This window comes from Adelges cooleyi, unplaced genomic scaffold (genome assembly GCF_023614345.1).
Source record: "Adelges cooleyi isolate 19-005CV unplaced genomic scaffold, UGA_ACOO_1.1 ACOO_flye_CR_arks_rails_tigmint_CR_PRNA_39, whole genome shotgun sequence".
Classification (NCBI taxonomy): Eukaryota; Metazoa; Arthropoda; class Insecta; order Hemiptera; family Adelgidae; genus Adelges; species Adelges cooleyi.
Window position 1 is genome coordinate 433,577 of NW_026096067.1, and position 144,179 is coordinate 577,755.

A 144,179-nucleotide genomic window follows, 5' to 3' on the forward strand; every position below is an offset into this window, starting at 1 on the left:
ATCAATGTTAACCAATATTATTTTTAATTTTACTTAAAATTTAGGTAAGTATGTAAGTTAAATTTATTTAGACAAAATTGATAGTCCACATTATATAAAAACAATATGAAAAAAAAAATTAATTTCTTATTCAACCCTATTAAATATTAAGTGGCTCATGATGAATAAATCGTCCTGTATATATTAGTGTTAACGATGTTATTAAAGTAAAAGACAAATTTAAAAGTGAAACAAAATGTATTTTATTTTAATCACATTGCATTTATACTATTTGTATTGGTGTAACATTACACAAGTTATATGTATACAGTTTTATTAACGTGAACAAAACATGTTGTTTCATAATATTGTACCTATAGTACCTATGGTATCTAAAGTTAAATCTCTATCCACATGTTTGTGATTTTAGTTTTGTTTGGATAAGTTTTTCTTCAACAATACAGAGATAATAGTATATGACGTTTGTATAGTCTGAAAACAAACATTAAATCTTGTTAAATTCTAAAATGGAAACACTATAGATGAAGATTATGTAGATAATTACAGCGGTATTCGTTAAGATAAGATTTTAAACACTAAAAGTAATAAATAATAACTTTTTAGATATTTTAATCAATTTGTATATAATAAAGTAACATGGAAATGATAAAATGTATCAATCTGTATATCTCAATATATAGAGTGAAAAACTTATTGTGAATCACTCAACATCTCACTGGTTTTAATACGAAATTTAATTTATTCTCTACATTGTGTTTTTATTCAATGTTATTACAATATCTCATCATTTTATTTATTTTTACCATCATCCAAAACTTTATTTAAAGCAACTTTTGAAACTTAAATGGTAACGCATTTGTTTCCTTAACTATTAAACGAAAATAATATAATAAATATTTGAACTGGTTGATAACTAATTTTAGACAAATATTATAAAGTTATAAGAGTTTAAAAATAGGGTGGTAGGGGAAGTGTGGTTAGAAAATGCCGAAAAACTTCTGCCCTAAACTTGAAACTCCAATAACCACAAACTTGGTCGACCAGTCTACATTTTTAGTACATTATTCTCGATTTAAAATGATAATGAAATGTATGCGTTACTATTTAAAATTTAAAAGATGCTATGTATATGGTGATAAATTAAGATCACGTTGAATAAAAAAAAAATTATATTTCTTAATAAAATCAGTGAGATATTGAGTGGTTCACGATATATTGATCAACTTGTAGTTATCTAATAGGACCAAATAATTGAATTTCATCCCTTGATTCCCTTGACGATCTGGGAATTGACAAACTTTTGTTTTGCACTGACAGAGTTGGGTTTGCCCACTAAATTATATAAAAGCAATATTATATACATACACTTGCAAACATTTTCAAATCAACTTTTTTGGTCGGCGTTATCGTAAACGTCTTCATATTAGCACTGTTCACGGACATTGTCAACAACAGTAACTTTTGGAAAGATAAATCTTGATCTAACCAATTGCAACTGTACAATGAGAAATTCATCGAGTTTACCTGTAACCAAAAAAGGTAGGTATTTTATATATATAAATTATTATTTTAATTTATAAGTTTGACATTTCTGTTTTTATATACTGAAAAGGAACGATAGGCAAAACACAATCTATAACGATACTATAGTGCCTAACACAATTTTATTTATATGTAATGATATAAAGTAAAAAAAAATTAACCTGGTCGTCCACAAGTCCACAAAATTTAGTTAAGATGAACAACCGTAGTACTCCGAACATCAACGAAAAAAAATGTTTCATCAGCAGTACAGACATAATCGACATCCCGTTAAAATAGTTCTGTTAAATTTGTATTAAACATCAGCGTACTTATTCAAAGATAATAATCAAAAATAACAATATTTAAGTACTACCGCTACATAGGCATATGTAAAACAAATTAATATGCAAGTAGAAGTTCCAAGTTGACAAACTATTATTGGCCGAATAGTATCAAACAACTCTCTCATTACACTAAAAAAAAAACCAGGAAAATGCATAATACATAAATTAATAAATTTGTAATAAACAGTGTAAGCAATTTATAATACTATATCGTTGCTGATACTGTAACAACACCTATCTCAGTTTCCATGATTTTACAGTAGAGCACTAAAACGTTGTGTTGTCATTTTTGTTATTTACAGTCTAACCAGTTGACTTATAAAAGAAATCTTTTAACATAATATACACGTTTTATCTTAATTTATTGATATCCACAAAATCCTAATTTTGTCAAATTTTGAGATAGGTGTTGTTGCAGTATCAGCAACGATGTGTTATTTGGGTAATAATATGAATAGATTTCATAATAAATCATAGCCTGATTTTAAACCATAGGGCAACAAATCTTGAAGACTCCTTTTCCATAAATTAAATAAATACCTTTCCTCATTTAGATTTTAATTTTTATTATAAGACGATGAAATAAAACATAAATAACGCAAAGTATCTACATGGTTAAATGAAGCGAGTCGCCTTTTCAATATTGCCTAAAGGCAAATATGGCAAAGTAATAACTTAACTCACCATATGACTTTGGCGTGATCCGATACAATCGTTTTGAATTGTTCGATTAACGTTAACGATTTATCTGAAATACAAGTTTATTTATTCGTATGATAATCGTATGGCGTATCTGACCGGCAGGGCTATAGCTAACTTATGCTAGTTCGGTCGCCTGAGGTCACATGGCATTTCTGCCATGCTTATCGGGGGTTGATGGTGTGGGTCGCCGCTAAAAATCCGGGTGGTCACCCATCCGGGTTCAAGCAGCAACGGCCACAGCTTAACCTCAAGTGCTATGCGGCACCTGAGGTGTCCACTGCGCCACACCGTCCCGATGTAAGTGAACCCTCTCGATAAGTATTATTGGCTTGGGAAGTATAGCAAACAATAATTAGTGTGTAGACAGTTAGGTAATGCGGACACATACTCTCAGTTTTTTCGTATCCCAACGAGCTGTACGCTGAAGCGATTGTTTTCAGATGTGCTACAATTGACCAGCAGAAAATAATGAGCACCGAATCGAATAGCACAAAGCCAATGAAGCATTGCGCAAGTATAACAGCTTCGATAATGTAAATGATCGGGTGTAGTTTATTGTACATGTCGACGTTTAACGGATACAGCAAATTGTTGACAACGCTGTTCTTGTAAGTCACCGTGTCGCCATTTAGATTTCGTACCGTATAATCAGTGGAAAACGCAGGGTAGATCAACCAATTCAAAAGTATCGCCAAACACAGTGTGGCGTATGTGTTTGTGACTGTCAACGACTTGGTTTTGTAATACTTCACCGTGTCCGTCTTGTAATGTCGGTAAGATAAGAAATCGTCGCGCATTATGTCGAAACATTTCCAAATGACTTGGGATTTTTGACCGACTCGGATGACGTTCAGTAAAGTGTTAAAACCGCCTACCCATAGCATCCACAAGTTAAGCCACTGGTTAAAGTCGTTGGTCCAACCAACGAGGCCGAGCACGCCAATAATCAAAAATGTCCCGTCAAATATTGCAGCTAAAATATGAGCCAATCGATAAAGTTTATATCCCCAAAACGTAATCGAACCGTCGTTTTCAATTGGATTCAGTACTTGATACAGTCCGGTTATCTTCAACAATCTCACGTTAGTGATAAACGATTTGTCTTCGTTTTTTGGGGTAGTCATTTTTTTTTTTCAGTGATATCTAAAAAAAAACGGCGTTAAAAAAAAATGTATTTCTTATTGAGCTTTATGAGATATGGAGTATTTCACGATAAAATTATCACCCTGTGTAACTAAAAATGTATAAAACATATTTCATATATTAGATTTAAGTACGTTACTTTCACGTGTTCAGGAGATATTTCTACAAATACTTGAGCTTGAACTTAGAGAAAGAACTTGAGATCACATTGTATTAAAACAAAAATTAAAATAAAACACATTACATATGAAAAAAAAATCAAATTTCTTTTACAAGCCTATGATATTTTGAGTGGTTCACGATAAAATGATCACCATTTATACAAATGTCTAAAACATATTTTACATGTTAGATCTAAATACTTTACTTTTAAGAGAACAGGAGGTATTTCCAGAATAACTTGAGCTTGAAATTTGGAAACGAACTTGCAACGTGTAACAATGTGTCAATGTGGCCGACAAGCATAGAATGAATAAAGTAATGATTGGCAAACGGCATATCTAGCACAACGAGCAGGAGCTAGAATAGTAGTTAATCGTTTCCGTGTATGGTGAATAACAAATATAGTAAAAAAGAACTTGGAAAGTGCATTATTAAATTATGAGCTCTAAACATATATCGACTTCTCGTCGATAGACGATAATTATAAGATTAATATTCAGTTGCATGCATGTGCAGTCATAAGTGACCTGTCTATTATAGTTTAGCAATGATAGATAAACCAAACATAACGAGTAGGGGCAACCTAACCTCGAAGGTTAGGTGTCCGTATTTGATGAATAGAAATATAGTAAAAAAAAGCTTGAAAAAGTGGAGCTTCATAATTATGAGAACTAAACTTGTATCAACTAAAATTCAGTTATGGACGATAATTTATTACAGAATAAATATTTAGGTTATTTTTTGTAAATTCTTGTCAAAGTAAATTGGACATGATAGAAGCCTATTTGAGCATTAAACAAGTGGTACTAGATGATTACTTACAGTTTGTAAAATTTAAAAAGTTAAAACAATATATTTTTGTGTAGATTGAAGTCATTTGGTTTTGGTAGTTCACTTTTAAGGTTTCCTTTACCTTGCAGACCGTTATCAGACTGTTTAACTATCTTTTTATAAATTTGATGAATTTCAAATGTAATTTCAGGTTCTTTATGGTTGAAATTTAGGCCCACTGTTTTTTTATCTTTTATCTATTAACTTCAGATATCCGATAGTTCCATAAAACTACTACTATTTTCTGATGATTTAAAATTGTATTTTTCAGTCAAATCGATTGCAGATTCTATTGCAGACATAAAATCTATAATCACTAGATATTGAAAAATGATGATAATAATAATAAATATCAATAAAATCCATTATCACAACTTATGTAAGCTTCGGAAGCAAGAATTTAATAATTTCTATTCGACAGTAAAATATATTATATTATTATTTCTTCAAGGAAACTTAACTGGTCTTAAATCAATTTACTATACTATCAATTAATCTTGTTCAGCCGCATTCGAAAAAGTACACTTAATTTGCACCGTTTTTCCGGGAAAGCCAGAGGATAACAAAGGTGTACTGACAAAGGATATCCCAATATAAATAGATATTAGACATTCGTGTGTTCATTTAATGCTCGTAGAAGCACAATTGTATGACCTTCCAGGAACCCAAATCTGTTTTAGGTTAACTCATGTGCCATAGTTGTAGCATCAATTTCCGAGTATGAGCGACTTACTAGTGGGTCCAACAAATTATTGGTATATGAAAACTTTGTAACATCAAATCAGATAAAACATTTTAACATATTTAATTTTCACCCGTATAGAGTGGGCAGGAACCACGATAAAAGTGGCCAAAATTTAAATTAATCTGGTAATGCATATGCAGGATGATTCATTAAGGATAAAACACTAATTTTCTCCGAATTTATTAATATTTTTTCTCAAGATTTTTTGTTATACATTGTACTATATTTTGAAACTTTTTATGACCAATCCTTGTAGGCCAAAAAAATAGATTTTTGTTTTTTTTTTAATGGCAATATATGTTTTTAATTACAAAAATTTGTAGACAAAAAGTAAAAAAAAATTTTAGCGTTTGAATTTTGAATTTATTTATTTAAAATTTATTCATAGGTACAGTGTGTGTCGACAATGAAGCATCGTAATATACGATTACATTCCGTTTTCTCAAGTATAAAATTAAGTTCTATACTATTTTTTTTTATTTCAAAAACGTCCTGGTATCAAAAAGTACCAGTTATCCATTGAGCTATTCACCATATCTCTCTGAGGATCCAGAGTTACTCCATCTGCATTTTGGTAATAATTTTAATTATCTAAATTCTATTATCTACGGCGGCCCGCTTCGGACGGCCCGCAAATTGCCGTTATCGCTCGCGATAAGCTCACACCGTCATGTCGTTCACATCGAATACCGATAAATCAAAAACTGTCTCACAACTAATAATACAAAAGTCACGCATACAGAGCGTGCCAAATCAACCATTAATCTCTCCAGCTAATTTTTCCCCCAATGACGGCTTTACCACACCAAAAAGTTCTAAACGACTCCCTTCTCCAGCCCACTCACCAAATAATACACAACACAAAAAACATACAACATACGTTTCACTAAATCGTTTCTCACTTTTTGCCGCAAACGATACCGAGGAACCTGTACTTCAAGCCGACAATATGGAAATTGTTACAGAGCACACTGAGTCTCCCATCATTGAAACCAAACCTCCTCCTCCAATTTTTATCCGTGTTGTCAATGACTTCAATTCATTTTGCTCAGAAATTAAAGAAGTCACCGAAGGTGAACAGTTCTCTTGTAAAAGCACAACCAATGGTTTGAAACTTTCTACCAGCTCAGCTGATTCCTACCGCTCGGTTATTAAATTTCTTCTATCAAATAAAGCAGATTTCCATACTTACCAGCTAAAAAAAGATAGACCGTTCAGAGTGGTAATCAGAAACCTCCATCACACAACATCACCCGAAGAAATTAAAAAAGAATTATTGTCCCTTGGTCATACTCCAAGAAACATAACAAATGTTATTCAACGGTCTACAAAGCTTCCACTTCCACTTTTCTTTGTCGATTTGGAGCCTGCCCTCAATAATAAAGATATCTTTAAAATTGAGTTTTTACACTACACAAAAATTAAAATCGAAGAGCCACGCTTAAACCATCAAACAATTCAATGTCTTCGCTGTCAAGGTTTTGGTCATACCAAATCCTATTGTAATCACCCTCCTAAATGTGTTCGTTGCGGAGACAACCATCTTTCATCGACCTGCCAAAAATCTTCAAGCCTCCCTGCCAAATGTGCTCTTTGTGGAGGTGATCATCCTGCAAACTACAGAGGTTGTCCAATCCATAAAGAACACCAATCCAATCAACACCTAAAAAAAACTACCAAGGTCGTATTAACAATGTCCACCCAAATAATAATGTAAAGCCCAACACTGTAAACACTACTTCAAATCAAATTATCCCCCTCTCTAAATCATATTCTCATGCCGTTGATAAAAATTCCAACAGCCAATTTAATCAAACTAATATTCCTTTCGCCGTTGACTCAGACCCATTGACATTAAAACTCTCCTCCTTTCTTGACGATTATAAATCCCTAATTAATCCCTTAATTTCCCTCCTAACAACCGTCATCAATAAACTTCTTATTTCCAACAATGATAAATAGTAATACTAATAATCATCACCCAATAAAAATCCTTCTTTGGAACTCTAATGGTCTTATAAATCAAAAAACCGAATTACAAGCTTTTCTTATAAATACTCCTATAGATGTCCTATTAGTAAGCGAAGCCCACTTGACATCAAATTCCTTCTTTAAAATTCCCGGTTATATAACTTACCATTGCGACCATCCTGATGGCACAGCTCACGCGGGCTCTGCGCTACTAATTAAATCAAATATTAAACATTCAACTCTTCCTCCCTACCAAAGCAATATCATCCAAGCCATGAATATTACCTTAATTCTAAATAACATTCCTACTACCATTTCCTCAGTTTACTGTTCACCTCCAAAGAGAAACCGTCCTAACATAAAAACATCTGATTTTGAACAGTACTTTCTTTCTCTAGGTAACAATTATACTGCTGGAGGTGACTTTAATTCTAAACACTACGCTTGGGGCTCTAGAATCGTCAACACCAGAGGGCGCTCATTAATTAATTTTACAACAACAAAAAAACTAAAAATAATTGCCCCTCCCAATCCCACCTACAGGCCCACGCACATAAACAGACAACCTGACATTCTTGAATTTTTTATAACTTCTCTTCCAAATCACATTTCTTACAATATAACTAATTCTTCAGACCTCTCTTCCGATCACACACCTGTCTTATTAACTTTTAATGATCTCTCTTACACAACTAAATCTTACCCTACAATTACGCCTGGTAAAACCATATGGCCAAAATTCCACAGTATTATTGAAAATCAAATTCTCCTTAACATTCCTTTAAAAACTCCCTCACACATTGACTCTGCAGTACTATCTCTTACTTCCATTATTCAAAAAGCAGTACTCGACTCTTCCATTCCTATTAATTCTACTCAAAACTCTAGTTATCACCTACCCCATCATATTTCTCAACTAATAATTGAAAAAAGACGAGCCCGCTCTAGATGGCAGAGGTCACACTTGCCCAGTGATAAAAGAAACTACAATATGCTTACATCTTCCTTAAAAAAAATTCTGCGCAAACACAATTCAGAAAAATATCAACATTATATAAACTCACTCAACTTATCCAATAATTCATTATGGAAAGCTACTAAAAATATCCTTAAATAAAAAAATAAAATCCCTCCTCTACGCCATCCTGACCACTCCTTAGCCACATCTAATCTAGATAAGGCAAACTTATTTGCAACCGATCTAGAAATGAGATTCACTCCTCATCCTGACATGCCTGACAATGATCACGTTAGTCACGTAGAATCCACTCTTTCCCAAATTCTCCCTATGTCATTACCAACCAAACATACCTCTCCATCCGAAGTCCATTATATCATTAAGAATCTTCCCAACAACAAAGCCCCCGGCCATGATCTAATAACAAATCAAATCATTAAAAAATTACCAAAAAAAGCTATTATTCACCTCTCACACATCTTTAACTCTATCCTCCGTTTATCATACATCCCCTCTTCTTGGAAACACTCGGTCATTATTCTAATTCATAAGCCTGGGAAACCCTCGCATCTCCCTTCATCGTATAGACCAGTTAGCCTACTCCCCTCCTTCTCTAAAATCCTAGAAAAAATCATAATCAAAAGAATCTATCCAATTATAACCGAAAAAAAAATTATTCCAGATACCCAATTTGGTTTTAGAAATAATCATTCAGCCCTTCACCAAGTACACAGAATTGTAGACAACATTGCCTCTTCTCTAGAAAAAAAACATTTTTGTTCAGCCGTATTCCTTGACGTAGCACAGGCGTTTGATCGCGTATGGCACAAAGGCCTGCTCTACAAAATTCGTTTCCTTCCCACTCCTCTATATCTTACCTTAAAATCTTTCCTCTCACACCGTACTTTCCAAGTGCGATGCGATGATGAGCTTTCAAATACTTTTCCTATAAAAGCTGGTGTTCCACAAGGTAGCATTCTCGCGCCTACCCTTTATAATCTATTTACTGCCGACATACCTCATTCAAACATCACTAACTTAGCCACTTTTGCAGATGACACCTGCATAACTTCTTCCGACCCAGATATTAATTCAGCCATTAATAAACTGCAAATACATCTTAACGAGCTAGAAACCTGGTTTAACCAGTGGAAAATTAAAGTAAATGAAAATAAATCATCACATATTACATTCACTTTAGGACTCAAAGTTAGTCCTCCATTAACTCTTAACAATAATATAATCCCAATAGAAAACTCTGTTAAATACTTAGGCATTCATCTTGACAAGCGATAAACCTGGGCTACTCACATCAAAACTAAAAAACTATCTCTTAAATTAAAACTCCATAGCTTAAGACATCTTCTCCGTTCAAACATTTCTCTTAATAATAAAATCCTCCTATACAAACAACTTATTCGTCCTGCAATGACCTACGGCATCCAAATTTGGGGATCGACAAAAACCTCAAATCTAAATTTATTTCAATCATTTCAATCAATTAACCTCCGTCTCCTAACTAACTCGCCTTGGTATGTAAGTAATCGTACACTCCATCACGACCTCAGTATTCCTACGATTCCTGTTCTTGCATCCACTCATTATAAAAAATTCCACTCTACCACTATAAATCACCCGAATCCACTGATATCCAATATTTCTTCTCTTACTCTTCCAAACAATCCTCCTCGTCGATTAAAACGAAATTGGTCACGCGACCTTCTCAATAACTAAAAAAAAAAATAATCAACAAATTTTTTTAAGGAATTCAAAACAATTATAATTATGTAATTAAATCTAGTTGAAGTAGTGTTACTGGACACCCTCTTCTTTCACGTTGTCCTGTCATTGTATCATATTTTTTTTTTCAAATTTACTTATTGTAACTAATATTACAGATTGTAAATATATTTTTATTAATAAAAAAAAAAAAAAAAATGTATTCATTTGTTATGACATTATAAAAATTAGATTTTTGTCTGTATTTCTTAATATTTTCAATCGTTACTACTAAGACAAGTAGTTTTATTACATCGCATAAAATAATTTGACGTGTTACCGAACTACGTATCTTATTCAGGTATAATAAATAACCACGCATTAATTGAGTGGCCAGTAACCATATATCTTATTGTTTAATTTAACACAATAAGAATTTAATCAGCGATTTTAATTTTGGTTGAATGCTTTATTTCCGAAAAAATTTTATTATTTTTAAAACAAATGTTATCATGTCAGAATTATCAACGGCTTAATGGTTTTGAAAATGAATAATATCAATAATTATAGATTTGTAAATGTGCTTTTAAATGGACCCAAGACCTTACAATTACATAGCAAGGTGTCATTTATAAATAAAAAACCATTTATTTTAAATGTGACATTAATCATAATAATGTGTTATATCAATATTAAGCAATTTTAATGAAAGGTGTGATTTGTTATGATTAACTTCGAATATATACTATATTAATACCTGAATTTGTGTATGTGAGTTAATAATACTCAACTTATCTGTTTAAAATATTTTTGAAAATATGAGTAACTATAGTATGCATTATTTTATAACTTCATATAAGTAATCAGTAATCACATCTTGATTATATCAATGTTAACCAATATTATTTTTAATTTTACTTAAAATTTAAATAAGTATATAAGTTAAATTTATTTAGACAAAATTGATAGTCCACATTATATAAATACAATATGAAAAAAAAATTTATTTTCTTATTCAACCCTATTAAATATTAAGTGGCTCATGATGAATAAATCGTCCTGTATATATTAGTGTTAACGATGTTATTAAAGTAAAAGACAAATTTAAAAGTGAAACAAAATGTATTTTATTTTAATCACATTGCATATATACTATTTGTATTGGTGTAACATTACACAAGTTATATGTATACAGTTTTATTAACGTGAACAAAACATGTTGTTTCATAATATTGTACCTATACTACCTATGGTATCTAAAGTTAAATCTCTATCCACATTTTTGTGATTTTAGTTTTGTTTGGATAAGTTTTTCTTCAACAATACAGAGATAATAGTATATGACGTTTGTATAGTCTGAAAACAAACATTAAATCTTGTTAAATTCTAAAATGGAAACACCATGGATGAAGATTATGTAGATAAATACAGCGGTATTCATTAAGATAAGATTTTAAACACTAAAAGTAATAAATAATAACTTTTTAGATATTTTAATCAATTTGTATATAATAAGGTAACATGAAATTGATAAAATGTATCAATCTGTATATCTCAATATATAGAGTGAACAACTTATTGTGAATCACTCAACATCTCACTGGTTTTAATACGAAATTAAATTTACTCTTGACATTGTGTTTTTATTCAATGTTATTACAATATCTCATCATTTTATTTATTCATTATTAACTATTAACGAAAATAATATAATAAATATTTGAACTGGTTGATAACTAATTTTGGACAAATATTATAAAGTTATAAGAGTTTAAAAATAAGGTGGTAGGGGAAGTGCGGTTGGAAAATGCCGAAACTCTTGCCCTAAACTTGAAACTCCAATAACTACAAACTTGGTCGACCAGTCTACATTTTTAGTACATTATTCTCGATTTAAAATGATAATGAAATGTATGCGTTACTATTTAAAATTTAAAAGATGCTATGTATATGGTGATAAATTAAGATCACGTTGAATAAAAAAAAAATTATATTTCTTAATAAAATCAGTGAGATATTGAGTGGTTCACGATATATTGATCAACTTGTAGTTATCTAATAGGACCAAATAATTGAATTTCATCCCTTGATTCCCTTGACGTTCTGGGAACTGACAAACTTTTGTTTTGCACTGACAGAGTTGGGTTTGCCCACTAAATTATATAAAAGATATATTATATACATACACTTGCAAACATTTTCAAATCAACTTTTTTGGTCGGCGTTATCGTAAACGTCTTCATATTAGCACTGTTCACGGACATTGTCAACAACAGTAACTTTTGGAAAGATAAATCTTGATCTAACCAATTGCAACTGTACAATGAGAAATTCATCGAGTTTACCTGTAACCAAACAAGGTAGGCATTTTATATATATATATTATAACTTTAATTTATAAGTTTGACATTTCTGTTTTTATATACTGAAAAGGAACTATAGGGAAAACCCAAATTATTACGACACTATAGTGTCTAAATATTTTATTTAGGTGTAATGATGTAGAGTAAAAAAAAATTAACCTGGTCGTCCACAAGTCCACAAAATTTAGTTAAGATGAACAACCGTAGTACACCGAACATCATCGCACAAAAATGTTTCATCAGCAGTACAGACATAATCGACATCCCGTTAAAATAGTTCTGTTAAATTTGTATTAAATATCAGCGTACTAATTCAAAGATAATAATTAAAAATAACAATTATTAAATATTACCGCTACATAGGCATATGTAAAACAAATTAATATGCAAGAAGAAGTTCCAAGTTGACAAACAATTATTGGCCGAATAGTATCGAACAACTCTCTCATTACACTAAAAAAACACCAGGAAAATGCATAACAAATAAATTAATAAATTTGTAATAAACAGTGTAAGCAATTTATAATACTATATCGTTGCTGATACTGTAACAACACCTATCTCAGTTTCCATGATTTTACAGTAGAGCACTAAAACGTTTTGTTGTCATTTTTGTTATTTACAGTCTAACCAGATGACTTATAAAAAAATCTTTTAACATAATATACATGTTTAATCTTAAATTATTGATATCCACAAAATCCTAATTTTGTCAAATTTTGAGATAGGTGTTGTCGCAGCATCTGCAACGATGTGTTATTTGGGTAATAATATGAATAGAGTTCATAATAAATCATAGCCTGATTTTAAACCATAGGCAACAAATTTTGAAGACTCCTTTTCCATAAATTAAATAAATACCTCTCCTTATTAAGATTTTAATTTTTATTATATGACGATGAAATAAAACATAAATAACGCAAAATATCTACATGGTAACCATCCCAATTATGTTTTTTCTGAAAGTGCAGCTTCACAAAAATAATGTTTAATTTTTACCGTCACTACCTAACTTATTTTGTTATTAATAGTTTGTAAATGAAGCGAGTCGCCTTTTCAATATTGCCTAAAGGCAAATATGGCAACGTAATAACTTAACTCACCACATGACTTTGGCGTGATCCGATACAATCGTTTTGAATTGTTCGATTAACGTTAACGATTTATCTGAAATACAAGTTTATTTATTCGTATGATAATCGTATGGCGTATCTGACCGGCAGGGCTATAGCTAACTTATGCTAGTTCGGTCGCCTAGTTAGGACACACGGCATTTCTGCCATGCGTACCGGTGGTTGATGGTGTGGGTCGCCGCTAAAAATCCGGGTGGTCACCCTTCCGGGTTCAAGCAACAACGGCCACAGCTTAACCTCAAGTGCTATGCGGCACCTGAGGTGTCCACTGCGCCACACCGACCCGATGTAAGTGAACCCTCTCGATAAGTATTATTGGCTTGGGAAGTATAGCAAACAATAATTAGTGTGTAGATAGTTAGGTAATGCGGACACATACTTTCAGTTTTTTCGTATCCCAACGAGCTGTACGCCGAAGCGATTGTTTTCAGATGTGCTACAACTGACCAGCAGAAAATAACGAGCACCGAATCGAATAGCACAAAGCCAATTAAGCATTGCGTAAATATAACGGCTTCGATAATGTAAATGATCGGGTGTAGTTTATTGTACATGTCAACGTTTAACGGATACAGCAAAATGTTGATAACGCTGTTCTTGTAAGTCACCGTGTCGCCATTTAGATTTCGTACCGTATAATCAGTGGAAAACGCAGGGTAGATCAACCAATTCAAAAGTAGCGCCAAACACAGTGTGGCGTATAAATTTGTGACTGTCAACGACTTGGTTTTGTAATACTTCACCGTGTCCGTCTTGTAATGTTGGTAAGATAAGAAATCGTCACGCATTATGTCGAAACATTTCCAAATGACTTGGGATTTCCGACCGACTCGGATGACGTTCAGAAAAGTGTTAAAACCGCCTACTAATAGCATCAAACAGTTTAGCCATTGGTTAAAGTCGTTGGTCCAACCAACGAGGCCGGTCACGCAGAAAATCAAAAATGTCCCGTCAAATATTGCAGCTAAAATATGAGCTAATCGATAAAGTTTATATCCCCAAAACGTAATCGAACCGTCGTTTTCAATTGGATTCAGTACTTGATACAGTCCGGTTATCTTCAACAATCTCACGTTAGTGATAAACGATTTGTCTTCGATTTTTGTGGTAGTCATTTTTTTTTTCAGTGATATCTAAAAAAAAAAACGGCGTTAAAAAAAAATTAATTTCTTATTGAGCCCTATGAGATATGGAGTATTTCACGATAAAATTATTACCCTGTGTAACTAAAAATATATAAAACATATTTCATATATTAGATTTAAGTACGTTACTTTCACGTGTTCAGGAGATATTTCTACAAATACTCGAGCTTGAACCTAGTGAAAGATCTTGAGATCACATTGTATTAAAACAAAAATTAAAATAAAATACATAAAATATGAAAAAAAAAATTAAATTTCTTTTACAAGCCTATGATATTTTGAGTGGTTCACGATAAAATGATCACCATTTATACCTACAAATGTCTAAAACATATTTTATATGTTAGATCTAATTACTTTACTTTTAAGAGAACAGGAGGTATTTCCAGAATAACTTGAGCTTGAAATTTGGCAACGAACTTGCAACGGGTAACAATGTATCAATGTGGCCGACAAGCATAGAATGAATAAAGTAATGATTGACAAACGGCATATCTAGCACAACAAGCGGGAGCAAGAATAGTAATTAATGGTTTCCGTGTATGGCGAATAACAAATATAGTAAAAAAGAACTTGGAAAGTGCATTATTAAATTATGAGTGCTAAACATATATCGACTTCTCGTCGATAGACGATAATTATAAGATTAATATTCAGTTGCATGCATGTGCAGTCATAATATATTTTTTTAAAATTGATGTGGTAAATGCATATATGAGCATTGGGCAAGCGGCACTCGCTTCTATTTTGAATGTATAATTTGTTAATAAAAGTTTTGTAAAAAGTATTTTGAAAAGTTATATAAAATATTCATGTTAATTAACCCTTAGCTAAACTCTTTCCGATAATTTCGGATGTGGTGTATTTAATAATTAATTTTTATATTCCGGTCCGTAAATCTATGATTTAGAAACATATCGAAACAAAATATAATAACTGACCTGTCTATTATAGTTTAGCAATGATAGATAAACCAAACATAACGAGTAGGGGCAACCTAACCTCGAAGGTTAGGTGTCCGTATTTGATGAATAGAAATATAGTAAAAAAAAGCTTGAAAAAGTGGAGCTTCATAATTATGAGAACTAAACTTGTATCAACTAAAATTCAGTTATGGACGATAATTTATTACAGAATAAATATTTAGGTTATTTTTTGTAAATTCTTGTCAAAGTAAATTGGACATGATAGAAGCCTATTTGAGCATTAAACAAGTGGTACTAGATGATTACTTACAGTTTGTAAAATTTAAAAAGTTAAAACAATATATTTTTGTGTAGATTGAAGTCATTTGGTTTTGGTAGTTCACTTTTAAGGTTTCCTTTTACCTTGCAGACCGTTATCAGACTGTTTAACTATCTTTTTATAAATTTGATGAATTTCAAATGTAATTTCAGGTTCTTTATGGTTGAAATTTAGGCCCACTGTTTTTTTATCTTTTATCTATTAACTTCAGATATCCGATAGTTCCATAAAACTACTACTATTTTCTGATGATTTAAAATTGTATTTTTCAGTCAAATCGATTGCAGATTCTATTGCAGACATAAAATCTATAATCACTAGATATTGAAAAATGATGATAATAATAATAAATATCAATAAAATCCATTATCACAACTTATGTAAGCTTCGGAAGCAAGAATTTAATAATTTCTATTCGACAGTAAAATATATTATATTATTATTTCTTCAAGGAAACTTAACTGGTCTTAAATCAATTTACTATACTATCAATTAATCTTGTTCAGCCGCATTCGAAAAAGTACACTTATTTTGACCGTTTTTCCGGGAAAGCCAGAGGATAACAAAGGTGTACTGACAAAGGATATCCCAATATAAATAGATATTAGACATTCGTGTGTTCATTTAATGCTCGTAGAAGCACAATTGTATGACCTTCCAGGAACCCAAATCTTATTTGAATTTTTCGGAATGTACCTAAATGTGTGCGTTTTCCTACGATAAATCTCAAAACCTAAATTATTATTCATTCTTTTAATTAGTAAATTAAGGAAAGCCAACTTTCCATCGAAATACGACGTATTCGCGGATAGTGTATAATTTTTATGGTCAAGTGTTTTTATAATTATTTTATTTTTAGTCCTATAGTCTGACACATCTAACCTTTAAAATTGAGAATACGTCATTAATCTTCGATTTGTTTCAAGTTTTAGGCTGGATGATAGGACGTGCATAGTATTATTTTTATCTGTGCGCAATACCCACCTACACTTCCTCTCCTAGTCTAACTTCCAAACTCTTAAAATTTTAATAATAATTGTTCAAAACATTTTATCAATCAGTCCAAATGTATGCGTTACCATTTGGGTTTCAAATGTTGCTATAATAAAACTTAAGCTGAGTGGGGGAGCCGAAAAAAAAAGGTTTGGGTAATTGAGATATGAAAAAAAATATGCAATTTTGGTATAGAATTCATGCAGCAAACAAATCAATAATATTTTCATTGTATATTTAACAATTTTAGTCCTATTCATACATCTAACCTTTAAAATTGAGAATGATTGTCACTAATCACTGACTGTCGATAATTAGTTTTGGGTTACCATTTGTGAAATGATTGAAAATTCAAGTTTAAGGCTGGAGAAAAGTGGTGAATAGTATAATTTTTATGTGTGCGCAGTACCCACCTGCACTACTCCTTCCAGCCTAACATTAAAATTCTTAAAACTGTAAAAATAATTGTTCAAAACTGGATATTAAACAGTTAAAATGTTTAGTACATTAATCTCAATATAATAAGTTAATGAAATGTATGCTTTACCATTTAAGTATCAAAAGATGCTATAAAAAAAATGCGAAAAAAATGTTTTGGGTAATTGAGAACCCATTGTATAAAAACAATATGAAAAAAAAATTAATTTCTTATTAAACCTTATGAGATATGGAGTTGTTTATGATAAAATGAGCACCCTTATAAACTACAAATATATAAACCATGTTTTATATATTAGATTAAAATACGTTACTTACAGGAGATCAGAAGATTTGTCTACAATTACTTGAGCTTGAACTTTGAGAAAGAACTTGCAACGAGTAACAATGTATCAATGTGGCCGGCAATCATAGAACAAATAAAGCAATGTTTGACAACGGCATACCCAGCACAACTAGCAGAAGCAAGAATGACAATTAATAGCTTCCGTGCATGATGAATAACAAATATGGTAAAAACAGAACTTGGAAAAGTGCATTGTTAAATTATAAAATCTATACATGTATCAACTTCTCGTCGATAGACGATAATTACAAGATTAATATTAATATTCATGCATGTACAGTCATAATATATTATAATACAATTGATGTGATGAATGCATATATGAGCATTGGGCAAGCGGCACTAGCCTTCTATGAATATATAATTTTTTAATAACAGTTTTGTAAAAAGTATTTAAAAGGTCATATAAAATATTCATGCTAATTAACCCTTAGCTAAACTTTTTCCAAGATATAATTATAGATGTGATGTATTAATTAATTAATTTTTTATATTCCGGTCAGTAAATCGATGAACTAGAAACAAACCGAAACCAAAAAATAATAACTGACCTGACTGTTATAGTTTAGCAATGATAGATAAACCCAACAATACGAGTAGGAGCAAGAATAGTCAGGTGAAGTGGCCGTATTTAATGAATAGAAAAATATGATAAAAAAGAACTTGAAAAAGCTGAGTTTTATTATTATGAGTTCTAAACTTGTATCAACTAAATTCATTTACGGACGATAATTTATTACAGAATAAATATTTAGGTTATTTTTTGTAAATTCTTGTCAAGGTAAAATGGACATGATATGAGCATATTTGAGCATTGGACAAGTGGCACTTGATGATTTCTTACAGTTTGTATAATTAAAAAAGTTAAATAATATCTTTTTGTATAGATAGAAGCCATTTGGTTTTGGTAGCCCACTTTTAAGGTTTTCTTTTTACCTTACAGACCGTTTTCAGGCTGTTTAACTATCTTTTTATACATTTGATGAATTTCGAGTTTAATTTTACGTTCCTTAAGGTTGAAATTTAAGCCCAATCTTTTATCTATTAACCTCAGATATCGTTTAGTTCCATAAAACTACTATATATTATAAAATAATTTTTAAGCGTGGAGTAAAATACTAAATATACATAAATATCAAGCTATTTGCTTTAGTCATAATAAAAACCTAAATATCTTTATTATAAATTTAATTTAAGGTAAAAGAATAAAATAATTTGTTAAATAATAACAGATACAGATACTTTATCTTTTTTTTCCAACTCTAGGCAATTATGCTGATTAGCAATCATGCCTGTTTATTTAGTTACATTTTACACTATTACTGACAATTGCTTAATGTATAACACTTATGTCATGGAAGATATGTGAAGCGCCCATCTTAACCATTATGTTAAGTTAGATATTACAACATATATAAATATATAGGTGTAAGTACACTTAATCGTTTATGGAAAAAGATAATAAATAAATGTAGATATTGAAAATAATGAATAAAAAATCTTGGGTAATTGAGATATGAAAAAAAATATGCAATTGTGGTATAGAATTTATGCGGCAAACAAATCAATAATATTTTCATTGTAATTTTTAACAATTTTAGTCCTATTCTTACATTTTTTTAGGTAATTGAGAATATAATAATTTCTATTCGACAGTAAAATATATTATATTATTATTTCTTCAAGGAAACTTAACTGGTCTTAAATCAATTTACTATTCTATTAATTAATCTTGTTCAGCAGCAGTCGAAAAAGTATACTTATTTTGACTGTTTTTGCGGGAAAGCCAGAGGATAACAAAGGAGTACTGACAAAGGATACCCCATTATGAATAGGTATTAGGCATTCGTGTGTTCATTTTATACTCGTAGAAGCACAATTGTATGACCTTCCAGGAACCCAAATCTGTTTTAGGTTAGCTCATGTGCCATAGTTGTAGCATCAAGTTCCGAGTATGAGCGACTTACTAGTGGGTCCGACAAATTATTGGTACATGAAAACTTTGTAACATCAAATCAGATAAAACATTTTAGCATATTTAATTTTCACCCGTATAAAGTGGGCAGGAACCACGATAAAAGTGGCCAAAATTAAAATTAATCTGGTAATGCATATACAGGGTGATTCATTAAGGATAAGACACTAGTTTTCACGGAGTATATTAATATTTTTTCTCAAGATTTTTTGGTACACATTGTACTATATTTTGAAAATTTCTATGACCAATCCTTGTAGGCCAAAAAGGGGGATTTTTGTTTTTTTTTTAATGGCAATATGTGTTATTAATTACATAAATTTGTAGAAAAAAAATAAAAAAATATTTTAGCGTTTGAATTTGAATTTATTTATTTAATATTTGTTCATTTGTTATGACATTATAAAAATTAGATTTTTGACTGTATTTCTTAAATTATTTTGTTATACTTCTGAATCTGATATCGAAATACAAATTTGTATCAATAGCAAATAGCAGTATTTTTATGGACCTATCACATATCTGAGGTAAGTCACTAATAAATAAAAGATCAAAAAAGCACAAACTCTAAATTTGAACCTTGAGGGGACGTCAGAACAAACTCGAAATTCATTAGATAGGTACATAAAAAGATAGATTAATAGCCTCAAAACGATCATTAAGGTGAAAGGAAACCCACTTTAGGAAGTGAGCCGAGCCACCAAATGAATTCAATTTATATTAAAAGATAAAAGTACCACTTGTCCAATTATTCTCAAATATACTCCCACCTCGACTTTCATAACTTCAGGGGCGTATTTAGATATTTTTTTTTGGGGGGGGGGGCTGAGGCATTGATTAAAAGAGCTGTGTAAAGAGTTATTTCTAAATTCTGATCCAGAAATAAACTTTAAAAATTTGGCCAAACTTACCCATTTCTCAACCTATTAAAAACAAGACTTCGAAATTAAGTGTAAAATTGTAATATTATAATTCTGATATAATTATTATTAGTTACACAATCTCAAGTCTTACAAAATATTATATAATAAAATAGAAATTATAATTCTTATTAATACTAATTATATTAAATTCAAATTTCTCTCTTTACCACTGTTGGCAAATTTGTCTAATACCATATCATCATTTACATCAATGTCTCGGTGAATGGATAAAAGTGCTAGTCCTACTAGCCTGGACTCAGAAGTTGTATTTCTTAAATATGTTTTAAGTCTTCTAAGAGTAGAAAAGCTGCGTTCAGCCGTAGCGGTGGATACTGGAATTATAGCTAGTATTTTTAGTAATTCAAATATGTTAGGGTACATTAAACGATCACAGGCTCTTAGAGCTTCTATAGCAGTTGCAGGTCTTAAGTTTTCTTCAATATTTTTCCATTTAGCCTGCCAAATTTCATACTCTGCTTCTATAATGTCGTTTAGCCCAGGTAAATCACTTTTATAAAATTCGACAGCTTTTTTTAAATTAAAAAATGGTTTTTCAACTATGATACGAGGTAAGACAAATTGTAATGAAATTATAGTTTCATTATGAGGAAAAAATCTTTCATTTAATGCCATTATTAAATCGTCCAAATACGGTATAAAAATAGTTTTTTTGTAAAAATCTTCAATATTATTAAACGGGACATTGCTTCTATTTTTTTGATTGCTGCATGTTCGAGGTATTTTTGGTTCAACATTTAACTTTATAGCAATACCTTGGGCGTCTTTATAAATATCGTTAAATTTTAAATCAACGTTTTCTCTTATGGTATTTAACACAGAAACCACCTGGGTAACTTGTTTAAGAGCGTTAAAAAGATCGATATTTTTACTTTGTAAATATTTAGATAAATTATAAGTATAACTTAATAATTTACTAGATACGCAAACAGATATTAAAAAATTAAAATTACAAATACAATGTAAAAGACTATTAGTCCTTATTGAAGAATCCGTTCCAGAACATTCATTCTGCAGTTGTTCTAATGCAGCAAGAATGGGTTCTAAAAATTCTTTAAAAAGCATAACTGCTTCATGGCGTAATACCCATCGAGTTTCACATAAAGATTTTAATTTAGTGGATTGTGAATTTGGTTTAATTTCTAGTATTTTATTTTTAAGGACTGTAGTTCGTTTTGCCGAACAGTTAAAAAATGAGCAACATTCACTTATTATACCAAAAGCATTTCGAATATCTAGAGATTTAGACGCATCTGATAAGCAAAGATTTAATGAATGTGCTACACAGTGTGTGTATAATGCTTTTGGGTACATATCTTTAATGATTGCCTGAACACCTCTAAAACGACCACGCATTGCTGCTGCCCCGTCATAACCTTGGCCTCGTATTTTGCTTAAATCAAACCCATTTTTTTTTAAAGTTTCTTTAATCGTGTTGGCCAATCCTTCACCAGATAAATCATGAACGGGAACAAATGTGAGAAAATCTTCTCGAATTGAAAAAATTTCCTCGTCAACATAACGAATACATAAGGAAAATTGTTCAACTTGAGATATGTCAGTGGTTTCATCTGCTAGTATTGTATAAAAATTTGTTTTTGATACTTTTTCAAGTATTTTTAATTGAATTAAATCCCCAAACACATTAATTATTTCATTTTGTATAAGTGAGCTTGTATACATAGCTTTACCACCACTAGTTTCTAAATGTTCTTTTAATACGTTATCACCATTTTTTGCGCGATATCGAAGCAAACAACGGAAATTACCATCGTTATTTTTTGGTTCTTCTAAAGAGATTCGACCAGAATCCTCATGTCCCCTTAACGCTATTTGCTGTCTGCCACATAATCTAACTGTTTGAATAATTGGTTTAAGTTTTTCGCGATTTTTTAAAATTTCATCCTTTCGTTTATTATTTAATTGTACCAATATATTATCTTGTTTTTTATCTAAAATAGCCTTTATGTTATCAGCGGTAAGCAACGAATTTTTACGATATTTATTTTTTTCGTGATTTCTGAATTCTTCCAATGCATCTTTCAATTTCGTCAAGGGTTTTAAAACAAGTTTGCCTAACTGCTCATGAGAACCCTTACCAGCCTGACTTGAATTAAAAAACAATACACAGTATTTACAAAAAGAACCTTCTCTTAATTTTGAATAAGCCAACCATTTAAAAGTGTCAAGCCATTTAATTTGAAATTTACGTTTATATTTTCCAGTAGTATCATATGGAAAATCAAACTTACAATCAGGGGTCCATACGTTTTGTAAAATAGAAACCTTTTCTTCGTCACTTAAATTTTATTTAAACTCAACATAAGCTCCTATATCGAACTTAGAATCTAAAATATGTTTAATTACCGGAGAACTAACTTCTACACTTGAAGCGGCTTGTTTTGTTTCAGATGCCCCAGTATCTTCATCTTGGAAAACATTTGATAAAGATGGAACAGTTCGTTCCAGATCGGTTGACTGTTTAGATTTTTTAAAAAAAGTTAACAATGACTGAGTTCGTTTCATTATATTATTTTAATAAAATTAATTTTACACAACAGAAACACAGAACACAGAACACTGTACACACGTCTACACACGTTATTAGTAAAATATACTATGAATTCGATAATATTTCTTGGCAAGCCAAACCCCCCAATTCTTAACATACCATACAAAAAACAAATAAAAACATTTCGTTTTTTGCTTTATTTTTATATAACATAAATATTATTCTATTATTTCTATAACATCTGCGATTAGTTCGATTTGTTATTGATATAAGTAGGTATATATGTATACAGGCTATAGCAATCTTTTTTTTTTATCGTTGACATTTTTTCCCCAATATAAAATATACTACTGATGTTTAATTGTTTGTACTTATTTATAATAGCTCTACAATAGTAGTGTACACTGCATGTATCGCGAAATAAACCGAAATAATATGACGATGATCACTCCTATCCCTACGCTTTGCCACAAGACTGAAGACAATTGGCGCCCGTAAATCAGCCGCCCAAAATATAATAATAACAACATCAGTCGTTGTGTTATAAAAATATAATCATAAATAGCAATTTATTATTTTTAAAACGACTATACTGAACTTCTACAATATTTATATCCTATAGATAAAGGGTATAAGCTCATGCCGCTTAGGCAGACTTAAAAAAAATTTCCTGGAATTTCGGGGGGGGGGGGCTGAAGCCCCCTCAGCCCCCCCCCCATAAATACGCCCCTGCATAACTTACAAGAAATTTTAAATAAAAAACCAATATTTATACAAGTTTAAAACTCAAAATAAATTAACCTCCCTTTTTCAAGTTCTATTTTGTTATATATCTTATTCATCTAATGCAAACAATCTAACCTGACCTTTCATGCTACTATTATTGCTAGTATGGTTGGGTTTGTCAACCATTGCTAAACTATAACAGCCAGGTCAGTTATTAATTATTGGTTTCGGCTTGTTTCTAGTTCATCGATTTAGCGACTAGAAAGAAATATCTAAATAATAAATACACCGCATCTGAAATTATCGGGAAAATTTTAGCTAAGGGTTAATTAACATGAATATTTTATACGACCTTTAAAATACTTTTTACAAAACTGTTATTAAAAAATTATATATTCATAGAAGCCTAGTGCCGCTTGCCCAATGCTCAAATATGCACCCACCACGACAATTGTATTATAATATAATATGAGTGCACATGCATGCAACTAAATATTAAACTTGTAATTATCGTCTATCGACGAGTAACGATGCACTTTTCCACCTTTTTTTACCATATTAATTATTCATAATACACGCAAAGATCAATCAATATTTTTGCACATGCTTGTTGTGTTGGGTTCGCCATTTGTCAATTTTTGGTAGATGCATTCTATGCTTGGCGGCCACGTAGATACATTGTTGTTCGCTGCAAGTTCGTTTCCAAATTTCAAGCTCAAGTTCTGGAAATATCAAGTGATCTCGTGAAAGTAACGTATTTCCAACATATAAAATAAATGTTTTATACATACTCTGTAGTTACACAGGGTGATACGTTTACCATAAACCACTTCATATCTCATAAGGTTTAATAAGACATTTTTATTTTTTTTTTCATATTGTTTTTATACGCATTGTATAAATGCTCGGCTCACTTCTAAAGTGGGTTTCCTTTCACCTTAATGATCGTTTTAAACCAAATTCACAATCCACTAAATTAAAATCTTTATGTGAAACTCGATGGGTATTACGCCATGAAGCAGTTATGCTTTTTAAAGAATTTTTAGAACCCATTCTTGCTGCATTAGAACAACTGCAGAATGAATGTTCTGGAACGGATTCTTCAATAAGGACTAATAGTCTTTTACATTGTATTTATAATTTTAATTTTTTAATATCTGTTTGCGTATCTAGTAAATTATTAAGTTATACTTATAATTTATCTAAATATTTACAAAGTAAAAATATCGATCTTTTTAACGCTCTTAAACAAGTTACCCAGGTGGTTTCTGTGTTAAATACCATAAGAGAAAACGTTGATTTAAAATTTAACGATATTTATAAAGACGTCCAAGGTATTGCTATAAAGTTAAATGTTGAACCAAAAATACCTCGAACATGCAGCAATCAAAAAAATAGAAGCAATGTCCCGTTTAATAATATTGAAGATTTTTACAAAAAAACTATTTTTATACCGTATTTGGACGATTTAATAATGGCATTAAATGAAAGATTTTTTCCTCATAATGAAACTATAATTTCATTACAATTTGTCTTACCTCGTATCATAGTTGAAAAACCATTTTTTAATTTAAAAAAAGCTGTCGAATTTTATAAAAGTGATTTACCTGGGCTAAACGACATTATAGAAGCAGAGTATGAAATTTGGCAGGCTAAATGGAAAAATATTGAAGAAAACTTAAGACCTGCAACTGCTATAGAAGCTCTAAGAGCCTGTGATCGTTTAATGTACCCTAACATATTTGAATTACTAAAAATACTAGCTATAATTCCAGTATCCACCGCTACGGCTGAACGCAGCTTTTCTACTCTTAGAAGACTTAAAACATATTTAAGAAATACAACTTCTGAGTCCAGGCTAGTAGGACTAGCACTTTTATCCATTCACCGAGACATTGATGTAAATGATGATATGGTATTAGACAAATTTGCCAACAGTGGTAAAGAGAGAAATTTGAATTTAATATAATTAGTATTAATAAGAATTATAATTTCTATTTTATTATATAATATTTTGTAAGACTTGAGATTGTGTAACTAATAATAATTATATCAGAATTATAATATTACAATTTTACACTTAATTTCGAAGTCTTGTTTTTAATAGGTTGAGAAATGGGTAAGTTTGGCCAAATTTTTAAAGTTTATTTCTGGATCAGAATTTAGAAATAACTCTTTACACAGCTCTTTTAATGAATGCCTCAGCCCCCCCCCCCAAAAAAAAATATCTAAATACGCCCCTGAAGTTATGAAAGTCGAGGTGGGAGTATATTTGAGAATAATTGGACAAGTGGTACTTTTATCTTTTAATATAAATTGAATTCATTTGGTGGCTCGGCTCACTTCCTAAAGTGGGTTTCCTTTCACCTTAATGATCGTTTTGAGGCTATTAATCTATCTTTTTATGTACCTATCTAAAGAATTTCGAGTTTCTTCTGACGTTCCTCAAGGCTCAAATTTAGAGTTTGTGCTTTTTTGATCTTTTATTTATTAGTGACTTACCTCAGATATGTGATAGGTCCATAAAAATACTGCTATTTGCTATTGATAGAAAATTGTATTATACAGTAAAATCGATATCAGATTCAAAAGTATAACAAAATAATTTAAGAAATACAGTCAAAAATATAATTTTTATAATGTCATAACAAATGAACATATATTAAATAAATAAATTCAAATTCAAACGCTAAAATATTTTTTTATTTTTTTTCTACAAATTTATGTAATTAATAACATATATTGCCATTAAAAAAAACAAAAATCGCCCTTTTTGGCCTACAAGGATTGGTCATAAAAATTTTCAAAATATAGTACAATGTGTACCAAAAAATCTTGAGAAAAATTATTAATTTATTTCGAGAAAATTAGTGTCTTATCCTTAATGAATCATCCTGCATATGCATTACCAGATTAATTTAAATTTTGGCCACTTTTATCGTGTTTCCTGCCCACTCTATACGGGTGAAAATTAAATATGTTAAAATGTTTTATCTGATTTCATGTTACAAAGTTTTCATGTACCAATAATTTGTCGGACCAACTAGTAAGTCGCTCATACTCGGAACTTGATGCTACAACTATGGCACATGAGCTAACCTAAAACAGATTTGGGTTCCTGGAAGGTCATACAACTGTGCTTCTATGAGTATAAAATGAACACACGAATGCCTAATATCTATTTATATTGGGATATCCTTTGTCAGTATCCTTTGGCTTTCCCGCAAAAACAGTCAAAATAAGTGTACTTTTCGACTGCTGCTGAACAAGATTAATTGATAGTATAGTAAATTGATTTAAGATTAGTTAAGTTGCCTTGAAGAAATAATAATTTAATTCATTATACTGTCGAATAGAAATTATTAAATTCTCAATAACCTAAAAAAAATTGTTCGCCTTTTTTTTTGATAGCGACTTTTGATACTTAAATGTATGATACTTATTGTAAATAAAGCAAGACAAAAAAAAAAAGAAAAAAAGATGTGTGAATAGGACTAAAATTGTTAAAAATTACAATGAAAATATTATTGATTTGTTTGCTGCATGAATTCTATACCACAATTGCTTATTTTTTTTCATATCTCAATAACCCAAGATTTTTTATGTCACCTGCTCCCCCCAGCTTAAGTTTTATGATAGCAACATTTGAAACTCAAATGGTAACGCATACATTTAGACTGATTGATAAAATGTTTTGAACAATTATTTTAAAAATTTTAAGAATTTGGAAGTTAGACTAGAAGAGGAAGTGTAGGTGGGTAGTGCGCACAGATAAAAATAATACTATTTACGACCTATCAACCAGCCTAAAACTTGAAACAAATCGAAGATTAATGACTTATTCTCAATTTTAAAGGTTAGATTTGCCAGAATATAGAACTAAAGCCGTTTAAAATTACAATAGAATTATTATTGATTCGTTTTTTGCATAAATTCTATACCAAAATTGTATTTGTTTTTTTTTTAGATATCTGAAAAAAAAAATGACTACCCTCAAAAACGAAGACAAATCGTTTATCACTAACGTGAGATTAATGAAGATAACCGGTCTGTATCAAGTGCTGAATCCAATTAAAAACGACGGTTCGATTACGTTTTGGGGATATAAACTTTATCGATTGGCTCATATTTTAGCAGCAATATTCGACGGAACATTTTTGATTATTAGCGTGCCCGGCTTCGTTGGTTGGACAAACGACTTTAACCAGTGGCTAAACTTGTGGATGCTATGTGTAGGCGGTTTTAACACTTTACTGAACGTCGTCCGAGTCGGTCAAAAATCCCAAGTCATTTGGAAATGTTTCGACATAATGCGCAACGATTTCTTATCTTACCGACATTACAAGACAGACACGGTGAAGTATTACAAAACCAAGTCGTTGACAGTCACAAACACATACGCCACACTGTGTTTGGCGATACTTTTGAATTGGTTGATCTACCCTGCGTTTTTCACTGATTATACGGTACGAAATCTAAATGGCGACACGGTGACTTACAAGAACAGTGTTATCAACAATTTGCTGTATCCGTTAAACGTCGACATGTACAATAAACTGCACCCGATCATTTACATTGTCGAAGCCGTTATACTTGCGCAATGCTTCATTGGCTTTGTGCTATTCGATTCGGTGCTCGTTATTTTCTGCTGGTCAATTGTAGCACATCTGAAAACAATCGCTTCGGCGTACAGCTCGTTGGGATACGAAAAAACTGAAAGTATGTGTCCGCATTACCTAGCTATCTACACACTAATTATTGATTTCTATACTTCCCAAGCCAATAATACTTATTAAAAACGCCATACGCCATACGATTATCATACGAATAAATAAACTTGTATTTCAGATAAATCGTTAACGTTAATCGAACAATTCAAAACGATTTCATCGGATCACGCCAAGGTCATATGGTGAGTTAAGTTATTACTTTGCCATATTTGCCTTTAGGCGATATTGAAAAGGCGACTCGCTTCATTTACAAACTATTAATAACAAAATAAGTTAGGTAGTGACGGTAAAAATTAAACATTATTTTTGTGAAGCTGCACTTTCAGAAAAAACATAATTGGGATGGTTACCATGTAGATATTTTGCGTTATTTATGTTTTATTTCATCGTCATATAATAAAAATTAAAATCTAAATAAGGAGAGGTATTTATTTAATTTATGGAAAAGGAGTCTTCAAGATTTGTTGCCTTATGGTTTAAAATCAGGCTATGATTTATTATGAAATCTATTCATATTATTACCAAAATAACTTATCGTTGCTGATACTGCGACAACACCTATCTCAAAATTTGACAAAATTAGGATTTTGTGGATATCAATAAATTAATATAAAACGTGTATATTATGTTAAAAGATTTTTTTTATAAGTCAACTGGTTAGACTGTAAATAACAAAAATGACAACACAACGTTTTAGTGCTCTACTGTAAAATCATGGAAACTGAGATAGGTGTTGTTACAGTATCAGCAACGATATAGTATTATAAATTGCTTACACTGTTTATTACAAATTTATTAATTAATTTATTATGCATTTTCCTGGTTTTTTTTTAGTGTAATGAGAGAGTTGTTCGATACTATTCGGCCAATAATTGTTTGTCAACTTGGAACTTCTTCTTGCATATTAATTTGTTTTACATATGCCTATGTAGCGGTAATATTTAAATATTGTTATTTTTAATTATTATCTTTGAATTAGTACGCTGATATTTAATACAAATTTAACAGAACTATTTTAACGGGATATCGATTATGTCTGTTCTGCTGATGAAACATTTTTTTTCGTTGATGTTCGGAGTACTACGGTTGTTCATCTTAACTAAATTTTGTGGACTTGTGGACGACCAGGTTAATTTTTTTTTACTTTATATCATTACATCTAAATAAAATTGTGTTAGGCACTATAGTATCGTTATAATTTGTGTTTTGCCTATCGTTCCATTTCAGTATATAAAAACAGAAATGTCATACTTATAATAATATAATTTATATAAAATACCTACCTTGTTTGGTTACAGGTAAACTCGATGAATTTCTCATTGTACAGTTGCAATTGGTTAGATCAAGATTTATCTTTCCAAAAGTTGCTGTTGTTGACAATGTCCACGAACAGTGCTAATATGAAGACGTTTACGATAACGCCGACCAAAAAAGTTGATTTGAAAATGTTTGCAAGTGTATGTATATAATATAGCTTTTATATAATTTAGTGGGCAAACCCAAATCCGGCAGTGCAAAACAAAAGTTTGTCAATTCCCAGAACGTCAAGGGATTTAAGGGATGAAAATCAATTATTTGGTCTTATTAGATAACTACAAGTTGATCAATATATCGTGAACCACTCAATATCTCATTAATTTTATTAAGAAATATAATTTTATTTTTATGCAACGTGATCTCAATTTATCACCATATACATAGCATCTTTTAAATTTTAAATTGTAACGTATACATTTCATTATCATTTTAAATCGAGAATAATGTACTAAAAATGTAGACTGGTCGACCAAGTTTGTAGTTATTGGAGTTTCAAGTTTAGGGCAGGAGTTTCGGCATTTTCCAACCGCACTTCCCCTACCACCCTAGTTTTTAAACTCGTATATCTTTATAATATTTGTCCAAAATTAGTTATCAACCAGTTTAAATATTTAATTTATTATTTTCGTTTAATAGTTGAGGAAACAAATGCGTTACCATTTAAGTTTCAAAAGTTGCTTTAAAAAAAAATTCGGATGATGGTAAAAATAAATAAAATGATGAGATATTGTAATAACATTGAATAAAAACACAATGTAAAGAATAAATTAAATTTGTATTAAAACCAGTGAGATGTTGAGTGATTCACAATAAGTTGTTCACTCTATATTTTGAGTTATACAGATTGATACATTTTATCATTTTCATGTTACCTTATTATATAGAAATTGATTAAAATATCTAAAAAGTTATTTATTATTACATTTAGTGTTTAAAATCTTATCTTAACAAATACCGCTGTATTTATCTACATAATCTTCATCCATAGTGTTTCCATTTTAGAATTTAACAAGATTTAATGTTTGTTTTCAGACTATACAAACGTCATATACTATTATCTCTGTATTGTTGAAGAAAAACTTATCCAAACAAAACTAAAATCACAAACATGTGGAGAGAGATTTAACTTTAGATACTATAGGTACTATAGGTACAATATTAAGAAACTACATGTTATGTTCACGTTAATAAAACTGTATACATATAACTTGTGTGATGTTACACCAATACAAATAGTATAAATGCAACCATGTGTGATTAAAAAAAAATACATTTTGTTTTACTTTTAAATTTGTCTTTTACTTTAATAACACTGTTAACACTAATATATACAGGACGAATCTTTTATCATAAGCAACTTAATATTTAATAGGATTGAATAAGAAATTTAACTATTTACTTGATTTACTGAATTCATTAAAAATTAATAGCATTACAGCGTTTTATAGAGAAAACAATTGTATATCAATACATTTGATACAAGCTATACCCACGGTAACAAATAACTCTGTTCAAGTATAGCTAAAACTTAATGAATAAATTTCCATAATGAATATTAGACAAACAAAATTTGGTATAATCATTAGAAGAAATAACTGAAAAGCAGACTTTTGAACTACCCTAGATAAATTTAACTAAATAAAAATAATATACTTACATAGGTTTTAAGTAAAATTAAAAATAATATTGGTTAACATTGATATTGTCAATATGTGATTACTGATTACTTGTATGGAGTTATATAAATAGTGCATACTATAATTACTCATATTTTCAAAAATATTTTAAACAGATAAGTTGAGTATTATTATCTCACATACACAAATTCAGGTATTAATAATTTTTCGAAGTTAATCATAACAAATCACACCTTTCATTAAAATTGCTTAATATTGATATAACACATTAATATGATTAATGTCACATTTAAAATAAATGGTTTTTTTTTTATAAATGACACCTTGCTATATAATTGTAAGGTCTTGGGTCCATTTAAAAGCACATTTACAAATCATAATTATTGATATTGTTCATTTTCAAAACCATTAAGCCGTTGATAATTCTGACATGATAACATTTGTTTTAAAAATAATAAAATAATTTTGGAAATAAAGCATTCAACCAAAATTAAAATCGCTAATTAAATTCTTATTGTGTTAAATTAAACAATAAGATAGCCTGGAAAACCAAACAGTTCACCAGAAAGCTATAGACCTATTAGTTTATTACCTACCCTCTCCAAACTATTAGAAAGGATACTGCTACACAGATTGAAACCATACCTAAAAATTATTCCACTTCACCAATTCGTCTTCAAACCTCACCACTCCACTTGTCATCAACTACAGCGAATCTCAGAAATAATAGTAGATGGATTTGAAAATAAAAAATACACAACCACTACCTTTCTTGACGTTGCACAGGCCTTCGACAAGGTCTGGCACCAAGACCTCATGTACAAATTATTAAAACTAAAACTGCCAACCTATCTATATAATATAATATCATCATTTATCACCAACCGTACGTTTAAAGTAAGAATAGATACTGATACCTCTGAAGAACACCCGATAAAAGCAGGGGTCAGTCCTTGGCCCCACCTTATTTAATATTTATTGCTATGATATCCCAGTTCCACAAAAATGCCAATTAGCCATGTACGCAGACGATACTGTTATCATAACACAACATAAAAATCTTGAAAACTCAATATCAGATCTACAAATTTCAGACTGGTTTACAAAATGGAAACTCGCTCTTAACCCAACTAAGAGCGAAGCGAAAATATTTACCTTAAAGAGATATACAAATCCACCTCAATTAAAAATCAAAAATCAGCCTATATTATGGAATAATAAAGATCAATCAATTAAATATCTTGGAGTTTACCTTGATGAAAAATTAACATGGAAAATGCACATAAATAAAAACTTAAACCAAGCCTACACACGATTGAAAATCTTTTACCCCCTAATTAATTACAGCTCTACACTTCAGATCAAATGCTCACTTCTAATATACACTTCAATAATAAGACCTTTAATAACATATGCATGCCCAATATGGGCAGCCGCATCCCAAACAAAAATTACAAATACAAACGGTACAAAACAAATTTCTCAGAATAGCTCTTAAAGCCCCATGGTATATGCGAAACACACAACTCCACAACGACACTGGAATACCATACCTAACCACATGGATAAATAAACAGTTTAAAAAATTTCATTCGAAACTAAACACAATAGAAGGAGCCCTTCACTTCAAAATTGGGAAAAGAACCAAAAAACCGCCGACTAAAGCCACGTCTCCCACAAGATATCTTACTACCTCCTGAATCATCATCGCCATCTTCATCATCGGTATCATCAGATTAATGACCTAATTAAAACAACTCATAATTTATGTACAATTTGCTAAATTAAAATAATTATAAATTATTTTATTACTTTATTATGCCTACCTAATTGTGTAACTTATTAATTAATATTTCGCAAAAACAAGATTATGTTGAAACAATTAAAATATAATAAATAAAAAATAAATAAATAAAAAAAAACAATAAGATATATGGTTACTGGCCACTCAATTAATGCGTGGTTATTTATTATACCTGATTAAGATACGTAGTTCGGTAACACGTCAAATTATTTTATGCGATGTAATAAAACTACTCGTCTTTGTAGTAACGATTGAAAATATTAAGAAATACAGACAAAAATCTAATTTGTACAATGTCATAACAAATGAACAAATTTTAAATTAAATTCAACTGAACCTTATGGTTAAGATGGCCGCTTCACATATCTTCCATGACATAAGTGTTAAACAGTAAGCAATTGTCATACCTCCGAAAAATAATAATGATGGCTTTTATCTTTATAGTGTAAAACATGACTAAATAAACAAGCATGATTGCTAATCAGCATAAATGCCTAGAATTGGAAAAAAGGATAAAGTATTTGTATCTGTTATTGTTTAACAAATCGTTTTATTCTAATACCTTAAATTAATAATTAAGATACTTAGGTTTTTATTATGATTATTTATCTATATTTAGTGTTTTACTCCAGGCTTAAAAATTATTTTATAATATATAGTAGTTTTATGGAACTATACTATACCCGAGGTTAATAGATAAAAGATAAAAAAAGGCATTGGGCTTAAATTTCAACCTTAAGGAACGTAAAATTAAGCTCGAAATTCATCAAATATAAAAAAAGATAGTTAAATAGCCTGAAAACGGTCTGTAAGGTAAAGGGAAACCTTAAAAGTGAGCTACCAAAACCAAATGGCTTCAATCTAAACAAAAAGATATTATTTAACTTTTTTAGTTTTACAAACTGTAAGTAATCATCAAGTACCACTTGTCCAATGCTCAAATAGGCTCCTATCAATTCTATTTTACCTTAACAAAAATTTACAAAAAATAATCTAAATATTTATTCTGCAATAAATTATCGTCCGTAACTAAATTTAGTTGATACAAGTTTAGAACTCATAATAATAAAGCTCCGCTTTTTCAAGCTTTTTTTTACCATATTTCTATTCATCAATCATGGACACCTAACCTTCCAGGTTAGGTTGCCCCTACTCGTTATTTTGGGTTTATCTATCATTGCTAAACTATAATAGACAGGTCAGTTATTATATTTTGTTTCGGTATGTTTTTAGATCATCGATTAACGGACCGGAATATAAAAAATAACTATTAAATACACCACATCCAAAATTATCGGAAAAAGTTTAGCTAAGGGTTAATTAACATGAATATTTTATATGACCTTTCAAAATACTTTTTACAAAACTTTTATTAACAAATTATACATTCAAAATAGAAGCGAGTGCCGCTTGCCCAATGCTCATATATGCATTTACCACATCAATTTTATTATAATATATTATGACTGCACATGCATGCAACTGAATATTAATCTTATAATTATCGTCTATCGACGAGAAGTCGATATATGTTTAGAACTCATAATTTAATAATACACTTTTCCAAGTTCTTTTTTTACCATATTTGTTATTCATCATACGCGGAAACGATTAATTACTATTCTTGCTCCTGCTTGTTGTGCTAGATATGCCGTTTGTCAATCATTACTTTATTCATTCTATGCTTGTCGGCCACATTGATACATTGTTACTCGTTGCAAGTTCGTTTCCAAATTTCAAGCTCAAGTTATTTTGGAAATTCCTCCTGTTCTCTTAAAAGTAACGTATTTAGATCTAACATATAAAATATGTTTTATACATTTGTTGGTATAAATGGTGATCATTTTATCGTGAACCACTCAAAATATCATAGGGTTCCAAAAGAAATTTAATTTTTTTTTTCATATGTAATGTATTTTATATTTAATTTTTGTTTTAATACAATGTGATCTCAAGTTCTTTCTCTAAGTTCAAGCTCAAGTAATTGTAGAAATATCTCCTGAACATGTGAAAGTAACGTACTTAAATCTAATGTATTTTGTACATTTTTAGTTACACAGGGTGATAATTTTATCGTGAAATACTCCATATCTCATAGGGTTCAATAAGAAATTAATTTTTTTTTTAACGCCCCACCAAAATAGATTTTTTAATAGCAACTTTTGATACTTAAATAGTAACGCATACATTTCATTAGCTTATTACATTGAGAATAATGAACTAAACATTTTGACTGATTAATAACCAGGTTTGAACAACTGTTTTTAAAGTTTTAAGAGTTTGAGAGTTAAGCTATGAGGGGCAATACAAGTGGGTAGTGCGCGCAAATAAAAATAATACTATTTATCACCTTTCGTCCTGCCTAAGACTTGAAACAAATCAATGATAGGTGCAGCATTTTCAATTTAAAAGTGTCAGACTACCAGAATAAAATCGCTAAAAATTACAATGAATATTTCAATGTATATTTGATTCGTTTGCTGCATGAGTTCTATTAAAATTGTAATCGTTTTTTTTTTAGATATCACTAAAAAAAAAAAAATGACTACCCCAAAAAACGAAGACAAATCGTTTATCACTAACGTGAGATTGTTGAAGATAACCGGACTGTATCAAGTGCTGAATCCAATTGCAAACGACGGTTCGATTACGTTTTGGGGATATAAACTTTATAGATGGGCTCATATTTTAGCTGCAATATTTGACGGGACATTTTTGATTTTTTGCGTGACCGGCCTCGTTGGTTGGACCAACGACTTTAACCAATGGCTAAACTGTTTGATGCTATTAGTAGGCGGTTTTAACACTTTTCTGAACGTCATCCGAGTCGGTCAGAAATCCCAAGTCATTTGGAAATGTTTCGACATAATGCGCGACGATTTCTTGTCTTACCGACATTACAACACGGAAACGGTGAAGTATTACAAAAACAAGTCATTGACAGTAACAAATATATACGCCACACTGTGTTTGGCGATACTTTTGAGTTGGTTGATCTACCCTGCGTTTTTCACTGATTATACGGTACGAAATCTACATGGCGACACGGTGACTTACAAGAACAGCGTTATCAACATTTTGCTGTATCCACTAAACGTTGACATGTACAATAAACTGCACCCGTTCATTTACATTATCGAAACCATTATATTAACGCAATGCGTAATTGGCTATGCACTATTCGATTCGGTGCTTGTTATTTTCTGCTGGTCAATTGTAGCACATCTGAAAACAATCGCCTCGGCGTACAGCTCGTTGGGATACGAAAAAACTGAAAGTATGTGTCCGCATTACCTAACTATCTACACACTAATTATTGTTTTCTACACTTCCTAAACCAATAATATTTATCGAGAGGGTTCACTTATATCGGGGCGGTGTGGCGCAGTGGACACCTCAGGTGCCGCATAGCACTTGAGGTTAAGCTGCGGCCGTTGTTGCTTGAACCTGGATGGGTGACCACCCGGATTTTTAGCGGCGCCCCACACCATCAACCACCGATAAGCATGGCAGAAATGCCATGTGTCCTAACTAGGCGACCGAACTAGCATATGTTGGCTATAGCCCTACCGGTCAGATACGCCATACGATTATCATACGAATAAATAAACTTGTATTTCAGATAAATCGTTAACGTTAATTGAACAATTCAAAACGATTATATCGGATCACGCCAAAGTCATATGGTAAGTTAAGTTATTACTTTGCCATATTTGCCTTTAGGCAATATTGAAAAGGCGACTCGCTTCATTTACAAACTATTAATAACAAAATAAGTTAGGTAGTGACGGTAAAAATTAAACATTATTTTTGTGAAGCTGCACTTCCAGAAAAAACATAATTGGGATGGTTACCATGTAGATATTTTGCGTTATTTATGTTTTATTTCATCGTCATATAATAAAAATTAAAATCTAAATAAGGAGAGGTATTTATTTAATTTATGGGAAAGGAGTCTTCAAGATTTGTTGCCTTATGGTTTAAAATCAGGCTATGATTTATTATGAAATCTATTCATATTATTAACCAAATAACTTATCGTTGCTGATACTGCGACAACACCTATCTCAAAATTTGACAAAATTAGGATTTTGTGGATATCAATAAATTAAGATAAAACGTGTATATTATGTTCAAAGATTTTTTTTATAAGTCAACTGGTTAGACTGTAAATAACAAAAATGACAACACAACGTTTTAGTGCTCTACTGTAAAATCATGGAAACTGAGATAGGTGTTGTAGCAGTATCAGCATCGATATAGTATTATAAATTGCTTACACTGTTTATTACAAATGTATTAATTTATGTATTAGCATTTTCTTGGTTTTTTTTTAGTGTAATGAGAGAGTTGTTCGATACTATTCGGCCAATAATAGTTTGTCAACTTGGAACTTCTACTTGCATATTAATTTGTTTTACATATGCCTATGTAGCGGTAGTACTTAATAATTGTTATTTTTGATTATTATCTTTGAATTAGTACGCTGATATTTAATACAAATTTAACAGAATTATTTTAACGGGATGTCGATTATTTCTGTACTGCTGATGAAACATTTTTGTTCGTTGATGTTCGGAGTACTACGGTTGTTCATCTTAACTAAATTTTGTGGACTTGTGGACGACCAGGTTAATTTTTTTTACTCTACTTCATTACACCTAAATAAATTTGTCTTAGACACTATAGTGTCGTAATAATTTGGGTTTTCCCTATAGTTCCTTTGAGTTACATAAAAACAAAAATGTCAAACTTGTAAATTAAAATTATTTGTTGAAATAAAATACCTACCTTGTTTGATTACAGGTAAACTCGATGAATTTCTCATTGTACAGTTGCAATTGGTTAGATCAAGATTTATCTTTCCAAAAGTTGCTGTTGTTGACAATGTCCATGAACAGTGCTAATATGAAGACGTTTACGATAACGCCGACCAAGAAAGTTGATTTGAAAATGTTTGCAAGTGTATGTATATAATATTGCTTTTATATAATTTAGTGGGCAAACCCAACTCCGGTAGTGAAAAACAAAAGTTTCTCAATTCCCAGAACGTCAAAGGAATCGAGGGATGAAATTCAATTATTTGGTCCTATTAGATAACTACAAGTTGATCAATATGTCGTGAAACACTCAATATCTCACTGATTTTATTAAGAAATATAATTTTTTTTTTATGAAATATGATCTCAATTTATTACCATATACATATCAACTTTTGAATTTTAGAATTTAACAAGATTTAATGTTTGTTTTCAGACTATACAAACGTCATATACTATTATCTCTGTATTAGTGAAGACAAACTTATCCAAACAAAACTAAAATCACAAACATGTGGAAAGAGATTTAACACTAGATACTATAGGTACTATAGGTACAATATTATAAAACAACATGTTATGTTCACGTTAATAAAACTGTATACATATAACTTGTGTGATGTTACACCAATACAAATAATATAAATGCAATGTAATTAAAATAAAATACAGTTTGTTTCACTTTTAAATTTGTCTTTTACTTTAATAACACCGTTAACACTGATACATACAGGACGAATCTTTTATCATGAGCCACTCAATATTTAATAGGGTTGAATAAGTAATTAAATTTTTTTCATATTGTTTTTATATAATGTGGACTATCAATTTTGTCTATTTAATAACCAGTTTTGGACAACTATTAGGGTCACTTTTTTTTTTAGTATTAGACAAATAACTGATGTTCTCCATTCGATTGGGATTTCTTCTTTATGCCATATTATAGATATAAGATTAAATATCTCATTAGTTAGGCGAGAACCTCCTAGCTCTAGTAGCTCTCCGCAAACTCGGTCCTCACTTGCAGCCTTATTATTCTTAAGTGATTTAATGACCATTCCTACTTCTACTCTACTCTGTTGTTTGTGGATTCTTCTTCTTCGTCATCTTCTCTTCGGCTTACACTTGGTTCACTGAATGTAGTTGGTCAAAAGTTGGTCAAAGTTATTTTTTTATTCGCAAACAAATTATTAAACACTATTTTTGTAAAAATTTAAGTAGTTTTTGAGAAAAGTAGTGTAGGGCGCTAAAAGAATCGCTCTGTTCACACACATATAATATATAATGTAATATATGTACACTATGTTATTATATTAAATATATATACAGTATTAATAAATCATACTTACTTATAATGCTGTTGTTTATTAAAATTAAGTTTACATTTAATGATGAACATTATACATTGATGGGTTAAAAGAATATTTGCTGTAAGGCGTATGCGACAATTTCCCTATATTTAAAGAGATTAAAAAAACTATTTTCATTTATATTTGAATTTGTGTACTTTACAAAATTTAAAAATTGATAACACATAGTAAAATAATTGTATTGATCAATTTCAACTAAGAATAGATAGTATAAAATAACATTACAAGTATTATATTACCTTTTTGACTGACGACACAAGTATTTAACTAATAAATTAAAAAATTACAAATATTACTGTTTTGCAAATATTAAATAAAAATATGAAAAAAAATTAAAATAATAATAATTATAATAAATTTTCCAACAGTTCAAAAAAAAACGATTTACTTGATTTACTGAAAAATTCATTAAAAATTAATAGCATTACAGCGTTTTAAAGAGAAAACAGTTGTATATTAATAAATTTGATACAAGCTATACCCACGGTAACAAATACCTCTGTTCAACTATAGCTAAAACTTTATGATCAAATTTCCATAATGAATATTAGACACACAAAATTTGGTATAATCATCATAAGAAATAACTGAAAATCAGACTTTCGAAGTATCCCACATAAATTAAACTAAATGAAAATAATATACTTACATAGGTTTTAAGTAAAATTAAAAATAATATTGGTTAACATTTATATTTTTAAGATGTGACTTCTGATTACTTGTATGGAGTTATATAAATAATTCATACTGTAATAACTCATATGGCATGAATATTGTCACATTAAAAATGAATGCTTTATATTTATAAATTACACCTTGTTATATAATTGTAAGGTCTTGGGTCCACTTAAAAATACATTTCCAAATTCCATAATTATTGATGTTGTTCATTCTCAAAACCATTAAGACGTTGATAAATCTGACATGATAAAATATGTCTTAAAAATAATGAAATGTTTTCGGAAAAAAGCGTTCGACCAAAATTAAAAACGCTAATTAAATTCGTATTGTATTAAATTACCGATTAAACTCTAACACACACACCGATTAAATTAATGATGTGCCCAAAAACGAACGTCAAACATTGTGTTGACAGAAAATATTATCAATCGATATATTTATGTGTATATTTAAAAAAATATATAAGATAATGAGTTATACCATAACTACAATATTCATGCTATCACATTTTACAATGAAGTAAATTTACTTACATTTTTTAATTAAGTTAGTAATTTCTGATTTCACTATTAGAAAAAATGTGAACAGTCAAAATTTGTTAGTTGAAAGAGGTTATAATTAAATATTATACGATTTTTGTATAAGAAATAAAATATATGGATACTGGTCACTCAATTAGTCTGTGGTACCTGATGTATTGTGTAGACACTAGATTGTGATAACTATAATCATAAATAGTAAATACTGACCCCGGCTAAAGTGTAAAGTTCGTTTTAGAACTTTACGCCCACCTTTTGTCTTTCTGACACTTACTAATGTTACAACATATTATAATGGGTTATTTATTATATCTGATTAAGATACGTAGTACGGTAAAACGTCAAATTATTTTCATGCGATATAATAAAACTACTTGTCTTTGTAGTAACAATTTAATGTATTGAATAATTGTTTTGCCCGCAGTGAGAAAAATTAAATACCACTAAATATCGATACGTATAAAGTTGTTTCCTTTAGTAGTAATAAAAACCTAATACTCTTTAGTTATAAATTTAATAACATTGAACTTAATAGGATTTAAGTAACAAAGGATTTAGGTATTCGTTATAAAATCAGATCTATCATATTTTAATATTAATCATAAAGTCACCCTAAGCTTCAACAACATAATTTGTCTCAAAACCTTGTTCTGCACCTTGGTAAGATCCTCGTTACAATTTGGTTCTCTAGTTTAGTCCCAAAATCTCTCCACCTATGCAGAGAAGTGAACACTGTTACTATACTCAATCTCATAGGGTTCAATAAGAAATTAAAATGTTATTATTTTATGTTTATATAATGTGATCTCAATTTTTATATATTTTTTTGTTTTTACCTCCCCCCGACTTAGTTGTAGCTTCGATGCAGAGCGGCGAAGGTGTTGGTTTTACTCTGACGCGGGGGTTTTTTTTTTTTGTCTGTATACACTGTAACTTTTTTAATACTGGACCAATTCCTTCGAATAGCAACTCTATAAATCACAAATTTCATCTAGTTGGTACTTTGGGGGGGGGAGTAAAAGCTGAAAAAGTCTCCATCTCCACAGTCGAAATTTGACAAAGCAAAAAATAAAACTGGCTACAATTTCGAGGAAAGAGTCGGATCTAGTTGAAATTTATAAGGAATATTGATTTGGTCTGCCCGCACATGTAAGTTGTATCAAATTTAAATTATACCCATTTCCCATCCCCCTGATTTTTGGGTATTTTGGCCGTAGTTTTAAGATCTTTAAGTTGAAAATTTGCCAGTAGTTGGAGCTCACATGTATCCACAACATGTGAAACGGAAAAAATTTTAACACCATAAAATTATAAAAATGACAATCCAACTAATACGTTTTACCCACTTTGTCTTGTGAAATATATAAGGTAATATTTACACACAATATGGTTATTAATATTGTATGTTATGAATACTTAGTCATCACCAATGCGCTAAAAAGAAATTTGTCCAAAACAAAAACAACATCATTAACATCGACCTAGTTATATTATTTTAAGTGTCTAAAAATAAAAAACGTTAATAATCTTTGTTATTAACGATAGTCAGTATCAATATAAGGAGTACTTTTTTAAGGATTTTAAAAACTGTTTAGCAAAATATATGAATTTCAAAACCAGGTTTTAACTAATAATATAGTATAATTAAATAATATTGATAGTAATAGACTATCAATATTTACATGTCGGAATCAACATCATTAGTTGAAAACATGAAAAAAGAAATATTAAATAAAACAGCACAGTCCAATCCAAGTACAATATAAATCAGTACAATTACAGAAATTATAAATGTTGAGTTAAAAAAAGTATTAAACCAAGGGGCGGATATAGGAATGAATAAAGGAGTGGGGTTAGAAAAAAATGTCAAAAAATAAAAAAGACAACACTTATATTTAAAACTGTGAGTAAAACTTTTTATTAAAATATTCATTAGGTAATTAATAAACAATTTTTAATATTAGATTGATATGAACATTTTTTTAGATATTTTAATGATAATAGTATTGTAAAATGTATATAGTTTTTTTATATGTTTGTCAGTATGGTCTTGAGGGCCAAAACTACGAATAAGAAGAAGAAAAAGAAACCAATAATTGTTTTTTTTTTTATAATTATCTGTCCACAATTTGTGTTAGAATAAAACAATTTCAGATTTTTGGCAAGGTCTGAATTTATTATTTGTGATTTAAAATTAAAATTATGACTTTGTAGTAAAAATTAGTGTTACGATATACATGTACATTTTTTTTTAAACAATGACCTCTTATTGTATAGCAGACGAAATAAATCATTTAAGTTTTGTAAATAATTATAGTACTATTATAAATGGTGTAATTTGATAAATATTTTTTCTTCAAACACCTGGTTAAATGAATATTGTATTATGGAATTTATATTTCGGTAGACATTGTCTCATACTATCGTACAACCACACTTCTGATGAGGTTCTGGTGCTTGAACTAAAAAAAGAGTTAAGTATAAATATTTTTTTTTAGATTGTTAACTACATTGATGTAATTAAAAATAAAATAATTATTCATACCAGGTGTAGCTGTAAAAAGTGGTTCTCTTCTTGTGTCATCTTCTAGCCATACTTGAATAATTTGGTTTTGAATCCGTATGTAGAAGATAATGTCCTGGTTTGTAAACTTCAGGGCACAACGACCAAAATTGTCAATCCAGGCAGTTTTTATATAATCCGATGAATCAATTGACAGGTGTTTTGTATTTTTCAGCACTCCTATCATACGACAAACGATGCAAAATGGCAATACCCTTACTTGTTCACCTTAATAAAACATACAAAAATAAAAATGTGGTTGTTGTATGTTATTCATCGAAAGTTACTGTTTCATAATTCCTTTTTTTCTCCTTAAAAACTAAAAAAAGATTTCATATTAAACAATATTATTATTGGATGGTCAAGTTTTGCCTTTTTTTCAATAAAAACCTTTAATAAATTGTGTGATACAAGAAAAACATATTTTAGGCGATTATATATTCGATGAGTACCTAAAATGTTGAATGTAACTTTAAAATATATTCAAGCTATCACGATTCACATGTTTAGTTGGTTTTTAATATTAATAAACAGTTATAATTTTATGAATTTCTAACATATGCTATTTGAAGGTCTTTTAAGCGAATTGGCGTCAAAACGTTTCGCATAAGTGACGGACCAATAACGTCTATGGGCAATAATTAAAGAAGAAGAAAAATTAAAAATTTTAATCATGTTATCAAAAAATAATGGTATGTTTTGGAAAAAGAGAACAGTTAAATACATAGGACAGAATGATAAATAGAAGAACTATATGGAGAAACAAGTATAATAATTGAAGTCTTGAGGAGTAGTAGACTAAGCTGGGCTGTAGTATGTAATATGTATAAAGGTCGGAAAGCCACAAGTCGGGTTGGCCACAAGATGAAAACGAGTCAACGATGGAGAAATAAGATCGCCAAAGACTTCAATCAACGTTAGAAAATTAAAGTAGGAAATAAAGAACAATAAAAAGCAATACCACTACAATTCTATATTAATTTACTTTTTAGTATATTTTCTACAGCTTCTCCGATACAATTTCTTCTCGTTTCTGCAAGTTTCTCCAAAACCAAGTCTTCAGAATCTTCAAAATTTAATAATAAATAACATACTTATTTAATACAACTAATAAATTAATTCAATCGTTTTTGATACGTAATTTTATTACATTTTAATAAAATGCTTTATTAGAATTCAGTCGCTACATATTTTTTTGTACAACCTGCCATTAACTAAACTATCAAAGAGCTCATAAAATACTTTAAAATGTTATTTGTTTTCCATGTCTGGACCTACGTTAAATTTTTGGGCATTGTGCCAGAAATTGTACCTGAAAAGTACTTTACAATGCTAAAATAAAAAAAGGTTTATTTATTTCTATAAGAAGTCGCGAGGAACAACGTAAGCGTTTGGTATTTTTTCATACAAATGTATGGTTTAATTGAAAAATAGTTGAAATACTTCCAAACTCGCGTAGCATATTATTTAGATACATATTATTATATAGTGTTACCGGTGAACAGTGAAAATCTTAAAAAAAACCCTTATTGATCTTTTTCCATGCAGGAATTGATGATGCGAAGTGATCAAATTTTATTTACAAATTCCAACTATAAAACAATCCTTAATTATGTCTGTATAATGTTATCGAATAAATTCATAATTACTTCCAGATGATTCAGCTACATCTGTAAAACGTCAAATAATTTTAACAATCGATAAAAACTCGGGGTTCCCATAAAATTCATTTATAAAACTGAGAATAATTCGACTAATTAAACAATGTAAAATATTCTGTTAACGTTGAATTATTTTTTATCACAGCAACGTTTGAATAACAACAATACGAATTTTAATATCGAGCGGTCATCAAACATTAGCAAAAAAATAAATAGCTTTTTATTGATTTTAATTTGAATCGAATTTCCATAGTTTTATTTCGGGACCTAAACGTTATACATACCTAATTGAAATAATTGTATTTTGTTCAGCAATACCTCCTGTTTAATTTTGGCTTCTAAAATTTGAGACGGTAAAAATTATTATTTTTAACAAATAATATATACATAATGAATGTGTGCAAAATAATTGTAAATAAAAATGTGGTTACGCGTTATTTCTGCAAGGATGAATTCCACTGAAATAAATAAGAAAACACTGTATACTTTATGAATATCAAACAAAACACGTGGAAATATAAAATTCATAAAATGCAATGAATATTATTACCCGATACACCGAACGTCAAATTTAAACCGTCTGAAATAGACATTACATTAATTAATGATGTAATTAATGATTGAACTGATGCAGCTTAAGTGAGTAGAATAAAATATAATGTTTGAATGAAATTTTAGAGTAAGATTTTCGTCACTGATAATGAACTTATATTGAAATTTCCACGTAAATTCCAAATACCTCTTTTACACTAGCAAGCTATATTGTGTTTTATTAGTATTATACAATTTTTACTACCCATTAAATTATTAATAGGAACATCTTCGGTGACAATATCTTTAATTACAATTTCCAACGCATCTAAAATAAACAAACAAAAGTGTTGAGCAATAAAAAAAGTGTTAAATAATATCATAATGGATGTGAAAATCATCCGACAAGATAACACCATGCTTTAGGCGATGGCCATTTAACTTGACGGCACTTCCCCTGTTGGGTTTAACGGTTAAAGCCTGTAGCCAAGTGTTGTTTAAGTTAATTAAACTGCTATTTTAATTACAACGAAGCTATAATTATTATATTAAGTTTATTAATTTTTAATACATCTTACTTTCTTCATCATAATTAGTTTCATGAGCTTTCTGGATGTATACATCTGTAGTAAATTATTATAAAAATATGTTTACAAACAGTAAAATTTTGAAAACTTAAAGGCTAATTTGTATAAAAAAAAAAAGTTACTGACTTGTCAAGCGAAAGGTATTCAAAAAATCCCCTGTAAAGAAGAATTAATAATTACTTTTTTTTTTTAGTTTGTTGACAGGTAGTTAACAAACTATGTAGTAAAAAAAAACAAAATAGTTACTCAGATCACAAGCCAAAACATTGACTAAGATAAATGACACTAAAACACAGACAATTTTCATCTTTATCTGCAAATAATCAACATAAAAACAATATTTAGTAGCAGTTGCTTTTGGAGCGGAGATGGGTGGGTTTTGATTTTACGATGACACTATTTATTTGATATATTATTATGTTGCTAATTTTGTTTAATTACTAGATCTACGATATATCCTAGATCGTTAAATTGATTTTGTTCCTAGAGCAAATCAGAAATCGCACCTTATCTATTCATTGTCCAAAATTTTAATTAGTTTATCCCTAGATCAAGGAAAACACTACATGTGTAGATTTACTGTACACAAAACGCTTCAATCCATTAAAGCTTTAACACATTGATCATTTTATATTTGCAAATTTTTTATCATACGTACAAATAGCCCAAAATTTTAGTGCAGAACATTGTACCTACTTGATGAGAACTTAGTTAAGGGGAACTTGTCCCCCCTACTAGCTCCATACTAGATCTACCATAGGTAATTTTTATGGACATTAAGCCCTAAAACTTCATCTAAGAAATGTATGTTGAAGAGAAACAATTTTGATTAAGACATTATTAGGATTAGAGAAATGTAAAACGAAAGAAGTAGAAGATTATGAAGCATTATTACAACAGTCACTAAAGCGTTGACCAAACTCATTCACACAAGTCTGCTGTCAAAAAAGTGGGACAAATACCAACCCTGCCTCCCCCCCCAAAAAAAAAACACCTGCCTTGACTTAAAAATAGTCTAATTACTACCAAACGTGTGTAGGACATTCTTAAGATATGGCGTTACACGTGTACAGTGAAAATCCAAAGAAGTGTTATCTGAAGGTTTTTAAAATGAGACAGAATGAATATTTAGTGGACGCAATCAGGGTCGGGCATTATTTATTCGTATAACCAATTTATTTGAATGATCTCTTTATTCGAATAATTTTTATTTTAAATAGTTATTTAGATAACAAATTATCTATATTATAATGCCCAACTCTGGAGGCAATAACAGAAACCACTTTTTAAAAATTCTGTTTTTGTACTATTTTTCTTTGGAAAATTAATATTAATACAGAGTGCTCAATTTAACGTAAGACACCCATTTTCTTGGAACATAGTTCTAATTTTATGACATTTTCTTTTTGAAAACTTTTTTATTCTTATTATAATATACAATATTTTATAACTGTCAATATTTACCTTTTTCGATATTTTCCTGGACGATGTAAAAGCTTGAAACATAAATTAAAAAATTGATTTTTTCTGAAAAAAAGCTTGTACTGAGCTCTCAACTCGATAGATGATAAAATTTCTGGATAATATTATCTGTTTATATTGTAAAAATTGTTTCGGTATGTTTATAATCTGTTTAAAATAAAAAATGAAAAATTGCTCGAACTTAAAATGTTAGCGTAGGGAAATATAATGGAAAATACAATTGTGTATCTCAAAATGTAAGTAATACTAATTTGGGAAATGCAAATATTCGCCGAACACGATTAAAAGCGTAATTTCAACAGCGTTAATGCTTGAAACTATTTACTGCTAATACTACTAGACTACTATTACATTACTTAACTAACACTAGTTACTACTTACCTAAATGATGGAGTCGACACAGCTTTTAAGACAAAGACTAGTTCTTTCAAATAACTGTTCTGAAATGACTTTCTCGTGAATATTATACTGTACACCGACCGAAACGAATCGAAATATATTTTCTAGTGCACCTCTGTTGATTTATTTACATAGCTGGGTTAGGTTTTTTTTTTCAATATGTCGGCATATCTACTGTTCTTGTCTATTACACTGACGCGCAGTTTAAACCGTTTTCTTGTCAGTGATTGGTTTTAGAACTACTCGTGACAATAATGTATAAGTACATTTAGGAATTGAAACTGAAATATATATATATATATATATAAATTATTAGTCATGAATCGAAAAATATACATATAAAGAAATTTAGTTTGTTATTTAATGAAAACTGAAATGTATAAGAACAGTTTTTGAGGTGGTAAAGGGTAATTTATAGTTATATAAAAAAACAAATAAAAAAACTTATTTTTTTCAAAAAGACACATTTAAAGATTATTATTAAATTGTGGAAAATTGTACTGTATCTACCAACAGTATGAACCCATACATAATTCATAATGTATATAAATTTAAAGAACACAAAGTATCCAGGAGTATAAAAATAAAATGTTTTGTTTTTAGATCTGGACAGTTAATATTCAGTGCAACAAATATATTATTATATTAATAATAATTAAACTGTTTTAATTAGATAGGTAACTAAATATTTTTCCACTAAATAATTCAATTTAATACTTATAAAAAAAATGTACAAGAAATCATCATTAGGATCTTTATTAAAATAAAAAACCGACTCGAATGTATTATAATTTATTAAGTATTTATTTAAAAAAAACTATTTATCAAAAGTATTTTAAATGGCCGAATTCAGGTATAGATTTGGAAAAAAGTTAAATAATGTAAAACAATTTTTAAAAAATGTCATAAAAAAAAATTTAAGGACTGCAAAATTATAAATGTATTTTGTTATGATCTGAACAATTTAAATTCGTGCATATATTATATTATAATAGATTTGTTCCTTATGAAATCGTTAGTAAACGTTGTATTTGAGGGGCCTCTCTACGCTAGCATTCATTAAGGCGCATTGTATAGGCAATTAATCTCTAAAACCTAAACCTTAATACGATTTTGGTTGTTTGTGAATTTTCTGATTTTATGAGCGTGCATTTGTTAATACTTTTTATACTTAAAAACCAAAGATTATAATGCAAAACCTAAGTAGAAATTATTTTCGAAACACATAAAATTTCGGCACAACATTTTTTAATATATATTTGTTTGAACTGCCATCGACGAATACCTTTGAATCGACTATAAAATTTTAATTAGAAAAATTTTCGATCCAACGAAAATATTATGTACACACGCCATTGTCAATGTTCGAATTTTGTCAATTTTTTTGGTACTGTAACTTTTTTAGTATTACTTTTTATTTTAAAAGTTCATTATTTTAGTTCAATTTTATAATAAATCAAAATTGAAAATTGTATCGAATCACAGATATACATTTTACTGATTCATTTTTTTGCAACTACTACATTTTTGGTAAATTTTAATATAAAAAAAAATCAGTATTTAATATGGCTTTACCGATGAATATTCCTAAGACAAAAAAGTTTTTCAGCCGAGTCTGCAACCACGAAGGAGCAATTTCATGATCTCATTGAATCACCAAATAAATTTAGAGTAGTGGTGGAATTATAGACAATGATATAGTATATTAAGAAGCAGTAACAAGCTAGTATAATAAAACGTCAAATTTCTGGCTAATATTGTAGTGTTTAATAACTGGCTTAAGACAATTTCATAGAGAATTTAGGCTCTTTAACTATTTTGAATTTATCATTTAGTTCTAATTTGAACGTTGAACGTACAACATATCTCTTATCTCTTACCCTTATCCCCTACCCCTATTACTCTAGTATTAATGTGATAAGTTATTTATCACGTATCTTGTTGACGATATTGGAGTATTAGTTGTTTGTAGGTCAAGTTAATTTATTAATTAGTTTTTTCTAGAAAAATACACTAATGTTTACTGTAAATCAGTCGTTCCTTTAAGGTACTGTTTATAAATACTATGTATTTAAAAACTAAGTCAAAAATCAATATTTATATATGTATATATATATACACACGTGTATGATTTACTCTGGTCAAACAAACGTTTGTGGCACAGGTGTGACAACAAAGGTGACACTTAGTTAACGACTATCCCATGTCAAGCGGAAATTAACTACATGTCGGGGACTACACATGACTCATCGAACAAGTAGACTTATCCACGCTTTTTTATTACACTCGGACACTGGTCTTCTAAGGACCGATCATGACCCCGCTCGAACAAAATAATTGAAAACTGTTTTAATTTCTCCATCACCAAACTTTTACCAGATGTTCTAATTACTTACATGTAAGTATTGCATAAATTTGGAAAATTTTCGTTCAGTCACATTGGTGTTGTGAGTCATTAAAGTAAGTAGTTTTCAGCAAAATATCCATGTTTGAAGCCGTAAATTAATAGGAAAAAAAAACTTGATTGGTTCAAAGATGATATGGATCATAAGAACATTACTTAAATTTTATATAAATAAAATATTTGTTTTTAATTAATAACTTTTTGAACGCAAAAAAAGTTTTTAAAAAATAAAAAATAAATATATTTTCTTAAAATATGGTTAAAGTACACTTAATTCGAATTTTAACTATGCAGGTTTAATGTCTCTAACTACAAACGGCGGTTAAATTACAGTCAGGAACATGAGGTGTTTTTGGATAATTTTTTTTAAAAATTGACTTACCTAGGTCCAAAAAAAATGTTTTGTTATTAAGGACCTATCAAGAGTGTATGATAAAAATTTCAAACATTTTTTAAGTATTGTCGCACATCCATTGGGTGAGTTCACGTGGAAAGACCCGATAATATGATATTATCTAAACACATGCACCGAGTTAAGCTTCACAAAATACCAAGAGAATCAGTAACCATAGGTACTTGACTCAACTAGTGAGTCACAATCAAAGTGTAGCTAAAGACAGGACACAAGAAATGGTCGTCGAATCGAACTCAATCCCACTGGCCAAGAGGCCATACAGGGACAACGGTGTGACCGACAACTGGATTCGACAAGAAGTAAGTGAGAAGTGTGTAGAAAGTCTTTTAAAATGAGCGACGGTTGACGATTGTCTTTGTTTATTCGTCCATCGTTTAGTAAACTGGTTGTTGTAAACAGGGAAAAGTGATGAGTGATAGGAATGGTATTTTTAGTTAATAAAAATGTGATGTTACAATAGTGTTTATCAGTAAAATGTATTATTCTGTGCATGTAGTTTTTATAATACATTCGATTACAAAATGTTCCAAAAATGTTGGCCGATTGCTTTACTAAGCGAGGCTTAATGCCTCAATAAACAAAAGAAAATGTTTAAAATATAGAAACAATATTTAAAACTGTTTTAGCAATATTTCAAGGTGTATTCGAGAAACATTTATCCTGCGCTGTTTGGTCTATGTTGTGGGTCATGTTTTCAGGAATTTATACATTTTTTTAAATTTTTGTTGGTGGTTTTTTTCGTATTACTGAATATATTTCAAAAGTCTTAGAAAACCTATAAACATTGATGATCTTTAAGAACCGCGGTTGTGTTGCAAAGTTATTATTTAGAGCGATCACTGATAACTTTTTAGTCGCAAAAATGGAGCAAAAAAAAAAAATTAATTTATAGCTCAAAACGACACTGTCGTTGGACGGAATAATTAAAAAATTAAAACTAAATAACTCTCCTATTTTTTCCTTTAGTAATTTTAAAATTCAAACATTTTGATACAATTAATAGAAAATATATTACACTTTTTTTTTAATATTTTAATTAAAAAGTTTATATTACAGTGAAAAAAAATGTAATTTTAAACAATTAATAAAAACGAAGCTATTAAAGATAATGACAAATCGACGTTTAACCAAAACCTATTCATTTAAACTAAAAATGTTTTTTAAAAAAACAATTTATCTAACTAATAAGTCTTTAATATGCTTTACAGTGATTGTAGAAATCTCATTTTTTTTTAAATATTTCAAAAGGCTCTTTTGATTGAGTTATAAACTTCAAAGTTCAGTCAAATTTTATTTTACCAAAAAAAAAAAATAGCTTAACAAGCATAACTAAATTAATATACATGTTGCTATAAGATATTCCAAAACCATCCCACCCTAAAACCTGTTACTGAAGGGCCGAAAAATCACAATGGCCTTTAAATATTTTTGTACGGTAAAAATAAAAAATGATTCACATGGGTGGTTTTATCATAACTGTAAAAAAATCGTCAACAAGTCAGTGGCCGAAATTATCATGCACTGGGTATCTGAAAAATAGTCACAGTCTTTTGGCTTTGTACAATATTTTTAACGCAAACGAGCACTGCATTTCGTTTATGCAAACGGTGCAAAATTTAAACGCACATCGAATCACACACAAGTGTTTTTCTAAAGTAAAATAATTGTGATTTCGAGTAAACGCTTAGGCGAGAATTCAGTAAACAACAATTTAATAAAAAAATTCTGAACTAGGTGTCCCTTTTGAAACACATGCACCGATGTGCGATAATATACAAAAACTTACTTTCTAACAATTGAAATAATTAATACACATACGCATGGACTCATTCATTAATGACTTATTGTTTCGCATTGGTGTACAACGAAAAATCCCTTATTTTTTAAACGTTTACCACCAATTTTAAATTGATGAACACAAACATGGCATTTTTGAATGATAATTTTTCTTATAGAATTAGACGCTCGAACCAAATGTTTTCATCAGAGTTCAATGCGATGGAGGGCTCGAATAAATATTTCTCGAAATTTCACTAGTCCAGTACTCTTTTTCAACTTTTAGAAATTTTGTGATTTATGCAGTTGCTACTCGAAGGAATTGGTCCAGCATTAAAAAAGTTACACTGTATACAGACACGAAAAAAGCCCACATCCCAGTTAAACCAATACCTTCGCTGCTCTGCATCGAAGCTAAAAAGTTACACGCAGTGAAATAAGAAAAAAAAACATACTTTTTCTTGGTAAAATATTATTGGTTTTTTTTTTTTAAAAGAAAAACGATAAAAACAATTTAAAACGTAAAAAAAAAAAACTTTTACATAATACTAGTAATAACTGGACTCGTCCTATTTTCGAACTACGATGAAAACATAATATTTTGTGTCCAATACTTTAAAACATTGACATTTATTACATTGACCAGGCAACCCTACCATCTCTATAGATTCCCGGTGTCATATTTCTACGAAATAACAACCCTATTCGTGGTTGATAAGTTGAAAATTTCCCAAATTTGCCTTTTGAAGCCTCTAACCCGACGGAGAGATGCAGCTAGAGAGACCCGCGACCCGGAGTTGTAATCGATGAGTCACGCCCTATCTGCTGCTACTAATCGTGCCAGGGTTCCCCAATAAAATATCCATGTTAAAAAATTAGCGGCCTCATTTTAATCCAACACGAACCAATATGTCCCCCGGTCATCGGAATCCCACAGAAGCCTATTATGTTTATATTATATATACATGGTGATAGATTTCATTCGTTAATTATCATTAATGCGCTTTTTTTTCCTTAGGATATTGCAATTTTTTTTATTTTGAAAATATTTTTTTACACAAACTTTAAGCGTCTCCAATTATCAAAACTACAAAATGTGAGAGTGCCTTATCCTTTGTTTAATGTTCTTTGGTTTATCGAAAATATTTGAATTACAGGTTTTAGTAGCAAATTTGAAGGTACTCGTATATTGTTGTAAGGAGTATGTTTTACAACGATATACTAAATTTTGTTTTCATCATCGATGCGCAAAAAGTAGTCAAAGCAAACGAACGCAGCCAAATAACAACTCAAAACGCTATTTACTTTTTCTAGGGGTCCGAAAAAGGTGGATTTTTTAAACATAAATGCCAAATTATACGCTTGATTTTCTTTTTAAATAATAAATATTCGGCTGAAAATACAGAGCAATCTTTAGCATTTGATATTTCGATTATTTTTTTATGCAAACTACTTAGAGTAACGATAATTGTGTAAAATAGTGAAATTTTTCATAAACATTCAAACAAACGTTGGCCTTAATTGACAGTTGTTTAACTATACTTATGACGTCAGTCTTCTTCTTTTTTTTTTTGTGATACAGCTGCGATACGGTTGATGATACACAAAGACAAATTTATACATCTTTGGTAAAAACATATTATATTATAGGCAAAGCGTGAAATTTAGTACCTACATTTTTTATATGCAACTGAAAATTCTCTTTGTTGTAATTTAATGGATAAAAAAAAAAGGCAAAGGTAATAAGTAAAAAAAAATCATAACAATGGAAAAACTTCAGAACGGCCATTAGCGGTTCCATTTCGTTGAACTTTATTATTGCTATCATCGTACCGGTTAAATTTTATTTGCCAACACTCTTTAACATCCTCACTAGCTACATTAATATATATTTTATTATAAGTTACATTTTACGATAACTAGTACCGTCATTATGGGTAAAGGTGGAGTGGGCATTTTAGATTGGGCTATTGCTAAATAGCAATCACCTAATATTCTGGTGCCTGGCTGAGATTTGACAACAACAAGCTTCTGGCCGCAAAAATAGTTGCAAAGTATTAAAACTAAAGCTTTAGAAGTTAAAATTATCCATTTGGAAACAGGTTTAATCTTTAGTTTTAATTTCCTCAAAAACAATATTCGTACTAATTGTATGCAATAACTATAGGCTAGTTTTAAGTAAATTATTGTCTTTACAGTGCTTTTATCAATGCCTGGGTTTTAATATTTTTATGTTACATTGATCGTTTAGGTTCCTTGGCTAGTATTGGAATTTTAGAATATTTATTTTAATAGTTTTGTAATTTTCGTATTTTTCCCCTTGATTTATCATCATAGGATTGAGTGTTGAAAGTTACAACGATTATAATATTGGGCATTCCACGCCAAATCACCTGATGTGAGTAAGAGTGGATTTTTGAAATGCCTCAAATTTACATATCCTATGCAGATAGTTCCATCAAATGAGAAAAAGAGCTGTAAGATTTTGAATTTCTCAAATGTTTTGTTGTAGGACTACGAATGTCATAATATCTCTTTAAACAACGGCACTGTAAATACAGTATTATTTATGGTTTAAAATTTGTCTAACGAAGACCAGCAAGTAATTGGCTTAAGAATAAATTTTCAGTGTTTAACAACAACCACATAAGCCAAGGAATACCTCTTCTATTAAAAAGACGTTGTTATTATTACGGAAACAAAAAAAAAAATTATTCGTAGTCCTACAATACAAAATTGGAGAAATTCAAGTGAAAAAAAGTCTCCGTTACAAAACTTTCACCAAATGTTTTACATACATATAAGTAAGTGCTGTGAAAATTTCAGAATTTTTGGTTCATGTCATAATATATTTACAGGCTCTTAAATATATCACTTTTTAGGAAAATGCCAAACTTTGAGGTTACCTATACATAAACAGAAAAAATTGTAGGTGGAAATATCACTACTAGCACTATACTAAGTTGAAAGAAGACTGATTGGCAAGTATTGTATGATCATATGCTAGCCACCAGGACAGTCCAAACCAACACAATAAGAAATCACCTATGTGTGGACCAGTATCAACAGATTAACCCACAAAAAGAAACCACAAAACTTCATAAAACTTATACCTTCCTAGCTAATGCGTCGAAGCGGAAAATAAAGCTCATTTTACTATTTTAAAATCATGTAAAGATGTAATCTTATACAAACAAACATATCTAAATACAGAATATAATATAGTACAAAACAAATGACATTAAAATCATTACTAAACCATAAAATCGATAAAATTAGAATTATTCAATTTTTTGTAGATTTTATCGTTTATTTTTCTATTAACTTCTTCAGAGGGTATTTTAGTGAGTAAGTTTTTTTTTAATAACTAAATGAATTGCAAGTCTAATACTGTTTGAAAACTTGCTTAACAGCTATCATGGTAAGCAATTTGAATAAACCTAATATTTGGTTTATTATTAAATGTACTAATAGCATAGATACAGTTGTTGTGCTCGGAGGAAAAGAATAGATAGAATTTTTCAACATTATAAGCGTACATATATATATTTTTATACATATTTTATTCAGGACATGATATCATTTTCCAAATAGGCATTCGCTGGTACCTTATAATATTATAATCCGCACATATAAATACATAGTATATTGTTATAATATTATATTGTTTAATATTACCATAATGACATCTACTAACCTAACGGTACGATCATAAGGGTTTAACGATTTATCTATAATCTCTTAACCTATACAAATATACAATAATAATAATAATAATAATAATTTAAAAAGTTTATCATCGTTTTTATAAGTAAAACGACTTAATAATTATAGTAATGTAATATATATAATATATAAAATGACTAGATTTAATAATTATTTAAAAATGTAAATGCGACGACGACGGCGGCGACCGTAACGTTGGTTTAATATCTTATCTCTATAGTCTTAATACGTTTTAACAATAATAAATAATAAATAATAATAATAATAATAAGACAATACATTGCAGCAATGCAGCAGCATACACACATTACACATTGTAGATAAATAATAATATTATGTAGCTAGTAGGTGTGATATTAGAGTTGGTTAAGTCCACGTAAAATACTTAATAAGTGATAATGATGTTATTTCGAAGAAAATCAAACAAAAGGGTAAATCGTGTAGATGTAGAAGACACGAGTGGGTTAAAGAACAATAAATAATAAAATTGTCACAAGTAAAATAATTTTTGTACAGAGATTACAAAGTCGGCCCCATTGCCGCCGTCGCATTTCTACGTTTATAATAATAATAATACATTATAAAATATGTCGTTTTCGTTGAATAAATTTAAAATGTGTATGTATATATTTATATTTTATATCCCGTTAAATGTAATACAGTATTAAATGCAAATGAATATGATATCGATGATTGTCAATATGAAATACACAACGACTTACCACCATCACAATATTGGTACACTATTTATCAACTAAACGCAACGACTAAATTTAAGGGGTTTTTATTTTTGTTTTATTCATATATATCTACTATAATTACAATACAATATAATAAAGAACAGCCGGTCTCGAAGCGAACCACACTACGAATCGTTTTTTGGATTTTATAGAATTTCCTTTTTTCCAAACCGATTTAAATAATATAATAATTATTGTTATTAATTTTAACAAATTCAAAACGGAAAACTTTGTCACGCTACAATATTAATACGAACAAAATTTCAGTAAATACGAACACATTTATCTAAAACTCTTATCTTTTTAATAATTTCAATCTAATCGTTTTGCAAAAACTAATTACTATAATTTTTTTCCTACCGAATTTTTCGCTACAACGTCTACCAATATGATGACTAATCCATATAAAATATTAATATTATTATTATTATCATCATCATTATGTACAAATAAAACGGGTTATAATATTTTATTATAGGTCGTTCGGCGGGCAGTTAATAGAAAGAAAATAAAACGAGCAATAATATATATATATATATATATATATATATATATAGGTACATAGAGGGGCGGACAGCGTGGTGGGAACCAAGTCGATATTGGTAATGGCGAATTACCCTGTGTTAATCACAACAACAAATATTAAAAAATAAACAAACAAAACAGGTAATAATAACAACTACGGTAGAGTAGAAATGTAGAACAGTTGCGGGTTTACGGTAATGGCAGTTGGCTATGCGAAGGACAATGCGTTGGCAGTTGGATATCTTTTGTGTTAGTTGAAATGATGTCTTGCAAGGAGACACGTCGCGAACCCGGACATCCGGTTCGGTTGTCAATGAAATCGCTGTTTGAAATAATCATCAGCCCTGTCTTCGGACGTTTTGCGAAAGTTTCAAATAGAATTTTAAACTAAAAGCCAGAGGGGAGGTCTTTGCTTTGTCAAACAGCAAGCAGGACGACGGCGCAAAAGGAATACAATGACATCACTTGGAATATTTCAATATCTACTCATCGGCCAACGATATCGAATATATTATAAACACAGACGGGGAAATCATCCCTATCCCATACAAGTCCATTAGGTGATCTTAGGAGACTGTTTACATGAAATCTGTAACCATTCAATACGGTTTTGCCGTCAAGTATGCGCACGACTCGATAAGTAGAAGAAAAAGGTATGTTCTCTGCCTTTTTTTTTTTTTTTAACTTAATATTTCTACCGACTCGTAAGCGGCCGACGTTATTGTTATTATTTACATATATACGCGTAGGTTATACATTACATTACGATAATAGTTAATAATTATAGCTGTTGTAAATCGATGATATTCAAGTTCAAGTCCAAGTTCAAGAAGAAGCTGCTTTGTAGTTGATCGGTCCGTACGAACGGTAGTCAACGTCGGCGTACTCCAAATCGCTGGCATCTCCTGAGTAACTGCCGGGCGTGTAAGGCTGCAAAAAAAAAAACACAACCAATCTTTTAAATATGGATTTCCCCTTTAAGTTCAATCAACATCTTGCTCTGGTATCGTTCAATTTACATGTCACCGTTTTTGTGGACAAGTATTCACAAAAGTTGCCCGTGCAATGAGAGATAGACAGAGAGAGAGACAGACAGACAAAGTAAGCCAAGAAAGGCAAATTGTTTTGTACAATAATTTAATTTGCGGGACGTGGTCACACTGAGTCGAGGAGGGTTTCAGTGATCGGTAAACGACGAATTTCGCTATCTTTATTCAATCTAGGCAGACACCGATGGAGCAACTAGAGGAGGGCTAGGGAATACAGCGATGCTCGGTTCTAAAACTATAATTTCTCATAAATAATTTTTTTCTCTACCGGTGGCTACTCAGTGATTTCAGGAGGGTTTCGGTTTGTTGACGTTCACAGCAATCCCATTTTGCTTTTATAGGGAGTGCATCATCTGGCTTTATGTAATCTGTGGGGGGTACTGACCGGCCGTCGGGAGGATTAATCCCCCAACGTAAAACTACATCTTCTAAGCATCCAAAATCCATCGTACAAAGAAGAATATTGTCTTTTGGATTCAATATATTACATCAATTACTATATATATATATATATATTTGTACATAACCCGTTTGACCGTTTATTAAATAGAGAACATACGAGGCGTCTAGTTTCAAAACCAGCTAAAACAATTTTTGAAAATTTTCACAAACAACAAATTTGATTTTTGAACCAATATATTAGTCACAATGGGTTTTCTTTGTGATTCCATAATAGTTTTTCATACCGTGTAATTAACAGTGTTGCCACACGTTTTCAAAATGTCGTTTAGCTGGTTTTGAAACATATGTTTTTTTAATGGCTTTTATTGGCATTAGTGATTTATTAGTGCGGCAAGCAGCAACGAACAATAAATACAAAAACAATCGACTTACAAGTGCGCTTGTGTTTGTTAATGGATATTGTTAGCACAGTTTAAACGTCTATCTCCCGACCGACGTCCCGGTTGAACTTAACCGAAGACATGGGATCGGCCGCAGCTGGTGTCTGATAGGTAGCGCCGCCGGGACCGTGGCCGATGACGGACACCTCGACGGGCGTGGTGAACCGGTTGAAGCGGCCGCCGCAGTCGTCGCTGTCGCTGTCGTCGTCGTCGTCGGCGTAGCCCCGGGTCCGCCGCCAGGTGGCCGACCCGCCGGGATGGTAATAGGAGGACGACAGGCTGCGCTTGGGCGGCTGCCGCTTGTGCCTGGCTCCGGCGGTGCCGGTCGTGCTGGGGCCGGCATAGCTGTTTTGGCCGCGATGGCCCAGCGTCACGTAATTGTTGCCGTTGTTGTTGGCGGCCGCCGTGGCCGACGCGCGTCTTCTGTCGTAACCGGTTTTGTAACCGTCTCCGCCGCCGCCGCCGCCACCGTCGACCACCATGCGGACACCGCGGCGGCGTCGGGTGTTATTGTATTGATGCGGCTCGTCATCTTCGGCGGCGGCCATCGCTCGGCCGCCAATGGTGTTGCTACGGCCGTAGCCGCCGGTCGAGTGCGACTGCCGCCTTCGTTTGGACGACGACGACGACGACGAGTGCACGGCGATCGGCCCGTCCGAGTCGTCGTTCTGCGGCGGCTGAATGCTGCCGGGGTGGTAATACTTGCTGTTCAGCGTGGACACGCCGTCTTCGGGCTGCAGACGCCTCTGGCTGTACATCTGCAGCTCGGGCTGTTCCCTGCGGACGGACACCCGGGTCATTTCTATCGACTGGTAAGCGGCCGGAGCGAGCGGACGGTGGTGAGTGATGATCGGCGAGTCGTACGGGTCGTAGTACAACTGCTCTTGCTGTTGCAGTTTCGGTTGTTCCGTAATCGGCTCTTGCGGCTGCTGCTGTTGCTTGAACCACACGCCGTGGGAGTTGCCGCGAAATTTCAGTCTCTCTAAATGATAGCTAATGGTTTCCAGGCTCCGGCAGCACAACTGTTGTCAGAAACAAACACACACACACACACACACACACACACAACCGTAATGTTAGTCAATGTTATTCGATATTAGTCAACGGCAAAAGCTAGTTTATATACACAACCCATCGACACATAATAGTATAAAAGCGCCGCACAACAATAATAATATACAAAAGCGTTCAGTGTCGGATCCGTGTTCAGTGTGGGGTACACATTTTGCAAGTTTGGTTTCATTAGATTTGAGTTACCATTGATTTTGTTCGATTTGCTTTAACAAATAAAGAACTATTAGCCACACACCGTGGTCCGTAGGCGTACCATGATGCATTTCTGTGGGGGGGGGGGGGTCTGCAGCAATTACGAGAATTGTGAGGGATATTCCCATATTTGTGTGTTACGAACGAAGAAAAAAAAACTGAAGCTAGAGTTGAAGCTGGAGTTGGAGATTAAGATAAAGTTAGAAATGGAACTTGAGATAACAGCTTGCTTACGAGTCTGCAACCGCGGGAGAAATTTTATGTTTTTTTAATTATATATAATGATATAAAGATGTTAAGGATATATTAGGATATACGGATATGGAAGGACATAAGGATAGGTATATAAAGATAAATTTTCGTTAGGTTTCTTGGTAACGCTGTCAACATGTTTTTTTATGGAGTGAAAGGAACTATAGCTTCCTTAACCCTCCCATCTCGCGCCCCAGGTAGATCCGACACTGAAATAGTTGTTAAAAAATTCATAAAAAAATAATAAATAAGTATACACTGAACATAATATGTACATTAAAAAAGAAGAGAAATAAAATAGAGAGAGAGAGAGGAAACGACCACCACCGATTCACCGCGTTCATTGTTATCGTACGGTTCGACCAGGTTTGTATACCTTCTGGTCGTTGATCTGAAGTAAATTTTCATAGGTCTCTTGTCCGAGTCGCTTGCGGCCCCTGGGCGCCGGCACCGGACCAAAAATCGAACCCCCCGTCGCCTGCTTGTTTTGGTCTCGGTCACCGTCGTTGTTGTTCGGGTCCGTCGCGAGGGCTTCTCCTGCCGGACCAGCGACGTTGTTCGACTTGACTCTCAACGACCTGAACTGCTGGCTGCCGGTTTTGTTTCTGACGGGCCTTTGCAAAGAACTAAATCTTTTGGCGCCGCCATCGCCTTTGTCGTCCAACGAGGCCACGGCTTGCCGCAACAACGACACGTAGCCGTTGCCTTTTGGACGGTGGATCAATAGGGGCGAGACGACCGGCAAAGGGGGTTTAGATTTTTGATGTGCATCAGCCGTTGTGGTGGTCGTCAACGGTGTTACGGTAGTGTTAGAAAACTGGACGAGAGCCGATTAATTGAAAAAAAAAAGAAAGCAAAACGAAACAAAATAAATAACACAAAAACAACAAACGAAAAATAAGCAACTAATCAAATAAAGGGTTGTCTAAAGACACCGTGCAAACGACACTTGGCGCTCTAGTGAACAATAACGCAGCAAGTTATTGTTCCTAAAAGAAATAATTGGAAAATGTAAAATTTACTAATTTGTAATCTCAGAAATGTATTGTTGTATAATTTTTTTGCACTAATCAAGATGTTTGTTAAACAAACAATTGATAAAACCATTCGTTTTACAACTGTAGCGGTTTATAGTAGAAATTATTTCCATATTACATCACAGCTTACGGAGTTGTCCACTAGGTCGCGTTGTTACTCATCGTTTGCACGAGTTTAGAGAGCGGATTTTAAGGTTTTAACAAATATCCTTCTAATATTCCATTAAGACCCGGTAAAATATTTCGTTGCAAAAATGCTTAAACCCAAAAATGATCTTTAACTCTCCAATGTAACGTTATGCTCTAATATTTGAAATGATAAATTTTCAATAAATTCTCTGCTCAATAAATTGTTCACATTTTACACAACAGAGCTGCGTAAAGCCAATAAATCTACACTCTCTTAAAAAATACCTAGTAAATCTAAAACACATGTATAATATGCAAAATCAATTTTTTCTACAAATTCTATGGTTGCTTTAACCTTGTTGAGCTCTACAATAAAGCTAATAATAAATACCTGATTGAGCGCCGGTCGCATGCCGTGGAACGGCAGATTCTCGTAGAAGTTCTTTGGTCCGTTTGATCCATTTTGCGAGGACGCTCCTGTCCCGGGCTCTTCATCGTGCTGGTGATTTCCCGGCCAGTCTAAAAAAACCAAACGCCCGTTCAAGGCACAATTAACGTGGTGAAAATCGAACATTTTACATTAATGTCATCGTTGACAGCTATCCGACTGTATTAAATAATACGCAGTGTGTCCCACGAGAGAACGACACTGCGCAGAAACCACAAAACGCGTATCTGCACAAGCGCAGTGAATGCGTTTTGGTTTCTGCGCAGGGCAGTTCTCTCGTCGGACAGATTATTTCTAGATCTTACCGCGGATTCAACGGAATGCACCCATTTACAAACTGCACGTGCACGATTCATGCAAACACACACATACACACAAAAAATATAATGCTAAATTATTTTCAATTATATTTTACGGGTTGTACCGGTAAAGTAAATGGCACCGTGTCAAAGGAACAGCTACAAAAAAACAAAATAATTCATGCATGTCGAATGGGGTTCACTGTGAAATTCTCAAAGACGCCTCTTGGGTCTGCTACGCATCATCTACTAGGTTTCATTAAAATAAACCTTAGCTAATTTCTCCTCTTCGTGGAAAACACTGAATCGTGGATATGCTTTTAGCGTTATTGATATGGAAAGTTATGTTTCATATTCAAATTGAAAGAAACCAAGAGGACGTCCAAAGAACCGATGGACAGATGGAGTAAATCAGGACTTAAAGAAATTAAGGATACTAAATTGGAGTACACCATCGAGAAGAGTGGAAGGAGGTGACGGTGGCGGCCAAAACTCTTGAACAGTTGTGATGCCAAGAAGAAGAAAAAGGCTGTGGTGCCAAATGTGACCATTGGGATGGAGATACTGTACACGGAGGGAGGGGAATGACATGGGACACCAACCGTGTTCTAGGCTGACCTTATATTTATTGTTCTCTTTGTTTAAGCCAATGCATACATCATGAAGTAACGGTTATAATTTTGATGAACATTCATCCAGATAATTTCCAACACTGATTGAACGTAATAAGGAGTTTGTGAGACATTTTTACAGCTTACATTGTTACTGTTGCATTGGAAAGACTACTACTGTAGTGTAATACAGTAGTGGATCATCTGTCTATGTTTTTTTTAACAACGTACCTGTTTTTTGAAGAGCTTTCGGATGCACCCTAGGGGGCTTTGGGTCGTCGCTATTCGACGGCCGAGACATTTGCCTGGGAGGGGGCGGCGGCGGGGGTTGCCCGGGTGTGGGTTTTTTCGACAATCCTCCTACCGCGGCCGTCCTACCGTTGGTCGCCACTCCAGGCCGGCCACGTCCGGCGGTTATGTTCATCCGCCTTATGCGGTCGGCTCTGGCCGATTGCGTTTCGTTGGCCGCCGGTTCGTTGCGCAACGCTATCATGGTGTTGTTACTGTCGGCGGCCGGCACCGCCGCGTCTTCTTGCTGGGCCTTGGTGGACGACGGACTGCCGGTGGCGAAAGATCCGTCGCATTGGCGCCGCTGCTTGACGTGCACCAACACGCCCGGCTTGAGCGGCCATTTTCCCACGGCCGAACCGGGCGGGTCGCCGGCGGCCCCGGGAGACGAGGCGGCGCCCGCCAACGGCCGTTCGGCCGAAAACTGCCTGTGGTCCGCCGGTCCGTCCTGAGGCCCGCCCGAGGCCAGTGGACTGTTGTTGGTCGCGGTTGCGCTTCCCTCGGGACTGTAAACACGCAGGAACAATACGGGTGCACGCATATTATTTTCACGTCGAATCCAAAGACAGGTGCGGACTGCGGCGGTTGCGGTAGATAGAAACGCAGACAGAGAAGACGACAGACTGCCCACCACCAAAAGCCTTTGAGCTTTACCAAAAAAAAACCAACTTACTTTTGTCGCCTTTGCTGTTTTTTGGGGCCCAAAGAAACTCGGCGATCGCTCAAAAACAACAAACTTCGACTGCGCCAAGAGGATATTCGGGACGACGAAAAAGACGGCGTGTACTTCTGTTTAACGTCTATATATATGTATAAAAAGCAACGGACATGATAAAAAAACAAGCGAACGTCACAACCGAGCAAACATGACATTGTTTTACAAAGGTAGGTATATGATTAACTAGTTACTAAGCCAGTCCGGTTTTTCAGTTCTCCGTTGTAACTATATTCGATAAGGTAACCCTAGATTAATTTTTCCGGTAGTTTGACATCTCGAAACTACTGTCCAGAAGGTCAAAACAATATCTCTAGCTTTCTACGACCGGTTTTGACGTATGGGTGTGAAACCTGGTCGGCGACTAAGGGAGATGAGGAGAAGATGAACATCTTTGAAAGAAAAGTATTACGTGGAATTTATGACTCTGTAATGGAGAGTGGAGAATATAGAAGAAAAACTAACCAAGAAATGTACCAAATGTTTAATAAACCCATTATTAGTTCGTATCTAAAGAGCAAAAGGTCAGAATGGGCGGGTCCTATTTTGAGGTCGGAAGGTAAGGCAAAAAATATGTATACTTGAAAACTCAACGGAAAAAGACCTAGGGGTTGACCGAGACAAAGATGGACGGACAGGGTGAAGATGGATCTCACGGAAATCTCGGTTGAAGCAAGGATTGAAGACAGCGAAGACAGAGATAGGTGGCGAGGAGTGGTTGAGGTAGCAAAGGTCCTAAATGGGCTGTAAAAGCTGGAAAGAAGAGGTTTGACATCTAAATCCAAATATTATGTCAAACTATACAGCCTTGGATGGAATAAGAAAACCAGCTTCGGTAAACAAGGGTATTTGGAGAAATATGGGAGTCTAAAAGAAGAGACGGTTCATAGGAGGTCACTTAAATGAGAGAGCAAACTGTTTTCATTAGATTTAGAGTTGGTCAGTCCGAGAGAAAGTGATTGAAATTACAAGGGGTTTCGTTAAGGCGAAGGGTACAATAGGAAGATGAGTTAAAATAAAAGGAATTGAAGGCATGAGTGAAAAGAAACCTACGACCAACACAAAATCTGGTAAATGAGACAATAAGGGATCTAAGCAAAGAAAAGTTCCAGAACCATGGACGACGGGAAATTGCTGGAGAAATCTATCCATACCAAGTAGCATAATTTCCAAGAAGATAATTCCACTTAGATCGCCAGATCTAAAAACAGCTTTAAGAAAATTTGGGAGAGATCACAGAGGGTGTAACTTAGAAAGAGGAGGGATAGGTGTAGTGACTAGTAGAGAATGCTAACTTATATGCAACTTCATTACCATCCAGATATTTTGTTTAAACGGTTAACAAAATATCAGATGGTTAAACTACCGGATAAAATAATACGGAAGTTAGCTATCCAGCATAGTTAAATAAAGAATTGAAAAGCCGGACATCAGGCCTTCGGAAAAAATAGGGGAAAACACTAAAACTTACCTTTGAGTCCGGTTCGTATCCTAAATATTAACGTTAACGGCTACATGCATATATGCCTGGAGACCTCGACAAGCCCGGTAGGGGAGGAGTTTATCAGGGGTTGTAAAACAAATACATTAGCTATGAAAAAACCCTGAGACTTTGGCTGGTCCAATGTCAATTCTGTAAAAAGATAAGAATTTGTTGCCTCTAACGTAGGTTATTTCGGAAAGCGATTTTCATTTAAAATTTTCGCAACTAGATAAATTTAATTTGAAAACTGTTCAATACTAAAACGCATTTTTTTTTCATAAAATATGCAAAAAAATATACAATCCGTTTCCAACATAACCTAGTAAAATATCCTAAGAACCTGAATATCTTTATACAAGATTAAAATTGGACCATCCTTAATAGTCAAAATACCCCAAATATTCGCTAACCTAGCAATTTCTTTTAACTGTCCCAACTTCTATTTGGTTTGCGGTTGGCGGATAATACCATAAACCTGAATTTATCAAATTCCTCGGTATAAAATGGTATCTAATTTTCGGATATAAGATATGATTTTCATCGAGAAATGTCTAAAGATTAGATTATTGTTGTACATTTTTGAGAAGACTGTCTAATCTGATGGTGGACAAATGACTCTACTATCAACTGTCGAATGTTAAGTTCTCACAAACTATATCTCTAATAAGTATTTGTAATTTGAAAACTAAAGGACACACAATATGCGGCATCAGCCGGGCTCGTCGCGATCGCCTCAAACGCTCTCTACATGTATCATGTTCGAGATAATATCAACATTATTATTATTTATAATCACATTTTTGACTACCGTCTCGACGCCTGCATCGCCTGCACAACAGGTAGAACAGCAAAATGAGGACAGCCAAAACGATCAAAATCAAAATCGCCAACGCCACCACCACTATCCATCCGCTTTGAATGATGCCCACGCCGCCAAGACCGATCATGACCAGCAGTTGTTTCCACCAAGGTACGTCACCTTTAAAACACAAAAAGGCCATTTTAATGCTAGAAACAAAAAAAAAATGAAATAATATAATATTATAGCTATTATCGTCAATTCACACACTACACCGACGACTATTAGTATTGGTTTTAATTACTCACTTTTCCGGTAAGCTATTAACAAAAAAAAAAAACCAAACGTTTAGAGTGTTATAATGTTAGTATACTGAAAATACATATTTTATTAACAATAATCAATAGATGGGTTAGGTGTGCAGACTCGTGGGCGCAAGTAAGGTAAAATCAAAAGCCAAATAAAGCCACCAATATTTTATCGTAACTACCTTAAACCGTATGTGCCCGTATTAAAAACTTATTTTAGAATTTCAAATATATTTCAAACAAAATCAAGTAATGCAGCTGAATTTATTTGTATACACCTCGATTTGTCTACAATTTTCCTTCCCTCTATCTACAATATCTTCCTTTACCTACCTCAAAATGTATATATATATATATGTATATTCATACAATCCCTCCCCTCTCCTCATATGCTATTAATTTTCCTTCCTTCCTCTATCTAAAATCCCCCAACTATCCTGTCCGTTTGTCACTGATTTCTTATCTTCTGACTCTGTCTTATCTGGAGCCACTATCATCTATCTTGGTCACCAGTATACATGAATATACAGGGTGATCCAACTAACGTAAAACATTCATTTTCTATGAAAACATGAATATTTTGAGAATTTTTTTTCCTTAACTTTTAGGCACATATTTTACTACATATTTCAAAATCTTTTATAATGACTTCCTAGTTGTTAAAATATTATTGCCAATTGGACAATGCAAACATAAATATGAATTATATGTACTACCGGTTTTGGAAAATCGAAGAAACATGATAATTGTTAAGAAGAAATGTAGTATTTTTACAAAGTCGTAGCTAATGAACAGATAAATGAAAATAAAAAAATTCAAACGCTAACATATTTTTAAATTTGTTGTCTACAAATTTATGTAATTAAAAGCATATTTGACCATTAAAAAAAAATCAATAATCCCCATTTTTGGCTTATAAGGATTGGTGATAGAAATTTTTAAAATATTTAAAAATGTAGTAAAATGTACTTACAAGTTAAGGAAAATGTTTTTTTTTTCAAAATAATCATATTTTCAAAGAAAATGAGTGTCTTACGTTAGTTAGATCACCCTGTATATACTACACATTTAACTGTGTACTCAAAAAATGAAGCCTGGCCCCATACGCAATTGAGCACAATGTTTACACTATATTAGCATTCTTTCATTGTGGTATTACTATAAGGTGAATTACTATTATCATATCACAATGAAATATTTATAACATAATCTAACCATCGCTCTCACTGTATATGGCGGCCAAATCACATAATAAATGGAAAGCTATTGAGTAAACTAAAATCGGCAGCCATTTTCTGCGTAGGTCCGAAATAAATGAGTTATTTGTATTTATATATTAATATATGAACGTATAATATGACGTTAGGTTAGGTTAGATTAGGTGGGTTAGGTTAGGTAGGTTAGGTTAGGTTAGGTTTGGTTAGGTTAGGTGGATTAGGTTAGGTAGGTTAGGTTAGGTTAGGTTAAGTTAGGTTAGCACTAAAAGTGACGTAGCGTTTTTACTTTCCAATGAAAATCGGTACACAAAACGGTTGCCATTTTTTTTTAAATCCGAATACGCGTTCCCCATAATACCGAGTTCAGGGTGCCTTCCCCGAAAACCATATGCCCGTTTCAAAATTTCAGAGGGGGGGAATTCGAAAAGCGTTAAACCCGCACATACCTTGTACAATCATGCTGCACATGTCCGAGCCCACGTTGTTGACGACGTTGCAGACGTAAGTCCGCGGTCCGTCGCTGTTGTCGTCGAGGATGACGACACTGACGTTGGTCGCGGCCGAGCTGAGTCCGTCCGCTTCGGTCTGGCCGGCGACCGGTTCGCCCCACGTGACGATTGTCTCCTCCGTGACGGGGAACGTTGACGGCGAGTCCGTGTCGCTCTGGTTGTCGCGCCTGAGCGTGGACCAAGTGAACTGCACTTGTCCCGGGTTGGACGTGACCGTGCAAACCAGTATCCTGCGGTCCGGGTCGTCCGTCTCGACCACGGGCTCTTCGTCTTCGTTGCGCGGGTTGTTCTTGAGTACGGTGTTGATGATGGGCTCGGCTTCGGGGTCGGACACTTTCAACAGTCTCATCTGGCAGCTCGGTTTGTCTGAATTGAAATAATAATAATAATTAATTGAAGAAAAAACACCAGCAGAGCCGGCGGAATCGTCTCCGTATGCCAGATTAAAAAAATAATATTGGTAAAACGACTACGATGAGTGTAAGTGGTGCCAGTAAACTAGTATATTTATAAATAATATGTAACGCGTGTACGTTCACTGGCGCGACTTGCACTCGTGTTACAACCTAGTTTTTATTATAATATTATGTTACAGTGTTTTTACAATGCCGTTTGGAGACAATTGGACGGTGGAAACCGCGAAATACGTGGATTCGATTAAGGTTGGATTCACCGTATTCGTCAATAACAAATATCTTTTTAATTCCCTTAATATGTAGACAACAAATCTAAAAACAATTTAACGTTGGGATTTTTAATTTTCATCATTCTGTATGTGCTGCCCATAAAATTCATATTTATATTTACATTGTTCAATGGGTGAGACCACCAATAATCAGACAAAATGAAATATTTGTAGATAATGATAGACAAGCGGACCTTGTCTATCTATTCAAACAGTGACGGTGGTCAATATTGTTATTTAATGGGAAACTGTTGTGCTACTGTTGTAAAAACCGAACGAATATTGATATTAAGTTCATATACTTCACAATGTCATAGCAAACGAAGAAATTGATGACAATTAAACATTTAAAACCTAACATTTTTTAATAATTGTTGTCCACATAACAATTCCATGTGAATTCTATAAATTAAAACCATATGTTTCCATTTGAAAAAACTCCAGAAAGTCCATATTTGTTTTACGTATTAGGGATAAAGGTAAAAAAAATTATAATTAGTAAAATATGTGCCTACAAGTATAACATAATATACTACAAAATAGTGAATTATTTTGTGTTTTACAATATTAGTACAAAAATCTAATTCCCCCCCCCCTAAAATTAACACATATGTCATTAATAAATAAATCAGATGCGGACTGGACGGTAATTGAATATGTTTTGGTAAAGTTCTGAAAAGTCTAAGCCCTAAACCCCCAAATTACACGAAGAGTTATCGATGGTTAGGTTAGGTGCTTTACTTTTACTAACTTCCAAATCCTTCTTCCCCGATTTTTAAAGCTTCCTTTTTTACATTTCTGAAATTCAAACCGTTTGCATCAGTTTCGCTCATTTTTCCTGCAACTACAACCTTCCTCTTATACGTCAATTTCTTATATTCTGTGTAACCTACTCATTCGAAACACACATTTTCACAGTCACTTTCGTTCATAATTGTTAGACTTACTACCGTTTTATACAACTTTCCTTTCACCCCGAGCGTCATCTTTCTGCCCCACTACACTCCCGTACCTCATCGGCCTCAACCAACCACACTTTATTCTAGTCACCTTCTTAAAATTCCACCATTCCATTGATCACAAAGGGCTCTCCCCTTGCTCTCCTAGTATAATAATCCCAGTCTCTTTCTATAAACCTCCTCGTTGATGAACTCAAGCTCTAGTGTTTTGTATTACAGTTACTTACTCGCAATCCAATTTTCTTCAACCCCCCCCCCTTTTCGTTTCTATAGTTCATCTCCTGACACACCACGTTCTTGGTGGTTCGTACAATGTAATGCTAGGTATTTTCCCACCTACCCCCGGTCTAGTCCGTCCCTGAACTTGACTTGAAGTTGGTTTTTGTAGAAAATGTGTACTTACACATGACGTCCAAGTAGGTGGTGATGGTAGCGGCGCCGTGCGCGTTGTGAGCCACGCACATGTAGTTGCCGGCTTGCTGTCTGGTCACGGCCGAGTTCAAAACCAGCCAGTTGTTGGAGTTAACGGTGTTCAAGCGGACCATCTGCGAAGAGCCAGATTGCTGTGGAGCCGATTGCTGTTGCGAAGAGACGTTTGCCAAGTTGTTCGAAGATTCCTGTTTCTGGAAGTACCATTCGAAAGACGGACCCGGATGGGCGTCGGCGTTGCAAAACACTTTTTCCGGTATGTTGCCCTCGTTCACGTGCACCACGGACTTTGACACGGACATGTTGGCCGGCGGATCTGCAAGCATAAAGATGCAAAAATCATAGGGAGCTCATCCGAACACTTACAGTCAAAACGCGTCTAACTTAGCTTCGTCACAATTGGATGGGGGGTTAATGTCGGCGTGAATTGGCTTAAAATACAAATTTTAGGAAGGTCTATAGCGTCCAGTCGGCCAAGTATAACGTTAATAGATAAAACACACTGTGAACATGGCCTGAGTACCGTTGGCTTCATAAGACGTAAACATTATTTATTTTGCTTAAGTTAGGTTTATCCTGGAGTATGGTCTCCATTTCAAAATAGGAAAATCAATAGAACAGAATCCGGCACACAATAAAGATTTTTACATAATATGTTATATTATATTCCTTATTTCTGCAATAAAAGTTTACTATTGAGATGTCCACTCTTTCCTCGAGAAGAAAATACCATGATATGGCTAGGATTTATAGTATATTAAATAATACAATATTAATTGCCCAGAAATTTAAAGTCAGATGAGTTTTCACGTTTCCCTTACAAATTAAGAGCACACATTTAGGCGTTTTTTTCGTTAAAAAATGTACTGTAAAAAAACTCTTAGCATAATGCGAATGAAGCGTATTTGGAAAGAGGAGGTACCTGAAAAGAAGCTTCGAACTCATCTCTAAATAGATGGTAAAAAATAAAAAATATTTAATAAGTCGCTGTATTTTGGCAAATTATAGCGTGCCACAATTTAACCACATTAAACGCTAGTCGACAGTTTGTAGCAAAAACAAAAACCTAGTATTTACTATCAATTGTATAGATGTAGAGTCGTAAATTAAATTTAGGCGTTGAACTAAATTAGACGATTTTTGAAATGTAAATATAAACAAATTGGAAATTCATTCTAATTTGACTATACATAAGGGACCGTCGGGGCAATATCCTGACGATAAAAGCCAAACGAGCAAATGTACATAATTTTTCGGTTCGGCGACCTATGATTTGTTGCAATTAACATGGCAAAAAAATGTACTTACATTCGACCGAGAAATGCATGATGGATTCGGGTACGCCTTCGCCCACAGAATTTCCCGAACTCCGGCAACTGTACATGGCGGAGTCGGTTGCCGGATCCAAGCCGGTTCGGCCGGTCTGACCGTTTGTCCAGTTCTCCAAACGCCACACCAACGTTGAACGTACGGCTTCGAAATCGTTTTTCAACCGTTCGGCCTGCATGTATTCCGTAATTATCATGTACCTGCAACGATCCACAAAAAAAAATGAATACACATATCACACAAGTCCTTCCCCAGCCTCCCCCCCCCCAAAAAAATAAGCTTGTTACAGTGTAGTCGGGTTATAGTGGGTCAGGGAAGGTCATAAATCTAATTAATAATACAATGGAACATCAAAAGTGTTTTTCAATTTTTTTTTTGAGGAGTATTTACTTAATAACAAAAAAAAGTTTGACTAAAGATTTTTGAGAAAATTTCATATGTTAAGCTCCTATCTAGATCTAGAGTAGGTCTAATTATCTTACCTTAACCCCCGAAACTACGCATAAAAATAAAATAAAAAGACTCCTCCTACTTGTCTACAGGAAAGAGTTTATGATATTTGTTTTTGGTTTGTCGACGTTTATCGGTAGTACTACGTTTAAAGGATGTCCCATACAAATTTGGAACTGATTCGACTATTTTTAATAAAGTTATAGAGCTATGTGATTTTAAGTTGAAAAACGAGTGAATTTTTTGGGTATTTTTCCAGATTTTCGGACCAATTTTAGTACCTTTCAGGTATGGTTTTGAACAAAAAAAATATGTGTTTACTTTAGTCTGTCCGCGACGTTGTTTATTGGATCGATGGGCACGCCCTGCCTCAACCATTCCACGGTACACAACGGATAACATTCGACGGTACAAGACGCGTTCACGTGGGTGTCGTTGAAAGCCACGCCCTTGTATTGCGGGGGTCCGAGGATGTAGTTGGGGGGAGCTGTAAAACGAATAATTCAATTGACATTAGCATAATATTTTATAGGCCGCGATCAGAGCCAGATTCCGGGTGTCCAAAATTTTCAGGTGATCTCAGTTTTAAGCACGGTAGGATTTACGTTACAAATCCTACCGTGCTAAAAATAATTGAGATCTCAGGCGTATTGGACAAGGTCTTATAAGACAAGGTCTGGACTATATCCGGACCGGTCCTGTCCTATTTTGTTATCACATGTGCGCTCTTACCGTATACTTCTATGTAGACGGGCTCGGACATGGTGAGGCCTCCCAGGTTGTATGCGGCACACGTGAAATTCGCTCTGGTCTCCAAGGAAACGTGGTCGACAAACCATTCGGCGGTGGCCGGCGAACCGTTGGTGTTCACGTTGTAACTGTTGTGGTTGTTCATCATTATCTGATGGCCGTCCCTGTACCACGAATAGTTGGTTGGGAAATCTGGTCTGCCCAAATATTGGGTGTTGCATTTGAGCGTAACGTTGCGACCTTTGATGACGCGGCGTGGACTGAACTCCAGCGTCACAGGACCAGGCGCGACTGTTTATTACATGAAAAATAAACACAAGCGTCGGATCATTAAGCATAATAGGCACTTGTTCATAAGACCACATCAAAACCATATAATGTTCATCAATCATACAATCATGGATATGTTTTCCTCTCCTCTTCCTGACCTATGCCACAGTCTTCCCCTACCCTCTTTCCACCTATCCAATACAAATTTAACAAAAATAATCTTATTCCAACAACGGCTACTCTTTTTCAAATACGGAGTTACCAGACTTGGTTATAAGATCGTGTCTTTCATTTATCATTTTCATTTATCTTCTACATCTCGTTCAAACACCCCAGCTATCCTCATATCACTCTCTATTCCATACCATCGCGGCCTATTATCTCTCTCATTTTCTCCACAATTGACGCAACCCCTAGACTCCCCCTTGTGCATTTATTTCTTATTCTATCTTCCCTAGTCACTCCGCTCGTCCATCTTAATCCATCTCATCCTACCTCTTTCCGCAGCCCTAAAGCATATCCGTGTTGACATACCAACGATGAAATCGACTTACAGTAAACGTCCAGCAGCCTTTGTTCGGACATGCGGGTCAACAATCCGGCAGAGTTGCGGGCGCGACACGAGTAGTTGCCGTGCATGTTCTTCGACACGTCAATCAACACCAGTTCCCTGTCGTTGCACATCATCCTGGACTGTCTCTTGGAACCGTCTCCGGTGTCGTCGTCCTGCGAGCTGCGCATCACCATCATCATCTCCTCGTCGTAGTCGCCGGGCGCCACGTTGTTGGGGTCGTAGTAGAATTTGCTTATGCCGCCGCCGCCGTTGTTCTCGTCCTCGGTCTCCGAATCGTGACCGACCAGCTGACTGCAGTTGGGCAATTTCAGCTGCTTGCCGTTCCAGTACCAGTGCACGGTGGTCAGGTTCAACGACGAGTCGTACGTGCCGTCGGCCTTGACGCCTTCGCCGTCCACGACAACGCCGCCGTCGTCCGGGTCGACTATGCACCGCATGGTGATGTTGACGTGATCGGTTTCCAGTATGGCCGGCCTGTACGGATGGAGCGCTTTCTTTTTCTCATCGTCAGTCTTATGTTTCTTGCTCTTGTCGTTCGTCTTCGCGTTATCGTCGTCCCCGTCCGGATCCGAGTCTTCTTGGTCGTCGATCGACACATCCAATTTCACTCGAGGAGCGTCTGCAAACCAGAAAAAAACGGTAACAGTTACATTCCCAATAAAATAAGTTGTAAGTATAATAATAACGACTGTTTCTTGTAGCCTTAAATTGCAAAAAAGTTAATAATAATAATAATATTGTAATATAAATACATATTATTATTATAATACAAGATGTACGATGGAACCTCCTTCTTTTTAAAAAGCTTATCACCAACGAAAAAGGTCGTAAGTATAGATACTACTTTTTTGTAATAGCTTATCCCCATCGAACAAGGTCGTAAGTATACTCGTAGATACTACTTTTTTTCTAAGGTAGTATCTCAAAAAAAACCATGAAAGTCTACTTTTTTTTCTTTTTTTTTAATATTTTTTAGTAACACAAACTCTATAACATGTATCCAAATTTTCAAACTGATATGTTAAAAAACAGAATAAGAATTTAATCCTGAAAAGTTGCAAAAAACGAGATATGACCTTTTTCGTTGGGGCACTCGATACATATTATGTTAACTCTTATCTCTTATCAATTATCACTTATCTTTTATCACTAATTGAAAATGAAAGTGTAACGCGAAAATGGCGACATAAAATGTCTTGTACCCAGCCCAATAGCACGTTTATGTTAATAGAATGTTAAATACATACGGTTTTACCATCGTTGAAATACACAAGTTAACGCACAATATTAGTAAGGTTAATGAATATAACGTATAGTTATTTAATGCTCGAGCCATTTAACGCTATTTCTAAAAAATCTGATTTAATTCATACTGGCTCCAAGTGCTAGTCATATAAGTTTAAAAAACTTTGCAGTCCGTTTAGTTAGCCACATATTTAAGAGTCAGTAAAATTTGTTAACATTGAGATAGACGTGTTGTCAATACAATTAGGTTCCTATCAACCCTTTTCCTAAACTTATCGCGTATGAATTTATAAAAGGAATAATATAAACCGGGCAAGTTACCAATTGTGTATAAAGATAATAATAACGCAAATTTTTTTTTTAAATATAAATTCAACGCGTGTGGCGCAACGAATGGCCTTCAATTCGTGTACATGATTATACATCTCTATTCACTTAATTCTTGGCTAGTAGACTATTGTTGGCTCTATTCGATTTTCGTAGGAGATCTAAAGTGCAGATAAATTATTTTGAAAATAAGTTTTTTTAAAAGGCAACGAGCCAACAAAATAAATAATAAAATACAATAAAAGAAATATTTAAATTTGAACAAAACGAAATAACACTAATTTGATACTATTTCAGTTCTATTGTACTGTTTGTACTATATATATATATACATTTTTTTTTTTGGTGACATCGAAATAAGTGAAATCTTATGAAGTAAGCAAAAAGGTGAGCTGCAGTTTGACTAAAACGCCGAAATTACATTTTTCTGGTATACATTTTTAATTTGATTATCGGCTAACCTAACATTTCAATATGTATCATGGGAAGTAACGTGGCAAATTTACTTTCCATGAAATTGGTACAAAAAATGGCTGCCTCCCGGGTTGGGACATTTATAAATCTTAACAAGCGTTCTATATATCGATTTCAGTGGTTCTGTACGATATTACAGCTCTATTTAATTTTGCCGTATGCTTCAAACTCAATTTTTCCTAATTTTATTTCTTTTAAATTTCAAGCTATCATATTTACTAAAAAATTTCAACAAAAAAAAAAAATGACCATAACTTTCAGCCTATACCAAATACTCACAATTCACTGTTAACCGTATGGTGTTGGTGGAATTGGCCGGGCCCACAGAGTTGCGGACAGAACACCTGTATTCTCCAGAAGCACTCCTGTGGGCGTGCTCTATAAGTAGAACCGTATCGTTTATCCTGATGTATTTCATGGCGTTTGACAGTACCCTGCGTCCTCCGGCGCGGTCTCGGTCTTCCACGTTTACCTCCTCACCGTCTCGGAACCTGTGTAGAATTTATTCATTACATATGCCGATTATTGTTTTAAAGTAATGACCTGACATTTATACCAGCTTGTACGCAATAGTAAAGTAAACAGAAGGACTAAAACCAGTATGACCACACACACAAAAAGTCTTCATTGTCTAGTGGTATTCTATATGGTTCATGAAGGAGCTTAGAAAGAAAGTCCATAAGAATTGGGTCGGAAACTTGAATAGTGGAGAGAAGCGCTTGAAGGGAAATGACTGAAGATTGATAGTAGTAAAACGGAGGCAGTCGTGTTTGATTATGGAGAATGCAAATCGGTGATGTTGAAGTGTGTGAGGTTGATAGATTCAAGTACTTAGGATTAGTAGTTAAAAAAAAATGGTGGCTATGAGTAGGACGTGAAAAATAGGACAAATTGGATGGATGAAGTGGAGGAAAGTGTCAGGGGTTTTGTGTGACAGGATAAGATGTTCTGGTATGTTTTTCTTCTAACTAGGCACACTGGCTTTAGTCCTTCTGTTTGCGTCACATTAAAACCACTATTACAGCCACTCCACGGTGACTTGTCAGTAATTGGTCTGTCCGGTAGTATTATTATAGTCATATGGTTCACACGGCAATCTTACCATTTGATCGTAACCGGGTTCATGGGGTTGGCGGTGTATTCGCATCTCATGAACACAGTTTGCGTTTCGTTTACAACAATTTTCGATGGCCGGGTCAGCCAAACGGTAGGCAGGTCTGCAAAATTGTACGGTAGAGTAAGAAAATACGTGAAATAAATAATTAAAAAAATATACTATTATCACAGGTTAGGTAAAACAAGATAGTGCATTCGCCATTGAAATCGTTGGATTGCTGAAAATATAGAAAAAAACCAAAACCTTCAAGGTGAACACTGGTAGAGAATACAAATTCTCAATACTGTTGAGGATAGTTTCAGTTATCAGAGAAATGGTGGAGAGCACCGTCTGGTTTTATCTAAACTGTGTTGTTGTCGAATCAAATTTACTGACATTTCACACGTATGGTCATGTTCACAGTGAGCGGTTGTTGCGCCGTGCCAGGTTTTTCTTCTCCAATCGAATTGTAGGCGTCACACCTAAGAATCGAACCGTCTTGACGTCTGTGCAACGCGGCCATTTCCAGTTGGCTGTGAGTGTCCCTGGTGCCGTCGATCTGTGACAGTGACAATACACAGGTTTAGTAATTGAAAACGACACACACACTATTAACATAGCCGGGGTGTGGGCGTCACACAAAGGAGCACAGTTCACCAAAATCCTAGCCAAAATGAGCACAAATTGATAATGCCAAAAAAAACTGTGAAAACGGGTAGATATAGCAAAAAAAAAAAAAACAAATATAATGTGAATATCATCACCGTAGAGCATTTGTGCGCTAACGGTATGCCATCAATGTTGAATAAACTTTTTTAATTAAAAAAAAAGGCACAGATTTTGTTTAAAATTGTTAAGCTGAAAAATTTGTTCATAAAAATTTTACCGTCGAGTCAAATTTCGGTCACTCTGTAAGTACAAAATGATCCATCTGATGTAAGACAATCATTTTCTGGGAAAATATGAGTATTTTGAAAACGTTTTTTTTTCTATACTTGTAGGTACTTATTTTACAATGTTTTTCAATACTTTGAACATTTTTATGTTTTTTTTCAAATGGATACATATGTTTTTTATTCCATAAATATGTAGACAAAAAACTTTAAAAATAAGGTAACGTTTGAATTTTTAATTTTTATCAATCTGTTAGCTTGCTATGACTTTGTAAAGATATTACATTTCCCCTTATAATATTTATGTCTTATGTTTTTTTTAATTTCAGTATCGTAGCCCAGCAAAAAAAACATGATAACCAGACACAATGAAGTGACAGACTTGCGGATCTTATCTACTTATTCAAACACAGTAACGGTGACAGCCGTTTTTTTTTGGATGTTACTATTATAAAAATCGAACGAATATTGATCTTAAATTGAAATCTTTATAAAATGATATCAAACGAACAGGCTGATGAAAATTAAAAAAAACCAAACGTTAAAATGTTTTTTTTTTTTGTCTACATATTTATGGAACTATAAGCATATTGTGTTCCCGTTTGGATACACAAAGTCTGTACTCCTTTTATGTATAAGGGATGAAGATAAAAAATGACCTGAGTATTGAAAATTATAGTAAAATATGTACCTAGAAGTTTAGGAAATTTTTTTTTTTAAATATTCATACTACTTACATCAGATATCACCCTCTATGTACACGGTTATATATTTTTATTATACCATTTGCTTTTGGAATTTTCCTGTTAAATTTATTGTCATGTTACAAAGGATTTTAGTGTACACATTAAACAATATTATACTGTTTACCCAGCTTAAAAAGGGTTGACAGGGAGGGAATTATTCGTATATCCTTGGAAGAGTCTACCGGATGAAAACTATTGACTTAGGACCATGTAAAAGTTACGATAACAAAATGGAGTCAATTCGTATGCGCCCCTAAACGCAACACTGTCGTCAGATACCTGGTATTCGGTATGCTGAGCAATTTGCACGGTACCCATGACCGGAGCCGGAGGAGTGGTCATCGAATCGTCTGAGCTGACGGATTGACCGGAAAACAGAGCCACCGGTTTTTTATGCTGATCGATTTTTCTCTCTCCTTTGTAGTACATAGTTCTCCACGGGTCCTGGAGTTCGTCGTCGTCGTCGTAGTAATCCTTTTGATAATAGTACCACGTGACGTTGGCCTGAGGTCGGGCGCCTCTGGCTATACACTTTACCACCAAGCCTTCGCCTTCGACCACGTAAGCCGCCGAGTTGGGGTCGGATAGGTCGCTGGTAGCGCCTCCAGCTACCGACGTGACCGTGTGGCTTTCGGAGCCTCCAGAGTCGGAAATGATTTGCACGGATAACGGGCGAACTATATGGAAAAAAAAAGTCCACAAGTAAGCGATCGCACTTCGTATAGAAATATCATACCGGTTAACAACCAGAGATGGGCAAAATGGATCACAACCCCGTTCAACCCTTCAAATTGAAGAGTTCCTCGTAATCCAGTAATCCGGGATTAATAAATCTGCCCATCTCTGCGTGTGACGCAACATAATTACCATTGATTGTCAGGTCCATGTACGAGTTAAGTATGGGCGATCCCACGGTAGCGGTCCTCACGCGGCATTCGTATCGACCGCCCATGCCTCTTTTGACCGGCTTCAACGATAACACGTTACGCGCCATCATTAATCCGTCGGAAAATCGCTTGTACTGATAGTCTAAAAAAAACGTAACGACAAAATATTAATATTAAGAACAAGAACAAAAGTATCTACGATGAGAAAAGTGACAAAAAAATCATGGAACGTATCGAGCGATTATCGCAAGCAAATGCATGGTAAAAAAGGAGAAAATTACCAGGAAAAGGTAAAGGAAGGATTGGCTATGTCACAAGGAGAAACGGGACGATGGGGTTGGATTTCAACGTACCAGTGCCCGCCGACATCGGAGATCCGTTCCACCACCAGGTGACTTGGGGCAAAGGTCTGCCGCGACCGGATTCGCAGTAAAAACGGACGGTGTTGTCTTCGTCGATGGGACCGACCACGTTGCCCGAAGTGACCTTGGTGAACTTCTTGCGGATTTGCACGTCGTCTTCGTAATCGGAATCTTCGTCTTTGACGGTCACGTCGTCGTTTTCGTCGGCAGGCAATACGCCTACGCTTATGTAATCCGGATCGACTGCGGGGCAGATAAATATATATATATATATGACATTTTTAGCATTAGAAGACACAAGCGACAGCTTGTGTTTTGTACTCACTGTATGTGGTCAAATTTATGAACTGCACGATATTGCAAAACTCATTGACTGCGGTGTAGGTGATTTCGCACTTGTACGTTGCCTCGTCAATGGCCGTGATGTTGTCCAAAACCAAATACGCTATTGTGTCGTTGGGCATGTAGCTCCACGACGTTCTATTCATACAAGACAAATTCGCGAAGGCGTTAACAAAATAATCGAAAATTGTTCATAATTAACATTTAACACTCCGGTAGTCGCCGCGTCGTATCTCGAAGATACAGCTGATAGAACGGTCTGCTAAGTTGTGTGTATTTATGCACCGGACCCACGATTATTGCTAGCTCCTAGTAAAGCGACTACTGGAGTGTTAACGGATACACGGTTGAAAGTTTAATAGGTTTGTTTACCTTTCGTGGTAGCCTTTCCTGGGCTGTGCCACCGGGACCGCGGCGCTCCATAGAAAAATCCTACTGGAACCGCGGTACCATTTAACCGAGTGCACAATACCGCATTCCAATATGCTGCGCTCGTCCAGTTCACACGGCAACAGGGCAGACTGACCGATCGGGACGCTTAAATCGCTCTTTTGTTCGCCTGATAATAAAAAAAAAAACAATCAAAATATACATGTTAATATCGTTAGCACTGCTGACAACGTGTATTCCGCTGCCGTTCAAGTCCGACAAGTGTACTATTACATAATAATATTATGATGTGTCATGTGGTGAGCGCAACCGGAAAATTTTTATATTGTACGAAACGACAACGTTAAATAACCTGAAAATAATCTGCCAGAAAATATGTCAAAAGTAACGTGCAAAACATAATTATTCGGACAAAACGCTATTATGGATTTTATCGCAGCCGGTATCAAAGATATTCTACTAATGGAGGAAAACTGTATAAAAAAAAAAAAAAACGATCAATACACATTTTAGCCAAAGCACGTGGCGCAGAGTGAATATGAACTTTGGTAATAGAGGTAACAGATTCGATTCCAAGCATATGCTATCCCCTCCCCCACACATAATCATGATAATGCATCTTTTGAAATTATAATGGATACCGTTAGGGTTGACGGTCTGTCAATTTATCGCCATAGTTACCCGTGTATCGTAATCAGCGATACAACGAAAGTATTTTACCTGATACCCGATGACTGAAATCGACTAATATCAAAGTGTAACTTCCCCTCTACACCTCATTTTTTGAGGGATTTACTTTTAATAAAAAAAAAATTACTGTAGATTCTGAGAATATTTTAAAAGGTTTAGGCCCGTTGTAGATCTACAGTCTGTCTAATTTTCACTTGGAAGGAGTAACAATTTTCTAACTTTTGGTCCAATTAAGTACCTTTTAAGTACGAATTGTAAGTTGAAGGTTTACTTCGTGTAGAAATCATGGTTTTGGGGCTCATAAAAACATTGTGAAAACCACCAAGAAGCTAAAATATATACAGAGGTACCTAAGCACTCAGGCGCAGTCATGTGTGTTCGTTTATACGGATAATAATTTAAAGACGATTTTGTAAAAAGCAAAAAAACAAATCTTGTACATCGAAGCATAGCTGATGTACTCAAAGTCAGATACGACTGCATTATAGTATTTATATATGTATATGTTTATATATATTATAAACATAATATCAACTTACGGGATATGTGAAATATTAAAAGTAAGCAAAATATAGGTACTTTCGTCTGTAGTAAATGAGAAAAAAAGGAAGAGCTAATGGACCGTCGTCTATGCATACAAGTAGTTTATTATATCAAGCGTACAGATGAGCATGTGCAGAGAATATGATATTTAGAACATCCCAGGGGATACGGATCGCATGGATGGATATTATTTTGATTGCCCAGAATTCGAAAAAGATGGATGTGAATAGTTCTGTTAACGGAAGTGAATGTTAAATAAAGCTCGTGTGGAGTACAAGACCCATCCGTGGTTATCAATAGACATTTTTAGATGATGTATGATATATTTGTTTTTTTTTTTGTATTCGTTAGGAGTTTGGGAAAATATTAGTTAAACATTTGGTCATAATTTACATCCTTCTCGTTCTTTCAAACTTCCCCATCGAACGGACGCAGAGATGGATGTGGTGATTTACAATAATTGCACGCCGGAAGTAAATGGAAAAAAAAAATGTTTAAGACTAATTTATATAGCAGGTTTTTAGCTCGAAACCGAGTATGTATTGATTTTACGATTAAGTGTTTTTTTTTTTGGGGGGGGGAGGCTTCTGAGAACACAATAACCTTTTTTTGTAACCGCGAGACCGATTACTTTTATCGGCAGTCCAATCAATCAAAAACCATATCCGGAGGGTTATCTGAAGGGGTCAAAAGATTTCGATTACCGTCTACGGTTCTTCCTTAAAATTAATTACCCATTTTTTGGCACCGCATTCTCTAAATAGGAGGAGTTTGCATTTTTTTTAGGTGTAAGTCTAGAGGAAAAAATTATAAAAATTACACCGTAACAAATATTTTATGTTATGTAATAAAAAAAGGAAACAAATAACTAGGGAATTTACAGAGACTATTATGTTCTGTTCACAAAATTGAAATGGATAACAGCTTGTTTCTCGAATGGTTCGAAACAGCTGTTGTGAGATTTGCGAGGTCCCGACATATTATTATATGAACTAAAAGTACTTATGAACAACTACAACTTTGCAACAACTTTTCAAAAGCAGGTGCACAAAAAAAAAAGACTCCAAGAACAAAAGCGGTATTATTTATAATCTCGGTACAGTTTATTTTATCATCTCTTAAACTACTAGCAACAAAAAGCACCGAAACGGCTTTGATGCTAAACTTGATTGTTAACTTCCTACAGCGCTGTTTTATACAGTTTTCTTTTTTTTTTTTTTTTTAATTAATTTTCTGTTCGGAATGCGGTATGGCCAAAATCTACATTTTTCGCATTAACCGAAAAAAAAAAATATTATTCATACTCTTGAAAAAAAAATGATGTTGGTCTAAATGATTATACCGTCGTTGACGTTAATATCAAAAAATGAAAAAAGACAAATTTTTAACAAGTAATATTCTATTTAGCATTTTTTCCGTTTTATGTGAAAAGAAGTTTAATCATTTTTAGACAAGTATAATATTATTTTTGAGATAAAAATAATTTTATTTTTTTTCGTTAGGTAGCTAAAAAAGTTAGCTTTGGGCCCATAGTCTACAGCAGGAGTATAATTTATGACGGTTTAGGACTCGAGTGTTGTTGCGTTTCATATGTTTTGTGTCAGGAGATTGATTTTGAGGCTATAAAACCGGCAAGGATATAATATTATTATTGGCATGGTATTTTGCCAATACATTGTATGTACCAAGATATTTTTAACATAAACGAAACGCCTACAAAACCGTTTACGGTGTTTACAAAAAAAAAACCGTCCGAGAAAATAAAATGGATTTTAATAAATTACATTCATATGTTTATAGCGTGCAGTCCAAGGCACGCATTTATTTATATAATATGCATAGAAAAAGCCGAGTGCGACAGTTGAATTGTATATTATTGCGAAACGCGAAAACGGCGCAAACGGAGAAACAGAATTGAGGCCATTTATTAATAAAACACATATATTAAATCCGACATGAGCAGATTTACATCCGACCACATGGTGTGCTACGGTTCGGTATTCCCAAAACCCTCGACTTTTGTAATATTATAATTGCAGTTTCCTCCAAATCCTTTTTACCCCCCCCCCCTCCCTAACCACCTCTCCACACACAAAAAAAAAAGCTCTAGTAATACATCATAAACGCTTTCTATGTCGTTCTGGCGAAAAAATGTATGTATTTAAAAGATAAGTAATACAAATGTAGGACAAATAACAGTAGTTAAAAAAAATATGTGTTCAGTCAGCTGCAGTTAGCGCTAAAAACGTTTCAACGAATCTAACTAAAAAATTACTATATAGCTTTGAGGATAATTGTTGTCAACAATGACATTATTACAGTGGAGCTGCTGTTGTTTCTAATATAATGATAATATGTTGACAATAAAAAGTTCTGACTACGTTTTGAAATAATAAAAAATAACATAACACAGCACTTTGAATGTCAACAACACTTAAACCACTAAAGTTACTCGGTATGGTCCTTGAATAGCAAAACGTCAGATTAAAATATATTATTTACTTTGATGCAAATGGCCGCCAATGGCAGTTACTTAATCTTGAAAAAAAAAATACCATCGTACTTAAAACGTTATGATGTGATATTTTTTACTTCTTTAAAAGCCGCGCAGGTTTCACAGGTTAAGTCAACTTTTATTTAGGTTCTTTGTTTCTTAAAAAAAAATGCCGATCGATAACATCTCACTAACATATTCCTAGTGAGTGGATAAAGGTGTTAAGTGCCGTTTTTTGTGAAGTAGTTTTTAGTTTGAACAAATGAAAGAGTTAGGATGTGGTATACAATTTGGCAAAGTATTATAACAGTTGGATGTGTGCATTTGAACATATAATATTAACTGAAATGTTGCCTCCTGAACTGTTTTGAAATTATCAGTTAACATTTATGTCCACTCACTCATGCAGTTATAATGGAACTGTGATATTCTTGCAAAGTCATAGCAAACGAACAGAGTTGTGTCAATTCAAACGGCACCATTTTTGTTAAATATGTATCCATTTGGAAAAAAAACCAAGTCCGTACTTCTTTTACGTGCAAGGTAAGAAAATGAATACTCTCAAAGTCCTATATCGGATTGATCACCCTGTACACATAACATCAATAATGTGTGCACGGAGAGAGAGAGAGAGTACTTAAACCGTACACCAAACTAGTAAACCAAGTCGTAACGCGGATACACTCGGCTGTAGTTTACGGCCCAAGTTTGTTCTTAGGGCGAGCCGGCTTAGGAAAACAGCCACCGTTGCGAGAACCATATTTGCACTCATTTGTTATCCCGGCCACCGAGCAAAAACTTTTACCGCATTCGACGGCGTTGTCCGTTGTAACTCTTGCGCCGCCCTCTTTTTCCTACTTCTCCACACACACACACACACATTACCGTTATACCGCCACTACTAATCACACCGGAAGAGCTCGCCTGCCAGAACAACAACAACCCTTATAACGTCCCGGTGGTGCCCGCACACCATCTACATTATGGTAATGGCTTGCACCTATACATAAGAGTCTTCGACGGGGCCCGAGGGGAGAGGTTAATTGGATTCTTTTTATTTTTTTCCCTATCCTTTTCTCCGACAAAAACTTACCACAACGGATAATGATTTCGCGGAAGAAACGTACAGGGTGTATCAAACGGCTGTAGGTTGTGAAGTATTGGACCTGCAGCGCTCTGGTAGGGTTTGAATGAAAGAGGAAGTTGTCAAGTTTCGAATGACTGCCACTAGACGTCTCTCCCGTTTGTGTCACCAGACTTCATTGTTAAGTTTGTGCGCGAAGCGTAATTCAGTTACGACTATGAAACAACTAGTGTCAGAGATATCTAGTGGCAGTCATTCGAAACTTGACAACTCCCTCTTTCATTCAAGTCTTACCAGAGCGCTGTAGGTCCAATACTTCACAACCTACAGCCGTTTGAAACCCCACCATTCTTTAGGATACACCCTGTATTATTTTCGCTCACATCTTACGGGATCTTCTTGCGTGCATTAGCCGTCTCAACAAGGAAGAGGCCACGTAATCAATCTGATGTTATCGCCGGTTTTGTGTTCCTTTAAGAAAGTAACAAAGTTTGCCCACGTCTTGGCCCCGGCACGTCAGCGGCATGCACCGGACTTGTCACTAACAACACAAACGTGTAGAGATTAATCAAAGTCAATCGGCCGCATTCGACGACCCTTTGACTGTTAATGGCGTATTCGGTTTTGGCTACCTATCCGAGTGAAAAGCTCTGACGCTGTCGTACACACACACACACACAATCGAGAGGTATATGCGGTGATAGTAAAATTCAATTATCATAAATCCGAAAGCGTTTTGAACGGAAAATTACCGGGTACGGCGCATAATAATATAATAATATTATAAATCCTGTAATGACGGCGACAGACAACCGAGGTGGATGATGTTGGTTGGCCCGAGGCGACGGCGGCGGTATTTTTTTTTATATATTATATATAATCAAATTTCCATTGCTCCTTTCGGATAACGCGATTATGATGAATATTATTCGACTTGTGTACGTTTTCACGGTATATATCACCCCGGGGCGACAATGGCAGTCGATAATGAAATTTCCAGTATCCCGTTTCCGTGGCTACGGGGATTCGATTATTTTCATATGTATATATACATATGTTCGGTTTTTACCACCGGGCCCGTTTATTGTGCGGTACCTACATAGCAGAGTGTTTTCGGATCGATAATGATCGACGATCAAGCCGGAGCCGGCGATCGGCGTTTCTGGACCGATCGAGAAGCCCGGCACAGGGTGCTGTTGAAAAAGCACACATTCGTTCCAATCAACTATCCGTACGGACAAGAAGACCCCGGGGAAGGGTCCGAAGACGTCTTACCGCCCCCTTCTTTGCACGGATTGCGTGCCAGGGCCAAACAATTAGGCTGTCGCCCGACCGGCATATGCAGGACCATCCGCGATGGTTCGGGAAAGCCCCGTATCCGGATTTCCGGCACCGTGTGTCCCGTGCGAAGAGCTCTGTACGAGGAACAAATGTCCATGGCCATTGCCCAGGTACCTACTCTGTACATTGCAAACTGCTGGAAAAGCTGTTTACTGATAGAAGCAAACATTTTATTAAACACAGTGGACAGTACCTCGACGAAAATACTCTTATTAATTCTGATTAACAAACCGCTAATTGAGGATTAGTAATAAGAAAATAGTGACGAGAGACAGATGACACGAGCACGGAATAACCGGAAGGGAACCTTCCGCAAAAAATTGCATGAGTTTTTATGAGCTTAAAGGCTGACTGCTATATTGACAGCAGAATAATACCCATTTTAAAAACATATCCGACAGAAAACGTTCCACAACAAATAGAAAGCGTTTGCATAGCTAATGTAATTTTGATAACTAAATCGGTGTTGAACGCATATACCCGGTATACTTTCTATGAATATAAATAATAGTATTAGTGTAAGAACGATTGGAAGGAGGAATACAAATAATATTTTGTTATCCTTAAGAGTATGAGATGAGCATCACAAATTGAAATTGAAGTTTGGCATGAAATATGCACGTGTGTCTTAAAGTATCAAGTTAGCCAAACTATTAAGTATTTGTGTTGCATTACAAGTAGAATTCATTGCATAAATAATTATCATTATGGACTAATTAGATAGACGAGTAGACGAAACAAAAAGTGGCTCTCAATAATTTACAGGAATTATAATAGTATATTTAAACAAAAAATGACATTTCAAAGTAGAGAGCAAATTAAGTGGCATCCGTAATGAACAGTATAAGAATGAAAATCACAAAGCCAAGTATCTTTTTAGTTTGCATTTTTAATTCAGCGAGATAACGTGTTGAATAATAATGTTTGTTACCAACTCGATTTATTTACATTTTTATTTTAAATTAGAAACTTCGGAATGAGACTTTTTGTAGCTCATTGTGATGGAAATTTTAAAAATTACCATTACAACACCCTTTTGTGCACTTCAATCGTTATAAACGTATTAAGACCATGCTGCCGTAGTAATCAAAATAAATAGTCAACGATAGATGTGCATATTATACTACAGTATAAATGTACAACATTACACAATTACTTGAAATTACTGTACATTATTATAAATAAACATCATCAATATCTGCGCCAAGAATCATATTATATTGTTTTTTTCGTTTTTGTGCATCTTGGCCAATATTATCAAGTTTGTAAATATTTATGTAGTTGTTCGGAAATCGTTCGAATAGTTTTCTCAGACAAAAACACATTAGTTTACATACAATGTCGCAATTTATTATGATAATTTTTTTTTAAATTTGGAAATTTACCAACTATCACGATATGAATCATAAGGATGTCGTTAACGAGATAGCTGCTAAGGAATAAAAAACGACAGAGGCCATCAGCGGCCAAAACGCCAACGCTTACCATTAAAATAATTATAAATAATATGTGTATACATTTTTTTTAAATAATGATAATAATAGCGATGATGAATGCTTCGAACGACGGTCGAGTGTTACAGTCACAGCTGAGCTGAATCTACTTATTTCATTGTTCATTTCGTTTATATAAATAAATATTATAAATACAGTGATAGTTATCGAGTGGGTTGAACACCGTTTGATGGCACTCTGTAATGTGGAAAAAGTTATAGTACAGCGAGGAGTCAGGTGGGCATGATAGATGACGGGAGGAACAGGAAAGTTCAAAGAAAATCTTTCTAAACTCCTTGGGGCTTCAACAATCCATCAGGAATAGCTGCCAACATGTTAGTTAATATTTGGAGAGATAAGAGATTAGTTCTGGGTTTAATCGCTTTTTCGAAATACTTTAACAGTTTTTAATGGAATATCAGGAGAGAATATTTTAAAGTTAAGAGAAATTATTTTATGTAGAACTGAGCATCACTGAATTTATTGATTGTCATCATCGATAGACATAATATAAAAGTTTTTTGATAGCATATTAATTACAGTAAAATGTTCTGTACAATGATTTCACATCTAGAATGTGGTCACACCTAGTCACGTTTTAGGGTAATGTGGTTGCCCAACGACAATTCTCTCGATTCAAGGCAACAAAGTTAATCCAAAACACATCTGTAGTACTGCGTTATTATTTCAAACCGTGGTTATAGGATTGACTTGGTCCGATTAACTTTATTACAAGCGGTTGGGCAACCGTGTCATCTTAAATCGTGCAACCCCGGTTGAGGAGGGTTCTAATATGGTTTCAGGTGGCCGCCGAAGGGGACGCGGCCAATTTTTCATCCGTGTTGGCGCCGCTTTTGGGCAACGTCAGGGACGAGCTGTTGATGCAACTGGACATGCACGCGACGCTGTACTACGAAGCCGTGAAGCTCGGCTACAAGAGGTGGTCGAGAAAACCGACAGCCGCAGCCAAGAACAGCAGTCCACCGGCAGACGACGGGTACCTCGATAGTAGGTCGGCCGTGGCGATGGAAGACGACGAAGGAGATGAAATGTGCGCGGAGCCGATGTGGGAAGAGGAAGAGGACAACACGAGTTGCGCGCGTATGCTGTACGCCAGGGACAATGCAAGCTGGAGCACCGTGGAAGCCGCGGGAAAAAAGGAGCACCACGGCCCCGCGTTTATGGCCGACAAAATCGAGTACTTGGAACGGAGGCTCGAGTGCGTCCGACGGCGGTTGGCCGAGGCCCGCCGGCGCTTGCACCACAGTCTGAGAAATTCTTTCCTCAAGGACCGGGAAGGCTTAAGTATCGCCGACGACGAAGACGATGACGACGAAGACGATCTCGCTCGTAAGAAGCCCATCAAGAGCGCGTACATAAGATCTATGCAGCAGTGGAAAACGCCCAGCATGCAAAGGCCGTTGGCAACCGAAGAAAAGTGCGACTTCTATCGGGCCATCAACAAACAGATGCGAATGGCCGTCCACGGTTTGACGGTGGAGAGAAAATGATGCAATTATTTATATTAAATATATATTATCTCCTTCTTCTAGGCGTCACAACTCTTCAAGGATTTTCACCGCCACCTTCTTCCACTCTTTCTTCCCGATTTAGTATCCCAAGTTTTGCCCAAGTCCCGGTTACCCATCGCTTCTTTGAATTTTGGCCGTCGCTTTTAGGTTCTCCACATACGTGCCCAAACCGTTTGATTCCAATTCTTGTCAATTCTCGGATCTCTTAGTTTCTTCTTTTACGCCAGCACCCCTATTCATTTTCTGGGCCGCAGATGATCATCCCGGTTTTATATTAAAGGATATTACAAGTTTCTGTTGTGCAGCCGTCGTTTAAACTGCACGGCTATTATAACTCCTATGAATATACATACATACATCCAATATAACTTACATCCAAGGGGACCCGGTAAAGGCCCATTCGGTACACCCGGTGCGGCGGTAATATATGTTCTCTGACACTTGCACACATATACACACACAGGTTTATCCGGTGATTTTCCACCGTGCATGCCCTAGCGGTTAAGACCCGAAATGAATATCCGATGACAGGTTTTTCATAAACCCATATATTATAATAACGCATTATGTGTACAAAAACGGACGTTTCATATTAATATATTATAATACACCTACCGCGTACTTTTTTTTTTATATTACTCCATTTACAATTTTTTTCTCCACCCGTCTCTTTATGACTTGTATATATTATACCCCTACTTGTTATTGTGCAGCCACTAGACGCAAACGTCTACGAGGGGGAGCTGTCGCTTTGCATTTATAATGTTTAATATAAAACGTCGGCTACTTCTCGAAATTCATGCAAATGAATCGCACAAACTGCGCAAAGTCTTCGAGACAAGTCCGCCTTTTCTTATATTGTTCGCGAGAGACGTAAAACTAAATATCGTCAAAAAAGCAACGTCGTCTTGCTGCAGTAAACTTTGTAAACATGTATACATACCTTCGGCGCAGTGAAAACTAGTACATTTTAATCACTAAAAAGAAATTAGTCGGACATATTTTAAAATAGGTATGAAACTAGAAAAAAAATGTTATCTCTGTCATCATTGATTGACAAGATTAGTTGAAGACAACAATATAAAAATTGTTCAGTGTTTATTAAAAATAATATTAAATTAATTTACAGATATTAACAACCTAGACAGTTGACTTCAAAGCTTGACCGCCATAATATACGGTGACGGCAACATGTATATCAAGTTTTTAATATGTCATTGTGATATAATAACAGCAATACACCTATTATAGTAATATACCTTGTACTAAGCAGCTACCTTATATAACCCATTAGCCCAATGAAATATTGATAAAAAAATGTAAACAGCTGATGTCTCTCTTTTATGTAGTAAACTATGATTTTTTTTCAACGCTGTATTATATTTTGATGTTTGGACAGTCGAATTCGATTCCTTTCTACAGTAAACGATGAATTATATTATAGTGTGTTTGTTGCAAAAAAATGTTAACAAAATCTGAATCGATAAAAACGGACTTGTCCCCTTTCTGCAGTTAGAGATTCAAATATATTTTGTACGTTTTTGTCCCTTTTACATAGTATTTTGTCCCTCGGGGCTTTTTGGGCTAACACTAATGGGCTCTTCGGATCTCGCCGTGTACCGCCAAAGGCCGAATAAATATATATATATATATATATATATATATATATATTTATGTATACAGGGTGATTAAACTGATGTTAGACTAGAATTTTCTTGGAAAATATGAATATTTTGAATATTGTTATTTTCTTTTACCTACTGGTATATATTTAAATACTTAGAAAATGTTTACCTTTATCCCTTATAGGTAAAACTAGTATGGACTAAAAATGTAAGCATTTTTAATTTTTAATTTACACCAATCTGTTCGTTTTCTATGAATTTGTAAAGACACGAATTCAAGATCAATATTTGTTCGGTTTTTACAACAGTAGCAAAGCGATTTGCCGTTAAATCGACAATATTGACCCCCGCCGATAGCACAGCGGTCACCGTCACTGCGTTTGAATAGGTGGACAAGAACCGCTTGTCTACAATAAATTATCTCAAACTATTTTATTGGCTACTGGTATAAACGTTTGTTTAAAAGGAATAGTAAAATATTGTAATGGTAAACATCACAGAAAAGAGTTAAGTAACGAAAAGGGTCAAATTCGTTCGATTAAATCTCTTAGTTTTGGTTAAAAAATAAACAAAATTTAAATGAGAATGAGAATTAGGGATATTTTTTTGAAATTTTTTCTAGTAAAATCGTATGACGTCAAGCAAAGTCCGTACTTGTTTTAAGTTTCTTGAGTCAAGTGTATTAGTTGAATTTGTGAATTTTTTTTAAGACCATTTGCAGCTCTTGATCCCTATTCGCTTTGCCTTATCGTTTAGTATGTGTCTTTTAAATGCTCTTCTACTTCTATTTATCTAAACTTTTTTCAGATACTAACACACGTTTAGTAGTCGGTAAATCGCTTACTGCTCGACTAAATTACAGTGGTCTAGTGTGTGCGGACAGTGTGCTTAAGGGAGGAAGACAAAAGACAAGGGTCTCGCGTCGGATCGAATCACCCTGTATACACACACACGGTGTAGATACATGCGAGCTTCTGCTGTGTGTGTGTATGAGAGCGAGCAAATATTGATTTACAGGCGACAGGGCTGCACACGGTCGGGTTGACGGCGGCGGAGGCGGCGGACAAAACGGCGTGTGTACTTATAGTACCCACCTATAGGTATTGCGGCGACTCGGGCACACATACTCGGGCAGACATGTTAATTATTACCGTTGTGCGGATGAATAATTGAAAAAAAAAAAATACAAAACAAAACGTCAATCAATCCCCGCAAACTATTTATATTATGACGGTAAAGCGTTTTCCGCGTTGAAACACTCATATCTCATAATCCAACGTCACTTCGGGTAGGTACGTCGTCCCGTGTACCTCGCCAGGTAAAATCATTTATTATGCACAACCGAACCGAACACACGATGATGATGATAATAATTAATTAATATATATGCGCCGGAAAATATATTTATACACATAGGTACCGTTGGCGGCTCGGCTGTGCGCGAGATTTTAGCCGAAGCCCCGGAGATGAATAATTTAAACCGAGAGGAAATATGATGATAGGCCGCTTTGGTTTATTAATATTGTAAAAAGCTGCAATGGAAAATATAACATGAAACGCCAGCTGATGTGTATGTGTTTTATGAGGCGACAGACCGGTCTGTCTGTGTGTATGTGTATTGTAATCATCTTCTGTACACATTTATAATATATATATTGTACAAAGCAATTTCCGTACGACATATCAACAACAACCGGAATGTATTAATTTTGTATCAAACTGTATCTCTTAAAAACAACGTGTATTTTATAATGTATAACTTTCCACGACCAACCACCAAAAATTACTATCGTTTTAATATTTAAAAATTAGCTCTTGCCAGGTCAAGGGTTAAATGGCCTGCCGAGTTAAAACCAGACAAAATTTCCACTACTTAGGACGGTGCGATTTCAATGCTGTAAAGATAATATACAAGTTCTTTGGCCACTCCACTAGGTTATGTAGAAAACGGATTTTCGATTATATGGAAAAGTTGGGTTTTAATATTGCAAAAATTTCAAGTTTAATTTGTTTGACTACAAACTGGAGCTGAAATTCGGCTTCCTACACAACACAGAAAAGTAGCCAAACAACTCGAATCTCTTTACAGAATTTAAATTGGACCATCCTATGTAGAAGACATTTTGTCTGACTTTTTGGTCTAAAATACACTAAAACCGCTTTTACCTATTTTTTTTCTTAAATGTTACATACACAAAACTCTTCTTAAAAACAAACTGCACGCAATCCCCATGAATGATGCTAAAATATTGTTTTAAAATGATTTAAAAAACGGTAAATTTTTGTTCATGTTAGAATCGTGTTTGAAAATAAAAAACAGATTCGTTTCGTAACAAAATGACTATTTTGTAAAAAAAAAAGTGACTTGCATGTTTTTACCCAGTTTTGTGTTTTTTTTTCATCGTCGTCTATGTGTAGGTAAGTTTGAATAATAACGTTTTTTTTTTTTTTTTGTTATATTTTCTCAGATGAATTTCGCCAACGGGTCCCGAAACTATTGACGAATTTGTATAAGGAATTTTGAATACATTTTTAGGCTGTTTACAACTTTGGAGGTGGTTTAACGCCCTCTTTATAACATTTTTTTGTACATTATTTTTAAAATTTTGTCATCTTACAATGAAAATGATTTGATTAAAAATTAGAAAAATAATTGCCAATTAATTTGTTTTAAATAAGATTGAATTTACATTTGCCCCTATCATATACAACTACCCCATTTGATCTTATACGGATAAATAGTTTTTACTGGACCGAACCAACATTGTCTGATTGAAATTAATTTTAGACAAGTATTCAAACAATGTAATTAGCGCTGCGTGTAGCGTTAATTATTATAATATGGAAAATGAATAAAAATAAAAAATAAAAGTGACTATAATTACTTGGCATTCAATTACCGACCGGTTTCTTTTTTCTTTCATATTAAATACGTTTTTTTTTTTAATTTCTACAATATCGTACATGCAATTATTACTGTGCTTGCAATGTTCAACGCGGCGACGGTCTAATATTATTACTTCCGGTCTCGGCCACCCCGTTTGCTCGTCGTTTTTCATTCCCACCGTTATGAAACCTAGCTATTGTTTCGGCGTTTTTTTTTTTTTTTTTTGAGAAAAATATAATAACCATAATAATATTATAACGAACTACCGACTACTCCGTGGAACAGGTGCGTCGAACAACGGCCCCAACCTAACCTACTGGCTATCATCACGTGTTATGTGTTGTTATACATTTCTCCACAAGACAGTGTGTACAATTTATGTAGGCATAGGAGGTACACACACACCACACTTATAGCCAACGCGGCCAGGGTCGTGGGATCTTGTTGCAGCCCGGCACTTCCGGCTACAAGCCTCGCACCGTCGGCCACTCGAGCAACCGCTTCGCCTCACACCGGAGTCACTGGTCCGAAAATCCTGCGGAACGGCACGACAAAAGGATATATATTATTATTATTCTTATTATCATCACTATTGTTGTGTGAGCTTGGTGTACGCACCACACCACACACACGCGTACTTAGGGATGTCGAGATGTTTCGGCGAGCAGAAAATAAAAGCCCTAAGCTTAAGTGCGCAGCGTGCCGAAAAGATCCGCGTTAAGACTTATTGCGTTCCCGTTAAAGGGGAAATGTGTTTCCGACACGGGCATTCGAGTGGTTTGTACGATGTGTTGTGTGTGTGTACCTGTATAGAGTGTAGATGTATAGATTGTAAAAAAAAAAAAAAAAAATAAACCTATACAGTGTACTCGATGCGCGAACGTTGCGTTTTATTTGCCACACAAGAACACATCATCAGCAGGACTGTGCGAGTGCTTGAAACTCTTTAGGAAATAAAAAAAAATCGAGACTTAAGTCCAGTTTTTTCAATAGCGACCGAATTGAATTGGCTCTCAATTTTAGGAAAATGCCAAAATTTCGAACGTTGAATAGGCTGCCAAAAAAATATATATACAACTCAATTGGCTCCTTACAACAAAATGTGCTTCTCAAAATATCCAATCGTCATAGACATTGCACAGCGATTTCATTCACAGCATCAACAATATGTCCTGATTGTACTCAATTGTGTTCAAGCTGATACTACAAGATTAATACAGAAGAAGCTCTGGTACAGAAAGACCACACGAAAAAAAAGTATTCGAAATAAAATACATTTTTTTAAAAATCAATATCAAACAAACGGCACGAGACATTTTTTAATTTTTTTTTTAATTTGTAGAACTTTTTTTTGGTTTCGGTTAAGCTAACTTCCTGTTAAATTAACTGCTCTGACTTTTCCAATGTATGACATTGTTATCTGTATAGAAATAGCACTATGAAGAAATATAATTCGTTTCTTTTTAACAAGATTATATTTTAGAGTTGTAAACCGAGCCTAAGTCACTTTACTTTGTTTAAATCGGCCACTATTAGTCGGTAATCTGATAACCAGCCGATTTTTTTTTTTTTTTAATATATTATGAACCGTCGAGAGCGAAAGTAGTTACAGCTCAAAGTTGAAAAAACATTTAAAGCTTTAAAATGAACTATCCAAAACTGGTCGTCGACCAGTCCAAAACGTTCAGCAAATTATTCTTAATTTTAAAATTCAGTTAGAATACACAGACGTTTTCACAAAGAAACATAACAAAATTGCATTTATTTTTCATCAAAATAATACTTAACGATATGACTGCTCAGAAATATTGGAAAACATTTAATTCAGAGCGCCAAGACGTGTAAACACAGAAAATTGAAAAAATTCACCCCTTCCCCTTTAAAATCGAGAAAAACACCCAAAAAGTGTACACACATTTCAACATACTACTACCGATAAACCTTGACATAACAAAAAAATATCATCCTAAATTTTAAACTTAAATAACTATAAAAGTAACTATCCAAATCTGGTTATGGATCAGTAAAAATGATCAGAAAATTATTCTTAATAATACTATTCATTTTTTTTTTTTTTAAAGATAACCAAAAGAATGAACAAATTGTTTAAAAAAGTAAAACAGTTAAGACCGCGGTGTTCATAGCGCAGATCAGTAAAAATTAATTTTAACAAATACCTACTAATAAACAAAAATTATTTCAATTGCCGAATCTTTGTAAAACACCCTGGATCAACCCTATTACTACAAATTAACTTTAAGCACACAATTTCCATTAGGCGCTGCATCATTTGAAACGTTATATAATAATCATTTAGGTAACACATTATTCGAGTAAAAGTTATTCGAATAATTTCAAAATCAATTATTCGGATAAAAATGTATTGGAACAAAAAAATTATTCAAATTATTTTTAAAAATGTTATTTGAAAGTTGAGTTCAATTTACAAACTATAAAAATCAAATAAATTATATATGAAAATATCGTTTTGAACAAAATTTAACATATTCTACATTTAGAAAATATTAATTACCAGTAAATACAGGAAAACAATTTTTTTTTATTAGAAACAATTATTGTGCACTACTACTACCACTCACTTACATATTATACTACTTTCTTACCACGCTGGTTAGGTCCGAACTTACTATCCACACGTTTGGCACATCGAAGCGTTCATTATTTAAAATTGATTTTATCACTAGACCCACTCAGACCATCGACCTACCCGTCCCCAGTGCACTGGCTAATACCGCGCTTTCTTACCGGTGCGCTGGTTTATATTATATTAATTTCAAACGGTTTCAAATAAATTATACAATCCCCCCGTACACACACACACACTCGACGAGGGGCTGAGTATAAATTTTTTTTTTTTACTTTACTACATTAACGTGGCGGCGGCGGCGGCGGTTTAAAAGCCTATACAATATATATCTTTATATATATATACAGACAGACAGGCGGTGGGTGCTCACTCGTTAGTTCGATCGACGACGGTGTCCCTCGGCATAACGACGGAATCACGGACCGATAAACACCCCTCGTTTTATTTCCCAGCAGCAGTGTTTCTCACAAGACACGAGAGCCCATTAAACGGTACAAAAGACACTTTTGTCGGGTAAGTAAGTAAGCATAACGGCGTTGCAAAACTTTTCCACGACGTTCTCGTGCGATTGCCAAGCATATATAACGCGCATACGATTCCACAAGGAAAACCGCATTTGAATTATTACCCTAACTAGGTAGGTAGGTAGGTAGGTAGGTAGAAGAACATATTATAATATTCAATTATCCTATTATAACTATTGCTATTATAGTATATATATATATATTGTCGAGTCGATTCGCTAACGAAATACACGGAGGCGCTATATACTCGAGACGGTTATTATTATTTTCCAACAATAAATATATTAATTAATTATTCGACGGTTAAGTACAATATCGTTGTACAACATAATAGCGCGCTATACCGAAACGAGCATCGTCGTACAACATAATAATATAATACAGACAATATAGGCTATTATTATTATTATTATAATAATGGTGAGTGTGCACTCGACCGAACCGACAGCGTTTACCGACCAAGTCGGTGCGGATAAATAGACATATTATACATGTTTTTCACTATCTATATTGTACACTTGTAATATTTTAATTGGACCTACCGCCATCATCATCAACAACGACGTTCATCATTCATACCATAGAATACCTCAAACCACTCGACGGGCTAAGACGGCAGCTTGTATTATAATTTTTGAACTATATATAGTGTGCATATTATACAATATGCACGGGGAAAACTAATGACAAGAATAACGAGGGGATGGATGATGATAATAATAATAATAGAAGGGGTTGCTTGGGCCGAGTCGAGTGGCCTCGACGGTGATTATTAAAATATACTAATTACCCGAGTGCGTTCTATGGCATATATATTACTATTATTATACCGAGGGTTATTTCAATTTTTTACAACCGCTAAAGAGCAGCGAATAAAATAACCGATTGTCACGGTCGTATTTCATTTATCATGTTTTATTAAACATTTTTCATGTCGGTTACAAAACACTAACGTTGTGGCCCCCCTGTCCAATAACCGTTGTTGGCGTTGCAGGCAATTTGTTAGATGTTTGTTTGATCTAGAAATATCATAAGAAAACGAGGGGAGGCGATTTTACCTATACCTTATGAACGCCTCGGAATAGAATTCAAAAGCGAATCAACACAACAAACAATATAGACCTTAGTGTAGCCCACCACCGTTCGACTACCGATCTGGCTAGCGTCGACGCTCATTATAATTTATTATTACTATCATTATTTCAATTGTGAATCGATGGCTGCGGTGTAGTCGAGTATAAACGGCAGCAACAGCAGCTATAAACGATATGGGATGTCGCGGTGAAGCAGGTGCTTTCTACGGCTATACAGGCACCGTGAGAGACTCTATAGACCCACGACCAGGACGACGATACGGTACGGTGAATCTACTGTAGTTATTTAATGCGGATAGGATGCCACACAACACTGTGGACTGTGAACTCTACAAGTGACGCGTGACGAACAGGACAGTAGAAGAAGAAGAAGAAGAAGAAGGTGCTTTTCCCGAGGAGTTAACAGAGTGTCGGTCGTAACAGCTATAGCAGATATTATATCCGGTGTTGTTGTACCTACTTGTACTACTACTACACGGGTATACCAGGTAACAGGTGGTTTTTATTAAATTTTTACCCGAGCCTTCCGGGACTCCTCTGTGTGTGTATTGTCCTCCGGCTATGTTTCTTGTTTTTTTTTCTCGCCCTGTTCGCATAAATCAAACGACGGCGGCGGCGGCGGTGATAATTAATAGTATTTAACCGCGATAGGTGTAATCCGCGATGGATAATAATGTTATAATAATAGCGTATACATTCCTCTGTGTGTACACATTATACGGTTGTGTACATATTTTTTTTTCCTTCCTTCCTTCCTTCTATCGTCTAATCGCGTACAACGAACGGAATGGATGAACCGTGTCTAAAATATAGCCGGTAAACCGTAAATGTATTTTTTTTTATCTTCTACACTCCACCGGTGCCGAGCAAATATAATATTATACGGAAAAACGGTCGAATTTTACAGTAGTATCACTGCTCCGTGTACATATAACAATAATATAACGTACAATATATATTATTAGGAAGCAGTAGTGGAAGGTACCTAACGGACAAACCGAGTTGTGCCGAAGAAGAAGAAGAAGGTGGTTTTTGGCAAACTGTAGCGAAACCGATTGACCGAAACCGTACAACTGCTGCACGTACATATTATTATTATTATTATTGTTGCTGTTGTTGTTGTTATTTTAACAGTAAACTCGAGCAAATAATACCGCGGCCCCGTGTATATAGGTATACAGGTAGATGATAGATAGGAGGATCGGTTAAACGCGAAACGAATTTGTCGACTCCTAAATAATTGTTTTCCTTTCGACAGCCCGATGACGTTAAATGTAGCACACTGACCGTTGTTGAGAGTTATTTCCGAACACTTCTCACGAGTAGCAGTAGTACGGCCGGTATAGCGTGTGTGGGTTGTATTGACACCGCAATTAGTGTCGCGAACAGACTTGTAGGTATAGTATTTTCGACAAATAACGATGCTATATTCAATTACACGACGGTGGTGGTGCTGAAGAGACCGCCGGGGCGGGTCAAGGCGATGATTAGATAATACCTGCTAAACCCACTTACACGGGTCTGGTGATAATTGGATATCGTTGACGTTTCAAGAGGGGTGCTGATATTTTACTTGACAAAAACAAAAATTGTACACACACACACAAATCTTGTTATAGTCATTGCGCAGAAAGGGCGGCTCCGGGAGATGGGGGGGGGGTCGATATATAAAAATATGTAATATCTATGGGTTGCTACTATACTGCACCGTGTCGACCTTATCGACCATATACAGACATAATACATCATAAGTAAGCAATCCGTGCTCGGGACAACTACTTTGAATCATCAATACCTAAAAACTCTATCACTAAATAAAGTGGTCAAAACGAATATAAAAGCGCCACAGACATCGGCCAATGTGTAATTTTCCCATTTTCTTTTGGTATTTCCTTAGGTATTATAAACATAAAGATTTGAATGCAGATTTTTGAGAACATTGTATTTGTCACAGTCCCATTCTAGATGTACCTTGGGTCTACATTTCGGATCTTAAACTGAACAATATTCTTTACAAATTTAGAACTAATTCGACTGAAATTCGGGAAGGGGTAGAGTTTTTAAAATGTCCAGCCCATTAGATGAGCATCTTACTGATACCATTTCTGATCTAAACAATTGCTACGCGAAGAATGACACACCGACGTAAAACTTAATACGTTCTCGGCTAAAATTCGTTTGGTTACTTTTGACAAAATAATCTTCCCACAATAGTATTATTATTACTCATCACTGCCGCAGTTAACGGGTCACTGGACCCCGGTGCAGAGTCATCAATTATCGTGGACCTTGTTAACTGGACATCTAGCTCACTCCCACCTAAATTGTTCGGCCTACATAAATTTGAATTGATATAAAAAAAAAAAAAAAAAACTGTCCTAAATCTTATGAAATCTCATTTCTAACCATCAACACGTTATACGGCAATTACACAAATATTTCACCGACGGCAAAGGTTACACCGGGCTAAAGTATAAGTACAACTAAATCATTCTAAGCGTTCTTCCAGCCATTGGAGTTCCATCATATTATAATATATCTAGAACACCTGACTATTGTTGCAGGTACGACGCTACTGAATTTCTTATACATTTTTATCATGTAATAATTATCGAGAACGTCGCCTAATTATCATCACAGAGTTCGCACGGCCAACAAACGTTTTCACATGACATATATATATATATACATATATACCCTATAGCAATACTCCTCGGCTGCCTATTAGTTTTCACGCAAACAAAAATACAATGAACAGAAAATAAAAAATACACCGGTTACGAATTTTCACATATTATATTCTGTACTATCTCTTTGCTCGCACGTTCTGCATTATTATCGCTCTTTCCCGAGACCATCTATAAACACACCTCCTCGCATGTGTGTGCTAATAATAACGTATACTTCCACGACGGTTGTTTGATGGGAGGGGGGGGGGTGAAAAAAGTATACAGCCCGTCAGACCATCGATAACACTTAGCGCCTATTTTTTTTTTCACATTTATCCGTATACCGCTTTTGCACACAACCCACACACCGCACCGCGTCGATCTATCATCAATTTACTTTCCTCGGTTTTCAACGTGCCCAATACATCAATTTAGCCATCGTCGTTTAATATATATATACACATCTTGTTACACACTGTATATATAAAGTAGTGCACTGTACACGGGGTGATCCATCTGATTTAATAGACACTGATTTTCTCGGATACAGTATGAATAATATTTTGAAAATTATCTGTATTTTTCCTTGTACTTTCTACATTTGTATGCCTTATGCGTGAAAAAAAAATGTTGGACTTTGCCGTTTTCAATAGGCAACACATGTTTTTAATTACATAAATATATAGAAAAAAACGTCAATCCGTTCGTTTGCTGTGACTTGCTGTAAAGATATGTGAATTTAAGATCAATATTGACCCCCGTCGATACATACACAGCGGTCACCGTCATTGTGTTTGAATAGGTGGATAACGACCGCTTGTCTACACTATTACCTCAAAACATTTTATTGGCTACTGGTTTTCACGAAACCGAAGACATTCGACAATATTAGAAGGCAAAAATGTAATATCTAAGTCATAGCAACTGAACAGATTGATGTAAATTGTTTTTTTTAATAAGTATGTTCTGTTCGCTTTACGGACGGATCTATTACTACAAACATTTACGACAAAAATTCCTATTAATGATTTATAATACATCAGTATAAACGTTTGTTTAATAGGCTTAATCAAATATTGTATCGGTAAAGTAGTTTTGGTTTACATCACTATTGCACACAATCGCGTTAACGATTTATTAATATTATTCGTGTGAAAAGAGTTAAGCAATGAAAAGGGTCAAATTCAATTCATTTTATGGAATTTTTGTGAAACCCAAGACGTATGACAATAATTATAAGGGCAACTGTGATACCCTTAAAAAGTCATAGCCAACGGACGGACTGGTGTAAATTTAAAAAAATGTCCCCATTTGAAAAAAACCAAGTCTAAACTTCTTTTACGTACCCCATAAGGTATGAAGATGAAAATGTTCAAAGCATTAAAAATAATAATGTTTATTGTTTAAAAAATTATGTAAGAAAACTACAGCTGTCCTACACCGGACAGATATATATATACAGGATGTAAATGTTATAGTACTCGTTTAACTGTTTTTTTTTTTTTCCAAAAAACCATTTTTGTCCGGCCACAAATTATGGTACGCAGACCGGCAACACACTATAATATAACGTTATTAAAACGGAGCTTGCGGACGCATATATAAAATATGCATAATATCATATTGCATCGGCCATATCGTCTTAATGTTATGTTATTATTAATATTATATGTAGTAAACATGTGTGTGCGCGAAACCGTCTCTGCGACAAGTGCAACACGGCGGTGTCCATATTTAGAGTGGCGAACTTAAGCTGAGGGGAAAAAGAAAAAAAATAGGAGAAAATCTCGGTACTCTCTCGGGTCGAGGAGGCAAGAGGGTAAGGCGCAGTCAAGAGGGGAGAGTTGTGTTGTATTTATAAAACTAGCGTCGGTCAGAGTGATTTATATTTTGCGTTGACATCTCGCAGAAGAGGAGGAGAACACCGTCGAAGGCTCGTTTAAAAATAGAATAGGTATTTGCGCTGAGAAACGGGAGAAGAGAACAATTTTTTTTTTGTGTCGTGTCGGACTAAAAATTCGAAAAGAGGGAGGGGGGGACTGTGTAATAAAAAAATTTAAAAAAATAATAATAATATTACAATATATATATATATAATACGTGTGCCCTGTCCTACACGACCGACCTAAGTGATCGTTTTTTTTTTAAGTTTGCGTTTGCTCGACACAAAAGCCTCTGCGGGTCACGGTATTTATTTTTAATCCTACACACGATATGCTTAATAATGATATTATGCTATATTGCAGCGTGCGACGGGCAAAACGAAAAATAGGAGAGCGGAATGCTTAGGTTTTTTTTTTTTTTTGTCAAATGTACAACGTTATATTTTAATGATTAGCCAACTGCACAGAAAACTGCACTGCAAGGGGCGTCCTCGTTTGATTAGATTTTGAAAATTTGCCATTCACTTTAAATAGCAGTTCAAACCGAAATGTCAACCCGATTAGAAGAAAAAACATTCTTTATAAAATATCTAAAAATTGTACTTTGTTAGCACTAGATCATATAGTGGTATCTATATGCCCCTCCCTCCCTACTCTAACAAATAGTTAAACACTAAAAAAAAACAATATTAACTTAGCTTTCAACGAATATTTGGGTTGAGGCGTGTTTTGGACGTGTTTAATATAGGTAAAAAACTATTAATGAAAAAAAAAAAAATGTTTATATTTTTATTCACCGCTGTTTGACGACGGTATATTGATTGAAAATGTAAATCAAATAAAAAGTGCATTCAAACATTTTTTAATCTTCTTTTTCGTGACCATTTTTTTTTTTTTGGTTATTAGACAAAATGATTTCCAACAGTACAATTAAATCCATTTAATTAGTACCCAAATCTTTAAAATTTGAATTTATTACCTCTCAAAGAAATTATACTATTATAAATTATAATTTATTCCTTTGTTAAAGTTGTATTATTTGTTTTTTCAATTAAATAATTGAACGTTAAAATTCAATTAATTGATACTTTTTGTTTCATTATATGGATATAATTGTATCAATTATATACACATTTAATGGTGGATTTTTAGACTTTTACATAGAATTATATTTATTGGCTTTATTGGTCGAAAAAATATTATTTTGAAAATTTGAGAATATTTTGGTAATTAACAGGATGCCACAACGTCCATTTCTAATGAATAAAGTAAAGGTAATTGTTCGCAAAATCTTAATTTAAAGCCTGAAAAATTAGTGCATGCTTATTAAATACTGTAATGAGGATTTTTTTTTTGTTGTCAGCCTATCACAGTTATTTCTATAGGATAAAGTAAAATTGTTTTTCCGTCAAAAGTGCTTTGATGCGATTAACCAACTCAAGAAGAAAAGAAGAAAACTTTAACCGTGTCGTAGCGTTTTCATTTATTTTTTTATATTAAAACTCACTAACTTTTAATAAACAAATGAAAAAAAAACAATCTTTACAAACGAATAACTTGAGCTGTGTTTAAATTATGAAAAAAAAAATAATAATAAAAAGGCTAAAACTTCTTCTTTGTGTACAGTAAAAACTTTGTAACTACCACTAGTACAACCCAAAAGAACCACAATGAGTTAAACGGCCAAAATACAAGTGGCGTGACGTCCTCTTGAACATTAGTTTCAGGTTTGAGTATATATTTTTTTTAAGCATTTTTTACCTGTTTTTAATGGAATATCATGTGAATGTTTTAAAATTTTATCATTGCATATTAGCATTGTATTTTGAACTATTTAAAACCTGAGAACCCGCTCTCCAATCACAATACAGTAGCGAAGATGGTCGACGGTTCGTGTATGCTGTTCTCCGTCTTGTAAAGTTAGAGAACTGCTTAAAACATTTTAAATAATCTGGAAACGGGAATATTGGTCTCAATTTGCAGGGATATACTCGAGTGATTCGATTTGACCAAAAAGAAACTTTAAAAAGCAATAATATATCATAATATAACTGCTCAATGAAGTAAATTGAAGAGCTGCGGAATATTTGATGATTTAAATGTGATGAAATATCCAAAAAGGAGGGAGAAAAGAAAGTTGGCATTTGGTGAATCACAAAAGAGCGCAGTACAACCAAATCATAAGCACAAAAGAGTGAGATGTATGTGTCGTTGGAAGACCAACGACCAAAGTATTGATTGAAGAAACGATAAGACAAGCTGACTGTAACCGGTACGTCGATATGACAAGACAGGTTGTAAGCCTTTAGTGGTAGAAGATAGAGAAAAGGGGTGGGGGATCAATAGGGGTGGCATCAAAACTTTACCTAAGGAGTCAAAACTTTAAAATACAATTATGTCTGTGAAATGACTTCAATTTTTTCTTTTTCTTCGATTTGGCGTTTACCGCGTTTTTCTTATTGGGAGGGCAGCATTTTCCTAGATGGGTAACCCGATAACGATTATTATTTCTCATCACAGACAACCGGACAATAGCCGCGGTATCGGTTTCTTGCGTTCCGCCGGTACAACTTATACAAGCCTTGTAAGACAATACCATAACCACCTAACTTCTAGTCGGCCACACCGTAAAATCTCCCAACGTATCGAGTTACTTATAATAATAATAATAGGAATAATAAAAACCAATATGTTTTCCCAAACACAACGTCGTTGGACATACCATTTTTTTGTGTAGATGCACTATGTGTATTATATTATATTATTATGTGACGTATTGAGTCACGTAACGTTATTTATAGTCAGAGTTGTGCAAATGATTATTCGAACAAAACGGAATTCGAATAACTATTTGACAATTTATTCGAATATTTATTTGACAATATTTGAATGAAAACGTTATTCGAATAGTTTGAGTTATTTGTCTATAATTTATTCGAATAATTATTTGACAATTATTTGAATGAAAAATTATTCGAATAATTTGTCCACAATTTATTTGAACAAAACGTTATTCGAATAATTGTCAAATAATTATTCGAGTAGTTTGTTTACAATTTATTCGAACAAATAATTGTCTATATATATACACTGGTTTTATATGTTTTCTAAATATAGTATCTATTAGATTTCTGTGAAATAATCGTTTAAAATATAATCACTAGGAAAAAGCGCTTAAAAACTGTTGGAATAATTTTTTATAAAAGCTCTTTTACTCGAACAACATGTCGTCTAGATGATTGTTTGGATAACGTTTGATTCGAACCATGCACAACTGTGCTTATAATAACAAAAAAACAACGTGTCTTCCCAAATACCAAGTCGTTTGGCATGTATACATTTTGTGTGTTATAATATTATATTACATATTGTGATTATGTTTAAATTTTGGACGGCCGCCACGGTCAATAGCTAATCGTAGTAACTGATCGCACGCAAACAACTCCGCGGGGGTTTCGGCTCGTCGGTAACAAAAAAATTGATATACATTTTTTAACAAATCCAAAAAAATTGATGCTCCTTTTATCTAAAAAAAAGATGGCCCTCCCCCCCCCCCCAAAAAAAATGAAAATAATTTTTTTCGAAAATTACCTTTGTAAGTGTTGTTGGACAGAACGGCTTCGTTGGCGTCGGACACCGTCAACAGCAGCAGCCTCGACCACGCGACGGCCAACACGACCGTCATCAACGGCCAACGGCCAACGGTCGCCGCCCAAGGCGGACGTCCACGGCGGCCGGCCGTCCGTCCGGACGTCATGACCATGTTGTCTTCGTCGGTGTCTTCGTCGGCCATGCGTGTGCGTACGTTACACGCCAACGCGGACGTGTAGCTGACGACGGCCGTCCACCGCTCGGCCACCGCGGCCACCGGGTCGCTCAGCTGGAGGAGGAGTGGCCGTGTCGGTCATCATCGTAGTGGACGTAGTGGCCGCCGAACTCCGGATACGGGATCTGTCGAGATGATAATATATACTTATGTGTATGGAAAGAGGGTGGCCATACGATTTATGGCCCGTCGTTTATATTAATTCCGGCCCACTCGGATGGGGTAGTTCACATAGTTTCACCGGACCCGCTGGAGTGATAAAAAGACCGCAAGGACAGATATACGGCGTGATAACCGTGTGGGGCGCGCGCGTTGGAAACGGCGGAAAATAAATAGATAAAAAAAAAAAACCGGGAGGCCAACAACACACCGTGTGCACCGCGATAGTCTGAACACAGTCTGTGACCGACTGACGAACGTGCGTGCAGTTTAGCCGCCGCCTAGGAGAACGCCTGGCACATTGTTAGCGCTCCCTGCCGGTTGCCTCCGCACGCACCGTCGCCGCGTCGGCCTTGCCGAATTCGCGGAAATCCCGGGGTTGCTCGGCGCGGCCACTGCAGCCCCGGCGGGCCGGCGCAATTCCAGGCACCGCCGTACGGTTTTGGCACCAAACTCAACACCGCCCTTCCCGCCGCCATCATCCCCCGTCGTGCCCGGGGGTACGGGGTAAGCCCGAACCGAACGGAACGGAATCGACGGACTACGAAGACACGGCAACGACAACGCGTCAGAGCGAAATTAAACATGTTATCCTTCTCTGCGACACGACGCCTAATCATTATTATTATGTGTATAGGTAGTGCTTGAAATGTTCATGAAATATACAATTTTGAAAAGTTTCAATTTTAATTTTAATTGTTTCGTCTTGTAAAATGATTAAATAAAACAAATTAAAATATATTTAACTGACGTGTGTACATTTATTCCCTCATATTCAATGTATACTATTTTGTATTACCGTATACAAAATATTTGTTTGGGAATATTTAAAATATTTCTTTTGTTGTAATTTGTTTTCATTACAACCAGTCAAAATTTTAAATAAAATATAATATATACGTTTACGGTGTATTATGTTGATAATCCGATCATGGTTTTCTTGTTCACTATAATGTTTATTTAAAAAAAATAATAATATAAAAACCAAATATATATTCAAAAAAGAAACACTTAGGTATATTATTAATGTTATGAAGATCATAGTTTTCTTCCTAATGAATGGCGGTAATGTTTAATACATTATAAATACAATATTATAATAATGATAACAAAAAAAAAAATCCCACATCTTGGTAAAACTAATAGCATGTCTGGTCCGCATCGAAGCTAAAACAAGAGAAAATTAATGAAACAAATTTATTCGATAATTAAGTAGCTATTTTTATTTTCACTAAGTTCATAAGCTCATTAATTTCTACTTATTCAGTTATGAATTTGGGCACTGTGTTTACCCATTGTACATTTTAATATTAAGAAAAACAACAACAAAGTGTACTTATAATACACTTGAATCTTAATTGACCGTAAAAGTTAATCCACTCAAATATTTCAGACTTCAAATACTAATTATGCGCCTTAAGAAAACAAGTTTTTTTTTTCAAATTAAGTTCTAATAAAGTATTATTTTTAAACCATGTCGCTAATAGCGCTCAAAGTATTGGTGGATTTATTAATAATGTTGTTTTTGTTTATACCATGCAAATAATTGTGGTGTCATCGGCAAAGCAATATAATATTGATCCTTTACAGTTTAATCGTTAATAAATACAACAAATAAAAGGTCACCCAATACGGTAGCCTGTCGTATCCCATGATTAGAAATGAGAACAGCACTAGTAATACCAGTTTAAACCAAAACACAGTGCAAACCGAGCACAGACAGTTGGCAAAGTTGGGACAAAAGAATAATTAAATCTGAATGTGAACCAAACGGCAGCAAGTCATTATTAGTTTAATAAGTTAACAAGCTATGGCCGTCGTTGGTCCCATCTCACTGTGCTAGATTTTTACCTACTGCTTACAGATTCGCATTCAGATTTAATAATAATTGCTTTGACCCAACTTGGGCAACTATTGTTCTGTACTGTACTTGACTCGGTTAGGGCTGTGCAGGTTTATTATTATTGTTTAGTTTTCCTGTTTTGAGGGCGATTGAGTCGACAGACTAACCCAAACTTATCTAGATGCAAAAAATGTTTTAAAAAAAAAAACAGCTAAAGCAATAATAATATCGTTATCGCACGTTAACGACAGTTTTCTCGAATATATTTCGAAAACAATCTAAGAATAGATTTATCGAATACCGTTGGTTTTGAGTTTCTGTTGGAGGTAATTAGTAAAATACAGCGATGAGTGACGACCACCATTTGTGGTTTATTAGTCACGCCAATAATGATGAGTAGTAGTCTATTTTCATATTGATGTTTTTTTTCTTTTTAATTTGTATTATTATTATCTGTTATTTTCAGTACCAACGAGGTAAACCTAATGATATTCAAAGTTACACTAATCGTTTTTATTTTTGCAATTCTGTCTCCTGTACAAACAAGAGAAATTTGAAATTTCCAAATCAATTTGAAGGAAAAAAAACATAGATTAAAAATCGAATATCGATTTACCATTATGTTATATTTTTTTAAGCCAAAGATGGAAAAAAATTGTATTTGACGTCGAAGAAAATATTTCCAGCAAAGACCCACTAGACTTTTTTTTAATATTTTTTATATATTATAATATGATAATACTCGGAAGTTTCCAAAGACGCGGTTTTAATGGATTCCACATAATTCGGTATTAACTTTAAACGGATTTCCATAATTGTGTATACGGCGAGAATATTATTCTGAGAACTTTCTCGTGTAATTTGTGTTTTAAGTTCATTTCGAAATCTGTCAACCGCCTAATGGCAAACATAACCGTATTATAAGAATGCGATTATCGTCGCGCTGCTCTTATTTTTAACACATAATTATATTTTACTTTTAGCCTCGAGCACACATAAGCGGGCGGCCACGACGACGATTTGTCACGGGGAAAATCGTATTATTATATTTTTGATGCTCGAGAGCTTCATAGGCCTTTAACAAAAAAAAAAACCACGACAAAAACATGTTTTTACACTTTTGACGGCTATGCTCGAATAGCGGTTAGGAAGAGTTTAGAAAAAAAAAAATGATTTTCTACGGATTTTTAGCTCCTGTTGTCTAATTTGTTACCCTTAAGAAATCCGTGGCTGTGTTGAGCGCTGAAAATAAGGCTGAAGAAGGTAGACCTAATACCTTTATCGATAACCAAATAATGTCAACATTTATTATTGAAAAAAAAACCCTAAAAAGTGACTGGACCACTACAAATAGTCTGCATTTTAAAGGCCACTTTGGGCATACAAACTTAACCCTTCACAGCAACTAAGTGAATATAATGCATCAGGTTATTTATATTGATATAGCTTATTGATTATTGACTGAAACGTTTTTTATCAATAGTGCAGTAAACAGGCATATATTATCATAATATTAATCATTCCTAATTTTTTCATACAAAACAAAAGAGTGCACGCAGTGAAGGGTTTGAATTTATTACAAGCACAGTTAGAATTCACCAAAAACCGGTTGTTTTCTCGAAATTCATGCTTCGAAATGGCAATATTTTATTACTGCCTTCAAGTAACGCACTTGTCTAGAAGAACCGAACAATAAATTATACTAGTTCTAAATAATTTAGCCCGCAGGTCCTATAATAATGATAGGTTCCCGTCTCTAACCAAGTGGCCCGTTTATAAGCCGACAAAACAAGAGGTTAGTAAAATATGTGTAAAAAAAATATTAACCTTAAACCGCTACCATAAGGATAGATTTATCCAGAATTCTGTAAGTTTTCACCCAACTTTGCCAACAACTCTTCGCTCATACTGTCTGTAATGTTTTTTTTTATTATTAAATTACTTTCACAACAATTTATCGCCACAGTTTTAAAATATTAACTCCAACAGCTCTAATACTATTTATAGTGTATAAATATTACAATTTTCTTCTCATAACCGCAATAATAACGTTATTAGATTTGAAAAACTATAAATATTTCCGAACGTGATATCTCCTATGTAAAATGCATTAGTTCTAGAAATAGGTAAAACTGGACGTTAGCCAATTTGGTTTATTTTACCACACACACTCACGTGCCACGTGTTTGAGTTAAGTTTGCAGAATCTCATAATTTAACATGATGCAATATAAATATTATATTTACTTACCTACCTAAGTAATCATTGCAAGACGTGTAAAATTATATTTCTACAAAATTGAACACAGTTCGCAAAGTGCGTACAGCTATGTCATATTTAAAGCAAAGTAAACCTGTCGGTTGTTTTTTCAATTATGGATATTTTTTTTTTTTTTTAAGGATTAATTATTTTTCATACTGTGAATTTTCATTCACTCAACCCTTCATGAAAATGCGCAATCATGCCGATAGGGGTACTTCGGGGGCGGTTTGGTAGTGTCAATGGTTAATTAATTTCTGAACACTAAAGGTTGAAATTCGATTAAAGCATTAAAATATATAATAATAACTAAAACGTCCACCTCAAAAATCGCCGTATCGGCACATAGCCGCCGCGGGTAATGAAATATTAATAAATATTCCATCGACGGTGAATCGTTATTATTATTATTTTTTTTTAAATGAAGTTTCAAAAGATGAACAAATAAAAAATAAAATATTATATTATGCACAACTTTTTGTGTCGCGATAAAATAACTTTATCTAAAAAAATACAGCTGTACAATAAAAATAAATACAATACAAGGTGATTCGTTAAGTTCAATAAAGACACTCATTTTCTCTTGAGCCAACATTACTGTTTTGTTGTTTTTTTCTTTTTTGGAGACACTTTAGTTTAATATTAAATTTTTTAACCTTTTTATTTTCTTCTAGAGTTCTATCAAATGTTAAACCTTGAATGGGTCCATATATAGTAATTAATTCATTTTTTAATTAAGAAATATTTGCTCAAGAATTTCGACTGGCTGACAACCAATTTTGGATAGTTACGTTAAAATTGATTCTGAACACGAGCAAAATTTTCAACATACTTTTTTCGATTTAAGTTAATCAAAATATAAACGTGTTACCAATCAGTAAAAAAAAAAAAAGGTAAATATATTTAGTAATTTTCAGACATTGTAAAAAAAAAAACAAAAAAGGTTTCGAAATAACTATAAAAAATCGCAATAATTAATTTAATAAAAAATAAGTGTTTTATCCTTAGCGAATAACCCTGTATAGTCTATTGGCAGTAAAACAAAATTAATTAGCAAAACGACCGTTAGTTAGTGTTAGAAGTTATCTAAAGAGTCGTAAAATATTTTTTATAGCCTACATAAAAAACTGTATACAATTTTTTAAGGCGATATTCTAATTTTAAATAGTAGTTTAAATTACTTAACTTCTTACTAAATTACTTACCAAAATAAATATTTTTTAATAACTCATCTGGGCGTTTATTTTCTAATAATTCATTAACATAATTTTACGTCCTTACCATTTAGCAGCAGATTTAATTATACCAAAAAAATGATAAAATTTAACTTATAAAATTAGTATTGCGTCTCCAATCCAAGCCAAGGAACGCAGTTTAGGTGTAAGAAAATATTCAAAAATAGCATTGGGCAGGCAAAGGGGACAAAGGGTACCTATACAAAATAAAAAACATTTAAGGGATCTATTCCAATACAGTTCGGGAAACTAGTAATTTATATTGTTTCTTGAAAATACAAAAACACACAAAATAAACTTAGCGAAGGCCAGTGTGTCTTACACTGTGTGCTATGATAATATTCAATTGAATTGAAAAATCCTTTAGTTTTTATGTAATGTGTGTTCAGTGGTGTTTTTACATTTATTTAAAAAAAAAAAAACTATTGCGGTTTCCGACCAAAATAAATTACATTAATTTTATGGAAAAGTATTTTATTCCGAGCAATTCATTTTCGACAAAATTGTTTTTTATTTTTTTCTAAAGACATAATAATCATAATACTAAATAAGGGCTCGTGTTTTGACAACCGAAATAACGGCACAGCTAACCGTTTTTAAAAGTTTTTAGGTTTCGGACAGACGTTTATTTTTTAACTTTTAATCAATAAACAATAATAATTGCCAACGGCGGGCAGCGATAAAAAATGTGAACTTAATTGAAAATTTTATTGCCACAATAAATCTGTATATAAAAAAAAAAGCTAATTTCGTTGAAAAAAAAAAGTATAATAGCGTTTTTCCAACGACGTGACGTTCTTTTAAAAAAAAGTTTATTAAAAATAAAAGAATATTCGCGGCATAATACAATCTCCGTTTTTCGTTTAAACGTACACAGCTTTGGTTGTGTGTACAGACCACTTGAAGTAAAGATTTTTGATAGTAGTATACCAGGAAAACGGTTAAAAGACAGTTAAGTACATAGCCATTTTGGGAGCATCGCGGTGTCCGGTGAAAACTAATTTTAAAAAGCAATTAAAAACTAAAACCTTAAAAAAGTTTCGACAAAATAGTGTTGGTTTTTTTTTTTTGTAATGTTTTAGTATTTTTCTTTTTTTTTTGTGTCATATTCTAGTATGTATATTTATAATGCGCTATAACGTTTTATTACAAAAGCAATAATATAATAAAACAAAAAATTGAATTATATTAAATTGAATTACAGTTAAATTGAATAATAAACTGAGCTTGAGAGATAATAATTAATATTATTAACAAATACTCTGCGTTTCTTTTTTACTCGTTACAGGATTATAAATGGAATTTAATTATGTTGATGTTTTTACAAAGGTTTATTTTTTTATTTTCCCCTTTGCAGTCTTTCTGGCAAAGTGGCCATTACTATGACCACTTTGACCATTCATAAATTATTTTCCATTTCCATTCAAGTTTTTATAATTAGATTCTTTTTTTTATTATTTTAAAATTAAATCATAAGCTAAAATATAATTCTAATGGCAAATAATGATGTCTAACAAGTCAAAGTATACATTCCAATAGTAAGTGACAAAACCATTAAAAAATCGAAGTTTGAGTCCATCATTTTCTGTAGCCAAAACTTGGCTTTTTTATTAAAGAAAACCCACCTAAAAAACAAAAAAACAAAAAAAAGGAAATTATTGCTCTTAGTCGGTTTGTGTGTGTGTTCGATCGATGCTGCGTTTATTTAAAAGTAATTTAATCACTCTCAGTTGTAACAAGTAATCAGTATAGACCTTCCCCGTCCAACCCTTGTACTGGCTATTTTATTGCAATTTATGTTTGTTGTTACACGGTTTCCGGACGGTGTGTCAGATCCGCGTTTAAAAAGAAATAAATTTCTGCTTGAGAAAATATCAAGCTCTCCCCAGAGTATTAACGCGTCATGCCCAGAGAACTTTCATGGTTTTTTTTCTTCACCGCAGCTGTTTTTTTTTATTTCGAAGTCTTAATGTATTTTTACTCGAAATTCTTGTTTATGTCCGTGTTTTTTTTTTTTTTTTTTATGTCTTGACACTCGATTTTATGAAAGCCCACCAGATAATATTATATATACTACACGGGTTTTATTCGTTTCTCGAGTGTCTTCGAGAATCTTCCACTGCAGGCATCGTAAAGGCATCGACACAAAGGCCACGACAGCCAGCCAACCACATAATAGTAATAACATTATACAGGGCGTTCCGTTTGGTGTAAGACACTAATTTTCTGGGAATTTTTGAAAATTATTCCACACCGGGTGATTCTTTTGGCAATAATAACAGATTTTATCATGGAAATACTACTACAATTATTATTTATAACAAAGGCAATACAATATAATATTTCAAGTAGATACTATACAATATATTATACAGTTATAACTTTTACGTCACATTGCAGAATATTGCGTTGAAAATAAATCCAATTTAAAATCAGCGAAAAACATATTATCATGACAAAGTACAAACCAGGATTAAATGAATAAATAATTTACAAATTTATATTGAGTTGTGTTTGTGATTCAGTTATATTAATATTGTGTCTAGAAAAAGTAGTCGTAGGATAAAATAAGGATTTATTTCTAGCGTTGAATGAGTTGATTTTAAGAAATTAATTTGCAATTAGTTCATAACAGTCAATGGAATTATAGAGTTAGTAAATTAAATACAAATTTTAAATCAAGTAACTGGAATCTTATTTTGAGTGAAGTAATCTTGAAAAAATGTATACCAGCAAATTTTTAAGATAGTATAATTTAAGATTTTTAAAAAATGTAAAACATTTTTAAACAAGAGATAAACTTTGAACTTTTGAAGAATACTATCTGAATTCCAAATTAAAGTTGCATATTCAATTTTATAGCGAATTAGAGAATACTGTGACATTTTCAAAACTGATACATCATTAATAAATCTCTACAATAGCTTTTTAACAGTACTATAACTATTTATATATATATGACTTATTTCTTATGTTATCAGCGTGCCATTTAAAAGACAGTTTATAGTCAAAAGTGACTCCTAAGTCATTAATCATGTTATTGCGGGCCAGATTTGAATTATCCATCAAATAATATTATTATAAGTTAAAATATTCTTCCTTAACGAAAATGAGACAACAGCACATTTATTAACATTGAATGTAATATAATTATTATTTTTAACGCCCAACACTAATTTACTTTTGGAAGTAATTACAATTTTGTAGTGTTCCTTTTTGAAAACATTTTTGTTTATGTTATAGTACAGTTATTATATAAGACAATATATTTTTTTTTCTATTTTCTAGATCTTTATCGATTAATTTTAATTAAGAATAATTTACTAAACATTTTCACTGGTCGATACCCAGTTTTAGGAATCCTTCCTACCGTCCTAAATTTTAGACTCTTATAACTTTGACACTATTTATTCAAAACTGGTTATCGGCCTGTCAGATTTTTCTAACAAATTTTAAAAAGCCATTAAAATATACCCATCCGATGTAAGTCACTCGTTTTAGGTTATATAGTAAAATACGAGTATATACCTACGAATACCTAGGGAAAACATGATTTTCAATATATTCACAAACGGTTTCCTACAAACCGAGTGACTTGTACATCAAACGGGGGTCATCCTGTATTTGTGTTATTTTCATAATATTATCTTGTGCGCGATATCGATTTATAATAACGTTTTACGGCCGTGGTGCCGGAGGTATAAACAGCTATAAAGGTATAACGGCGGCATATACAAGCAAATTGCCCGCCAACGGCTGTACTATAGTGTTTGACGATTTACCTTTTATTATTATTATTATTTGCAAACTAACCCTGCGGCGGACCGGCGGCGGAATAATCGATAAAGCGCACACACAATCGTCATCCCCCGGTATAGTCACAATAATGATAATCATACCGAAATTGTACCTGTATTATTATTGTAATATTCTCAGGAATAATATAGCGATTGTACTATATTATTATATACAGCGCGTTAGCGCGGTTCGCGAGGAGAATCGGGGGGGGGGGGTAGTACTGTACTGTAATATGTCTGTAGAGAAAGGTTTCGTGGGGGTGGGGGAGGGTGGGAATAGGGGTGGCGAGAGGGGAAGCAAATTTCCTGGAAAGGTTTTCCTACGCCGCGGCCAAATCACCCTTACCCCCCTTGCCTAGACAGCTTTAATATATATATATATATATACATTCAAATAATTCGCTTTTATTTTATTGCAACCACCGCGTGCGTTCCACCCGTCCTCCCCCCCCCACCGCCAAGTACACTCGAACCACCCCTAAAACGCGTTTCTCTCTTCGTGCGCGTATCTCGTTCATTTGTTTTCTCTCCCCCATGTATTATTCCGAATGCCCTTTCTTCGAAGGGAATTATATTATAGTAGCGAGTATAAAAGAATACATATATATATATATATATCATTATATATTGTATATAATATAATAATATAGTAGCGCTATTTTCATTAAAACCGCTTTTGTTTTACCTACCTATCTGTATAGGGCCGCCGCCGCGCAACAGTGGTTTTCCATCGGCAACGCGCGCATGCAAATCACACAATTACAATAATAACAATAATATTAGGTATAAACCTGATCGTTTTCAACAACACACCCCAATAATACAGTGCAAACTCGGGCCAAGTGAATAATAATAAATTAATATAATAACACGGCACTCGAGTGCTGCTGCCCACCCGAGAGGTGTTAACATATAATAATATAATATATACACTTTTTAGGGTGTGATTTAAGAACTATAATAACGGTAATCGCGCTCACGTTAACCGGAAATCGTTTACACGCAAAAGGTCAGAACGGCCTGTTTTTTTTTTTTTTTTTTTGTAATAATAGTGTGAAAATAATGTATGTTTTCCATTCGCTTGGGTGGGAATAAATCTCACTTAGGCCGAAATTGGCGAGTTGATTGATGTTACTATATATTTTGTAATACCCGCTCGCGACCATATTATTATTAGGTACCTATATATTATGTATAAAATACCATGAACCCATTTTTTACGCATATAATAATTATTAAAATGTGTTAACCTAATAGTATTTTATATTGGACATTTTTCCATACTTGGACATAGAATTTTCCACGTACACTTTTACCAAGTCTTGGTCTAGCGAAGCCTTGTTGAGCATTTAGCAAGCTGTTTTTCTGTAAGATGACAAGTGACAAAATATGTCAGTTAAAAATTCTCAACAAAGCTCGGTTTTACATAATTTGTATAAGTTTGTACATACGTCTGTTTTAACTTTATAATTACTTTTGTAAAGATTAAACTAATTTTGATAGGACCACCGTCAACTAGAGAAAGGAAGTCAGATTTAACACCAGTGTTTGAAAAGAATCCATTCATGGGCTTATCTTTTACCTACCTATACATCTATAAAAAGATATATTATTATAAATTAAATGAATAGGTGTTACCTACAGCTACTTTATTTATTTAGTAATAAAGCATTATATTTTTATACCTATTCAGCACAAGAGTAAATATTAAACATAGTTTTTTTGGTAATGCACTAGGAATGCTTTTCATTTTTTTACGAATGTGAATGTGGATGCATTACTTTTTTAAAGGGATTACTATCCTTTACTACTATCCCTTTAAATAATAAAAGGGTTAGTAAAGAAAACAATTTATGCATAGAATAGAAACCTAATACAGTGTATAAAAATGACAAAAATCAAAGATCAATACTAATAGAAAATAGGAATGGTAGAATTAAGTAGTGAATAAAGCTATGATTTCCAATATCATTGAAAAGACATGCCAGAGATCAAAAGTCAGCTTACCGATCAGGTATATCAGTGTAACAGTTTTTTAATGAACAGTGCAACTGATATAGATGAATATAGAATTTCTTTTCAAATCCTAACCCTATAGAGAGAAGCAAAATAAATAAATCAGTAAGTAAGAAATAAATAAGAACGTACTTCTAAGACTGTATCACAATTCAAAAACCCAAATTGTACTGTCTTCTAAAGTAATATAATTAGTTTTAACGAAGTTAAGTTTTTATTGTTTTATTTGTACAACACCCTCTACAAACAACTTAGCGTCACGCTTTGAATTAAAGAAATGTAGGTCACTCTAATTATTACATATCACCACCACTAGTGAGGTTAGGATGCAGAATGTATTTTATTTTTAATATGAAACAGTTCTAAGATAATTAATTAAGAAATGTAAGTAATTTATGTAATTTATGTGGTGTGTCATTACTTATTATTTAGGGCTAACAAGTAACACAAAATATTATTGTTTAACAGTTGAAACTTGCAGAAAGTCTGTTCTAGCTATACAGCTGTCCCCTTTTATTTCCAATTATGTCAATTTGTAAAACCTATTTTACAACCCGTATTATACTGTTGTAGGTATTGGTTATAACAGAGCTTTACGCAATAAATTACATTATTATTTAATATACAAAAATGTTTAAGCTTAAAAGCTCTTTGAAAAGAGGTTTCTTATTTATTACTGTTTTGCTTTTCTGTAAAGTTATGAAAAATAATATACAAAGTGCTGTATCTTAAGAGACGATGTGATTGCTTATGGATATTTCTATACGGATATTGGACGGAAATAGGGCTCGTATGTGTTCTGCATTAATCTTTAAAAAGGACGTCACTTCATTACTTACTTCTCGGAAGATATAAACCAATAAAGTTTGAAACATAGGTACCTTTTGTCGCGTTTGACAAACAAGTTCTACGAAATGCAACTGGAAAAGATATAACCTTAGCTGGAAAACTAATAATTTCGAAAAGAGAGTACTGAGAAAAAAGGAAACTCAAAGTCACAAATAATTCACGGTTCGTCTGTTCTCGGAAACGTGCCAAAAGACAAGACGGCAGAAGCCGGGGTCAAATCGAAGACATTGAATTATTCGCAATAGGTGTATATTATTTTGCTATCTGTAAACATTATTTATTAAACCATTAAGTAATGTCCAATTAATATACAACATACGTCAGAACTGTGTTAATAAACTCAAAGTAAACATCAGCTGCGTTCATGAAATAAATAATGTGTAATATTATGTATATATATATATATATATATATTTTATACACCGGGTTTGGATTCTTGTGAAATGTTTACATTGGTTTTAAGAATATCAACACAGCCAAAGCGACCGAAAAGTTGCACGAAAAGCATCTTAATATACTTAGTTAACAATTGCGAACAAATAAATGTAACCCTGTGGTTGGATATTATTATTAAAACCCTACTCCTAAAGGAGTACGGTTGGTTTTCATTTCATAATTGCTATTAATTAACCGGGATTGGGATCCAAAATCAACAAGTGGTAACGAAACGAAATTAAACACTCATAACTAGTATAAAACACACAGACAAAGCTGAAGTCATGACGTAAGACGAAACGGACAAGCGTGTAAGAACTAAAACCTTAGGTCGATGGCCATTTGCGGCTTATACATATTATTATGAGAACTTTATGGTTAGCACAACAATGTGGTCATTACCGAGCAAATTCTCAGCTATGACAGAAACGTCAATAATATAGTTTGTCCAGTTCCAGTTGACAGATTGCTATTCATATTATTATTTGTGACAACTGTACGGACATGATGGATAACATAAATAGTATTTATTAAATAAGTACAATTGGACTGGCCGCGAATTTACTTTCAATGTAAATTTAGCACAAAGGAAACAAAAAAAAAAACATTCAAATATCAATATTTCCTAGTTTATAATCGAATCTAAAATATGTAGAAATAATAATCGTAGGTTTGCAGCTTCAATCATTTGTGTGTTTATATATTTTTAATTTGTACAAACATTTTGCGACTATGCGGCCGTTCTCACCAGTCTGGTTTAACATTTAAGTTAAGCCTATAATTTTATTACTGCTATACTTGGTGTACTGAGTTATACTTATATGAATCACCATAGAAATATTATGTTAGATTTTCAAATTGAACGTGGGAAAGTGTTTTACATATTATATTGTTTAAATTTTTAATTGCTGTCAAATTATTTTGATAATAAACTATTACATTTAGATAGCATAGAAAATATTTTTTTTTTGCAATAAGTCTTATGATAATTATTTTTACCAGTTTCTTACCTCCTCATTTATTTACATTTGTGTCCAGATAAAAATTCCGGTTTGTTAGTAAACGTTATATGTCACCATCGAAGATCCAATATATTTTATATTTACATTGAAATTTGTAACTTCAAATACTAAAACTATAAATGATGTCGAATATTGAATTAATGTGTTAAAATACCTTTAATTGGAAACTCGAATACAATAGTTAATAAAGTGATAAAGAGCCAATTTTTAACATACAATATCATTATATTTGTGGTTGTTTCTTAATTCATTTTCCATCAATTTTTAAAAGAGATAGAATACTAATAAACATCAGCCATAAGAAAACATAAAAAATATAATTTAAAATTTTCTCCGTAATATGTAAAATATTGTAAAAGTTACTTATACTCTTTTGTTTCATACCAAATAAAATGTTTACTTAATATTTATGTTTAAGCTAAATGGGTCATTTAGATCCAACTCTGCCTCCCTCGAATAATTATAATAATTTCATTTTTTGAATTACTTTTATTAAAAAAAACGTAGATTACTCAAAATTAAGAGCGCCAGCAGGTGAAAATTCAGGGGGTGCCACTAAGACATTACACACAACTGTACATTAATATTATTATTATTGCTATTGGAGAATAGGCTATTTATTTTTTATTGTTCTACCTTATATTAATGATCAACTGTCTAACACATAGAACTAATTAGTAAGCTGTGTCCTGTTTATTATTATTAAACTTGTACAATCTACGCTGATTATTTTAAAGATTCGTTGTAACTATTTCAGAATGTATGTAGTTACTAATTTAGCAAATAATATATCATGTATTCTACGAATCGAAACAAAAGTGTTATATTATGTTCTTGTGTTGCAGAATCAAGGTCACTTAAGTCAATCTGATAACCTACCTAATAATTTTTTAAAAAACATGATTTTCAAATTAAAAGGTCTAAATATTTATAGAATTACATTTCATGCTATTTAATACAAAAGATTAGAAGTAAAAATTACATAGAAATTAATTATTCTTGTATAATCAAATCTAATTCGATGATTTTAACATTTTTTATACATGGTCTATGACTTATCTACACATATAACATGCTATATAACTTGTACTTTACACAAGAAACTAATTAAAGTATATTATGCACTATTGATTGTTTGTGATCAGCATAAATGTGTTAAAATAACAACTGTAAAATAAATAAATCCGAGGAAGCAATTATATAGTGTTCGGAACAAAGTACCTGCTTGATTACTAATAATAATATAAAAAGCATACTACTGACAATATTCGACTCAGTACCGTAGACAACCTTCTCATAGGTTGTTTATTCTTCTTAAAAATATCCAATTTTGTTTCTATTTAAAGTCACTATGAATAATAATGTTGTACTACTTATTTTATTCGGAATATTGTGTACTGATACACTCGCCGACGTTTTCATATCTGAGATAAAATCCCACGACTTAGGTAAGTAAATCTGTGTAATAATTAGTGACCAATTTCAATGTAAATATAAAAATTGGACCATTGTTGTGTATATAAAACATTTGAATTGTATACATTTAACTATAATATGTTTTTAGAGCTCTTTTTATTGTCAGTTAGTACTCCCAATTATTTACCAATTTCAATTGTACGTTACTAATTAGTTATAAAATTGATTCAATTTTTATTTGAAATTGTTATGCTAATAAATTCAACCATGAAAAATAAAAAAGCCAGAAAAATGTTTTGAGCCCTGGCCCCGACTATATGTGTTTACTGTCTATAGATGTTAATAGAAGCGTTTTATTGAATGTGAAACACTTTCAAGACTTTATTTTGGTTTACAGATGATTATGACGTGACAACAATTTATGAGCTACAAGATCCCCTCGACGGTTCCGTCGAATGTTTGTATATTATTGATACAACCTTTTGTGCTCAATTTTATAATTTTAATTTTTTTTTTTTAATCATTCTCGAACAGGTTCTAGACCAGATAAATTGTTAGATGATGGCACATTACCATCGGATTGTTTCTATGACGTATCAGTAAGTTCAAGGTCGAATGCCATTGGAATGCCCATATATTTCAATGGAAAAGTTTTGACTTCCCGAAATTATGATCTTGAATTCATAATAGACTATGAGTATTCCAATAATATTTTTACAAACAATCACGTGGAACATAATGAGACATTTGTAGTACTGAGGGGATATGTTTCCCTTATGAATAGTAAGTTTTAACATAGAATACGTTTTTGTAATTACAATCCTTTTAATTTTTTTTCATAATTGGCCTTTTTAAATACCTTTTGGGAATGATTTACACTCTATACTCTATAGAATTGCGATGACATAGGTCCAGCAGTTTAAAAAATATCGAGGTTTGAGATAGAAAAACGAAAAAAAAAATAAAACGTACCATTACTATGTCAGCCCGCTTCGAAGACAAAATTAACTTCCTCCACACTAAACATTTTCAATATCACATTTCCCTATTAATGCCGTCCCTAAAACTAACAAAATGATTGCGGTTTTTCTATAGTAAAGATAACAGGATAGTTGTACAATATTTAAACCCACTTTCTTATATTTTTTTGCAAATTAACATTATAATATATTACATTGAAATTTTGTAGTAATAATTTTAAAGCAATATGTTTCAAATGCTGTTCAGAAGTTGTTTCAAATAATTAAAAAATTAATCATTATCAATTTGCAGCTAATAAAAGGATATATCCTGCTGGAGGTTTGATCACTGGTAAATACTTAAACGTATTTGCTTCTTTAAACATCAGTTGGACACCATATAAAACATCTAAAGGATGTATATCACTAACATATAATTGGGAAGACCAAGCAGACAATGAGGCAAATGTAAAAATTTACCAAAAAGACAATAACATTCCAATGATATCATATAAAATCAGTAAACCGGTAACTAGTTCAATGTGTTTATTTTATTTATTAATTTAGTTAATTATAAAAATAGAATTTTAATTTTAATTTTACAACGTTTAATTTGTTACTAATAAAAATACGGAACTTAGTACGTTTAACTAGGATATATTACAATTAAAAAAGATAAAATAAATTAAATAAAAAATATTTTTTTATGACATTATGTTGATAATTTAAAACCTTTAAAAATAACCTAAACAAAATCAATATAAATCACTATAAAAACAAAAAATTTGGTTATAATCTTATATTTTTAGATATTTACTGGTAAAAAAAAGTTTTAGTTTTCATCCAGCAAATTTGGGTTTTACATTTATCTCTGTAATTTTGTAATTGCGAAATTAAAACCTATCGACCTCGAAAACTTCTTTTCAAAAAATATGTATACTGTCCTACTTTTAAGTTGCAAAATATGTCAACTATTATGGGGTATTCCCCAATTTTAAAGTGGGAAGATGAAAGTTTTCTATTATCGGCCGGTTAATTTACTCTTGATGCTCAGTTTCTGATATTTAGATTATATATAAGTTGAAAAAAATCATTTAATTAGATAAAAAATGATTTTTGGTAAATAACTAATATATTACTAATTTAAATATTGGTTACAGGATGGATTGAACACATTAAAACTACGGACTAATGATCTTTTTGTTAAAAATACAACTTATTTTTTAGTAATTACCAGTCCAGATACAAAGAATGGTAGCTATAGAATATTTGGAATTAAAAGAATAGCTCAATGCGATGGTAAGTATACAATGAATCTACTATATTTGTACAAATTTAATAGATGAATGGTTGGAAGATAAATGAAAGGAAAGTAGGAAGACTGGAAAATTTTAAATATGACCTAAGATATTAATAACTATAATAGTTCTTACTGATTTGTCATAATTTAGTTAATGAGTTCTAATTAGATCATTGAAACTTACAATATCTGCCTTGCAAGACAGGTAGAATTACAAATCGTTAAATTTTAATAATTATTAATATACGAATTTTTAATTTTATCGCTTGATATGGATTTTACATTTTTTAAATCGACAAATTTGAAAATTTAACAACTTTAATGATTTTACATAAAAAAAAATACCATGAATTGGCAATATTGAAAAAGTGATTGGTAGTTATATCAAAGCTTTAAATTCGTCATTTGGTCTTTCCATTATCAAAGACATGGTATTACTTACTTATACTGCCCTCCTAAGCAAAAATGCCTTAACTAGAATTTTTTTTTTTTTTTAACCGTTTTTGCTTAGTATAATATCTATAATATATAAAAAAAAAATGTATGTTTATTATAGAAGACAGTGACTCATATGTAATACCTGGGATACGTATCAAGAAAGATGACATTGCAGCCAGCATTTATCAAATTGATGGTAACAATGCAAAATTTTGATACACTGCACCTTCAATAGTAATATTAGTTCTTAAGTTGAAGAAAAAGTTGCACCAAAATAAATACTTTTTTATACATTTAATCGATAGGATAATTCAATGAAAATAAAGTTGAATTATTTATTTGATACACTCAAACTAACTTTGGTAAATATACTATTAAGGCTGCTGCACGTTCTTATTTATTTATGTTTAAACTTTGAATATTATTAGGAAAGAAACGAGTAGATTCAACGCGTTTGCAAAAAGGTAATTTTTATGAAATACATTTTTTATTAAACAATTTAAATTTTACATTATTTATTTTACATTGAATTTAGAGTGCGACCCGAATAGGTTTGGAGCAGATTGTTCTGGGACATGTTCAATTTATAACACATTTTGTGAGCGACAGTTATTTTGTACTACACGTTATGGATGTTCATGCGCATCTGGATATTTTGGAGACTTTTGTGACCAAAGTAATATTTAACACCGTTAATTGTTTATTCGAAATAATATATGTATACATATATCGCACACCTAGATCAAAACTGTAGCAACATAAAAACACAATTTTTCAGGAATTCCAAAAAACTTATTTTCAAGCTTAACTACTTTAACTTGTTAATTAAACTTTAACTGTTTATTTGAATAAAACAATTTTGTACAACCAACGTACGTGCACTCCGCTTGATGTCTGGGCAGAAACTATGGGATTAATCATTTTTACAAAAGGTACTTACAGCGCCATATTATGGAAAGTAATCAAGATAAATTTAAATTGGTTTTGTTGGTTAATGCAACTTTGTTTGTACAATCCGAATATACAAATAACTAAAAATACCCACTTTTTGAGTTATTACAGTTTTGATCTAAGTGTGCGATAAGTAAAGCATTAATAAATTTGTACATAGAAAATAGAAATTGAACCATAAAATAATGGTTCTTCCATATCTTAAAATACTAACTACTCGAAAAATTATTTAAAGGATTTTTTGTTCCACATAGGATGCCGTTAAACTTTCAAAGTAATTCTTACACTGACATTTATTAGAAATATATTTTTCATTTTTGAAAATATCGACTAAAATGTATATTAAAAATTTTATTTTGATTAAGATATATCTGTTATGTTATAACTATAATAACTTATATTTAAATTAATTTTATATAAGTTTATTTAAAACATTTTCGCCTTCTTATTAGGCTTTATTATTTATATTTTAATACAGCAATAGGTAACGAGAATTTAAAGTTTTTTATGCGTCCTTACAAATTTAATTTACAATTAGGATTTTATTATTTCGCTAACAATATAGTCACGTTCATTTAATATTATTATATAAATTAAAAGTAATCCTAGCCTCTCTTTTTTTATCATATCAAGTGTATCTAATATGATAAGAAAAGAGCTTATAACTTTAATTATTTTTATTTAATTAGGACTAAAGAAACGACAATTTTCTTTACATAATATATATATATACAATGTGTTTATTTGTAACAATTTATTGTTTCAGAGTGTCTATTAGGAACGTTCGGTCGTGATTGTAAACAAAGGTGTAACGAGAATTGCATTTCATGCGATATCTACACGGGCACATGTACCGGTGGATGCAAAAGAAATTATATTTCACCGAACTGCACCGAAAGTATGATTTTTCATTTATCATTTTCACCACGATTAGGAAAACTGATGTAAAAATGTATTTAATTTATAGCATATCCACGGTTGATCAATCCCCCACAGTTAGTATCATCTGATTTTACTTCTATTAAACTCAATTTAAGTTTTGCGAGTGAGAATATCGGCGGAAGCCAACAGCAAACTCCTTTATACTATCAATTAGTCTACAAGGTAAAACTGGATGTGTATCAATTATACCAAAGGCAGACTTTTGCGAATAACACATTTGTCTTTTTTTTTTACCAAGCAATCGACAAGCGAGTTAGATTTTCAATACTTGGATATTAAAGAAAAAGGAAGTTCTGTGTATACATTAGAAACAATAGATAATTTATTTTCGGAAACAGAGTACATATTTGGCGTAATATTATTTACCGAAGAAGGAAAGCGCAACGACGAGATTGTATCTACGGCATATTATAGAACTTCGTGTATTGGTAAACAATTTATTTTTTAATTATATAAAACTTAAAAACATTTACAGTGTATAAAAGATTCCCACATATTTGATGCTTCGAAATATGAAGCAAATGTAACGTGAATACCTTCAAGACTGAATAATGAACTTTTTTTTTAACTTCAAATATTTAAAATTATATTATAAACATAATAAAAACACCATTATTAAATTAGAGAACAAAACGAGGTCCATATTAATGTTAACTTAATTTAAAAAAAACTAATTATTTTCTCCGGTCCATGAAAAAACATGGATATCTATTATTTCTTATCACGTAACTATTTTTCTTATCCCTAATCTCTTATCTCTAACTGAAAGTGAAAGTGTAACACGAAAATGGTGAAATGAATTTTCAAATTTCTTTTATCCAGCCCAATGAAATATCTATGTTTAAAATCATTTTATGTTAAAAATACTAACTTAAATAAAAACTGGTTGTGGAGATAGGGTTGGGGGCATATATGTTGTATTCACAACGTTTAAAGTAGAACTGAAAAATAAATTCAATATTTTAAGAGGTCATATTCCTATGAATAGTTTTAGGGCAGATATTATGAAAACACTAAAATATTAGCCAGAAACTTGATACGTTTACTAGCCCCCTTAGATCCTAGCTTGTTACTGCTTGTCAATATACTATTTCATTATCTATAATTCCACCACTACTCTAAATGTATTCGGTACTTCAACGAGACATGAAAATGCTCTTTCGTGGTTGCAGACTCGGCTGAAAAATGCCAATTTTTTTATCTTTAATCTCCTTGCGATTTATGATTTAAGTATAGTCTTAATTATATGGCCTGGCTAAACGTTTGTATTATTGTATAACGACTACCTACGACTCGTTAATATTTCGATGGCATCGTATATGTTATTACACGTTTAAAGTAGGCGCGCTACTTTAGTATTACAATTTAATGTCACTATTTAGTGTCATTTTCTGGCTGGGGGACTAAAGCTAAATCATGTTCCATGCTAAAAAAACGCATCTATTTGATTCTCCATTATTATTGACTTTTATTATCAGAACAGAAAATGTATATAAAATTGTCATTACCGAATGTTGACTTAATACGGTTGTCTTAGGGTTTTATAAGACATATTACTGAAAATGCTTTAGGAAAAATAATTGAACGAGAAACCATTATTATAGTAAAAATATGAATGATTTGTTTCAGTCCCAGAGAACATCGACTACGGAGTACAACTTTTGAGAGGTGCCAATTATATCAACGTCACTTGGGAAAAAGTAATATCGTTATGAATATGTTATAATGGCTGAAGATAATATCTTAAAATTTCCATTCTATCTAATGCCTCCAATCTATAAATTTACAGTACCACAGTGGCAACTCGCTTGAATGCAGAATCAACAAGTACACGTTGAAATTAATTTTCGACGAGAAAAAAGACTTGTACGAAGAAGCAAATAGTACGTCCACTAAATATGTTTTTGAAAACTTAATACCGGGCCACGTTTATACTGTCCAATTAACAGCGGTGACAGATTTAGGTCACGTCGAACCGTCAGAAATCTTCAACGCAACTACAAATTATGAACATGGTAAGTGGATCAAAGATACAAACTCATTATTTCATACGGCAAAGACGCTTACTCGTGTTTGTTTTGCTCTTCAGGAGATATCGCTATCAAAAATATAAAAGCCAAAAGCCACGATACAAACACAGGTGTACATTTAACGTGGGAGTTGAGAGATTCGCACATAGATGCACCTATAAGTTACAAGATTCTGTACAAGGTAAACGGTTCAAGACACAAAACATGATATCTGTACAATTATTATTCTTAATGTCTATGCCGAATAAAACGATACATTTTTTTTTAGATCAATCGAGTGTTTAGTTGTTCTTTTGGCCTCGTTAATAGTACTGATTGGACCGAAATCCTCGTTTACAATAAGACGGAATACGACTTACGGAACTTGATTCCAAATTCTCAATATATGATACAAGTGCAAACGACCGCCGATGTTTACACGCCAGGCAATATCGATCATATGATCTTTGTAAAAACCGCACCCTCGAGTAAGGTTTTTTTGTAAACTTAAATATTTATTAATTATACATTTTGTTTCAAATTATAGCACCGACGTTCGCGCCTGTTATCGACCCGAGCCACCCGTTGTACTTTGATAACGAAACAGCACTGATAAAGTGGATGGTCGATAAACAATATTGTATGAAACTCAATGGACCTCCGAAGGGTTTCCATTTAATACTGAAGGTAATTCAACTTAAGCCAATAATTCTACCTTTGGAAATTCATATAAATATTTAAAACATAGTATCCATAGTGGACAGATGTTGAGAGCATAAACCATAGATTAAAAATATCTACAGCTGTAACATTCTATAATACAAAATACAAACAAATACTTTTGTATAAGTATTGTTAAACCCTAAACAGTATAATCCGTATAAACTATTCAGATCAATAGATAAATATAATAAATATATATATATCAGAGAAAAAGTGTAATTTTGACGTTCTAGCCACACTGCAACTGGCCTTTTCGCTTACTTCATAATATTTTACTTATTGTTGTTATGTAGTATTCATTTTTATTATTTTCCCATTTAATTGTTTGCCTGTTATCGTGTTTCATTAATTAATTCACTTTCTTTTCACTGTCATTTCTATCCCACCACAGGTTTCTCTAATACTAATTCCATGTTGCTGGAGACTAAATATAAGGAATAATTTAGAAATCAATTTAAAAAAAAAAAAATTTTTTTAATATGTTCTGTGGCTATGAACAGATAAGTTACAATTAAAATGAGTAGTATTCGTGCAGGAGTTCTTTTTTTAATATTGATTACAAATGTTATATATATATATATATATATATATATATATATATATATATAAATATATAATATTGATGTTGAACTGAAGCTGAAACGTTAAAGCATGAAATCTTTACAGAAGTCCCGTGGTGTTTCATGATTGAAAATTTATCAGCTGACTCTCATCGTTAATGTCACTTATATATATTTTATCAGTAGGCAACCATCTTATTTCTATCTCTTTACACTCATATTATTATTTACAAAAACCTCTGTCAAATTTTCCGGAATTCCACTACTACTGGGGGCTTTGGTTCGGTTCTAGATTCATTAAATATTACTCTAGGCCTCTCAAATATGCCTGGTGGCTTGATTTTTATTAGGTATTTAAAAACAAAATGATTTATTCGAAAAATGTTTAATGCAGAATTTAAAGAATGGAACACAAAACGTTCAAGAAACGGATGAAACCTCAATAAAATATACTGGGCTAACGCCCAACACCGATTACGAGTTACAAATTTACATAAAAACAACAATAGGATTTAACACTGTTTACATGCTGTCGATTCCATTTAAAACAAAAACGGAGTGTAAGTTTTATTATCATTCAACAGAAACGCTGTCTTAACGCATAACATGTTTATTTTAGTTTTAGCACCAGTAGAAGACTTGACTGTTTACAAAAAAAATTCCAAGTTTAAAGCCGCTAGTCTTAGATGGAAATATTCAAATGATTCCCAGGCTAATGGTTTTATAATTCATGTTTACAACGAAAAACAAAAAACGATGGTAAATCAAATCACAATGGAACCGTCGCCGTGTAAAGCATGGCCAGACTACTATTGTTCAACCGTTGTTGATCTAACACCCAGTACTGAATACACAATTAAAGTATTTCCAATTATTTACTCTTGTTATTTGAAATCGTCAAAAACACCCAAGTTAATATCTTAATATTTTTTTAATAGATGAAAGCCAAATCAGTTGATTATCCAAACGGAGGAATATCGTCATCTGTCAGTTTTAACACTATCGATGGTGGTATGTAAATTTCATGAATTCTGTTATAATATAATATCATTATAGCAATAATAGCTTGTACGAAAATCCTTATGATTTCATCATCTGTTCAATTGAATATATTTGAACAGCCCCAGACGAACCTGGAAATCTTAGGAGTTCGTTTATTGGCGACACTGACATAACGCTGGAATGGGATATACCGTGGATGTTAAACGGTGTATTAAAGGTCTTTATCATAAACACCGAGGAAATATCGGCCGTGGACTTAAATTCGTGTTGCAACAGCTTGCCAACGGCGGAGTTGCAAGTCACCGAAGAAATGCCAACTTATAATTATACGGTAACAACTTAATCATAATAGAAACCAAATTAAATGACGATAACCAAAAGGGTACAAGGGAATTTTTTTTACAAAATTAAGTGATCTCATAGTTTTAGTCAATTGAACTGCTGAATTATGTATCTGCATTAGATTTACAAGAGTTTGCGTACGGAACAAAATTACAAAAACTGTCAACAATTATTTTAAAAGGGATACTAAAGGAAAATTACCGGCATTACCCAACACGTTTAATCTGAATGTAGAATTAATAAAATTTAAGACACATCAATTTAAACAAGACAATTATTTTTCCAATTTTTTTTAAATCTGAGTGAATAATTTGATTTATAGATAAACAATCTGAAACCCGGTTCAACTTATTCAATTGAAGTGTTGTCGAAGACGACGTGGCACGGTCAAGCGAAGAAAATACAAGTGACAACTTTGTCAGATTCTCCGTCTCAAGTATCAGAAACATCATAAAAAACATTTGGATTATTTTATTTTTATTTAGACAAAATTAATATACATATGAAAAGTTCAACATTTTAGTTTCAATTCCATATTCAGAGACCTCGTAGAGCTACTAAAAATGAGGTTTTGAAATCGTTAAGTGTTTATTTTTGCATTGCATGAGTTATTATATAATTTATATGCCCAATAATTTTTAAATATATTTAAAATTATAATATATGTATAAATTGGAAATGTAATTCTAAAAAAAACTGTTTTATATCTAATCGATCTATGAAGGTCGAAATTCAACCACGACTACAACAAGTGTTTAAAAATTAGCATCTTAGCGTTTATTTGAAAGTGTTTTTATCACTTTTAATAATAATAATTCTTGTAGACCTATGATCTCCTCGTCCCCACCATGCGTTGATCTCATTTTAATGCCTTGACCTTACTGTACTGGTTTACTCGGATAAAACCACTTTCAAATAAACGCTTTGATACTTATTTTTAAACACTGCACCTCACTTTAATACTTTCTTACCGTGCTGGTTTATACTGTGCTTGGTTTGGACTTTACTGGGTTGAAAATACTAACTACTGATTCGCATCGAAGCGTTTATTTGAAAGTAATTTTATCACTTTCAGTTGTATGAATGCCTGTAAACCTGTGACCTCCTCGTCCAATCAATTCTATGTTCCAACACCGCTGTACTGGCTTTTTTATTGTTAAAATATTTTTAAAAAGTAAATGATTCTCTACAAGTAGAAGCAAAAAAAATAACTTCACAGAAACCTAATAAAAATATTAAGAATTTTACAACACTGTTATATGACCTAATCTTTAATACATTAATACATTGTATTAATAAAATTCAATGTGATTTACTTCTTAAATCTAAAGCCATTCTCTAAAATAATAACGATAAAAAATGCATTTTAATTAAGTCATAAATACTTGAAATATTGTAAAATTATATTAAACATTTGAAATATTATAAATAGTACATGTTTTTTACATTTTCATGTCTTAGCTCTTGCACATAACCGAAAAAAGTGTTAAGAGGGGCAAGAGATATGAGACAGGGGATAAGAGATTTGAGATATGGGGTAAGATATAGGAGTTATAAGATAGGGGTAAGAGATAGTGGGTAGGGGATAGGGGTAAGATATAGGAGATAAGAGATAAGAGATATGTTGTACGTTCAACGTTCAAATTAGAACTAAATGATAAATTCAAAATAGTTTAAGGGCCCAAATTCTCTATGAATTGTTTTAAGCCAGATATTAAACACTACAATATTAGCCAGAAATTAGATGTTTTAATATACTAGCTTGTTACTGTTTCTTAATATACTATATCATTATGTATAATTCCACCACTACTGTACATTTATTCGGTACTTCAACGAGACATGAAAATGCTCTTTCGTGGTTGCAGACTCGGCTGAAAAACTTTTTTAGTATAATATTTGTTTTTTTTTTAATTGTAATATAAAGTACGAGGAAAATTGAAATTGAAAGTTGATTTAAAAAGCAAAACGATAAAATGAAGAGTACGCTGTTTTTTTAAAAATTATTTATCATTTGTTATTATTCATCTAAATATCGCTCTCTTTTTAATCTTGACGGTTTATTTTATACAATTCTCGCCGCGTTCAGTTATCGCTCGTCGACGACACGCTGTCGAAAGACGGAATCAGAATAATAATAAAGTACATTTTTATTGATTTCGATTCTCCTATCGCACTTTGCAGCATATTTAATCTATAATGAACCAGAATAAAAGCAAGCGTTTTTGAAGGCTTGATTTATAAATAATTCGTAATGAACTATTGTATCAATCCACCCACTGTATCAAATGATTACATTTCACATGGCATCCGGGTAGACGATGATGCTAACAGAAAATAAGAATAATTTTTTCGTTTCTCGATTTGTGATTTATAGAGTTGCCACTCGAAGGAATTGATCCAGTATTGAAAAATGTACAGTGTATACAGACGCAAAAAAGCTCACAAAAAGTTTTCTTTATTTATAATGTATTGTTAATAATAGCTATTGACGATGTTAATACATCTAAACTAAACCCGGACCGGAGAATTTAAGCAAATTAAACAAACAACAGTGCATACAATGAAACACGAACAATTTTTATACTTCATGATTATAATTGATAAGTATTATAACGTTTAACTCTCCCAGGGTCGTAAAACATCTAAAATCATAACACCGCAACCAAGTTTTTCTCCGTTACTACTGCGCGTAAACGTTGTTGTCATTTTATATTCCCCGTAATAAAATCTCTTGGGGAAATCGGTATTTAACACCTTGTCAATGTCGATTCCAGATGACACATAAGCCCCCTATAACAAAGACAAAAAAATTTTTAAAATATTTTATATGATAAAATGTATGAGACACTTTAAAAAATGCCTATTAAAAAAAATTACTTGGAAATTTTAATAAAAAACATTAAGTGCGATTTCGATCAAGAGGTAATAATAAATAATTGCCAAAGAAATTATAATAATTTTTACCGGCTGTATTGGACAGTTTGGATTAGAATAACGAAATCCTTGTATACAAGCATACCAAGCGCTTCCAAATAAAGATTTGACTTTCGAACAAGCTTTAGTCGAGGTGTAAACATGTGCGTTATCAATCCAACCACCGATTGATCCTTTTTTGGCCATATTGATATTAAGCTACCAAAGAACACAATGTATACTTTTGTGCAAAATATTAACACAATTTGGTGAATAATATTTTGCAGACCATTATTTTTCTGCCAAAAAAATAACTGTAAAATACTTTAAATATGTAAAAAAACAATCTGATTATCGTGTAAAATAGTTTTATTTTTCTGCTGTCTGGAAAGTCTATTGGAATCAGGTGCAGGTGCCAGGTAGAGAGAGGGTCCGGGGTGTGAATGTTTTTTTTTTATTATTTTGTTCATGGTCGTATAAATTATTACACTTATTTTTTTATCGTTTTTTTATTGTATCTTTGACAATAAAAAAATTATTCCAAATCAGTTTTTTATGTCAAATAATCTCAGCTGTCTGAAAAAAGCTTTTTTTTTTTTTTGAGTAACAAAAACTTATTAAAATTGAGCTTATAATAAAAAAAAAATGGTTTTTTCATGTTGCTTAAAATTTGAGGATTTTTCTAATATTTTTTTTCAAAAAACTAAGATAATTTTACACAGAAATTTTAAATTTCAATCTGGTTTCATAAAAACTTAACTGGGTTATAAAAACAAAATAAGAGGATGAAAGGAGGGGAGAAAAGTCGAAGAAGCGGACAATTATCTTATTTTTATACATAATTATTTTAACTATTTTAATTATTGTGGTCGTTTTTTCCAGTTCTTTCGACTTTTCTTCTGACTAAAACGCAAATTCACTTTTTGACATGCCTACCGAACGGGTTAAAAAAACAGGTTTTGTTATCAAGTTAGGTTAGATTAGGTTTTTAATTTTCAAATTTGTACTATAACTTTCAATTTAAAAGTGTTTATATTTTTACTTCATTATAGCTGTTTTTTTAATAAATCTAACTAATTATCTAATAGCACAATCAAAATCGGTCTTTAAGCATCCACAAAGAAAATAGCAGATACGCTAAAAAATTACTTCTACGAAAGTCATTTTTACTTATTAATAATGTACTTTTTTGCTCTGAGCAACTTACCCCCCCCTCCCCATTTTCGCCAAAATTGATTTCTAGTTTCTCCACTGATTGGAATTATTACTGTTATTAAGAATCACATAAAATCACATTCAAATAAACGCTTCAAAGAGGAATTTTATATATTTTATATATTTAAAATATATAAATAATAAATTGTATAGTTAAATTTTGAATTTTACTATGTTTTATAAATATTTTTGCAGACCATAAATTCTGAATAAATAAATATGTATTTCTGCAGCTAAAGGCTATAATTATTATGGGAACATAAAAATTAACTCACGCTAATTGAATCGTCAAATGGAATAAGAAAGGTCATATTGCCTCTTAATTCAAAATTAGTGGCATTTTTTTTACTTATATACATGTTAAATTGCAACTTGAATTTTGCAGTAGATTCACATGGAAATACAGCCTTAAGATTTGTTTTATACTCTCCCTGAAATCATAGATTTAAAATTAGGTACTGATAATTCAATCTGATCAATTTTCAGGTTTATTTTTAATTTGTGTACTTTACCACTGGCAAATTTGGGAAGTACGTAGGTGGCTTGTTTCCTATTGTACTTAAAACACAACATGCAATTAGTATAATAGTAAGCAGAAACATTATTACGGCAAATAGCTTCAAGCAAATTAAATTCCAGTACAAGTTCTGCTTTCAATAGCGGCATACATGAATTAATACCTACAGTAGGCCTCTCCTCATTTGTTTTGAATGTACAAAATAAAATAAAATAATTGTAGATAGTAGATAGTAGGTGTCTGGTTACAATTGTATATAATAAGTATAATTTGGTTACAATCAACAATCAGCAACATTAAACTATTATTCAATGCAACATGTGTGACATTAAGCCTTGAACAAACGTTAATACGATAATAATGATAAGTATCAGGTAAAAAAATAATTTTATGTTTATTTGGTGTACCTACTCATTCATAAAAAAATTATAACAAAAGAAACTGGTAATTTGGCCTAACTGAACTAAAAATGTAGATCTATATGATAATATTATTACAATCGAAATTTTCCCCGTTTTTTTTTTGGCTTTTCCTATAAAAAAAAAAAGTTTGATTACAGATTTTTGTGTAATCTGTATAAACTGCATAGGCCCACACATAGGCATGACTAGACTTCATCCGCAGCGGCAGCCTAGCTTATGACCGGCGCTACCTTCATAAACCGAAAAGAGCCCCATAAACTCAAGGTCATGTTTTAAAGGGGGGGGGGCCAATCAAATTTGAAAAAAAGTGTATTATCTATTTACAATTAATAATGTACAGGATTTTCAGTACCTACCTTTAAATTTAACTCCAGAAATATTATTTATCTATTAAATCACCTAGACACACATTAATCTAGTTATCTTTATTTTAAATAATCATATAGTCGTATCCCAATTTTGTAAAATTAAACAAAAACTATTGTAATAGTTTTAAACATTTTTACGGTGTATAATGAATTACACAATTAACAAAATACATAACGTATAAGTTTGTTCAATAACAAAGTTCTTGAAATAGTTCCTACATAACATGTAAAAATAATAATAATAGTAACAACACATAATATTTATAATATTTTATGACATATTTCAGAGAACAAGTCTTCTTTTTGTTGGAACATTTTTTAAATCATCAATAACTTCGTCAACATTGATATTACTCACCAACTCTTGTCTAATAAGTAAAAATAATAATGCATTGAGTCTTTCTTGTGTCATTACTCATGGTGCTTCTTAATTTTGTTTTGACTATGGACATTTTTGAAAAACTCCTTTCACATCCACAACTGGTCACTGGTATAACCACAAAATATTTCAGACAAATCATGAAATGTCTTGAAAATATCGGATCTTGCTCCTACTGCCAACCAATAAATCCACTTATATGGACAATCTGATGTTCCTTTGGGTGTGTCCTCAAAATTTTTTAAAAGACTAATTTCTACAAGAAGCTCGTGAGTTTGAACTTTTAGCAAATTGTTTAGTATGTATAAACAAGATGAATTGTTATTATGTTGGCGGCCCGCACTATAAAGACGAATTGTCAGACCTTAAGTCCCAACACTTTGCTCGAAAAAGAGAACTAAAGAAAACGTTTCCATCCCTTAGTTTTGATCTATCTTCATTTTTAATATTACCGCACACAGATAATGCTTTATTCATTAAAGTTAATACTGTTTGCTGGTTATTACAATTTATTATTTGTTGAACAATAATTCCTGTGTGCAGAACTCGTACATCCATAAATATTTCAGAACAACAGCAAACACAGTTTGTACTGTTATTGATTTCAAATTCAAAGGAAACGGAACTCTTCTTCAGAACTTTTATTTATATTTAATAATATTAATATAATTTACACCCAATAGGGCAAGCATTACAGAGATAATGTACGGATAGGTACGAACAAACAAAATAGATTTATTAATAACGTAAGTACATACTTTCAATAGATGACACTTTCGATAATACCATTGTTGTACAATTTATGCTCATCTATAATCCTCTATTTTTTATAGAAATTTGGTGAATTAAGTACTATCACAGTCTCTAGAGATTATGGTCATTCATTCTTACAAATCCTATGTACACTATATAAGAGTGTGCATGATAAAAATAACAAAAAAAAAGGATTACATTTAGTGAGGTATATAAAAGAAAGTATTTCGGGTAGCAACTCTATAAATCACAAATGTCATCTAGTTAGCACTTTGAGTTGTATGAAATAAACCGTCAAGATTAAAAATGAGAGCAATATTTTGATGAATAATAACAAATGATAAATCATTTTTAAAAAAACAGCGTGCTCTTCATTTTATCGTTTTGATTTTTAATAAAGTCCACTTTTGATTTCAATTTTTCTTGTACGTCATAATAGAATTAAAAAAAACATATTATACTATTAATAATATTTCAAATGTTTAATATAATTTTATATTTTGAGTATTTATGACTTAAACTAAAGTCGATTTTCATTGATCGTTATAATTATAGAGAATGGCGTTAAAAATTAAGAAGTAAATTATATAGAATTTTATTAACAAATTTAGAAGTGTTGTAAGATTCTAAATTTTTTATTAAATTTCTGCGAAATAATTTTTTTATGCTTTTATTTGTAGAAAACCATTTACATTTTTTAAAAATTAAAAATTTTATTTTTTTAAATTATATTGCTTTTTTTTTTGTAGACCTGTGACTTCTCCGTGTCACTATGCTTTGATACCTTAATGCCTCGACTCAACTGTACTGGCTTTCTTAAAAACTATTTTGTAAATAACTTAAATCTTAATCGTTTATTTTATTGTTAATTTGGTTAAAACATCAAAACAAAAAAAAAAATCAATAAAAACATTGGTCAAATGCATAGTATGTGATATAGTATAGGTAGTAAAATTGTAGACTTGGAATATTTACATTTGTACAAACGTTCTAATACCAAATTTGAAAAATAATAATACTTCTTTGAGTACATTCAAACGACGACCCTTCAATTTAATCTATTTTAATAACTAATGAAGATAATATAAACATTTAACGTTAACATTTTAAAACAGAAAATATACTTAGAAAAATAACAAAGTCAATTCAGTAAAATTAATTTTTACATTCTAATAGAATATTTAGCTAGAATAATTGTAAAAGTGTAAAACCTCCGTTGCTCTTTAAAGCCTAATGGTATAAAAATAATCATGTCTGAATGTAAACAAATAATAAAATTAATAGTAGTTAATATTTTCTTTCGTATGGGAAAAAAAACAATAAAATAAAACCAATCATTTACTACTATTACTAATGCACATAAATCATTAGTAGTTTTATGTTCTGTGTTCTATGTCCACTAGTAGTGTAGTTTTATGTAATGATTATATTTTATAGATTGCATTAGTTTTTTATTAACAGTAGGTAGATACTATTACTCACCACTTATCCATACAGTTAAATAAATTTACATTACATAGTTTATTTACTCGTACGGTAATTGTTATAGTATTTAAATAAACATCAAAATATAGATTAGTCATGTTACACGTTAATACACCAAATTTGAAATGAAAATAATTGTAATTAGACTAATTAGTATAGTAAGAGCAGAGCTGATTATAATTCGGTGAAATAAACTTTGTTGAAATATATTATTTTACCTAAGTATAAAGCCTCAAAGTTTGTCATGAGACTGCTTTCGAGAAATAGATAATCATTCTACAATCCCACTTTGAAAGCGTAGATCAAAACAAAATCCAACAAAATACCAAGCACAGCTGTATATGATAGAGGTTTATCTAAAATCCAACTTTCATATAATTAGTGTTTACTGTCTATTAACGGATTATTCAAAATCCCATTTAGCATATTATTCTACCTATCTGATTTAATGTCATTACAAATTCTGAATTCTGTGTGTGTGCACTAAAATTAATTAAGTTTGGCCTTTCAAATCTCAAATAAGGAATTCTATTCAGCACGCGACATCAAGATAAAAACATAATATAATTAATCGTTCGGACGTGATTCCGGTAAAAGACCCAAGCAACACCTTAATTTGCATTTTCTTAATTAGGTGTTTATCTGCACAAAGATAATATTTTGCCAGCACGTTTCCAAAGTATATAAAAAGTCATAATTCATTATTACTTACAATTAGTGGAACTTACCGGTTGGCGATCCAATTTTCTATGTATAGATTGAAAATATTCAATCTAGAAAATTTAGCAACATTTTAAATAACCACAAAATATTTTTATTCGTATTATTGTACAATAATATAAAATTAAAATAGAATTATTTACTTTTTTTTTGCGTTTTTCAGAGCGCTATCAACTTTTAAAGCTTACACGGGAACGATATAAACGAATTTAGCCAACTTTTTAAAAAAAGATATATTTGCTAAATATTTTTACTGGGCGATAACCCGGTTTGAATAATCGTTTTCAAAGTTATTAGAGTTTACGAGTGGTGGATGAAAATAATTATTCAAAAATAAGTGTCTTGCGGTACACCCGGTATAAATTTTATAGCACATAAATCGTACACAGAAGGTACTTTATCCGGCTAAAAGTTGTATTAGATCTCCCCTTGTCCTCCAGAAAAACTTCCGCAACAGTAATACAATTTACATATTTCTCAACTTACAAATCACACCCTTTTCTAATATAACTTTGTGGGGAAAGTAAAAATAGTTTTAAATTTGTTGCGTTATATTTTTTTATGTATAGCATTGCCGATAATAATATCTCAACCTTTTGCTCAGAAGAAATGGAAATGCTATCCAATGCCTGATTTTATAATATACAATTATATTGTATAGGAAGATTAAATTATCAGGAAATTGGGAAAAGTATACATTTAAACAAATTACTTTTATAACATCTGGTAGATAGCTACAGTTTATTTAATAACTAAAGTGCGCCACCTACAAATATATTAAATGTATTACTTCTGACAATGTAGACAGTGTAATAAACATGGTTCATTTTTGCTACAATTGGCTTTGAAGGGTTTAAAATAGTATTTCAGTTGGGCCAAAAACTAATCTTATTTTTTTTTTTTTTTTTATATCGCTGAAAAATACTATGTACGGATATTATAATCGAATGGTTTTCTAAGGTTTAGTATTTTTTTTGGGACGTTTTATACTGAAATATATTTATATATTTATTTTTTCATATGAAATATACAAAGTATTTCTTACTATTTTTTCTATGTGGGTTAAGAGGCTGATTTTTGATTTAGCAATTAGAAAATTAGTTCGATTTATTCGAAAAAAACTATGAAAAAATATAAATATAAACGCTTATACTAAAATGTTTTAAACAAAAATCAAAAATCGGATTTTTAACTCTTATAGAGAAGTTGTAGTAAACTGTACGGCAAAATAAAATTTGGCGCTTTCCATTTCGCTTGTATTTAAGGTTGGACAATCCTAGGATAACAGGATAAGAGATTATTCAAAATTAGATTTTTTTTAAGGCGCATTGTATAGGCAATTTTTCACTTAAACCATATGATTGCATTAAACGCGGACAAAGCCGGGTCCACGGGCTACTGGGTATAATTAAGCCTTAAGGTAATTAATAATATCATAATTTTGAAATCCCACGGGACATGCTGTGAGTAGCCTGCACACAACACGAGAAATAACATCTAATAAGTAGTAAACAACCATTAAGCCCTATGTACTATATATCTCATAACTGCACAGCAAAATCGACTTAAACTAAAAAGTTTTCAAGGTAAGTCAAGTGTAAGTAATAGATGGTTGGTAATTCCGGATTCGTGAGGGAAAAGGGATGATTGATGAAGGAATTAGGAAACTTAATAACATGAAATACAACTGCAGCGCTCCACGCGGCAAGCGTCAGTCTTCAAACGGGATCTGTTAAATGAGATGATAACATTTTTCTGTGATAAGAAAGTGTACACAAACAAAATAGTGTTAAATGTTCTTATCAACTGATAAACAAACTCAAGATAGCCGAAATATTTACAAAGCCGTTTAATAATTAATTGCAGTTGTTCGTAGACTTAACCGCGGAAATTTAATTAAACGTTTGTTTACAAATCAGGTTTTCCAAATTATTTCAATAATATACAATACAATATAACACCTACTGTACACAAATATCTGAAAAATGGCTCTAGCTAGTATGCAAAGAAAAACCAATGTAAGTAAAATTGAACTATTTACAATGTAAAGGGATCACGGTTTAAAGAAATTAAAACTGTAGCTATCGCTGAAATAAATTAAATCCGTTGTAATAAACGTCCACCCACTTTGAACTGTTTTAGAAGCAATAGGTTTAGAGTCGGTGGCGGTTCTAGCGTACGGGCAACTGTCTGGTTGCCCATAACAATTTTTTTTTTTTTGTGAGTGTAAGGCAAAACAAAAAAATTTAAGATTTAAGTTTCACCCACAGCACATTCAATAGTATACGTAGATACTCTTGCCCGTACGAAATTTGAGTCCTAAAACCACCGCTTCTGGTTATAGTAATTGTTATCTAACGATAACTTCAATCGCTATGAAGAATATCGTATTAGTATGTTGATCCTATCAAATAGGTAACCCTACTGGATTTTAGATGTATTTGTTTACAGTTTACTCCATTGTTATTAAATTTTTTAAAATTAAACTTACATTATAGCGATAATAGGTATATTTGTTACGTTGTACATTTTTATAGTTTTAATCAGTATTTCAATTTAGAGATAAAGTAAACTCTTGGATTATTGTGTACCTGTTATCCAGGTTTATAGTTTATGTACTTGAGTTTAATAATAATAGTATTAATACATTATACATTTTATTATGACTAATGTTTACTGTCATAAGTGTTATAATTAAAAATTATTTTCTTCTTTATTTTCTTTGATAATGATTGTTTATAATAAATATCTGATTATACTTATTGTAATAAAACAATTGTGTATAATATTTCATTATGTAAATTTAAAAGATTTATGGATTTTTTTTTTTAGGTAAGATTACCTCCGGAGATAAACCGAGTGTTATACATAAGAAATTTACCTTATAAAATAACAGCTGAAGAAATGTACGATATCTTTGGAAAATACGGAGCTATTCGCCAGATTAGAGTGTAAGTAAATTTTTTAAATTGTTTTTATATAAGTAGTATATAATTTTTAATCTGCAAAGTTTTTGTGAAATTGTTGTATAGTTACATTTTGTTTTTTAATAACGACACAGCAATAATATAATCACATTCTTTTTTGAACTTGAATTAATATTTTACTGCCATTTGCTATTTATTTTAAAATTCCAACTATTATTTTATACTTAGTTAAGGATTGAAATACATCCCGTAAATAGCTCAAGTTGGTGGTTTCATAGAAATAATTTACAAAGTCATGCAAAAAGTTTTAATTATTAATAAGATTATTTTGCGTTTCAGTGGAAATACCCCAGATACAAGAGGAACAGCTTTTGTTGTGTATGAAGATATATTTGACGCAAAAAACGCTTGTGATCACTTATCAGGATTCAACGTTTGTAATCGATACTTGGTCGTGTTATATTATCAGGTGATCATAATATCTTATACATGTTATAACTGGCATTATATAATAATATTGTCATCTGAAACTGGAAAAATAAGAGTGAATGGATAAATGTTTAAAAAAAATAATAAAAGAAGGAAAGTGAAATAGTAGTTGAATCAAAGACAGTGTATGAAGTAATAAAAAAAAAACTGACAATGTAAGAGAATGAATGGACATAAAATATCTTACGATGAAGACGATATCGTTTTGCCATCTTCCCATTGATTATTTTGTTAATTATAAACTTAATAACACATTTGTGTTTTTTGTATTTAGTCAACGAAAGCTTTTAAAAAATTGGATACGGACAAGAAAAAAGCAGAGTTGGAAAAAGTAAAAATGAAGTACGGCCTAAAT

The 144,179-nt window shown here is 32.6% G+C and overlaps 7 protein-coding genes across 17 annotated transcripts in view; 3 read left to right on the plus strand and 4 right to left on the minus strand.

Moving 5' to 3' along the window:
• Positions 1-371: 371 nt before the first annotated feature.
• LOC126841545 (uncharacterized) lies at positions 372-3,035 on the minus strand. Its single transcript, XM_050578111.1, has 6 exons — positions 2,959-3,035; positions 2,553-2,616; positions 1,898-1,997; positions 1,704-1,823; positions 1,366-1,524; positions 372-471 (listed from the first exon to the last, which is right to left on the minus strand). The coding sequence occupies exons 3-6, from the start codon at positions 1,991-1,993 to the stop codon at positions 406-408; spliced, it is 441 nt and encodes a 146-aa protein (XP_050434068.1). The 5' UTR covers positions 1,994-1,997; positions 2,553-2,616; positions 2,959-3,035; the 3' UTR covers positions 372-405.
• Positions 3,036-20,798: 17,763 nt separating this feature from the next.
• Positions 20,799-24,102, minus strand: LOC126841525 (52 kDa repressor of the inhibitor of the protein kinase-like). Its single transcript, XM_050578067.1, has 3 exons — positions 24,052-24,102; positions 23,020-23,156; positions 20,799-21,549 (listed from the first exon to the last, which is right to left on the minus strand). Exons 1-3 carry the CDS (start codon positions 24,100-24,102, stop codon positions 20,799-20,801), a joined length of 939 nt encoding a protein of 312 aa, XP_050434024.1.
• A 459-nt stretch (positions 24,103-24,561) lies between these two features.
• On the plus strand, positions 24,562-25,885 carry LOC126841527 (52 kDa repressor of the inhibitor of the protein kinase-like). The gene is made up of 2 exons (XM_050578068.1): positions 24,562-24,610; positions 25,242-25,885. Exons 1-2 carry the CDS (start codon positions 24,562-24,564, stop codon positions 25,883-25,885), a joined length of 693 nt encoding a protein of 230 aa, XP_050434025.1.
• A 17,288-nt stretch (positions 25,886-43,173) lies between these two features.
• Positions 43,174-107,798, minus strand: LOC126841559 (uncharacterized). 10 transcript variants are annotated; one of them, XM_050578129.1, is made up of 23 exons: positions 107,142-107,798; positions 81,066-81,252; positions 80,677-80,831; positions 80,343-80,594; positions 79,970-80,131; positions 79,382-79,779; positions 77,860-78,022; positions 77,470-77,584; positions 76,647-76,858; positions 74,302-74,940; positions 73,460-73,768; positions 73,049-73,214; positions 72,257-72,477; positions 70,923-71,264; positions 68,813-69,241; positions 67,150-67,161; positions 66,851-67,021; positions 64,518-64,644; positions 63,788-64,350; positions 62,590-62,717; positions 61,409-61,849; positions 59,507-60,536; positions 56,161-58,553 (listed from the first exon to the last, which is right to left on the minus strand). In XM_050578129.1, the coding sequence occupies exons 1-22, from the start codon at positions 107,341-107,343 to the stop codon at positions 59,547-59,549; spliced, it is 6,384 nt and encodes a 2,127-aa protein (XP_050434086.1). In that variant the 5' UTR covers positions 107,344-107,798; the 3' UTR covers positions 56,161-58,553; positions 59,507-59,546. The 10 variants fall into 10 exon arrangements, with proteins under 10 accessions (XP_050434092.1, XP_050434086.1, XP_050434084.1 ...); XM_050578127.1 differs by having other exon boundaries at positions 66,839-67,021; XM_050578135.1 differs by lacking the exons at positions 56,161-58,553; positions 59,507-60,536; positions 61,409-61,849; positions 62,590-62,717 and adding exons at positions 43,174-43,276; positions 43,360-43,605; positions 44,363-44,443 and having other exon boundaries at positions 66,839-67,021; positions 107,142-107,796.
• Positions 107,799-122,263: 14,465 nt separating this feature from the next.
• On the plus strand, positions 122,264-132,871 carry LOC126841533 (uncharacterized). 2 transcript variants are annotated; one of them, XR_007686184.1, is made up of 22 exons: positions 122,264-122,439; positions 122,805-122,864; positions 122,942-123,190; positions 123,680-123,894; positions 124,527-124,665; positions 125,223-125,300; positions 125,533-125,568; positions 125,640-125,780; positions 126,822-126,953; positions 127,023-127,159; positions 127,236-127,425; positions 128,627-128,697; positions 128,787-129,012; positions 129,087-129,208; positions 129,296-129,494; positions 129,554-129,693; positions 130,684-130,849; positions 130,909-131,150; positions 131,228-131,300; positions 131,411-131,622; positions 131,956-132,212; positions 132,709-132,871. XR_007686184.1 is itself a non-coding variant. In XM_050578101.1 (21 exons), the coding sequence occupies exons 1-21, from the start codon at positions 122,343-122,345 to the stop codon at positions 132,085-132,087; spliced, it is 3,057 nt and encodes a 1,018-aa protein (XP_050434058.1). In that variant the 5' UTR covers positions 122,264-122,342; the 3' UTR covers positions 132,088-132,260. The 2 variants fall into 2 exon arrangements, 1 of the variants encoding a protein (XP_050434058.1); XM_050578101.1 differs by lacking the exon at positions 132,709-132,871 and having other exon boundaries at positions 131,956-132,260.
• Positions 132,872-134,228: 1,357 nt separating this feature from the next.
• LOC126841537 (uncharacterized) lies at positions 134,229-136,148 on the minus strand. The gene is made up of 3 exons (XM_050578106.1): positions 136,040-136,148; positions 134,601-134,768; positions 134,229-134,426 (listed from the first exon to the last, which is right to left on the minus strand). Exons 1-3 carry the CDS (start codon positions 136,121-136,123, stop codon positions 134,253-134,255), a joined length of 426 nt encoding a protein of 141 aa, XP_050434063.1. The 5' UTR covers positions 136,124-136,148; the 3' UTR covers positions 134,229-134,252.
• Positions 136,149-142,206: 6,058 nt separating this feature from the next.
• Positions 142,207-144,179, plus strand: part of LOC126841538 (splicing factor 3B subunit 6-like) — a 2,156-nt gene continuing 183 nt past the window's right edge. Inside the window, exons 1-4 of the mRNA XM_050578107.1 lie at positions 142,207-142,426; positions 143,241-143,359; positions 143,675-143,804; positions 144,099-144,179. The exon at positions 144,099-144,179 is cut by the window's right edge and continues 183 nt beyond it. Coding sequence (XP_050434064.1) covers positions 142,394-142,426; positions 143,241-143,359; positions 143,675-143,804; positions 144,099-144,179 — 363 coding nt within the window. The 5' untranslated portion in view covers positions 142,207-142,393. The remainder of the gene's footprint in view (positions 142,427-143,240; positions 143,360-143,674; positions 143,805-144,098) is intronic.

Coding starts and splice junctions, on each gene's coding strand:
- LOC126841527 (XM_050578068.1), top strand. CDS start 24,562: ATGCATTCTATGCTTGGCGGCCACGTAGATACATTGTTGTTCGCTGCA. Junction 24,611..25,241: donor TACATTGTTGTTCGCTGCAA/GTTCGTTTCCAA, acceptor ATATTTATAAAG/ACGTCCAAGGTATTGCTATA.
- LOC126841545 (XM_050578111.1), bottom strand. CDS start 1,993: ATGAGAGAGTTGTTTGATACTATTCGGCCAATAATAGTTTGTCAACTT. Junction 1,525..1,703: donor GTGGACTTGTGGACGACCAG/GTTAATTTTTTT, acceptor TTTTGGTTACAG/GTAAACTCGATGAATTTCTC. Junction 472..1,365: donor ATTTGAAAATGTTTGCAAGT/GTATGTATATAA, acceptor GTTTGTTTTCAG/ACTATACAAACGTCATATAC.
- LOC126841525 (XM_050578067.1), bottom strand. CDS start 24,102: ATGGTTGACAAACCCAACCATACTAGCAATAATAGTAGCATGAAAGGT. Junction 23,157..24,051: donor ATAGTAGCATGAAAGGTCAG/GTTAGATTGTTT, acceptor AAATCTAAACAG/TCAACCGATCTGGAACGAAC. Junction 21,550..23,019: donor AAACATATTTTAGATTCTAA/GTTCGATATAGG, acceptor ATATTTACAAAG/TAAAAATATCGATCTTTTTA.
- LOC126841537 (XM_050578106.1), bottom strand. CDS start 136,123: ATGTATATAAGTAAAAAAAATGCCACTAATTTTGAATTAAGAGGCAAT. Junction 134,769..136,039: donor CATTTGACGATTCAATTAGC/GTGAGTTAATTT, acceptor GTTCTTTGGTAG/CTTAATATCAATATGGCCAA. Junction 134,427..134,600: donor CAAACTGTCCAATACAGCCG/GTAAAAATTATT, acceptor TCTTTGTTATAG/GGGGCTTATGTGTCATCTGG.
- LOC126841533 (XM_050578101.1), top strand. CDS start 122,343: ATGAATAATAATGTTGTACTACTTATTTTATTCGGAATATTGTGTACT. Junction 122,440..122,804: donor GATAAAATCCCACGACTTAG/GTAAGTAAATCT, acceptor TTTGGTTTACAG/ATGATTATGACGTGACAACA. Junction 131,151..131,227: donor GTACTGAATACACAATTAAA/GTATTTCCAATT, acceptor TTTTTTTAATAG/ATGAAAGCCAAATCAGTTGA.
- LOC126841559 (XM_050578127.1), bottom strand. CDS start 107,343: ATGGCCGACGAAGACACCGACGAAGACAACATGGTCATGACGTCCGGA. Junction 74,941..76,646: donor CATACGGTTAACAGTGAATT/GTGAGTATTTGG, acceptor TCTGGTTTGCAG/ACGCTCCTCGAGTGAAATTG. Junction 60,537..61,408: donor TTCAGATCAACGACCAGAAG/GTATACAAACCT, acceptor TTCTGACAACAG/TTGTGCTGCCGGAGCCTGGA.